The sequence below is a fragment of the Prionailurus bengalensis genome, chromosome F2, assembly GCF_016509475.1.
Source record: "Prionailurus bengalensis isolate Pbe53 chromosome F2, Fcat_Pben_1.1_paternal_pri, whole genome shotgun sequence".
In the NCBI taxonomy this organism is placed as follows: Eukaryota; Metazoa; Chordata; class Mammalia; order Carnivora; family Felidae; genus Prionailurus; species Prionailurus bengalensis.
Window position 1 is genome coordinate 30,062,085 of NC_057353.1, and position 121,896 is coordinate 30,183,980.

A 121,896-nucleotide genomic window follows, 5' to 3' on the forward strand; every position below is an offset into this window, starting at 1 on the left:
GAGTGCCCTTGTGATGGGCCCCGGGTGCTGCATGGAAGTATTGAAATACTGTATTGTTCACTTAAAACTAATATTACACTGTATGTCAACGAAAATTGAAATAAAGACTTAAGATTAAATAAAACAAAATGTGCCAAGAACTCAAATGAGCAGTTCAAATTCTATAATCCGTGGGAATTGATCTGAGAGAGACAGGAATGCAATATGATCAGGAAAGCTTCCTGAAGATGCAGATCAGATAGGCCTTCACTGGTAAACAGGGTTTTGTCTGGTAGAGAGGAGAGGAGGCAGGGAGTGTGGGAAATATTACATAAAGAGGTAAGAGCATGGAATAATGGCGTGAAGTTGGAAATAAGAATCAGTTTCAAGAAACAGTGAGACAACTGGCCAGCTGAAGTGTAGGTGTGATGTTATAGAAACCTGGGAAAGATGGGGCACCTCAGTGGCTCGGTTGAGTGTCCAACTTTGGCTCAGGCCATGATCTCATGGTTCATGAGTTCAAGCCCCAAGCTGGGCTCTATGCTTACAGCTCATAGCCTGGAGCCTGCTTCTGATTCTGTGGATTCTGTGTCTCCCTCTCTCTCTGCCCTTCTTCCACTCTTGCTCTGTCTGTGTCAAAAAAATAAATAAACATTAAAAAAAAATCCTGGGAAAAAAATGCATTAGTCCAATGGTACCAGACTGGGGAGCTCTTTTAATTCCAGGTATAAGCATTTATACTTTAATTTCTAACAATGAGGACTCTGAAGTTCTTCAGCAGGCATAAGATGGCATTTTATGAATATCAACTTGTTGGCAGGTGCAGAGTGGGAGGGGAAGATTAACGAAAAAGATCAGATAGGATGGTTTGGCAATGACTTACCTGTAAGGTCAAGAGAGTTTGGGTTTTCCTGATGACTGTGCAAAGAAAAACAATGGGATGTATGAAAGAGGTAGTTTGGAATAAGAATCAACAATAATTGGTCATTGACTATATGTAGGTAGCAAAAAAAAAATGAGTCAAAATTATTCTGAGGTTTTAAGCCTGAAGGATTTTTAAAATCCCTGGGAAGTTTTGTAGATACTGGGATCTTTGGGCTGTTGTTATAACAGGAACAGAATAACCAATTCTGGCAGTTGTCTCTGCAGAAGGATAAGCACACCCTTGGTGTATTTCATCCATCTCAGAGTGAGTTTTTCTACACCTTCTTAGAACTAACACTGAAAATATTTTTGTCAGGCCAGATTATCTCATAACAAGAATGGTTTGATGCCCTACCCATAGTCAATGTGGAGAATTCCAATTTATGGAGCAGATTTTCCCTAAAACCTATACATTAAGACAGTACAGTATTCATTTACTAGGGCTTCCCTAACCAAATATCAGAATGAGTGGCTTAAACAACATAAATTTAGTTTGTCACAGTTCTGGAAGCTGGAAGTCCAAGATAAAGATGTTGGCAGGCTTGCCGACTGTAGTCTTTCCACTGTGTCTTCATGTGACCTCTCTGTGTGTAAGTATCTTTGGCGATGCTTCCTCTTATAAGGACATCAGTCTGTTCAATCAGGGCCCATCCATATGACTTCATTTAACTATAATCACCTCTCTGAAGGCCGTATCTCTAAATGGAGTCCCATTCTGAGGTTTACCGGAGGCATGGATTTCAGCACATAAAAATGTTGGGATGGAGGGACCAGAATTTAGTCCATAATAGGCAGCATGTTCTCTAACCAGTATTCTTTTGGAGATACCCAATATTTAGGAATCAGAAGTTAGGTATTTCTAGGAGGTATGTTCAAAGTCAAGGGAATATCTCGCCTCTTCCACAAAGCAGATGAAATCAATCTATCATTTAAATTTTATGAATGATACAAAATAGAAATGGAAAATGCGTTATGCAACTAAATTATTCTTTTTTATCTCCCTATGATCATTCTACATGTTTTGGGTAAGAGAGGGCGAAAAAGCATTTCCCAGCTCACCAAATCATTTCTGTCTATGTCCATGAAGTTTTCTACCTTCCCTATTCCATCTGGGTTGCTGGCCCTCCAAAAATCCATTTCATTCACTTATTTATGGTTTTATTCATTGATTCATGTAACATCAATATGTGAGCGTCTACTCTGGACCCCTCAGGTGCTGGGTCCTAGAATACAATAGAGAACAAGGCGATCAGAAGTCCTGTGATACAGCTCTTATAAGGCACTATGGGACACAGACAAACAAACAGACATTAGCAGTAATCCGAGGTAAACGCGAGGAGAGGTCTGAAGTGCTAGGGAAGCTCAACACAGAGGCACTTAACCAATCCATGGGATTATTCAGAAAAGGCTCCCCTGAGAAAACGACATTTAAGCACTACCTGAAGGATGAACATCCAGAATAGCAAGAATAAAAGAAAGCAAGGAGGCGGACTCCAGGCACAGAGAATGACAAGCACAAGTGCTCTGGTGTGAGGAAGAGAGCAAGGCCCTGAGCAGAGCTGGAAGAAGTTCAGAATGAAGGAATAGGTAGTGCAGCTCTTGCAGACCAGGCAAGAAGAAGGGGTCAAGGAAGAAGGTGGGGTTTGAAGGAAATTAGATGGTAACCCCGGGGCACTTGGAAGCTGTTGAAGGGATTTAAATTGAGCAATGATTTGGTCAGATTAGGATTTTAATGAATTCACTCTGGCTTCTACCGTGGGGTGGAGCTGGAGGCAGGATGAAAGGAGACAAGTGTAGAAGGCTTGTTGAAGGAACTTAAAGGAGATAATGCTTGGAACTAAGGAAACCATAGTGAGGTTAAAAAACAAAAAACTGTGCTTTGTGAAAAATTTAAGAATTCTGGGGATCGATGCTTCATTTAGGTTCCCTAGAAGACGGTGATTTTCTTTTTTGTCTGTTTTGTTCACTGATATATCCCAAATGCATCCTCTAAGCTTCTTAAGGACAGTAAAGATAATGAGCAGGGAATGTTGGGTTAGCTAGACAGCACTGACTATATTCTCTGGCTGGTTGTTACAACAATGGAATTCATTTTGAAAGCTTTTGCGTGCCAACTGCTGTACTGGGTGCCTTGCATACACAGTCTTATTTGGTCCTCATGAAAAACGTAAAGAAGACAAACCAAGAATCAGAGATTTGGGGTACACAGTCCATAAATGGTAGGGGGAAGATTTGAACTCAGGCCTGTCTGATCCCAAAGCCCCATCCTCTTCCCCTTCTGATCTGTTGAAATCCAACCTTATACTCCTCTCTCAATAATAGGCTGGAACATCATTTTTTCTAAGGGGGCACTTTCTACTTGTTCAAGGGCTGGCAAACTAGTCAACTTGCCTTGCCTCCCTCCTGATTTGCCATCTGCGGGCACTGAGCCTCACCAAGTCCCCAGGGCTGAGGGGAAGAACCAGTCTGAGACAAAATCTCATGTATAGTGGTCCTGTCCCACAGCCTGTTTCTCCTACAGAGTTTGAGGTGGAATGAGGTCAGGGCAAACACTTTCATGTTTTCTTTCTATGAATTGCCTGGATAAATACTCTTCTCTAAAAATATTTTAAAAGTAACAAGAAAAACTGGCACTTGAGGCTTAATTCTGACCAGGAAGAGAAAATTGTAGGCTAAAGAAGGAGTCATATGTTCCATGGGAAACAACAACCGCATGGTCTTGATTTTTTAAATAACCAGAGAACATAACCATGAATCAGTTAGTCAAAATGTATTTATCGTCTCCTATTCTGTATCAGATATTGTCCTCTATTCTGTATCAGTTATTGTTCTAGAGCCTGGGTGCACAGGACAAGACAAAGTGTGTGCTATGCTGATGTTCTAATGTGTGGGGATAAAGAGACAATAAACACAAAAGTTAGACGATACTCCTAGAATTTAGAAAAACAAATTTTGATAATTTTTGGAAGTTTTTAAAATCCAAACTGCTAATACCAGATAAATGGTCCCCATTTTTTTCTTGTCTTTTTTTAATTAACAATATAATACTTGGAAGTGGAAACCTGGTTTTAAAGTGAAAATTTATTCAGTAACTGATAAAACTTCTATGGGAATGATGGAAAGAAGGTAGTAGCACTGGGTAGTTCTCCATCTATTAGTGGTTTTGTAAGGTCTTTAATATGTTTAGGAGAGTTAACACAATTTTACTATTTATTTCTATAACAGCTCTCTTTATTTCCTTGTATCAATTCAATTCAAGCAACATCTTATACCATAGTTAAAATACAGCTATTCTGTTAAATTCAGCTTGGAATAAACTTTCAAATATTTTTAATAGAAACTTTTAATAAAAGGACATGAACGAAATAAAAAATATTCAGGAAAAAAAGTATTCGGGAAACTAATTTCACACCTAGAGACCCTAGAGGAGAGAGCTAGCATGCATGGGTGACCAAAGACTCTAGATGTTCTAATTTAAAAAAAAAAAGTACATTTGAATTGTGGAAAATTGCTATAGTAAATTCTTAAATAACTTGTGAGCATGCAGGAAATGAAATGGTGACTTCCAAAAGATTAAAGCATTTTGGTAACAAATCATACTTTTGTAATGAGCAGAATGAAACATCCTAAAACACAGTGCCTTGGTATTTATAAGTCATTTCTCAAAATCTTTCACAGTATCTGTGTTAATAAGATTTTTTTTAATTGCATATGTAATACTACAGTTAGCAAGTTGGATTCCCAGTTGCACAGAAACATTGATTAGCAGGTAATGGAAAGCTGACAGGAATACTCTAGTCCTTTTCTCTCTGACAATTCTACCAGGGATTTGAATGAAGATATGGAAGGCACATTTTATTAAACATACCAAAGTATGAGGTTTAGGGTGAAAGTTAATGTGTTTGAAATGAACGGTTAGATTAAAAACATCTTGATTGACTGGAACAGTGGGAAGAGAAGACTGTTGAGCTACCATGATAGAACACTCATTACCATTGCTGCCTTCCTCCTGGGTTTGCTAAAGCCACAATCCAGATCTAACTGAATGCCTATTTTTATACAATAAGCCAATTCATTAGCACTGATGGAAAATAATAGGCAATAATCATTGTCTGGAAAGGACTAATTTTAATGCTAAGTGATAAATAGATTTGTTATTGTTTTCCTCAAATGAATGAGAGCATCAAATTTTAAAGTAGGAAGAAATCCCATAGAAATATCATAATTCAGCTTTTCTCTTCAGTTAAGAAGATCTATCGCATACCAGACACATGGCTAACAGGCCCTTTCTGGAGTTTATTCATGACTACATCTCAGTGTTAAAATGGTGCCTAGAACTTAGTCACAGAAAATATTTGTTGATTGAATGATTTTAGGGTAGGGTAACTCACTTCTTTCTTTGACACTGCATTTCTGGGGGATGCCAATTGCTGAAACTGTCTTCCTTATATTGAGTCAAACTCATTTGTCTGTAACTCCCTATTTATTAGATATAATCATGCTTTCCTGATATGGATGAAATAAACCCAGTTGTCTTCCAAATATTTTAAGATAGCTAACAATTCCCTTTTAAGAATGAATTACTTTTTCCCGGAAGAAGGTAACTAATTCCTGAACCTTCTTTATATAATATGGTTTCCTATCCCTCAAATCATTCTTATCATTCTCTTCTGTATGTACCTCAAATCTTCAGAGTTTCATATAATGTGATGCCCTGAATTAATCATGTCTCCAGATGGAAGCTAATCTGACCACTATACCACATTATTGTAAAATTGGATTAGCTGTCAGAAAGAAAGCTATATAAGTGGCAATTATTTTAGTTCAGTCTGAAATCAGTTAAAATCTTTAAGTGTTTTCTCAAACTAAAAGTAGGTCTGAGCTGACATCTGGGTTACACATGTCAATTAAAAAAAAAAAAAGATTATATTTTTCTTCTGTTTTCTACACCAAGTCTTTTAATTAGCCAAAGGATAAAAATAAGACATTGGTTATAAGAAAGAAGGGCTTATTCTATAATCATTTAAATTTGGCTTTAAAATCTCATACAGGCCTAATCAGATAAATACGTATTGTTCTCTGTACTCAGGCTTGAGACCTGAAAGTGATACCCTGGTACTCATGGCTTAGACTCTCCATGGGCAGGAAGCATGGGGCACTCAGTGAGGGAAGTCCAAGAAGCCAGGTAGGTAAGAAGCCATGGGCACACAGCACAACACGATTGCCCAAGTTTCCCTCTAGGCCAAGTGGACCTGAGGATTGCATGAAAGCACTATTGGCAAATAGAGAACCAGTACCTATGACATGCCCCTTGCTACTCTACCCTATGCTCTGAAAGGAGGGAGAATTCTAGAACTCTTTCCCAGATGGGAGGAAGAGAAGAAATGGCCACAAAGGCATATAAGGACACAGCCTTCTGAACTCTTCTCATACACAGTGAATGGATGAGCTATGTGTCAGAGGGCGGTCTCTCCTGTGGAGATCTAAGAGGGTCTAAGAGGGCATAGTGATTAGAGTAGGAATTCTGGCAATTCATCCTTCAGTAGCTTGAATCGAGCTCTTTGCAACTCTAAGAAGGGTAACAGAGGAAGTTGGGCAAACCCAGTCCACATTCCCCTAAACCCTCTTCCTTTCCTTTTTTCTACAACACAGATCCAGGACCTGCCTACCTGTATTCCCTTCCAGGCTGCTGAATGCCAAGACCTGCTCCAGACGAAGGCTGCTTTGGCCAACCAAGACTCATCTGCCCCCAGGGGGTCACATGGCCAAGGTACTTTGGGCATAGAAGGGGCAGAGGCTGGGTGAGTCCTTCCAAGGGAAAGTACAGAGCAGGAGGACCCCTGGTGGCACAGGGAGTCTCTGTAATGTCCTCACAATTCTGCACTGGTTCCAAACTCACATGCTCCACTCTGCAAAACACACTCTTGGCTTCAGCAGAACCTTTCCTCTTAGAAGGCAGCTTAGCAGGGGCTCCTGGGTGGCTCAGTCGGTTAAGCATCTGACTGCAGCTCAGGTCATAATCTCACAGTTTGTGAGTTTGAGTCCCGTGTTGGTCTCTGTGCTCACAGCTTTGAGCCTGGAACCTGATTCAGATTCTGTCTCCCTCTCTCTCTGCCCCTCCCCTGCTTTCTCTCTCTCTCTCTCTCTCTCTCTCCCTCTCTCTCTCTCTCTCTCTCTCTCTCTCTCTCTCACTGTCTCTTTCTCTCTCAAAAATAAATGAACATTAAAAAAAAAATTTTTTTTTAAGAAGGCAGTATAGCAACCATGTTTTGTTCCTTGGGCATTTCCCTTTGGAATCTCACCTCAACCCACCCCCCATTCCAAGCAGCTTCTCAAAGTATTTCTCACAACACTTAACAATCTTCTCTCTGAAAGGAATTCTAGTATGAGATTTTCTCCATCCTGTAACAGTCCCAGTGATGTTTTATGCCCCTTATAGAGTGGTATCCTGGGAAGTGCTCTTGCTGGCCTACTGATCCCAATTGGGATCAGCAAAGAGTAGACCTTGTCTTCTCTTCATTCATGGGTCTAGGACCTGCTTCTTTTTTCTCAGCAAGATGATAAGAGGTCCGGTTCAAATGGAGTAAATAGTAATGTGGTGAAAAGGAACTCTTTCCACATCTACCTTGCCAGGTACCATCTTTCTTTGCCATGTACCTTGTTTTCTGCAATTATTAAAAAAAAATAGGTAGGGTGGGGGGATTGTTGACCCCCAGAAAGAAATGTCTTGCATGGTAGTATAGACTGTATTGAAAGTTCAGCATCTGATGCTCTGTTCCTGGGAATTCAAGAGAAGCCTGGGTGAGCATTGCAATACCACTGCCACCTACACTGGGGAGAGAAACTCTGAAAGGTTGTAACTTGTCTGCAGCATGAGGCGATCAACCTCTATAGTCTGGTCCAAGAGGAAGCAATTTAATTTCTGAGCTATTGAACCACGATTCACGAATGGAAAGGACTCCTGAATGGTGCAAACGATTCTTTGTAGGAATGCAAGGTTCAGCTATCATTACATGTAAAAATGATATGCTGTTTATATATTTGTTCTTTCTCTCCTTCCATTCTCATCCCCAGCCAAGCCACCATCCTTTGTTTTTTTAATTCATTCTGAAAAACAAAATCATGAAAAATATTCGCACAACAAAGTCTTTTCTCACTCTCAGCCATGTTTATATAGAGCTGCAGTAATGGTCTTCCAATAAAATGAAATAAAGAATGCCAACTGAAAGAAATGAAGAAATAACTAATTTGGCATAAAAGCCCCACTGTCTTCCCCTCTAGCAGGCAGTCACTCTTACTCTCTATCTCCCTCATACTTTACTTGTGCTAAGGTAACAGGATTAGGAGATGTCTGCCATACCTCTAAACTTAGCAGAAGATGCTGGAACAAAGCACCAACTAACTACATTGAAAAAAAAAATCAAATACACATCACCTTTTGATTATGGTCAAGGCATTCCTGGCCTTATTTTCTTTGCCTTAAAAAAGTTGTTTGACATCCTAGGTACTGGGTGGGCCAAACAAAACACATCTGTGGATTGTCTTTGGCCAGACAGATCCAACTTTGCAAAGCCAGACCATCAGCTGTAATGCAGGATGTTGCAGATTTCTTCCATCCCATCTTCTGTGTTCCTTAAGAACTCTGCCACAGACCCAGTGCCAGCTTTTATTAAGACCATTATCTCATTTATTCTCCTTGGCATTTTACAGAAGCACACACTTTGAAGGATTAGGTGGCTTCCCCCAGAGCACACAGGCCACAGGTGGTAGAACTAGGACAGACATGCTGTGACATCAAAGCCCATGCTCTGAATCTTACGTTGTGCTGCTCCTCAGCAGTAAGTGGGGGAAGCAATGGTAATTCTCCTTGATGAAGTGACACTCAGCTGCTATGTCTTCAGGATGTCTCTGTGACCTGGAAGAGCCAAGGGGCATGGGGGGTCCTGCACCTTTCCCAGTACAAGTCTTCCCATCCATGAGTGGATCATGTGCCTTTTCTGAGGACCTTTCATTATCCTTCCCCAGCCCCTGGAAGCAATGAAGTTTGTTGGAAAATCAGCAGAATTTTTTCTTTCTAGCCCACTCTACTTTGGTGGAGATAAAATCTTAGGGGAGTCATAATTTAGAAATTTCCAAATTTCTGAAATAGAGCAATCATCTCCCACTCTTCCTGAAAGAATCAAATGATAATAGTGTGTATGAACATACTTCATAAATGGGAAAATATTCCACGTGATAGTCTGGCTCACGTTTAGATAACAAAAGTTGGATCAATGTGCTAGCTAGCACATACCCGCTGGCAAAAAGAAAAAAAAAAAGAGAGAAAGAAAGAAAGAAAGAAAGAAAGAAAGAAAGAAAGAAAGAAAGAAAAGAAACTGCACAAACTAATTTTGTTCCTTTGCTAGCATTGTAGCTATCTTCTAAAACGCAGTGGTGTTTAAAATGCTGACTTAACAAAAAAAGGCAGGTTTGGGTAGAAACCAAGATAGTTATCAAGTGGGTTTTGGCCATTTGTGGCTTATTATGTGGTTCTTGAGCATAACCAGAGTAAACTATGATGAGGCCAAATGGAGATGCACAGCATTAAACCCTGGGGCTGCAAGAGCAGACACTTAGAATAAGAAATAGTTTGATTCTACAGTGTTCTGAAGGGAACAGGTGACTCAGCAATTCTGTCTTCATTTCTTCCTTGGTGTGGACCTAGCACTAAAAGAGAGCAAAAGCTGGACCTCTGCCTCCTTTAATCTGTTCTTCCATCAGAGTAAAGAGATTAAACACAGGGAAGTGCTAACTTCAAGACCGAGTAAGGAGTTGCAAGCTATCGCAGCTCACTCAAAGTCCAATTTATCCCAAGGAGTTTTTAGAATGAAATATGTTCCTTTAACTCTTAATTAAAACAACAAACAGACAACAATAAAAAAAAAAAAACACAGCCCTTTGCTAGTCACAGAAAATGTCTATCTGGGTGATAACCAGAATTTTCTTTACTGTTACAATGTCTTTAAAATTTCCTATCTTACCTGAGGAAGGATTATTCCCTTTTTATAGATGAAAAAACTAAATTTCAGAGAGACTAAGCCACATAGATAGTAACTGGTAGAGATCACACGTGAACACAAACCTTCTTTTTCAAATGATATTAAGCGTTTTTCTACGCTCTAGCCCTTTTAGATTTCATCAGTGAAATGCTGGGATCATTTAAAGTCACGGCTCTGAAATCAATGAAACAACTAACAAACCCAAGGCAACATGGTTAGTTTTCATAAACCATTTATTGCAGATTTCACAGGATAATACCAATTTGAAAGTTTATTTTCTGTTGTTCTCCAACAGTTATTGAACTTGTCACAGTACACATCCAAAACATTTCTATTATTGTTTTGTAAAAAATTCCATATGACTCTAATGTTGTCTTTTAACATTTATTTTTTTTTTTAACGTTTATTTAAACGTTAAACGCATGAACAGGGGAGGGGCAGAGAGAGAGGGAGACACAGAATCGGAAACAGGCTCCAGGCTCTGAGCCATCAGCCCAGAGCCTGACGCGGGGCTCGAACTCACGGACCGTGAGATCGTGACCTGGCTGAAGTCGGACGCTTAACCGACTGCGCCACCCAGGCGCCCCTAACGTTGTCTTTTAAATGCTGAAACTAACTTCCCTGTATACCTGCTGTCTCTTGACTCAGAACATAAGGTTTTTTAACAGGGCCATGTTTGGTTGAGAAGGTTGGGAGGGATGTGGGAGGCAAAGGATTTTGGGTTGAGGTCTGGTCTGGTTAGCTCAGGTGTCTGGAAGAGGGCTCTGAAATGTCCTTGGGAAGCCCTTAATCTCAGACGTGCTGAATTTGGGGGTTAATAATTAAAATTGTACCATGTTTTACATTTGAATATGCCTAAGATGGTATTTGTAAAACATTAGGTGACCCTAATTACATCTTAGAATCATCTACTCTAGGTGCTTACTTCTGAGAAGAAGTAAGAAATATTCCAAAGTTCCCATATCAGACAAACAGGAAAAGGAGCAGGGAATGTTTGATGAGGAATTATAGACAAACTGCCCAACTATGCCCTGAACCACAAATCTGCACGTAGCCCAAAAAGAGCTGATTCAACTGAGAGCTGTCTGATATTAGCGAGCAGAGAGAGAATCAAGAACATGAAATTCCTGCCATGTCAGGCCTCTGGGGCCATTGCAATTACTATCTCCTGATCAGCCTGAATGCAAGTTCAGACCTCACCCTGCCCTTCCAGAATCTCCCCAGGACAGACAACCACAGACTTTGTTATCTGGCCCCAATCAAACCCCGGATCTGCTAGAGAAGACTTTTCAACACTCCTGTGGATTTCTTCATTGAGAGACCTGATGAGTCCTGGGTATAAGACATTCTACCCTAAACCAAGAGGGCCACATTCTGTTTTCTAAATGAATGCTTCCCCCCTGTAGGTAAGTATCTGCTTGAGTGGCTAGGAATTAGGTGTTCAAATTGGTCAACCCAAAATGGGTTCAATTTAACTGTATTTTTAAATAATATCCTAATGTCCATATCTATACTCTACTGGAATGTGCAGGAGGGGAATAAAGGAGGCAAATACCAATAAAAAAGAACATAGAGTAAAACAAATTACATATCCAGAATAAGAAAATAAGCAAGCCAATTATAAAATAGGCCAAAAATATGGACATTTCACCAAGAAGCATGAATAAGCACGTAAAAAGCTGTTCAGCCAACAGGTAAATACAAGCTATGACCAAAGTGAGATACCACTACATACCTGTTAGAATGGCTAAAATTAAAACAACCAACCATTCAGAGTATAGGGAAAATATAGAATAAAGTGATTGAACCTCTTAAGCATGCTGGTGGGGACATAAAGTGGTGCAGCCACTTTGGGAAACACTTGGGAAATTACTTTGAAAAGCAAAAAACATACACCCTCCCCCCAAAATACACTTACTATGGAATCTAGCCATTCCATTCCTAAGTGTTTCTAAGAAAACTGAAAGTGCATGTCCATATAAAAACTTGTACATTAATATCTAGTAATCTTAAGTGTCAAAAACTGCAAACAATCCAAATGGCCATCAACTAGGTGGATAAAACTGTGGTATATCCATACAATGGACTACTACTCAGCAATAAAAAAGAATTATAATATTAGTATACACTATAACATGGATGAATCACAATGTCATTAACCTTACAAAATAAGCCAGACAAAGAAAGTATATATACCACATGATTCCATTTATATAACATTCTACGAAATGAAAACTAATGTTTCATGACAGAAAGTAGATCAGTGGCTGCCTGGACATGGTTGGTAGGGATGGAAGGAGAAGGGAGAGATAGCAAAGGGGCAGGAGGAAACTTTTGGAGATGATTGATATGTTCATTATCTTGATTGTAGTGATGGTTGCATGAAGGTGTATATGTCAACTCTTCAAATTGTATACTTTAACTATTTACACTGTTTTTGATTGTCAGTGATACTTCAATATAGCTGTTTTAAAAATACCATGAACACTGGAGTGTTTCCTTTTTCCTTTGCTAATTTTTTACAACAAAGTAATATGTACATGTATGTGTGGAAAAGCTATACTAAGGGCCTCATAGTGAACAATAGCAATAGTTTCCATACAAACATCTTTTCAATCCTACTTTTTAAAGTAAACTGTTTTTCAGAGTCTATAGAGAACAAACTGATGCTTACCAGAGGGGAAATGGTGGTGGGGGCAGGGGGATAGTGGGCAGATGGATGAAATAGTTGATGGGGATTAAGGAACATACTTGTGGTGAGCACCATGTGTTGTATGGAAATGTTGAATGACTATATTGTACACATGAAACTAATATTACACTGTGTGTTACCTAACTGGAATTTAGATAAAAATTTAAAAACAAAATAAATCTTTCCTCAGCAAATAAATAAATAAATATTTTTCTCCCCCATACCCAAAGTAAGCTTTTTAACTATCTCTGATTTTAATTCTTTTGTATTTGTCTTTCTAACTTTAAATATCTGACTTAAATTATTACTTTCAGTTTTCCAATATAAGATTCTCTAACGGTCGTACTGCCTCTCTCCTTTCTCAACTTCCTATTAGTATGCTATTTCTTATATTTCCTCAATTTCTCAAAATCTTGACATATTTTATTTTGCTTCATAATCACACATATTTTTCTACACAGTTTTTTTTTTGTGTTTTTCTTCACCATGTTGTTACTACCATCTCACAACGTATAGTCACATTATCTAATTCTTAGAAATAATTTCTTTATTCTTTATTTCTTTATTCTTAAGACAGTCTTCCTAGAGTCTACTTAATTGACTTTCTGGCTTGCTATCCAATTATCATGCAAAGATTTCTTTTCTTTGCCTCACTAACTACTAGGCTAGTTTCCAATTCTTTTTATCCAATTTCTTTTTCTTGTTTTCTAGAATTATCTTGCTGGATTATGTCCTCAAGTAACTTTTGGAAACGATGCCTGGCACCGAAGTTTCTGAATCCTTCCATATTGAATATGGTCTTTATGCTCTTCCTAGACTTGATTAAATTGACTAGAGTATAGAATTCTAGGTTAATATTATTTTTCTATGAACATTTTACTTTTGAAAAGTCTAATACACTGGTCTGATTTCTTCTTCTATGCAGGTGATCTGTATTTTTTTATTTTTTTATCTCAGAAGAAGTTTCTACTTTATGCCTTATCTTTAAGATATTGAATTTTGGAGGCACCTGGGTGGCTCAGTTTTGCCAACAGCACAGAGCCTGCTTGGGATTCTCTCTCTCCCTCTCTCTCTGCCCCTCTCCTGATTGTGAACACAAGTGCACTCTCTCTTTCTCTCTCTCAAAATAAATAAACTTTAAAAAGAAAAAGATACTGAATTCTCATGGAGTTATAACTTGATGGAGGTCATTTTTATTCAATCTGTTCCTCATTTGGTGGATTGCTTCTAAAGGAAGGTTCTTTAGCTCTGGGAGACTATCTCAGTTCTTTTATTATTTCTTTTCCCTTGATTTTCTCCCCCTCCACACCCTTTTAATTCTGTTTCAATTGTTCTCTTTCTGGAATTCTTACTATTTAACTTGTTGATATTTTGACTGGATCTTCTGTTTTAATTTTCCTTTCTAGATTTTCCTCCTTTTTCCCCCCATTTTACTCTGCTTGAAAACATTTTGTAACCATAATTCAAGCCCTTCTAAAAATGTAGGGGAAGGGAACAATCATAGAGCTATTTCTAAGAGCTCTTTTTTTGTTTTCTGATTGCCCAATTCTTATTTTGTGAATACCACATCTTCACAGTTCTCTTTAAGGACAAGAGTAGAGTTCATGGAGTTTAAATTTTCTTTTGTTCTCTAAATTACCAGTTAGTTTCCATTTCTTTTTCTTGGTCTTTAAAACTGTGGATTTTCTTCATATATATAGTGATGTTTGGTTCTTCTTTCATATTTATATTTTATGTTTACTCTTTCAAGGTAACTGGTGTAGGTTTTCTTCTCTGCTGTGTATATATTTCGCTTTCCCACTAGGGAAGGCTCCATGTTAGACTGAATCGGCAGAACACTCCCAAATTGGAGAGAGCTTGGTAATATTTACTGTAGGAGCCTTGATTCACCCCAGACAGTTCTTTAATTCTTTCCTAGAGAAGAATTCTAAGGTCAGAAAAAGGTATATAGAAGAAGAGTGTGGGAGCCGGGGGGCCTGGGTGGCTCAGTTAGTTAAGTGTCCAATTCTTGGTTTCAGCTCAGGTCATGATCTAACGGTTGTGAGAGAATCGGGCTCTGCACAGATGGTGTGGAGCCTGCTTGGGACTCTCTCTCTCTCTGTCTCTCTCTCTCCCCCTCCCCCACTCATGCACATGTGCACACACACACTCAAAATAAATAAATAAACTTAAAAAAAGAAAGAGTATGGAAGCCAAGTGACAATGTCATTTTGTAACCAGATTTTTAATTAACCCCTGTTTAATTAACATTTCATTTTGAAACACTTTTAGATTTATAAGAAATTTCAAAAATAATGCAGGTAATTCCCATGTACACTCCATCCAGATCCCCCCAGTGATAACATCTTACATCACATCATAAATGCAAAGAAACTGAGGTGCCTGGGCGTTAAGTCCGACTTCAGCTCAGGTCATTATCTCATGGTTCATGAGTTTGAGCCCCACATTGGGCTCTCTGCTGTCAGCACAGAGCCCACTTTGGATCCTCTGTCCTCCTCTCTCTCTGCCCCTCCCCCACTCTCATTTTTTTCTCTCTCTCTCTCTCTCTCAAAAATAAACATTTAAATAAATAAATAAATAAATAAATAAATAAATAAATGCCAAGAAACTGATATTGGTACAATACTATTGATAACACAGATTTAGTCAGATTTTAACAATATTTCATTCTTTTTTAGGCTGCATTGTTCCATGAAATTTTATGATATGTATAGATTAGTGTACCCATCAAAACAAACAGGATACAGAACTGTTCCATCACCACTAAGAAACTCCTTCATGCTACCCGTTTATACTCACCTTCCCGTCCCACCCCCAGCCCTAATCCTTAGCAACCACTGCTTTCTTCTTTACCACTATAACTTTGTCACTTCCAGGATGTTATATAAATGGAATCATAGAGAATGTAACTTTCTAAGATTGGCTTTTTTAACCCATTACAATGCCTGAGACTCATCTAGTTATTTGTTTATTAATACTTTGTTCTTTTTTATTGCTAAATAGTGTTCTATTGTATGGATTACCAGAGTTTGCTTCTCTAGCCACCCATTGAAGTACACTTAGGTGGTTTCCAGTTTCAAGCTATTGCAAATAAAGATGCTATGAACATTTATCTACAGGTTTTCTGTGAACATAAATTTTCATTCCTGTAGGATAAATACCCAGGGATGTGACTGTATAGTCAGATGGTAACTCCGTGTTTAAATTTTTAAGAAACTGCCAAACCTTTTCAGAGTGGCTGTACCCTTTTATATTCTCACAAGCGGTATGTGAGAGACTCACTTGCTCTGCATCCCTGTCAACACTTAGTATTATCAGCATTTTTTATTTTAATCATTCCAATAGGTAGTTAGTACTTTAATTTGCATTTCCCTGCTGCCTAATGATCTAGAGCATCTTTTCATATTTGCCATACATATATCCTCTTTGGCAATGTCTTTGGTCTAATCTGTGCTTGGACTGATTGCCTTCTTTCTGTTGTTTAAAGAGTTCTCTATATATTGTGGATATATATGCTAGAGTTTAAGTAACTGAAGACTTCTTTCTTTTTCTCTCTCTCTCTCTTTTTTTAGATAGAGAGCACGTGCACGAGTGGGGGAAGTGGCAGAGGGAGAAAGGGAGAGAATTTTAGCAGGCTCCGTGCTCAGCACAGAGCTCAACACAGGACTCAGTCCCATGAGCCTGGGATCATGACCTGGGCCAAAATCAAGAGTTGGATGTTGAACTGAATGAGCCACTCTGGCGCCCCTAACTGAAGACTTATTTCTAAAATGGGGAAAAAGAAACAATCTCTAAGAAAATTTTTCAAATTAAAAACATGTTTTTAATTTGTTTTCTAATTTTCTCAGCCAAGACACAAAATATTTAGATTGACAAATATTCCCTGAGAAAATCATCAAATAAAAAATCTCCTTGAAAGCAAATGTCATTTTTTTATGCAATTAATTCTTGATTATCATTTGTCTGGCACCTGTTAAGCATTTTTCAGATGAAATATTATATTCTTACTGGAATGTTACCACTCATCTTTAAACACTTTAGTATTATTAATGACCATGTTGTAAATACATTTTGATTGAATTATCTTGAATTAGGATAAAAACAAGATGACTGTGACAAATGAATGCTTGGAAGTGGAATTTCTTGAGAAATTTCTTTGATAATATGAAGTCAAAGCTTTGAATATATGTTCTTCAACAATAATCTGAAGCTGGGCTTCTATCCTTAAAGAAATGCCTATTTTATTTTTATTTTTTTGTTTAATATGCTGAAAAAACCTGGAGTAACAGTTGTTTCCTAGAAGCTATTTCACAAAAAGAAGTTGAGTGCTCTTCTGAGATAAGGCTGAGATAGAAACATACTGATTTAAAATGTATTAAGGGGCACCTGGGTGGCTCAGTTGGTTGGTTAAGCCTCTGACTCTTGATTTCAGCTCAGGTAATGATCTCATGGTTCTTGAGATTGAGCGCCATGTCGGGCTGCAGGCTGACAGTACAGAGCCTGCTTGGGATCCTCTCTTTCTCAGTCCTTCTGTGTTTCTCTCCCACTTGTGCGTGCGCTCTCTCTCTCTCTCTGACAGAAGAAATAAAAAACAAAAGGGAAACTAAAGCTAAAGGTTTTTTTTTTTTAATTTTTTAACCTTTATTGATTTTTGAGACAGAGAGAGAGAGCATGAACAGGGGAGGTTCAGAGAGAGAGGGAGACACAGAATCGGAAACAGGCTCCAGGCTCTGAGCTGTCAGCACAGAGTCCCACGCGGGGCTCAAATTCCTCAACTGCGAGATCATGACCTGAGCCAAAGTCAGACGCCCAACCGACTGAGCCACCCAAGCGCCCCAAAAGTTTATTTTAAGAAAGAGTGCAGGCCCCAGACTATCATTTCATTCGGAAATCTCTCCCCCCAACACCGCCTGCCTTCTCCACAGGTGTTCTCAAAAGGCTACGACCTTGGGGCGCCTGGGTGGCGCAGTCGGTTAAGCGTCCAACTTCAGCCAGGTCACGATCCCGCGGTCCGTGAGTTCGAGCCCCGCGTCAGGCTCTGGGCTGATGGCTCGGAGCCTGGAGCCTGTTTCCGATTCTGTGTCTCCCTCTCTCTCTGCCCCTCCCCCATTCATGCTCTGTCTCTCTCTGTCCCAAAAATAAATAAAAAACGTTGAAAAAAATTAAAAAAAAAAAAAAAAGGCTACGACCATCTTACATTTCCATTGCTCTACCCTCAGTCCCTCCCCCTGTCCTCAAATCATGGCACTGAAGTCAGTGTTCTGGCCATAGAGGGGCTTCTCCTGGCATGTACTGACATCACTCTCGCTGGATTTGCTGTAGCCACACAACTGCTCCGTTGTGGCAACTGCTGTCTTAAAGTCAAGGAGACAACTTTGTCTGGTCTGGGTCAACCCCTGGTATTGGTAAACACCAGGGGTTCTCAGCAGCAGAGCTATTGACAGGATAATTCTCTGTTTTGGAGGTTGTCTTGTATAGTCTGGGGAAAGAAGAAAATCCTGCCATTTGGGACAACATGGATGGACTTTGAGGGCATTTTGCTATGTGAAATAAGTCAGACTGAGACACACAAATATCACATGCTATCACTTATATGTGGAGCCTAAGAAAGACAAACTTTCAGAAACAGTAAAATGGTGGTTGCCAGAGGCTAGGGGGTAGAGGAATTAAGGAGATGTTGGTCACAGGGTACAAACTTACAGTTGGGAGATAAATAAGTTCTGAAGATCTAACACACAGCATGTGATAATAGCCAGCAATGCTGTACGATATACTTCAAATTTGCTAAGAGACTAGATGTTAAACTTTCTCACCACAAAAAAGAAACGCTAATTATGTGATGTGACGGAGGTGTTGGATAATGCTATGGTGGTAAGCATACTGCAATATATAAATGTATCAAATCAACACATTGTACATCTTAAACTTACAAAGTATTGTCTCCCTCTCTCTCTGCCCCCTCCCCCGTTCATGCTCTGTCTCTCTCTGTCCCAAAAATAAATAAACGTTGGGGCGCCTGGGTAGCGCAGTCGGTTAAGCGTCCGACTTCAGCCAGGTCACGATCTCGCGGCCCGTGAGTTCGAGCCCCGCGTCGGGCTCTGGGCTGATGGCTCGGAGCCTGGAGCCTGTTTCCGATTCTGTGTCTCCCTCTCTCTCTGCCCCTCCCCCGTTCATGCTCTGTCTCTCTCTGTCCCAAAAATAAATAAATGTTGAAAAAAAAAATTTTAAAAATAAATAAATAAATAAATAAATAAACGTTGAAAAAAAATTTTTTTAAATAAAAAATAAATAAATAAATAAATAAACTTACAAAGTATTATATGTTAATTATACCTCAATTTAAAAAAAAAAACATAAAAAACATTTTCCATACCCTGAAAAAGTAAAGAATAAGCATAGGATAGCTTGATTGACCTAAATTCCCAAATTATACTCAAGTTAGGTCCTAAATCTTAGAATTAATCTATTTGCAAATTCTCAGGATCTGATTACAAGTATGTTTAATTTTTAAAAGAAAAATTTTAATTTTTTAATTTGGTGCTGCTTTATTAGTTCAATATATTAATGCTTCAATTGAAACTAACACAATTATGTATTTTTAGGTAATTTCCAGTTTACTTTTTTTAATTCATAGCGATTCCTAAGGATTAGCCAAAATAGTGAAAATTGACTTTAAAACTTACAATCTTTGGGGGCGCCTGGGTGGCTCCGTCGGTTAAGCGACCGACTTTGGCTCAGGTCATGATCTCATGGTTCGTGAGTTTAAGCCCCACATCGGGCTCTGTGCTGACAGCTTAGAGTCTGGAGCCTGGAACCTGCTTCCAATTCTGTGACTCCCTCTCTCTCTGCCCCTCCCCCGCGCACACTCTGTCTCTGTCTCTCTCAAAAATAAATAAAATGTTAAAAAAAAATAAAAAATAAACTTACAATCTCTGGGGCCTGGGGGGCTCAGTCAGTTAAGCATCTGACTCTTGATTCCAGGTCAGATCAGTATCTCACGGTTTGCAAGATCGAGCCCCGCATTGGGCTGAGAACTGACAGTGCACAGCCTGCTTGGGATTCTCTGTCTCCCCCTCTCTCTGCCCCCCACCTTCCCACTAGCATGCGTTCTCTCTCTCCCTCTCCCTCCCTCTGAAAATAAGTAAGGTTTAAAAAATAAAATATGGGCACCTGGGTGGCTCAGTCAGTTGAGCGTCCAACTTCAGCTCAGGTCATGATCTCACGGTTTGTCAGTTTGAGTCCCGCATCAGGCTCTGTGCTGACAGCTCAGAGCCTGGAGCCTGCTTGGGATTCTCTGTCTCCCTCTCTCTCTGCCCCTCCCCTGCTTGCGCTCTGTCTCTCTCTCTCTCTCTCTCTCTCTCTCTCAAAATACATAAACATTTTAAAAAATAAATTAAAAATACAACTTAAAATCTTTGCTCTGAATATATTATCAGCAAAATGAGCCCATTAAATAAAACTATTTCTTTGATTCCAAAGGCAGTGGTCTATTCAGAACTGCTTTGTTGTGCCCTATATGAGAAGACATTTAATGTTGGCTAAAATATAGACATCACAAGAAAGATAAGAAAGACCAGAATTTAGTCTCCTTTGGTTGTTTTGACTCACCCCAATGAAGAAGTTCATACTTCCCCATTGAGAATCCAGATACTGTTCACAATCTAGTCCTTTGGAGGTTTCTATTGTCCAAGAAAAACAAGGTTTTGTCAACAGCTCCCAGATGCATGCTGGATACAAGTCCTGCCTATGCTCACCCTGCCCCATTGTCTCCTTGCAATGGGCTTTTGTGTCCATATTTCTGATTTTGGCTTGAAAGAGAATATGTAGTAAGGCAAGAGACTTTAATAAAATACACAGCAGAATAATTTATAGAGATACTATATTCTTATTTTTCCTGTTGTGTAAGACTCAGGACAGAGCGCAATTTTTTTTTTCTCTCTTCCTTATGCTTTTTATCCAAGCTTTCATCCTGAAGGCTTCTGTTGTTCACAAGGGAGAAATAGTAGGACTTTTTTTTTTTTTTTTTTTTTTGACAGCTTGGCCTGGGAGATACCCTACAGCAAACCTCTAGGACCAGGGCAAGAGAAGATTGATGGGAGGGGGACAGATTTGAAAAGGGGTTGGTTTCAAGAGTGGTAGAGGCCCAGATTCTCTTGCTGAATAGAAATGCTGAACTCTAATGGGGGAGCCAACAAGAACAGATAAAGTCTGAGTTGGATACCGGGAATGAGGGAGGAGGCAGCTCAGAAGGGCTCCGATGCCACTACTCAGCCTAGGGGGGCTGGAGCTGCCCACCTGCAGAATCTGGATGAAGGGGAGAGCATTAACTGTGATCAAAAATACCTACTCCCTGGGGCGCCTGAGTAGCTCAGTCGGTTAAGCATCCGACCTTTCGTTTCACCTCAGGTCATGATCTCACGGGTTTGTGGTTTCGAGTCCCGCATCAGGCTCCACGGGGGCAGTGAGGAGCCTGCTGGGGATTTTCTCTCCCACTCTCTCTGCCCCTCCTCCACACGTGTGCACACTGTCTTTCTTTCTCTCTTTCTCTCAACATAAATAAATTAATTTTTAAAAATACCTATTCCCAAACGTCCTTAACTGTGAAAATATCCTCCTGCTTAACCCTGAGGAAGGGGAAGGAATTCCAACCCTGACTGGGATTGGAGAAATCAAGCTCACAACCAGATTTAATTTGATTTTGAACAAACAAGGGAATGTGACATTTCTTAGACCCAAGCATTATGCAGCAAATCCCTTGTCACGGCAGTGCCTCACCCGCTCCAGTTGCTTAGGGGTTTCAACCAGATGCCTCCAGAGAACATTAAAAGAAAAAAAAAAAAAACATCTCTTAGCAAAGACTACAGCTTCAAATGTGTAGCTGGAAGAGCTTTCAAACTTGTTTAACAGAATCATACAATTTAATATGTATTTCTGTGATCATGTAGAATGGGACTCATGAGTGTTAAACCTTGCAAATCCCAGGCCACATTAGATAGAAACTGGGTCCTAAGAGAGTTGGGAGGCCCTACTTGTTAGGATCTAAGAACCAAAGTGGAGGACCGCTGTGGAACAGCACACATTCTGGAGGAAGACATGATTTGGTGTGAGCCTCCCGGGGAGAATGAGCTGCGGAGCTATCTGTGGTACTGGATGGGCTAACAGACAATGTCTAGAGACCAAAGTGCAAATGGCAGATGAGTGACACCTGGTTTCAGTTTGAGTCTGAGGGCAGCAAGAGGGAGGAAGGATTCAACTGCAGGCTTTAAGGTGATATTGTTCCCGTTAAAGTAGGCTTTTGCAATATACTGGATTTCTGATCCTTAATTTGAAACTTCGTGCGACTACATGTGCATACATTTTCCAAATGCTTGAGATAATTCAGTTCTACAAATCTTTACTAGGTATCTGCCATGTGCAATGCATTATACTAAACACATGGGAGAGATACAAGGTGAAGAAGACACAGTCCCATCTCTCTCTTTGCAATCACTTAGTAGGAGAGATGGAAACAAACATAAATCAGTCTCATACAAGAAAGAATAGGTCATCTATTAAAAGAAAGTAATATTAGTAACTAAGATTTATTGAGAGCTTTCTAGGAACCAAGCACTAATATGCATTACAACATTCTAAGGGATGTACTATTATTATCCCCACTGTACAGATGACAGAACTGAAGTCCAAAAAGATTAAGAAACTTGCCCAAGGTCATATAACTAAGAGTAGATCTGGAATTTGAACCCAGAGATATTGACCCCACAGCTCAAGCTGTTAAACGCCAGCTGTGAAATGCAAGTAATGTGTGATAGTAGAATGGGGTAGAAAAATGTTAAGTTGTTTGTAGGGGAGAAATGAGGAACCAATAAAGACTTCTTGATCCTTGCACTTATTAGGAGAAGAGGCAAAATGGGCAAGCTCTGTATTAATTTCATTTTCAAAAGCAAATACATTCTTTTTGCTTATTTATACTGTCTCTATAAGCCAAAAGGTTATTATATTTAAGAGTCCATTGAAGAAAAGAAATTTGTCATTTAATTGCTTTGGAAATCATAGTATTTTTCACATATTTTCCCCCATAGATACACATTTTCCTTATCCCTACATTGAAAGTATAATGTTCTTTTTACCATGTTTTATTTTTTTTTCCAATATGCTTCTTTTTTTTAGTTTTTATTTAGATTCCAGTTAGTTAACAGGTGATATGAGTTTTAGGTGTCCAATTTAGTGATTCAACCCTTCCATACAACACGCAGTGCCCTTAATCCCCATCACCTATTTCACCCATCCCCTTTCCTATGTTTTATTTAGAATAACACAATCTCAGTAGTCAACCTTTATGTCTACAACTAATATAACGTGTATGTAGAATAGCAGTCATTTCTTGCGTTTATATTGCTCTTTTCTCTCAAAAAATCTAAGACCTACATGATGCCCTGATCTTTTCCATTTTGAGGAGACCCTTATCAATAATGTGCTCTAACGTGTATTTAATGGAGAGAAGGAGTAAACAAAAAAAGAGCCTGTGACTTTTCTAGAGGCATAGATTACTCTCTAAAGGAGATTGGAATAGAGCACATGACCTTGGAACTCCCAGGTAGCTCACTGGGTTAAGCACCTGACTCTTGATTTCGGCTCAGGTCATGATCTCACGGTTTGTGGATTCGAGTCCGGTGCCAGGCCCCATGCTAGCAGTGAGAAGCCTGCTTGGGATTTTCTCTTCCTCTTTCTGCCCCTCCCCTCCCCTCTCAAAATAAATAAAGAAACTTAAAGAAAAATACGACCTCACTCCCAGTCTAGGGCTCAAGCGACCTACCACACCAAGTGGCAAAGTAAATGAGGTTTGGCAGAGCTAATGGAATAAACTAGGAACTATGCAAACAGGTCAACACAGAAAATCAGCATACTGTCTCAGAAATCCTCCCTAAGAAATGTGTCATGTGAAGATGATTCACACCCACAGTAGCCACTTTGTAGGCTTTCTCGTTCTAAAATGTACATTTCTTCATCTTTGTCACAACAGTATGTTATGCCATTATGTTTCATCATCTGTACAACGATAGAGGTACATTCCTAGAATGTGAGCAAGCAAGGAAGGTAATGAAAAAAATGAAGACCTTCCATCCGGAAGCCCACGGAAGTCAATCTCCAAGTGTATGTTTCAGTCAGATCAACTCTCATTTGGGGCGTGTCCCAGCTCACCAAAGAGAAACCTGTTAGTGTGAGCTTGCCTTTTCTGATGGCAATCCCAGAATGTTTATGACTGAACTCGGTCCACAATTGTCTTCAATGGAGGCTAAGTCTGGAGTCACAATAACAGTTCCAAAGACAAGCTGCAGAGCCCTTGGCCACTGATTTTGCAGTCTTCATACAGTTCAGTAATTTTCCTAGGGCCTGGCAGATGAGCAGCTGTGCCTCTGATCGGGTCAGTGAAAGTCTTGCCTGATAAGCAGCCATTCCCAGTGTCTAAGATAAGAATGCTTGTTTACCAGAGGCACATGATCAACTCCTAGGGCGGAGGCCCCTGAAATCCTGTCACTACAGACTTTCTGGCACCAGAGAACTTCAGAAGTCAAGGGTCCAGCGCTCAGAGAAAGCCACTCACAACATTAAAGGACCCTTGGGTCTGGGCTCTGTGTTGTTGTGTACTTTGGGGTTCAAGCAACTACAAATTAGAGAAGTTTCCTGATTTGAGAGTAGGTAGTGAGCTGTGACTTCACAGTCACCACATAGGTAACGGCACCACAGGACAGGAGACAAGAGAAACATGCCTGAGGTGCTGGACTAAGGCACATGGATGGACAGTGGTCATCAAATAATAGTATAACACCTGATGGCCATACTTCTCCACTTCTGAGGACATCTAGACCATTAAGGAGACTCAGCTGAACGCTAACTGAATAGCAAAAGATATTTATCTCCACCCACATGTGCACACACGTGCACACACATGCACATACATGCACACACACACATGCACACACGCACACACACACACTTTGTAGATGTGATTCAGGATCTTGAGACAGGAGAATACCCTGGATTAACAGAGGGAGTGCTACATGCTGTCACAAGGGTCCTTGTAAGAGAGAGGAAACAGGAGATGTTCACATACACATACAGAGGAAGGTGCTGTGAAACTAAAAATTAGAGTCACGGGGCCACAAGTGGCTGAGCACAGCAGAAGCTGGAAGGGGCAAGGAAGGGGTTCTCCCCCAGACCTGTCAGAAGGAACATACGGTGCTGACATTGTAATGTTTGTCCAGTGACATTGATTTCAGACTCTGGCTTCCAGAACTGAGAAAACAAATTCCTATTGCTCTAAATCACCCAGTTTGTGGGAATTTGCTATAGCAGCCACAGGAAAGGGATACATATTATTATCTAATACAAATCTGTCTACACCTACAAAGCCCCACACACATAGTCAGGATTCAGATATAAACAAACCAGTGAATCACAGCTGGGACTAGAATAACACTGACAAAGATGACTGAGTACGTTCCCTAAGAGCACCCAAAAAACATGCTCCTCATGGTTTGATGTAAAGATGAATGTTGCAAAAGAATGGCAGTGAGTTGTGTCATGTATATTCTACCAATATAGCCTTCTCAATATGTATAAAGACATTTGTATTTGCTTTTAGCTTATTATCCGCACCACCCGGAAATCTCTGTTGGTTGTTTCCTATTAATAACCTTGAAACACTTAGTGCTTAGCCCTAACACAGCACTTGAGTTTGGGGGTGAGTTTTATGTTTTTAATTCTTTTTTCTTATCCTATATGTATTGTAGTTAAGATTACAAAGGGTTTTAGGAGACGGAAGGAAAATTGACTTTTGCAAGCTCAGCCTATCAGTTTTAACATCCTCTTCATTGGACATGTGAACCAAGTTTCAGAGACCTGCCCCTAACCCTGGCCTCTGACTCCCTCTGTGGTTGCCCTGTTGAGGTCAGTTTGAGGACCATATTAGAATGGTTTGTAACCCTTAAATTGCTATAGCAGTTGTTGATGTTATTGTGTTTCCGGCTGTTTTCGGGAGATCCTCTCTTCACCCGCCAGTTTGGATGCTAATTTTATCAAACTATGCGAATGCTCTTCCTGTGTCACTCCTAAACTATCATCCTCATTTTGTTCCTTAGTTCCCAAGCTCATAAACTATTTCTCTCTCTCCTGAGCCTCCCTATATGCTTTCTTTTCTCAGAGCCCAGGGGAATTTTTTTCAAATATGGTTATAAAATCTCACACTGTAAAGCCCTTAGCCCTCATTACCTAACTGCCTTCCTCCCTTTAACTTAATTACAATCGGTCTCTCCTCAAAGTGTCCTGAAACATGCTCACTCCCAAAACCAGATTCTCGCCTATGCTTCTCATCTCTTGCTGTCTACATTACTCTTTGTAGTCTCATCTGTTAGCCATGAGTCCACTTAAACACCTTTTAAACTTTTTTTTCAATTCCACCTTGCTCTATATCTCGGGATAATGCATCCTAGAAGTCTCTTCCTTACTAAGGAGAAGGGTCAGAAGGCTCGTAGAGTCACCCCTGGATTTTGTCAATGAGAAAACCGAGGTTACATCATTCACCCAGGTGTTACAGCAAGTGGCTAAGATCTGGATTTTAGATAAGTCAGCTGACTTAGATTGGAAAAGAAGGATTTGAGAAGAGCACATTTATCCTATCAGTGGATGGACTAGAATGTGAAGGGAGATTCACTCAGACCTCTAAGCCACCATGACTCACAGGAACCCAACAAAGTGCAATTGACAGAGTAATAATGGGAGGCACTAAGGTCGGGTACACAAGAAACCAGGTATGTGCCTTAGAACGCCAATACTCGATTCCTGACTGAACTGGAGTGAATACCATCTTCCCTTTTTTTCCCTAAAATTTGTTTAAAGTAGATAGTTTTAAGAAAAAAATTTGAGGGTTTGAACATAAGTGGTTTTAATTTCTTCTAGTAGCTGTCTCCATGAGTACGGGGTTGGAACTTCCCTTTCTTAATGGATATTGAGTCCCTTCATGATTAGTGACCACAGTTGATAACTTCCAATAAATTTTGGTTATCACAGAAGTCTTGTTTCATCTTTTAAAGACTCTTTTCTGTTCATTTTTAAAAATTAAACTGCATATTTAGTTCAAAGCTTTCTCCGATGGCCCCAGACTTGACTAGATCCAACTATATGGTTCCTATGGTTTCCTTTGGGAGAGGGAGCATGGTTTGCTCTCTACAAAACTTTCCCTTTTCTCTCTTCTAGCTGCTAGCTCCTCAGTGTTGTGACAAGAATAAACATCTTACTTAACTGGGTGAGGTTACAGGTGTCTCCCTGGTTGACCATAGTTGCTCACCAGGATTATTGCCATCAAGGGTGGACGATAGTTCCAACCTGCCCAGCCAGGCTCAAGCCTTTGAAGCTTTCCTGGGCATTGCTCCTTAAGTTTGGCCACCTCCAGTGCTAACCCCTTGCTGGCACATTCATGTGGCTTTCCTTTGCCTACACCTCTTAGCTACTGTTGCTTTGTTTCCAGGCAACTCTATAGGTCTGAATCTCATCTTCCCTCTGCAGTCATCTCCAGGCAGGACCGGTGGGATCCATCGTCCTTACCTCCCAGAAACCCCAAATAGCCCTGACTCCCCTCCTTACCTGGCAATCCCTGTGACGCCAGGTTCACTCCAGTTAACTTTCCCACTGCTTCAAGAGAATGAGACAGATGGACAAGTCCCTGACAAAGCAGACATCTAATTAAGGAGAAAAGTGTCCATTTTCTTTCAGGCGAGGCCAAGCCTTATGAGGATGCTCTTGGCATCTGTGCTTCTCTGGGTTTTGGGGAGCAAAGCATCTGACTCTCTGCAAACTGCACTTCCTAAGACAGGCTGCCTTCTCCCCTCTCAGGAGCATCGTAAGCCTTGGTGAGAGAGTCAGTCCTGACAGGTGTCTCTCTAGTTAACCTTTGGGGAGGGAGCTGGCTCTAACACAGGTGCCTCCTTGAGTTTGGAATTTGAAGCATAGAATGACTTTTGTTCATAGCTTTAAGTCACTGAAATTGTAACTGACATGAAAAACACACAACATTGTTATTTATACATACATAATAAAATAAAGGCATTTCTAAAATTGTTCTTATTATGATAAAAATGATTTTCATTTAAGTAGTAGTGTGTCATACCTGAGAGTTCCAGGAAGTCACATCATTGTCATCGTGGAAGGAACCTGGGATTTACCTGTGCGGCGTGCAGAGGCCACATTTGCCAACAGCCGCTCGAGCTTAGAGGATTACCAGGCTCTGTTAGAGATTACCGCTCTATTTATGCTTCTTGCCTCATCATTTCAACATATGTTCAACACAGGTTTTATAGTGGTTTATAAGCTCCATCCATGAATATGAGATAGCAGCTTTAATGAAAAGCAAAATATCGTAATTGACAAATGATCTGGATCAAGCATGCAAGAAAATATGTGAAGGCTTGCCTGACTGGCTCATTCGGTAACACGTGCAACTCTTGATCTTGGGGTTGTGCGTTTTGGGTATAGGGATCACTCAAAAATAAAATATTTTAGAAATGTTCAAAAAATCAATATTGGCAAACTTAGATTTCTAAAACAATCAAGTAATGATATTTCCATAATTTTTAGAACATCTTACTTTGAGTACCCAAAGATTAAGAAATGAGCAGATATGCACCCTTCGTAATAGGGCTTGTTCTTTTTACAGTTAATGAAATAATGGTTTTCTTTAATTTTTATTCTTCTCTTACAAAGATTGAAAGAGTAGCCGAATCACATGTTGATCAATTGTTTTGCCTACCACTTGATTTTATCTGAGACCCTTATTTCTTTTCTTTCTTTCTTTCTTCTTTCTTTCTTTCTTTCTTTCTTTCTTCTTTCTTTCTTCTTCTTTCTTTCTTTCTTTCTTTCTTTCTTTCTTTCTTTCTTTCTTTCTTTCTTTCTTTCTTTATTTCTTTCTTCTTTCTTTTTCTTTTCTTTTTAACTATCTGCTTAAATTTAAACCTACAGGCTGCAGCCTCAGGTTCTAGTTGTTGTCCCATTAACTCCTTATTTTACAAAGCTTGGGAAAGGCTGACTTGCGGCAAGGAGTATACTCCCCCTAGTGGATAAAGAGAGAGAAGACAGTATTTGATTCCTTCATTTGAGGGTTAATGACCGTTTCAATTTTTGAGCACTCTGTTTTGGGGCTTAGTTTCTCCCTTAAAAGCTCTACTTTGTTGCACCCAAGTTACCAGGGCTCCATCAAGTAGTCTAACAACTTTTTGTTGTTTACTCTTATCTCCACTGTTGTCTTTTTTTTTCCCCCATCATGATTATCTTCCTCATTAAAGTTATTCAGCCAACAGACATTTATTAAATGTCTGCCATGTGTCAGGCACAACTCTAGGCACTGGGGATGCAGCAGTGAGTGAAGAAAATGATTCAAAATACTGTCACTGGGAGCTTAAAATAGTATCAGATAGTGTTCATTGTGTGTTTCCCACATGCCAGATTAGTACTTAGGGATTTGTGATTATTATTTAACCGAATCATCCCAACAGCCCTACGAGGAAGCTGAGAGGCAAAGAAATTTGCCCAAGATCACACATAGAGAGGGAGAAGTAAGCAACGCTTCCAACACCTTCCCCGACAAGACCCCACAGGAACTCTGAACCTCGTGGCCCTGTTTTGATGTCCATTACAGCATTTTTTTTTAATTGCCTATCTCCTCCAACTAACAGGTATGCTCCATAAGAGCAGGGACTGTCTCTGCTTGTTCATCACCGTAACCCAGAGCCTAAAGCCTGCCACAACTCTTTTCCAGAGTAATTTGGTTAAGTGGCTTAATGGTAATCAATGAGTTGAAAACTGAACTCAGGACTAATTGACTCCAAAGCCCTTTCTCTAACCGAGAAACTCTAACTTCCATGCGTATCCAAAATGCAGACAGCAACCCCTTACTGGTTGGCTCATTTGTGAATTATTTTGGAGTTAGATGTCACCGCCAGGTTTTTTAAAGAGGAGGTGAAGATAACGGAGTCTAAAATGAACCGGATCTGATTCTTTAGAAGATTTAAAATCTTCAAACAGATCTTCATTTGCCTCTTCTCCTGAATTTTACAGCCAGAGGAGACAGCAAGAAGCCAAATCAACTCTGGGCCAGGTGGATTCCCCATTTAAGAGCCATTGATGCTTTGCGGTAAAGACCAGAGCATGGAGAGAGGTGCTGGTGCCGCCCTTTCAGGAGCTACCCCTCCTGCGGTGAGTACAACCAATGCGTGTATGAACAGATCAATTTGCATGGTATTAGTTATTTATTTTATAGTAGTTATTCCCTCAGTCGTTGTATGCCCTACACCATTATTCGCCACTTGCCAAGTGACTTAAGAGCACCATAGCGATCATTCAAATCTATTAACCTTTCTTTCTGAGTTTGAAAGTAATTAGCAGCCTTCTGGCCTGCGTTGCCTAGGGCAGGATGGTGAATATTGAAAGAGTAATCTTGCCATTTGAAGTGCTTCTGGCTTGAATAAATGTTTGCTCAGTTGCAGCAATGCCCAGGTAATTCCTCGGTAATGAAGCTGGGATCACCTTCCAGCGCTAGGGCGGGCAGGAAAAATTAGTAGATGCGGGAATAGCTTGTGGGGTAGATCTCTCTCAGCCTACCTTTTAGGTTTCTATTTTAAAGAGGAATTGCTGGTGTCTGTTCCTATTACCCAAGACGTAGGAAATGAAACAAACCAAAAGGAGAAAACTGAAACGTTATTTCAGGCTGGCCGATCTTAAACAACAACAAAAAACAACCCGAGGGAATCCTGAATATCACAAACCAGGAGGCCTAGCCTGTCATCCAAATTTTATTAAGATCCTAGGGATGGTTCTTCCCTCCTTAAGTCTTTTGTGTATGGGGAGTTAGTTCTGTAAAGGCAAGTTTGCCAGTTAATTCATCACAGGTCTTCCTTTGTTGCACCCATATTTTTTTCTCCCCAGTCACATTGTGTTTACAGTTAATAACCACCACCTATTATCTCCAATCTCTTCCTTCTGCCTTTCTGCGGTCCTGTCTTCTCCTTTAGTACAAAACTCCTCCTATAAACCTCTATGCAAAATTCTCTCACATTTTACTAAACCTCCCTTTCCTAACTGTAGGTGGTGATTCCAGCTGCCCTCTGGGCATCTCTACCTGAATTTCCTGCTCTTGCTTGAAGCTCAACGTATCCCAAACTGAACTTATCCCAGATCTGCTCCTGCTCTTTCTAATCATTGCTGAAGCCCTGAGTATGGGTTTTGGATCTGCCCCCCTCCATGAATTCCTGCTGCCTACAGTCAAGTTGCTCTCACTCTTTCTAGGACTTCTTTGAAGTTCTTTTAGTTGGCCTCCATGCTTTTCAAATACCATTCCTGTAGGCAACCTGCCCATTCATTTTAGGCACAACTGCGGTCAATCTGCCGCCAAACAACCATGAGTAGCCCATTAACGAATTAGAGAGACACTCCCCCGCCCAGCTGCACCACCAGAGCTCTCCACCATGGGCCCTTGGACCTACCCTGAATGCCCACTAAACCGGGGATCTCCCCCTCTCCTAAAGCGACTGGTCCTCTCATCTCCGGGAGTTTCCTTACACTGTTTCTTCCTCATGGTATGCCAGTCTCAGTTCCTTCTTCCCCAACTCCATCCATTTCTTAAGGCCTTCAACTCAATTCCAAAGCCAGTTTCCAATTCCTCCTGAAGATCTTTCCGTCCATCTCTTTTTAGCACATTGTTGGTGTTTCTCCCATCATACTTCCCTTATTTTCTTCTTCCTGGAATTGTGGTTACTGATTTACATATCTTATTACACACCCCCACACCCACCTCCACACCCACACACACCCCAACACACACTCCCACTCTCACCCTCACACCTATACCCACCCCCACACCCACCCTCATTCCTATGCCCACCTCCACAACCCACACACCCCATACATCCACACACCCATACACACCCCCACCACATCAACACCCCCACCACACCAACACCCCACATCCACACACCCACACACACACTTCCATGCTGCAGGTGGTGCCCTAGTTAGGGAAAAGCAGCAGCTTTGGATCCTAACTCTAACACCCTATATAAGTGGCTTTGGGCAAGTTTCTTATCCATTCTGGACTTAGTTCTCTTGTGGTAATAAGTGAGTAATGGTCAACTTTTCAAATTAAATTAACGTGAGTGTATTAACTGCCAGATGCTCACTAAATGCTGGTTCTTGTTATTAATTCTATCAGCCTTCTTGTCTGCAGATCCCTGCAATGTCTAGCCCATACATTATACAAAATAGGTTCTCAGAATGCTGGTTGTATTGAAGGATCTTGCCTTTAGGTGGATCCTTTTGTTTAATACTTATCTCAAAATTTAGTAGCAGTTTGACAAGCATTGTGTTGACTTACAGAGCACCGATGAACAACTCCCAATCAGATTTACCAGATTCTGGGGTTTTTGGCAGGACCAAAGTGACCCAATTCTTACCCAATTATTATAAAGCTCATCTTGGTATGGTGAAGCCTAACCATCACTTAATGTTTCAGACCAGTTGGAGCTGTATGATAAGTAGGTATCCAAAAAGTAAAAAACCAGCAAATGCATTGAAGTCTAACAGCCTCAAGCCAGAGAACTGGTGTCAGTCTACATTAAACCAAAGGCTCCCCGAGGTCATTTAGCTGGTTGTCCCAGAGCTTCCTCCTGGGAATGACTGAGGAGACTAAAACAGGAGATGAATATCTGGTTCTCCCAGCCACAGACACATGATCAGTCATTGAGATAAATAAAGCAGACTGTTAGCCATGTGATAGAATTCCCAGGCTTAGCCCCACATGCAGTGATTCTCAAAGGCTGGTGGTTTTAGAAAGAAGGGCAGAGAGTGATTTCCCCTCACTGAAACATCAAAACGACCTATGGGTCCCTTTCCCTTCCAGTAATTCTGGGAATCACTCTCTAAAGCTCCTATAAATTTATGCCTTTGTTGGGGATTAGTTAGAAGTAAAGGAAGATAAGACAGGGATTAAGATGGAAAAAATTGGGGGCTAAGCAAAAAAGGGCACAACAGACAGAAGGGTAGTCTCATTTAACATCCATCCACAGTACTGTTTCAGACATGAATTCTCTAGCTGGTACATGTACCACAAGTTTAATGAAGAGCATCAAAGAAGTACAAATGCTTTTTGATAGAGGAATGTAAAAGTCATTCACTGATAAGCAGAAAGACAATGGTTCTCTAATTCACATGTATGGCCGCCTCTCCCCTTTCCTGGAACATGAGTGAGCATGTGTGTGTGCTCACACACACACACACACACGAGGCTTTCTTCAGGTCAGCCAAGGGTGCTTATTCTGTACCAATTGCCAAGAATATTTTTTTCTCTACAGAAGCTGAGTGTCATAATTATTTACATATTTGTCTGGCTCTCTGCCTATTTCTTGACATGTTCCAAAAGGAATTTAAGATGGCTTATGTGGTTATGTACTATAACAAGAATTTAAATTGGAAGTGAGGTGAAAGAAGAAATTAAACCAAAGATGCAAGCATAGGGAGACAGGAAAATAATTAAAAAGTATTAAAAAATGATATATACCTGCTACCCGTCAGCCATAAATTTGCATTCTAAGCATTCCAGTGGCCTAATTGAGGAGAAACCTAGTCAATTACATAATTCTCATCTCTAAGAGAGATTCCCAAACGTGTATGTGCATCTGAATCACCTAATGAGCTTATAAAACTATAATCACCTGGGCCCCACCAATAGAATTTCAAATTCTGTAGATCTGGGGTGAGATCCTGAGAGTTATAATTTTAATGTGTTCTTTTGCTCTCTCGGATAAAAGGAAACCAACTTCTCAGAACAAGAACAATTATTCTTGATATTAAGATCTCCAGGACTTTCTTCTAGGGAGTGACAAAGGAGACCTTGTGAAATCCAAGGAACATTCTTACAGAGAGTCAAGATGAGTTTCAGAGGCCCTCAGGTTGATGCTTATAATAACCTTCAAAATAGGTTTTGTCATCCACAGTTTTGTGAAAGTAATTATGTTGAGAGTTGATAAAGAGGGAACAAGAAGCATAATGATGTTCTCCAGGAACTTGATTTTTGTTAGTTTGGCTTGACCCACGATAGGAACTAAAAGGATTTTAAATCTACTCAATCCCATTATCTTTACACGGAGCTAAAAGGGAACAAGTTCTTAGGAAATCTGTCAGCAAAGTATGCAAGCAAAGTATGCAAGCAAACACGGAGATTTATCTACAACCTAGAATATGAGTTTGAAGAGATGTAGTCTAGCTACTCTTCTCTTAAATTTATTCTTGGGGAATTGTATTGTTCTCAGCTTAAATTGTAGTAGAGGGGGGAGGCAAAAGGCAGGGGTAGGGAGGGGGTGGGGATGGAAAAAAGTGAGCTCATCCTTATTATGGGAAGACCGAAGTTTGTTTTTAGTGACCCGAAATCACTGAAGGTTCTCATGGTGGTGACGTTCTTGATACACATGAACTTTTCATGATCTTGTAAAGGTTCCTTCATTTCAATTGTGTAGCAAAAGAGACTTAAATTGTATTGTTTTTCCTGTCTCCCATCTTGCCGCCTTGAATCTGAAGTGAATCTGCAAGACCTTGTGGCATTTCATAGACGTTCTCTTTTTTTAAACAAATCAAGAATTGGTTGAGATGCTCTTTTGGTTTTCTAGGAAAGGGACAGTTTGGGCTGGTTTTAGGCAATTTATTACTTGCAGGTGTGCATAAAATTACTGCTGTCATGCGTTGGGTACAAAATGACTTAAGAAGGCTGCTATTAGATATTGAGACCTCACTCATTTGTTCATTAAATATCTATAGAGAGCTTGGTACTTGCCAAGCACTGAGCTAGATGATAAGAATACAAGAGTAGCCAAGACTGCCTCCATGATGTTTGCAGTCTTATCTTTACAGAAGTGAAAAGAGGTGATTATAACATAGTGTGGCAAATAGTCTGAAGGAAGAAATGCAGAATACTCAAGAGAGGAAACAGAACTATACCTCGGTGGTCAGGGAAGGCTTGGTGGAGGAAATTACATGTAAGCTGAGACCTAATGTGTAGGTAGAAATTAAACATGTAAAGGTAGGTTAAGCACGGGTTGGGATGGAGTTCAAAATGGAAGATGGGCGAGGATGTTCATCAAAAAACCTCCCAGCTCATTGTGAACATTCATGAAACAGAAGAAAGTATGTTGCTGAAGCTGCACATAGTGTATGTACAATTGGGAGTAAAAAACCTGGGAGATAAGGAGGGGGGAGGTGCAGATCTTAAATAACCTTATAATCCATATTAAGGAATCTAGACTGTATCCCAGGAGAATTGGAGAGCCATTGAGCTGGTGATCATTTGTTTGCATTTAGAAAGATTGCTTAAACTAAATCTCTCCAGTCCTATCTTTCATCATGCATAGGGTCAGAGGAAGGATATTAATTGTTTCACACTTGAAATCTAAGGTAGTGAAAAAATTTTAGAATGGAGAATCCCATTGCACCTTGAAAGAGTCCAACACAGGTGTGCCCTATCTTGGCTGCCCCAGGTATGCTAACTTGGAGGTGGCTGGACCCTTTTGACGTCAGGAAGGTGAAGATACTTTGCTGGTTGTGAGATCCTAAATAAATGATCATGTTAATATGCTCCTCTTATATTGTGCCTCACATACCCCACATCTGTAATTCCAATATCCAAGCAAACAGAGTCTCTAAGGAGAAGGGAAAATGGGCATATAGAACTAAGTGCCCCCTGCCTTGCAGGTTGGAGATGTAACAAGATCCCTAAGAAAGGTGAGCAGGATATTTGTAAATGTTTCTATTAATGGAACAATTATTTGACAGGGACATTGAAATCTATTAGTGGAAAAGTGTTCTCAAGTAAAACAACAAAGGAAAAATATATCACTTTCTATATGTTTATGATTAATAAACCCCTTTTACAGCTAGAGCTGGAAGAGGACCAAGTCCAGGCCGTAGTATATACAGGGTATTCATGGCTCTGCTTAAAGTAATATGAGTTGAGGGGCAACTGGGTGGCTCAGTGGGTTGAGCATCTGACTTCAGCTCAGGTCATGATCTCATGATTCGTGGGTTCAAGCCCACATCGGGCTCTCCTCTGTCAGCATGGAGCCTGCTTCAGATCCTCTGTTCCTCCATTCTCTCTGCCCCTCCCCTGTTTATTTCTCTCAGAAATAAACATTAAAAAAAAAAAAGTAATACGAGTTGACCCATAATATAGAGTAAGTCAATTTATGGAAAAATTACCCTGGCTTTAATACTATATTGTTAAAATGGAATATTGGCTAATGAGGTTATTCAAAGGAAAAATAAAATGTTTCTGAAATGACAATGCTTAACATGATTCCCTATGTATAGTCTGCCATCTAGTGTTGATTTGTGGAAATAAAAAAGGCTGGTACAGTAATTTTCAAGTCAGACTCACCATGTTAAGACATCAAATTATACCATGAGACCCTCTGAGGCTTATGGAGGTGAGGGAGTGGCTGGGTGAATGCAAGAATAGGCAACTGGTAAGATAGCAGTTACTTGTGGGAAACAGTAGTGTGTAACTAACGGTTCTCAATTCTGTCTAGCCAATGTCATCACCTGGGAAACTTTTAAAAAGTACAGGTGGGTAAGCCACACTGCAGACCTAGAAAATCAGATTCACTCAAGTGGGACCCAGCAATGGCATATTTAAAAACTCCCACATTATTCTAGTATGCAGCCAGGGTAAGGACGACCAGATAATGGGTTAAAACTATAGGCTCCAGGACACCTGGGTGGCTCAGTCGTTGAGCATCTGACTTCGGCTCAGGTCATGATCTCATGATCCGTGAGCTAGAACCCTGCTTTGATTGAATACAGGTGAGCCCCACTTCTCTCTCTCTCTCTCTCTCTCTCCCTCTCCTTCCTTCTCTCTCTCTGAGCCCCTCATGGGATTCTCTCTCTCTTCTCTCTCAGTCTGCTCTCACTCACTTGTGCCCTCTCTCTCAAAAAAAAAAAGACTGTGATTCCAGCTCCATCACTACATGAGTGTCAGTGCTTAGTTATTATGTAAACTTGAGCAGGGAAATTAGGCTAATGAAGTAACATCTATGTGCCTCAGTAAAATGAGGGTAACAACCCTCCTTGGGTTATTGCGAGGATTAAATATCATAAATGTCAAGTGTTTAGCATACTGCCTAGTACAGAGTATTCAAAACAAATGTTAAATATTAATAGTAATTTTATTATTATGTATTACTATAAAGGAAAATAGTTTGAGTTATTTAAGGGAATAAACAACCTTAAGGGATATGAACATATAACATATGGCATATTAGAAATTAGAACATATTATATACGGCACATTTCTATTCCTCTTAAACTGGAAGACTTGTGGGATTGAATGCTGATGCCCAGCTCAGCCATCCCCCGAGGAGCACATGACTTCTTTGGTGCTGATCTAAAGTGCTGTAGGGCATATGGGGCACCTGGGCGGCTCAGTCAGTTCAGCGTCCAACTTCAGCTCAGGTCATGATCTCGTAGTTCATGAGTTCGAGCCCCATCGGGCTCTGTGCTGACAGCTCAGAGCCTGGAGCCTGCTTCGGATACTCTGTCTCCCTCTCTCTCTGCCCCTCCCCTGCTCACACTCTGTGTTCTCTCTCTCTCAAAAAGAAAATGTAAAGTGCTTTATAGCATAGTAAATTATTCTCATTCCCAGTCTCTGTCATTGGGTTCAAAATGGTCACTTCCCTAACACGTTTCATCTGTCTTGCTTGGGTCAGATATCATTTCCTAAATTAATCAGGAGCAGAACCACATCTCTACAGATGTTGTGACAGTAGTGAAGTGCTAGGCACTGGCAGTAGTTTGTAAAGAATAGGAAATCACTGTGACTTAGAGTTATCTTTACAATCAGAAAAAAAAAAGATCTATTATTACTATAGATGACTTGGGGAAGAAGAAATATCTGAAAAGACTCAGAGGATTCCAGTAAAGAGCAATAGTTTATTTGGCTCAGTATTGGATGGGAATATTAGGTGGGACCATGTTATGAAAAACTTTGGCTAGGATAAATTGGGTATTAGGGGCTAGGGTAAAGGAAACATCAAATGTAGCAGGTTCTAACTTGAAAGTGAAAGGAGGTGGGAGTGGGGAGGAAATGCATACATTACAGGAGAGTAGGAGAAAATTCTGAGCAGAAATTAATTCGTTTGGTTAGACGCATGTTGAGCTGATAAAAGGAGAAGACATTCAGAAGGAAATGTCCAGTAAGGAACCAGAGAATCAGGGTGAGTACTCAGAAGGGAAATGTGGGCCTTGGATCAAGATCGGGGTACCAGTAGAATAGGTGTGAGAGTTGAAGTCCTGAGCATGCATGTGTTTCCTCAGTGACTTGACAGGAGAGCGGATCACGGATGACATGCTATAGAGCAGCATCACTGCCACAGGCAGAGAAGTCAGCAAAGTGCTGAGAAGTGCACAGTGGAGAGAATTTTAAGTGTGATTTTAAAAACACGCAACAAGCAAGGGGAAAGAATTGCAGAGAAGTCAAGTTAGAGGCAGGAAAGATTCAGCCTCTGTAAATTAGGGCATCACTGCCAACTGCAAAAAAGGCAAAGGGGCGCCTGGAAGGCTCAGTGGGTTGGGCGTCCAACTTCAGCTCAGGTCATGATCTCGCGGATCGTGAATTAGAGCCCTGCATTGGGCTTCGTGCTGAAAACTCAGATCCTGGAGTCTGCTTCGGATTCTGTGTCTCCCTCTCTTTCTGCCCTTCCCCTGTTTGTGCTCTATGTCTCTCAAAAAAATGAATAAACATTAAAAAAAAATTTAAGGGCAAAACTATTGGAATGATATTGGCGGCCAATTGCTTCACATCCTTATCAACTCTCGGTATCACTGAGGGTTTATTTGGTTTCTTTTGGATGTCGCTGGGTTTTGTTTTGTTCTGCTATGCTCACCACAAAAGTAGCCACCATATGTCACCATGTAACACTGTTAAAATACCATTTACTATATTCCCTATGCTGTACATTTTATTCCCATGACTTATTCATTCGTAACTGCAAACCTGTATTTCCCACCTCTGTCTGCCTATTTTACCCATTCCCCCACTCCTCACCCCTGCAACAATCAGTTCTCCATATTTATGAGTATGTTTCAACCTTTTATTCATTCATTCATTTTGTTTTTTACATTCCACGTACAAGTGAAATCATATAGAATTTGTCTTTCTCTGTCTGACTTATTTCACTTGGCATAATACCAACTAGGTCCATCCATGTTGTTACAAATGGCAGGATCTCATCCTTTTTATGTCTGTGTAATATTCCATTTATATATGTACCATATCTTCTTTATCCATTCATCTATCAATAGATACTTAGGTTGCTTTCATATCTTGGCTATTGTAAGTAATGTCACAATAAACATGGGGGTGTATATATCATTTCAAATTTGTGTTTTTGTTTTCTTTAGGTAATTACCCGGTAGTGGAATTACTGGATCACATGGTAATTCTATTTTTAATTTTTTGAGGAAACTTCATACTGTTTTCCTCGGTGGTTGCATTAATTTACATTCCCATCAACAGTGCATGAGGGTTCCTTTTTCTTCACATCCTCACCAACACTTGTTATTTCTTGTCTTTTTGATGCTATAAGCTGATATCTCATTGTGGTTTTGATTTGTATTTTCCTGATTATTAGTGATGTCGAGTATCTTTTCATGTGTTGCTTGAACATCTATATGTCTTCTTGGGAAAAATGTCTATTCAGGTCCTCTGTCCATATTTAATCAGATTATTTGTTGTTGGTTTTTTTTTTTTTTGGTGTGGAGTTTTATATATTCTTTACATATTTTAGGTATTAACCCCTTATCAGCGATATCATTTGTGAATATCTTCTCCCATTCAATAGGTTGCCTTTTCACTTCATTGATGGTTTCCTTTGATGTACAAAAACTTTTATTTTGATATAGTGCCAGTAGTTTATTTTTGCTTTTGTTTGCCTTGCCTTACGATACATATCTAGAAAAATGTTGCTAGGGACAATGTTTAAGAAATTACCGCCTATGTTTTCCTCTAGGAATTTTATGGCTTCATGTGTCACATTTAGATCTTTAATCTATTTTGAGTTTTTTCTTGCATATGGTATAAGAAAGTGGTCCAGTTTCATTGTTTTTAATGTAGCTATCCAATTTTCCCAACACCATTTATTGAAGATACTGTCTTTTTCCCTATTGTATATTCTTGCCTGAGTTGTTGTAGATTAATTGCCCATATAAGTGTGGGTTTCTTTATGTGTTCTCTGTTCTTTTCCATTGATCTATGTGTTTATTTTTGTGTCAGTGCCATACTGTTTTGATTACAACTTTGTGATATATGTTGAAATCTGGGATTGTGATATCTCCAGCTTTGTTCTTCTTTCTCAAGAATACTTGGGTTATGTGGGCTCTTTTGTGGTTCCATACAAATTTTACAATTATTTGTTCTAGTTCCATGGAAAAGGCTATTGGTGTTTTGATAGGGATTGCATTGAGTCTGTAGATTGTCTTGGGTAGTACGGACATTTGAATAATATTAATTATTCCAATCCATGAGCATGGAATATCTTCCCATTTTGTTTTTGTTGTCTTGAATCTCTTTCATCAGTGTTTTATAGTTTTCCGAGATCTTTTTTCACCTCTTTGATTAAGTTTATTCCTAGGTATTGCATTCTTTTTGGCACAACTGTAAGTGGAATTCTTTTCTTAATTTCTCTTTCGGCTAATTATTAGTGTACCAACATGAAATAGACTTCTGGGGCACCTGGGTAGCTCAGTTGTTTAAGCATCTGACTCCTGATTTCAGCTCAGATCATGATCTCACAATTTGTGGGATTGAGTCCTGGGTTGGGCTCTGCACTGAAATCACTGAGCCTGCTTAGGATTCTTTCTCTCCCTCTCTCTCTCTGCCCCTCCTCTACTTGCATGCTTTCTCTCTCAAAATAAATACATAAACTTATAAAAAAAAAATGAAACAGATTTCTGTGTATTAATTTTGTATCCTGTGAGTTTACTGAATTCATTTGCCCATTCTAATAGTATTTTTGGTGCAGTCTTTCCAGTGTTCTATGTATAGTATCATGGCATCTGAAAGCAGTGGCAGTTTTACTTCCTCTTTACCAATTTTGTTGCCTTTTATTCCTTTATCTTGTATGATTGCTGCAGCTAGGATTCTTAGTAGTATGTTGAAGCAAAGTGGTGAGAATGGGCATTCTTGTCTTGTTCCTGCTCTTAGAGGAAAATCTCTAGTATTTTACCATTGAGTATGATGTTAGCTGTGGGTTTTCCATATATGGCCTTTATTATGTTGAGGTATATTCCCTGTAAACCCACTTCACTGAGTGGGTTCACCGAGTTGAAATTTGTCACATGCTTTTTCTGCGTCTCTTGGAATGATCATTTATTTTTTATTCTTCATTTTGTTGATGTGGTATGTCATGTTGATTGATTTGCAAATATTACACCATCCTTGCATCCTTGGAATAAATCCCCACTGATCATGGTGAATGATCCTTTTAATGTGCTGTTGAATGCAGCTTGCTAATATTTTGTTGAGGATTTTTACATCTATGTTCATCAGAGATACTGACCTGTAGTTTTCTTTTTTTCTAATCTTTGTCTGATTTTGGTATCAGGATAATGCTAGCTTCATAAAATGAATCTGGCAGCTTTCCTTCAATTTTTTTGGACTAGATTGAGAATAATAGGTAACTGGTATTAACTCTTCTTTAAATGTTTGGTACAATTCACCTATGACTCCATCTGGTCCTACACTCTTTTTGTTGTAATTTTGTTATTGTTGTTTTAAATTCCTGTATAGTTAACATACAGTGTTATATTAGTTTCAAGTGTACAATATAGAAATTCAACAATTCCATACATCACTCAGTGCTCATCACAAGCAAGTGGCCTCCTTAATTCCCATCACCTACTGTACCAGTCTTCCCACCAACCTCCCCTCTGTTAACCATCAATATGTTCTCTATAGTTAAGAGTCTGTTTCTTCATTTCTATCTCCCCTCCTTTCTTTTTTCCTTTGCTCATTTGTTTTGTTTTGTTTCTTAAATTCCACATATGAGTGAAATCATATGGTACTTGTCTCTCTGATTTATTTCACTTAGCATTATACTCTCTAGCTTCATCCATGTTGTTGCAATTGGTAAGATTTTATTTTTTATGACTGAATAATATTCTCGTGTGTGTATGTGTCTGTACTCACACACACACACACACACCCCAAATCTTCTTTATCCTTTTGTCTATCGATGGACCTGTGGGCTGTTGCCATAATTTGGCTATTGTAATAATGCTTCTATAAACATAGGAGTACATATATCACTTTGAATTATTGTTTTTGTATATTTTGATTAGATACCCAGTAGTGTGATTACTGGATCACAGGGTAGTTCTATTTTTAACGTTTTGAAGAACTTCCATACTGTTTTCCACAGTGGCTACATTGGTTTGCATTCCCACCTACAGTGTTAAGGGTTCTTTTTTCTCCAAATCCTCACCAATACTTGTTGTTTCTTGTGTTTTTTACTTTAATCTTTCTGACAGGTGTGAGGTGATACTTCATTTTAGTTTTTATTTGCAGTTCTCTAATGATATTGAGTATCTTCTCATGTTTCTGCTGGCCATCTGTATGTTGTCTTTGGAGAAATGTCTCTTTGTGTCTTCTGCCCATTTCTTAACTGGTTTTGGGGTGTGGAGTTGTATCAGTTCTTTATATATTTTGGATACTAATCCTTTATTGCATATGTCATTTACAAATATCTTCTTCCAATTGTAGTTGTGTTTTATTTTTGTTGATTTGTTTCCTTTGCTGAGCAGAAGCTTTTTATTTTGGTGTAGTCCCAGTGGTTAATTTTTACTTTTATACCCCTTGCCTCAGGAGATGTATCTAGAAAAATGTCGCTACTGTCAATATCAGAGATATTGTTGCCCATGCTCATTTCTAGGATTTTTATGGTTCAGGCCTCACATTTAGGTCTTTAATCCATTTTGCATTTATTTTTGTGTATGGTGTAAGAAAGTGGTCCAGATTCATTCTTTTGCATGTAGCTGACCAGTTTTCCCAGCACCATTTTGTCTTTTTCCCATTGAATATTCTTTCTTGCTTTGTCAGAGTTTAATTGACCATATAATTGTGGGTTTATTTCTGAGTTTTTGTTCTGTTCCACTGATTTATAGGTCTTCTTTATGCTATTACCATACTGTTTTGATTACTACAGCTTTGTAATATAACTTGAAGTCTGGAATTGTGATACTTCCAGCTTTGCTCTTCTTTTTCAAAATTGTTTTTGGCTTATTGGGGTCTTTTGTGGTTACATATAAATTTCAGGATTGTTCTAGTTCTGCAAAAAAAAGCTATTGATATTTTTATAAATTGTGTTAAATGTGTAGATTGCTTTGCATAGTATAAACATTTTAACAATATGCTTCCAATCCATCAGAATGGAAAGTCTTTCCATTTGTGTGTGTCAGCTTCAATTTCTTTTATCAATATTTTATAGTTTTCAGAGTACAGGTCTTTCACCTGTTGGGTTAAGTTTATTCCTAGGTATCTTAGTGTTTTTGGTGTAGTTGTAAATGGGATTGTTTTCTCAATTTCTCTTTCTGCTGCTTCATTATTGGTGTATAGAAATACAACAGATTTCTGCATATTGATTTTGTATCCTGTGACTTTACTGAGTTCATTTATCAGTTATAGTATTTTTTTTTTTTGGTGGAGTAATTAGGGCTTTCTATATGTGGTATCATGTTATCTGCAAATAGTGTAAGTCTTCTTTCTTAGCAATTTGGATCTGTTGTTGTTGTTGTGGTCTGATTGCTGTGGCTAGGATTTCTAGTACTATGTTGGTTAAAAGTGGCAAGAGTGAACATCTTGGTCTTGTTCCTGACCTTAGGGGGAAAGATCTGTTTTTTTAATGGAGTATGAACTGTGAATTTTACATAATATGACTTTTATCGTGTTGAGGTATGTTCCCCCTACACCTACTTTGTTGAGGGCTTTTATTTTGATGCTATACTTTGACAAATGCATATTCTGCGTCTACTAAAGTGGTGATATGGTTTTTATTCTTTCTCTTATTGATGTTATGTATCACATTGATTGATTTGTGAATATTGACCACACTTGCATCCTGGAAATAAATCCCACTTGATCATGGAGAATAATTTATTTTAATGTATAGCTGAATTCAATTTCTTAGTAGTTTGTTGAGGATTTTTGCATCTATGATTATCAGAAATATTTGCCTGTAGATCTTTTTTTTGTAGTGTCTTTATCTGGTTTTGGTATCAGGGTGATACCGGCCTCACAGAATGAATTCAGAAGTCTTTGTTCCTCTTCTGTTTTTTGGAATATTTTGAGAAGAATAGGTATTAACTCTTTTTTAAATGTTTGGTAGCTTCTGCCTATGAAGTTGTCTGGTCCTGGACTTTTGTTTGTTGGGAGTCTGTTGATTACTGATTCAGTCTCCTTGCTGGTAATCAGTTTGCTCATATTTCCTATTTCTTCCTGCATCAGTTTTGGTAGGTTATATGTTTCTAGGAATTTATCCATTTCTTCTATATTGCCCAATTTTTTGGCATATAGTTTTTCATAATATTCTTTTACAATTACTTGTATTTCTGTGGTGTTGGTTGTTATTTATCCCTTTTCATTTGTGATTTGTGATTTGATTTGATCTTGAAAGGGTCCTTTCTCTCTCTCTCTCTCTCTCTCTCTCTCTCTCTGATGAGTCTGGCTAAACGTGCATCAATTTTGTGACCTTTCAAAGAACCATTTCTTGGTTTCATTGATCTATTGGGTTGGGTTTTTGTTTGTTTCTTTGTTTCTATATCATTTATTTCTGTTCTAATATTTATTATTTCTTTCCTTCTGCTTGTTTGGGGTTTTGTTTGTTGTTTTTCTAGCTCCTTTAGGTGTAAGCTTAGGTTGTTTATTTGAGCTTTTTCTTGCTTCTTGATGTAGGACTCTATTGCTATAAACTTCCCTCATAGAATAGCTTTTGCTACATGCCAAAGGTTTTGGACTATTGTGTTTTCATTTTTGTTTGTTCCCATGTACTTTTAATTTCTTCTTTGATTTCTTGGTTGACCCATTTAGTGTTTAGTAGCATATTACTTAATCTCCATAGATTTGTGCTTCTTCCAGATTTGTTTTTGTTTTTTTGTCTTTGTTTTTGTTTTTTGTGGTTGATTTGTAGTTTCATAGCATTGTGGCCAGAAAAGATGCATGGTATGGCTTCTATCTTTTTTAATTTATTGAGGCTTGTTATGTGGCCTAATAAGTGATTTATTCTGGAGAATGTTTTATGTACACTTGAAAAGAATGTGTATTCTGCTGTTTTAGGATCGAATGTTCTGAATTTATCTGTTAACTCTATCTGGTCCAGTGTGCCATTCAAAGCCACGCTTTCCTTACTGCTGATTTTGTTTGGATGATCTGTCCATTGATGTAATTGGGAGGGAGGGGAAGCGGTTAAATTTCCCTACTATTATTGTATTACTAGTGATTAGTTTCTTTATGTTTGTTATTAACTGTTTTATGTGTTTGGGTGCTTCCATGTTGGATGCATAAATATTTACAATTGTTTTATATTCTTGTCAGTCTGTTCCCTCTATTATTATATAGTGTCTTTGTCTTTTTTTACAGACTTTGTTTTAAAGTCTATTTTGTCCAGTGTAAGTATTGCTACTCCTGCTTTCTTTTCACATCCATTTGCATGATAAATACTTTTCATTCCCTCACTTACAATCTGCAAGTTATCTTTAGATCTGAAATGAGTCTCTTGAAGGCAGCATATAGATGGCTCTTTTTTTTTTTTTTATCTGTCATGCTATGTCTTTTGATTGGAGAATTTAGTCCATTTACATTCAAAGTAATTATTGATAGATAGGCATTTGCCTTTTTTTTTTTACTTCTTTTGTGGGTTTTTTAAAATATTTTTATTTATTTTTGAGAGAGAGTAAGTGAGCAGGGGAGAGACAGAGGGAGAGGGAGACACAGAATCTGAAGCAGGCTCAGTTTCTGAGCTGTCAGCACAGAACCCAACACAGGGCTTGAACCCACTAGTGGTGAGTTCATGACCTGAGCCAAAATTGGATGCTTAACTGACTGAGCTACCCAGTTTACCCCTTTTGTGGTTGCTTTTGTAGTTTCTTTCTGATCCTTTCCTCTCTTTCTCCTTCATAGTTTGTTGGTTTTCTTTAGTCATACACTTGGATTCCTTACTCTTTTTATTTATTTGTTTATTTTTTATATTATTACAGTTTCTGGACTCGTGGTTACCATTGGGCTTATTAACATCTTCTGTGAATAGCAGTCTATATTAAGCTCATGGTTGTTTACTTTTGAACTTCTTCTTTACTCCTCTCCCCTCAATGTTTCAGATATTTGGTATCCTGTTTTATATCCTTTTATTTTATGAATCCCTTGACTGATCTTTACAGAAATGTTTTCATATGCTTTTGTGTCTTTTACTTTTTATAATCTCACCTATGGTCTTTCCACACAAAGACTCCTCTAATTCTTGTAGGGCTGGTTTAGTGGTCATGAATTCCTTTAGTTTTTGTTTGTCTGAGAAACTCTATCTCTCCTTCTATTCTGAATGATAGCTTTAGTTGAATAGAGTATTCTTGGCTGCAGATTTTACCTTTTTAGCACTATGAATATATTGTCATTCCCTTCTGACCTGCAAAGTTTCTGCTGAAAAAATCAGCTGATAGCCTTTGGGATTTCCTTAGTATGTAACTGTCTTTTTTTCTCTGGCAACCTTTAAAATTCTTCCTTATCATCATCAACATCATCATCATCATCATTATTATTATTGCCATTTTAATTACCATGTATCTTGGTGTGGACTTCTGTTAGTTGAATTTGTTTAGCGATCTCTGTGCCATCTGAATCTTGATCTCTGTTTCCCTCCCCAGATTCAGGACATTTTCAGCTATTATTTCTTCAAATATATTTTCTGCCCCTCTTTCTCTCTCTCTTCTTCTGGGATCCCTATAACGTGAATGTTATGCCTGATGGAGTCACTGAGTTCTCTAAGTCTTTTCTCATTATTCAGTATTTGTCTCTCATCTGTTCAGCTTGAGTGTTCTCCATTACTCTATCCTCCAGGTCAGGTCACTGATAATGTTCCTTTGCTTTCTGTAGCCTACTGTTTATTTCATCTATTGTATTTTTAGTTTCAATTATTGAGTTCTTCATCTCTATCTCTCTTTTTTTTATCTCTTTGTCAAGGGCCTCACTGATGTCCACTCTCCTCTGACATCCAGTGAGAATCTTTATGATCATAACTTTAAATTCTCTATTAAGCATTCTACTTATTTCTGTTTTGCTTAGATCTCCTACTCTGATTTTTGTCATGTTCTTTCATTTAGGATGTATTTCTCTCTCTCATTTTGTATTCCTTTTTGTATCTGTTTCTTTGTGTTAGGAAAGTCAGGCTATATCTTCTGCTCTTGAGAGTAGTGGCTTTATGGAGAAGAGGTTCCGTAGAGTCCTACAATGCAGGGTCCTCTGTTCACCAGAATCTGACACTTCAGGGGAATCTCCTATGTGTGTTGCCTGCATCTTGGTGTAGGAGTCTCTTTTCTATTCAGTGTAGACTTCTGCACTGACTCTCTGCCTGTTGTGGGCCATGCTTGCTCTTTCTGATGTTAGTAAGACCCAAGCAGGCTGGTTCTGAGGCAGGAGACTGCAGAAGGGCTCAGGGGTGGGCTGGCCATGTTAGCAAAATTTGTGCTGAGCTGCTAGTCCTAGGCCAGATGCCCCAGATTGCAATGGCCACCAGGAGCATGGAGCATGGAGGGAGTGGCTATGTGAGATGTGCTTGGTGTTAAAAAAATTTTTTTTGCACTGAGCCTAGGGTCAAGGCCAGCCGGTTTAGAGTGGGCAAGTCCTCGGGAGAACTCATGGGTGGGGTACACTGCTAGCAGATTAAGTAGCAAGTGTCTGCAGAGGGTTGCCTCCTGCAGGTGGTTCTGTGTTTATGCTGGGGGCGTGGGGGAATAAAATGGCACTTACCAGCTTCTTTGTTCCTGAAGAAGTCCCTCAACATGCTCCAAAATCCTTATAAACAGATATCCCTCCCATTTGTCCCAGGCGTTGTGCAAACTGTTGATTCTATGTTGCCTCTCTGTGGGCTATTGTCTCTTTAAGAGTGGTGACCCAGTTATCACTTGCCCTCTTGGCTCTCCCACTATCAAGTCAGCAGACTTTTAAAGCTCCAGGCTCTAAGTCCTGCTGATTACACAAACTCCCAGAATTCAGCCCCTCTGGTTTCAAGGCCAGACATCTTGGAGATTTGTTTTCCCTGTATGGGCTCCCTGGTGCTTTCCCCTCTCCATGCCCACAGCTCCCTCCCTCCTGCAGGCAGCTCCCAGTCACCACCTCTCCAATGTGGTTTCTTCTCTACATTTATTTGTGAAGTTTGTTCTTCCAGTCTTTGGATTGCTCTCTGGAACAGGGTGAGCTTAGGGTCCTCCTACTCCACTCTTCCCTCCCATTTGGTCTTGGACTTTTGTTTGTTTGCAGTTTTTTGATTACTGATTTGATTTCATTACTAGTAATTGGCTTGTTCAGATTTTCTGTTTTTTCCCAGTTTTGGAAGATTGCATGTTTCTATTTTCTAGGTTGCCCAACTTGTTAACATAAAATTATACATCAGTCTCATAATCCTTTGTATTTTGTTGTGTTGGTTGTTACTTCTCCTCTCATTTCTGATTTTACTTATTTGTGTCCTATCCCTTTTTTTCTTGGTCTGGCTAAAGATTTATCAATTTTGTTTGTCTTTCCAAAGAACCAACTCTTGGTTTCATTGACCTAGTTTTTTATTCTTTATTTCATTTATTTCTGCTCTGATCCTTATTATTTCCCTCCTTGGTTTGTTTATTTGAGATTTTTCTTGTTTCATGAGGTAGGCCTGTATCACTATAAGTTTCCCTTTTACAACTGTTTCTCTGTATCCCAAATACTTTGGACTTTTTGTAAGTTTTTAAATTAATTAATTAATTACTTTTTTAAAATGCTTATTTATTTATTTCTTTGAGAGAGAGAATGCACAAACAAGGGAGGGGCAGAGAGAGAGGGAGACACAGAATCGGAAGCAGGCTCCAGGCTCTGAGGTGGAGTTTGAACTCATGAACTATGCACAGATCATGACCTGAGCCGAAGTTGGACGCTTAACCTACTGACCCACCCAGGCACCCCTGGACTGTTTTTATTTTTATTTGTCTCCATGTATCTTTTGATTTCCTCTTAGATTTCTTTGACCCATCTCCTGTTTAATAGCATGTTGTTTAGCCTCCATGTGTGTTTTTTTTCCCCCTAGATTTTTTCATACCACTGTGGGCAGAAAAGTTGCATAATATAATTTCATAATATGATTTCAAAATATGATTTCAATATTCTTCAATTTATTGATATTTTTTTGTGGCCTAATGTGTGATCTATGATGGGGAATGTTCTATGTGCACTTCAGAAGAATGTGTATTCTGTTGTTTTTGATGGAGTGTTCTGTTTATATCTGTTAATTCCATCAGTTCTAATGTGTCATTCAAAGACACTGTTTCCTTATTGATTTTCTGCCTGTATCATCTATTCATTGATGTAAGTAGGGTGTTAAAGTCCCCTACTATTATTATATTAATGTCAATTTCTTCCTTTATAGGTCTGTTAATAATTGCTTTATGCTCCAATATTGGGTGCATATTTACACCTATTATATTCCATTGTTGGATTAATTCCTTTATCATTATGTAATGCCCTTCCTTTGTCTCTTGCTACAGTCTTTGTTTTGAAGTCTACTTTGTGTGATGTAAGTAGAGCTACCCTGGTGTGGTTTTGTTATTGTTTGTTTTGTTTTTTTTCCTATTTCTGCTTCTATTTACTTGGTATATCTTTTTCCATCCTTTTACTTTCAGTTTGTATGTGTCTTTAGGTCTGAAGTAAGTCTCTTGTAGGCATAAATGGGTCTTGTATTTTAATGTATTCTGCCACTTATATCTTTTGACTGAAGCATTTAGACCACTTACATTTAAAATAATTATTCATAGGTATGTATTTATTGACATGTTGTTATTTTCTGTTTTTTCTTTCTTTTCTATAGTCTTTTCCTTTCTTCTTTGCTTTCCTCCCTTGTAATTGATAACTTTCTATAGTGTTTTGTTTGGCTTTCTTTCACTTTACCTTTTGTGTACCTACTATAGGTTTTGGGTTTGTGGTTACAATGAGGTTCATATATGGGATCCTAAGTATACAGCAGTCTATATTAAGTTGATGGTCATTTAAGTTTGAACTTATTCTAAAAGAACTTTTTCCTCCCTCCTCCACATTTTATGTATATATGTTTTCATATTTTGTATCTTTTTGTTCATAATTTTCTTTTAATTATGGCCTTTTCTTTTCCACTTGAACAATTCCCTCTAACATCTTATAAGACTTATTCAGTGGTGATGAATTCCTTTAACCTTTGTTTGTGAAACTTACCTTTCTTTCAATTCTGAATAAGCTTCCAGGTAGAAGGTTGTAGGTTTTTTTCCTTTCAGCAATTTGAATATATCATGCCACTGCCTTCTGGTCTGTAAAATTTCTGCTGAAAAATAAGCTGATAGCCTTATGGAATTTCCCTGTCTCTACATTTTTGCCTCTCTCTTGATGCTCTAAAAATTCTTGCTTTACCTTTAACCTTTGCTATTTTAACTATTATGTTTTGTGGTGTGGACCTCCTAGGGCTCATCTTGTTTGGAACTCTTTGTGCTTCCTGAACTGGATATCTATTTCCTTCCCTAGGTTAGGGAAGTTTTCAGCCATTATTTCTTTCAAATAAGTTTTCTGCCCCCTTTCTCTCTCTCTCTTTTCCTTCTGGGACCCCAAAATGTAAATGTTCAGTTGGTGTTGTCCAAAAGCTCCCTTAACCTAATCTCAGTTTTTAGACTTTTTTCTTTTTGCTGTTCAGCTTTGGTGCTTTCCATTACCCTGTCTTCCAAATTGATGTTCCACTCTTCTGCATCCACTAATCTGTTGATTCCCTTTAGTGTATTTTTCAATTATTGTATTCTTCAACCCTGGTTCTTATATTCTTTTTATCTCTTTGTTGAAGTTCTCACGTTGTTCTTACATTCTTTTCCAATCTTGTGAGCATCTTTAAAATCATTATTTTAAACTCTGAGCAGGCATATTGTTTATCCTTGTTTCATTTAGTTTTCTGGGGGAGGGGGGTTTGGGGTGCCTGGATGGCTCAGTCAGTAAAGCTTTCGACTTGGGCTCAGGTCATGATGTCACGGCTTGTGAGTTCAAGCCCTGTGTCAGGCTCTGTGCTTGTGCTGACAGCTCAGAGCCTGGAGCCTGCTTCAGATTCTGTGTCCTCTCTCACTCTGCTCCTCCCCTGCTCATGCTCTCTCTCTCTCTCAAGAATAAATAAAACATTAATTTTTTTTAAATTTTCTGCGGGAGGTTATCTTGTTCTTTCATTTGGAGCATATTCTCCTGTCTCCCCATATTGCTTGACTGTGTTTGTTTCTATGAAACATAGCTATTTCTCCTAAACTTGAAGGAATGGTCTTGTGTATGGTCATCCCCTGTGCATATTGTATGCCTGGTAACTTTGGCTGGCTGGCTAGAGCTGTGACTGGCATAGGGGTCCCTGCATACTCTGCTGGCACTGCCCTGGTGGGATGGCCAGAGCTTAAGTGGGCATGGACTGGGGCGATTCTGGGGCTCTCTGCATAGGGAGTGCTCTTGTAGGACAGCTAAAGCTAAGGTGGGCATGGGATGGGGCACTCTCTGGGTTCTCTGTGTAGAAGACAGTCTGGCAGGATAGCTGAAGTGGGTGCAGCCCAGGCACCCTCGCAGGTCAGTTGGAGCCAAGGTGAGGCCCAGGACAGGAAGTTCTTGGCACGTACCACAGGGGTACCCTAGTGGGTTAGCTGAAACTGAGGGGGGCATAGAATGGAGGGTCCTGGGGCACTCCATACTGTGGGAGGGGGGGGGACCTTGGGAATACAGCTGAAGCTGAAGTGGGTGCCAGCCAGAGTGCGCTCAGCACAAGAGGATGCCCAGGCAGAGTGACTGGAGCCAAGGCCAGTGCCAATCAGGTGTGTAAGGGACTACTTGGTGGGGTGGCTGAAGCAGAGGTGAGCAAGGAAGTCCCAAAGTACTGTGCCAGAGATGCCCTAGGAGGCCACTTGGAGTCAAAGTGGTAAGTCTCTAGAGAGTTCTGGGGTAGCTTGTGCCTGTTGCACCTTGGTCTAGCAGCCAGAGCCATAGTGAGCACTTACTAGGGGTGTCCCAGTGTGTATCCTGCTGGTACACACATTGGTGGGACACCTGGGGCTGGTACAGGCTAGGGACTAGGAGCACATGAGGGAGTAGGCCAGCTCTGGCACCTAGATATTGCTTCTCCTCCATCCTATCAAGGTGAAAGGAGAAGATGAATCATGGTGCTCACCAGCCCCTTTGACCTGGAGAGTTCCAGTAGCAACCCTGGTATCTGGCAGGATTCTAGGGCTAGTTCTACTCTAGTTGCTCTTTTAAACCATTGTTGTTGTTTTTTTCTGCCCCCCCCCTCCCCCCCGGCAGAAAACCTGCTCATAGTCCCTCAGTACTGTCCCTCCCCACCGCAGTGTGTGCCTGGGGGTGGAGGCAGGTTCCCTTCATTACCGTGTCTCTCTCTTGCCATTCTCTAGGTAGTCTTTTGTTGTGCAGAAGCTGTTTAGTTAGCCCTCAGTTCTTCAGGAGGAATTGGTTTACATATAGGTATAGATATGGTATGTGGAAGAGGGGAGTTCAGGGTCTTCCTATATAGCTATCTTGTACCAGAGTCCCAATTACACTTTTTCATTGATAAGTAGGAGTTATTTATATAATCTGGAAAGAATCTGTCAGACATATTATTGAAAACTTTGGAGGTTGCCCTCTGAATCTCCTACTAGTAGGTTTAGATGATAAAAGTTCCTAATGTCGCCCAATCTTCCTGTATGGCTAATGTTGTGTGTCCTGTTTACCAAATCATTACTTACCAAGGATAGGAAAATATTCCATCTTCTAAGAAGCTTTATTTTTCATATTTATGATTTTTGTGCATGATGTGATCAAGCTTTTTCCCCCTTGGGATGCTCATATTGATTCCATACACTTACTGAAATGATCTTTTCCTTCCTGTACTACATTGACAATTATCATAGAGCTATCTAGTTTGTGTTTGAGTCTACTTCTGAACACTATTCCATTTTCTATTTGTCTATCCTTGTGCTACTATCACTAATTACAGTAGCTCTGTAACAAGTTTTGATACCTAGTGGTGTAGTCTTCTAACTTCACTATTGTGCTTTAAGATGGTCTTTGCTATTTTTGGCTCTCTATATTTCCATGTAAGTTGTTAACCCTCCCACCTTATGTCCTCACCAAAATATTAGGATTTTGGTCGATTGCACTGAATCTACATCAATTTAACAAGAATATCTAAAAACTAGTGTTCAAACCAACATGTATTATTACTCTATTCAGAGTTCAGAAATTTCTCAGTAATTTTGTTTTTCTGTGTAGAGCTCTTGCACATCTTTCATTAGTCTGAGACTAATTCATAGGTAGCTGATAGTTTTTAAAATATGTATTTCATTAAATATTATCTTAGGTGTGGCTTATACATAGGATTACCTTACATTTTACATTGACCTTACCTCTAGTAACACCACCAAAAACACTAAGTAGAAAGTTTTGTCTACTTAGAAAATCCAAAAGGATCTTCCATCCCATTGTGAATTTTATTTCTCCACTCAATCCTTATACTGTTTTCTTGTATTTGACTATAGATTTCCCTATCAGCAGGGCTTGACATGCAACCCACAAATTTTAATATTTTCATAAAAAAAAAAAACCCTGAAAACAGAGGAACTTGAAAGGGACAATGTAGGGAATAAAGGGATAGAGCAACATTAAAAAAAAAAAAAAAGCTAATGGACTGGAAGATAAGGAAATCCTTTGGAAACAAAAGCAAAGAAGTTAGAGAAAACAAGACGATGAACATAGGAGGTCCAATACCTAAGTATGAGAAATTCCAGAAAAAGAGGACAGAGAATGAGGAAGAGAGGAAAGTATTAAAGCAGCCAAACAGTAAAGGACTTAAACTTTCCAGAATGAAAGGATGTGAATAATTAGCACAATGGATGGGAAGAAAAAAAAAAAAAAGACAAATCTTATCACCAGGAAATTCAGGATTTTCTTTTGATTTCTGGAGTTTTCTAAGATCTTCAATAAAAAAGACTTGTGGGGCACCTGGTTGGCTCAGTTAAGCACCTGCTTCTTGGTTTCAGATCAGGTCATGATCTCACAATTAGTGAGATGGAGCCCCTCATTGGGATTCTCTCTCTCCACCCCTCCCCTGCTCATACACTCTCAAAATAAATATACTTAAAAAAAAAGAAAAGGACTACTTGTTAATGGATTGCAAATTCAAAGACTGTTCATCAATAATTTTGAACAAAAGAGAGTGAGGCAAATTCTGAGGGAAAACTTTTCAACCTAGCATTCTAGACCTAGACAAACTATCAATGAAGGAATAGACATTTTCTTGTGAGATTTCAAAACTTTCCCTCTCAAGTGCATTTTCAGAGAAAACCCCTGGAAGATGGGCTCAGCAAAATAAGGGACTGCCACAAAAAAAAAATCAAGGACACAGATGACTGAACATAAGAGAAGCAAAGAGAAGCCCCAGGAGGACTACTATGAACACACTTAGTAACCAATTCAGACTGGAAGAGATGGAAAAGGGCCCCAAAAGATGTATCTATAGGAGGAAAAGAAAGCAGTTAATAAAGAGGTTTTATAATCTTGGGGACGATGTGTTAATCTCAGGAAGAACAAAAATTACACAGGTAAGAAGATATAATTATAACATACTAGTTGGTTAATCAGTGAATGAAAGTCCTTGAACACTGAATATAAACTTAATAACAAAGATTATATTAAGTAAATTAGTAATTACTATAAGAGGATGAAAGGAGGATGTAAAGGTAGCTCAAGGGGGAGTTAGAAGTACAAAATCCCCATCTTCCATAACAGCAAGTTTAAATAATGAATAAAGTCAAATATATAGCAGAATATAGCCTTTAAATATATCCTTTAAATATCCTTTAATATACCTTTAAAATGATGAAGGTAAATACTAGAAGAAACTGCTAGAAGGTTTACAAACTATTGGCAGATAACTCGTCAAACCTCTTTTTTTCAATGTCTAAAGAAATTTCAGCCACAAATTATCTAATTAATTGCATTTAGGGGAAAAAAAGCTACTTTTTGGAAAATTATTCTAAAAGACTTTTAGAAAAGTTAAGAAAACTGTAGACAAAAAAAAACCAAGAACATATATTCAGCCACAACTGCAAGTGTCAACATTTACAACTTAACACAAATCTCAAACATAAACTATAAACTTTAACAATGTTCAGTTATACTTAAAATTTTATGAATCTTAAATAAATTTAATTGCAAAATTAACCACAGAATACAGTATATTTTTACTGCACATGACCAACAGTAAATAATTACAATACTCAAATCTTAGTATAATGAAGTGCACAATCCCCTACCTTAAACTTTATACATGTACTTTTCCTTTTATCAAATACAAGGTTCACATGAGACTAACAAAAATTAATAGTCTATTCAAGTGTCAAAGGACAAGGCTAAGCAGTCAATTGACCTTATTTAAAATGTTTATGAACCAGAACAATTTTCTTTGAGTTTCCTAAGACAAAGACTAGTAAGGAATATTTAAAGACTGAATAGAATCCAGTGGCAACAAAATTAAGGAGTTTGGGGAAAAAAACACCAATTAATAATACAGTTTACCTGCCAGATTGTAGGTCTCCTGTGCGCAACAAGATCAGTAGGAACAACTTTCAAACATTAATATTGAATTTAGTACAGTTTTTTTTAAATGTTTGGTTGTTTTTGAGAGAGTGCATGAGGGAGACACAGAATCTGTAGCAGGCTCTAGGCTCTGAGCTGTCAGCACAGAGCCCGCTGCGGGGCTCGAACCCACGAACCGTGAGATCATGACCTGAGCCGAGGTCGGACACTTAACCAACTGAGTCACCCAGGAGCCCCTGAATTTAGTACAATTTTATACTCTAATTATAGAATTTAAATTAGATGCCTGATAATGTTTTGAAACTTTTTTTTTTTTTTTAAACATTGGGACTTTAAAAGATTCCAAACAAATACTGTAGTGTCTTGGAAAACATTAACTGCAGAAATGCCCACAAGTAGAAAGGATACCTGATGGTACAGGAATTGAAATGATATGGCAATGTGAAGAGTTAAAAGGAATGATACTGTAAAATATGAAAAGGATGAGATCATCTTTAACACCTGAAGTAAACATAAAGGGTGAGCTCATTGCTTTATGTATAACTAGGAATTGCTACCTTCAAAGTATCTTGTGAATGCTTATTTTTAGACTGCCCATGTTTAACAAATACTCTGCTAGGTGCTACGCGTACACTGATGAATAAAACAAGGTTCTCTGCAAAGAAAAAAAACCTTGGTCTAGGAAGGACCCATTAATTCTTACAAATTTAATTAAATATGGCTTTAGGAACTAAAGAAAATTTTTTCCAAAAAGTTAACTTTGTAGTTAAGAATGCTGATGTACACAGTCAGAATTTCAGAGGCTCATATATACTTAGAAACTCTAAACTGCTATTTCAGTCGATGATACTTTGTCTTATCAACTACCTGTATATCTTTCCCAAAGTGCACTCTCACAAGCAAAGTTTGTTAAAACAACGCAACATTTCATGTATTCTCGCATACCTAGTCTTAGTAAAATATACAACAAACTGCAATTTTTTAATCTGGATATCAAAGACAACTTAAGCCAATCATATTATACATCTGAAATAAACGTCCTAAATTTTATAACATCATCAGTGTGTCAGCAAATACAGGGGCGATGGAACCGTGACTGAATACGCGAGGCTGTTGCAGTTAATCTTCATCATCTCTTTGAAACGGTACTACTTGAATTTCTTTGGCTATCCTTTCTGCTAATGTTTTACTATTTGCAGCAATTATTCTTCGTGACATCAAGTCAAATGGCTCACCTAAAATCAAACCAAATATGGAAAATGGTTATATCTCCTACAAGAATTCCTGTCAAACTAGTACAGCAATATGTACTATGGTCAATCATAGTATTTTAATACTTTCAGTTTCCTTTACTCTGTCACAGAACCATAATGTTTAAGCTCTGGCGATGCATAAATGAGTTTTAAGAGTATTTTAATAAGTACCAGGTTTTTTTTGAGGGGGTTGTGGTGTCTGTCATACCAGTTTGAAAAATGTTATCTTTATAGTTTTTAGTCTTTATTTAAATTCCAGTTAACATCAGTGCAATATTAGTTTCATCTATTCCTTCTTTTGTGTGTTCTTTTTCAATTCTTTTTATTACTCTTACTACCTCTTTAATGTTTGGGAACCTACGTTCATGAAATTTGCCTCCAAAGCATTTCATACCACTCTTCTTCCATTCCCTTCTTCGTTGCCTTTCTCCCAGATCACTGGTGAATACTTCTGGGCCTGGCTCACTGTTCACTGTAACAGCCTCTCTAGGCCCAAGGCACAAAGTGATGGTGGAGACAGTTCACTGTCAACTACCACCATGATCACCATTCAAAGAGCTCTTGGTACAATCCTCAGATTCAGTGACCTTCTCTACTTTTCTAATAGCTTCTCAAGAGTTCCTGGTACCTTTAAAAAGGCTTAGCCATCTATCATTATTAGTCCCACATTACAATTAGCTTTTTATCCTCCTTGCCTGTCAAAATTTGATATCCTGATTTTGCAGAAAATCACATGGCTTGTTTTTGTTTTGCCTTCAACAGGTGAAGTGTAGTATATGTTAAACATTAAAAGAAAAAAGCTGTAACTAAAGGAAAGTCCAACAGAGAGAAAAATGCTTCAGTGTCCCATCACTTTACCTGTCACGTCCATTAGCACTCCACCAGCTTCGGTAACAATGATGCCAGCTCCTGCCATATCCCAGCAGTGAATTCCCATTTCATAATATGCATCTGCAACGCCAGTTGCCACAAGGCACATATTAATAGCTGCTGTTCCAACACCTCGGATCCTACCAAATAACATTTAAAAATAAGATTGAAAAAAAAACTTTCAAACAGGTTCCTCCTTTAGTTTAAGGGTTGATTGAGAGGATTTGAGTGAATATGGAAAACGTTAAAAAAAAATTATTTCATGATTTGTTTCATCATTTGTTACGGTGATCAGTGATTATGATGAGCTCAGATGATTAGCATTTTTTAGCAATAAAGTATTAAGGTATGCACACTGCCTTTTTAGACATAATGCTGTTGTACACTTAATATACCATGGTAAAATAAACACATAATTTATATGCACCGGAAAAAAACAAGAAATTCATCTGACTGGCCTTTTTGCTGTGGTCTAGGACCAAACCTGCAATATCTCTGAGATAGGCCTGCATTTATAATGGGAAACCTTCTTTATAATGGTCTACCACTATCAAGTGATATAATTTATTATCACCAATGGGACAAAAAGGTATCAAGTACCTCTTCCTATGATGAACTGAGAGACAACATTGCTTGTCTGGCATTCCTGACAAAAATGTAACTCTAATCTTTTGTTTTCTCAAAAAATTTTTTTTTAAATGTTTATTCTTGAGAGAGAGAGAGAGGGAGAGAGAGAGCGAGCGAGCACAAGTGGGGAAGGAGCAGAGAGTGTCAGCACAAAGCCCAATGCAGGGCCTGAACCCACAAACTATGAGATCATGACCTGAGCCAAAGTCAGACGACCAACTGAGCCACCCAGATGTCCCTATGTAACTTTCATCTTGAGAAAGCCAGACAAACCCAAATCAAGGGACATACTACAAAATAACTGGCCTACATTTTTCAAAAATAGCAAGATCATAAAAGACAAAGACTAAGCAATAGTTCCAGATTAAAGACAATTGATGAGAAATGACAATTAAGTGCAATGTTTGATCCTAGATTGAATCTTGGATCTATTTTTCAAAATTTGGGTAAGGCCACTATATTAGGTAATATATCGCCATTAATTTCCTGATTTTTATAACTGCAGTTATGTTAGGGAGTATCCCCCTTATTAAAGGAACACACACTGAAATGTTTAAGAAAAAGGGTTCATCATGTCTGCAAGTAATTTTCAAATGGTTTTTCCTCAAATTCCTTTGTAATTGTTTAAATTTCTGAATATAAGGCAATGCTATCTGTTCACAGAAAAGGAAATAACAGGAGTTGGGGGAGAGCTGGAAGATGGCACACTAGGAGGATCCTGAGCTCAACCTTCCCTACAGACACACCAAGCCAACAGCTACATTTGTGCAACGAACTGAACAAGGACCCAGAGTCTGGCAGAACAGAGCTTAATCATAGAGAGACCAGACCAAAAGGGTAAAAGGGGCAGACATGCAGTTGGGAACCAAAGCCCTCTGGTGAGACTAACCACAAACAGGAAGGTCACCACAAGCATGGAGAAGTGAGATCATCAGGCTCCGTGCCACGTACCCTAGGCATTGTGGAAACACACCGGGAAGACAAGTCCCTGTAACATTTGGCCCTGAAGATGAGTGGGGCTTAACTTCACAAGCTTTTAAAATCAGTGGGGTTTAACCCCAGGTACTTTTAAAATGAGCAGGCTTAGTTCTGGAAGAGCTGGAGGACAATAGGAAACAGTCTCTACCCTACAGCAACCCAAAATAAGTAACCCATAATAAATATCGCAGCCTAGACACAGCATAGAAGCAGTAGCTTGAAAAGTGCCTGTGGTATATGTGGAAAGATAGATTTATTTACTATCACAAAACATGTGGTGCAATGACACATCTTCAGGAAACTTCTCCAAGAACAAAAGTGAAGGCAGGCACCACTTCCCTTCATCTCCTCCAGCTTAAATAGCCAGATACATGTGGGAACTTGTGCATTCTCCTTCTATTTTGCTAGAACCACCTGCCCCACCCCCACATTCACCTGCAGACCCACCCCATACAACTCCCACAACTCGACAGGCATTCCCCAAATGCAGCTCCTGCCCCACCACATCCTGCAAGCAGCCTGGGCAGGGACCAAGTGACTCTCCCTTGGCTAGAGGGGTAGATAACCCCACACACCAGCACACCCACAGTTCCAGCAGCCAAACCTTTTAGCTGACCACCCACGAAGGGTGCCCTGCACCTGGTGAGCCTACAGCTACAGCAGACAAGACTGGGTATAGACATCTAGTATGGCTGCTCACCCCTTCCGAAGAAAGCCTCTCAGGGAGCCCCATAGGGAGAGTGTTCTGCCCTCTGGTGGGCCCACAGCTAGGGCAGAGTAGGTGCAGACACCTCCCACATACAAGCATGTAGTGACCAAACCCAGCACGGTGTGCCCACAGCACACAACAATAGGTTATTGCAGCCAACTGGACTAAAGGCAAACGTGACTCAGCCACAACAGTAGGGTGTGCACAGCCCCCAGAGAAGATATCCCAGGAGTGCCTGGTTCTGGTGACCAAGGGGCATTGTGCTACATGGCACCACAAACTTCCCTTCGCAAGGCCACTTCTCTCAAGAGCAGGAAACAGACCTTCCTCATACACAGAAATAAACACAGAGAGTCCTGTCTCCTCATTTTGTCTATGTTCCAAATGAAAGGACAAGGAAAAAAAAAAATCACAGCAAAAAGGCTAAATGAAATGGCAATAAACAATATGCCTGACAAAGAATACAAAGTAATGGCCATAAAGATACTCACTGGACTTGGGAGAAAAAAAAAGTAGAAGATCCCTGAGATCTTTGACAGAGAAAAAATATAAAAACGACCAATCAGAGATGAAGAACTCAATCCATGCTAGAGGGAATCAATGACAGAATAGAGGATGCACAAGAACAGACTGGTGATATGGAAGACAGGGAAATGGAAAGCATTTCATTTCCCTCAACGATTTCATCAGGCATAATAACAGTTCTCTGAAGGAGAAGCAAGAAGGGGCAGAAAACTTATTTGAATAAATTACAGCTGAAAACTTCCATAACCTGAAAGAAACAGACATCCATATACAGGAGGCAGAGACCCTCCAACAAGATGAACCCAAGGAAGTCCACACCTCCCTACATCATTTTTGCCATGTTATTTTTAAAAATTTTTTTTAAAGTTTATTTATTTTTGAGAGAGGGAGAGAGGGAGAATGAGTGAGGGAGGGGCAGAGAGGGAGACTCAGAATCTGAAACAGGCTCTAGGCTCTGAGCTGTCAGCACAGAGGCTGATGCGGGGCTCGAACTCACAAGCTGGGAGATCATGACCTGAGCCAAAGTTGGACATTCAACCAACTGAGTCAACGAGGTGCCCCTTGCCATGTTAATTATTAAAAGAATGTTAAAAGCAAGAGCAAAAAACAGTTGCATACAAGGGGAACTCCATAAGGCTACTGGCTGACTTTTTGGCAGAAACTTGCAGGCCAGAAGGTAGTGTCATGATACAGTCAAAGTGCTTACAGGAAAGTATCCAGAATATTCTACCCAGCAACAGAACTTGGAACAGGAGAGATAAAGAGTTTCCTAGACAAACAGAAGTTAAAGGAGTTTATCACCACCAAACTTGACTTACACAAAATGTTGAAGGGAATCCTGACTGGAAAGAAAAGGCCATAATAATAAGAAAATGAAAGAAAAAATTTCACAGATAAATGCAAACATATAATAAAGGCAGGTAAATCACTTATAAAACCAGTATGGAGGTAAAAAAACAAACAAACATGAAAGTAGTAAAATATACAAAATGAGTCAAGGGATACACATAAATAAAATGACATAAAATATGACATTCGTGGGGTGCATGGGTGACTCAGTCAGTTAAGTATCTGACTTGATTTCAGCTCAGGCCATGACCTCACGGTTCGGGAGTTCGAGCCCCACACTGGGCTCTACACTGAGAGTGTAGGGCCTGCTTAAGATTCTCTCTCTCTCTCTGCCCCTCCCCTGCTCATGCTCTTGCGCTCTCTCTCTCTCTCTCTCTCTCTCAAAATGAATGAATAAACTTTAAAAAAAATATTCATATATATATGACATATATATATATGACATATATATATGATCATATATATATATGACATATATATGTCATATATATATATGATCATATATATATATATGACATTCATAAAACAAGGGTGGGGAAGTAAATATTTAGTGCTTTTAGAATATGTTTAAACTTAAGCAATCATCAACTTTATATAAACTGCTACACCCGTAAGATTTTATATAGGAACCTAATGGCAACCACAAATCAAAAACCTATAATAAATAAGAAAACACAAAAAAAGAGGAAGGAATCCAAGCATAATACTAAAGGCCATCAAACCACAAGAGAGAGCAAGAGAAGAAAGGAATAGAGAAGAACCAGAAAATAAGGCACAAAAAAACGGCAATAATTACATACCTATGGATAGTTACTTTTAATATAAAAGGACTAAATGTTACAATCAAAAGATAGAGGGTAAATGAACAGATTAAAAAAAAAAAAAAAAAAAGACCTATCCATTTGCCGCCTGTAAGAGGCTCACTTTAGACCACTTAAAGAATGGAAAAAGGTTCCATGCAAACAGAAGTGGGAAAAAAAGCCTGAGCAACAATATTTATATCCCACAAAACAGACTTTAAAACAAAGACTGTAACAAAAGACAAAGAAGGGCATCATATAATGATAAAGGGAAAAATTTAAAAACAGGGTTAATAATTGTAAATATCTATGCACCCATCATTGGAACATCCAAATATATAAAGCAATTACTAACAGACCTAAACGGAGAAATTGACAGTAATACAATAATGGTAGGGGCCTTTAACACAACACTTACATCAATGTATATGCCATCCAGACAGAAAGTTAACGGGAAACAGTACCCTGAATGGCACATTGGACCAGTGGACCTAACATATATACGAAACATTTCATCTGAAAACAGAATACACGTTGTTTTCAAGTGCACATAGAACATTCTCCAGGACATGTTAGACCATAAAACAAATGTCTATAAATTCAAGATTGAAATACTATCAAGCATCTTTTCTGGCTACAACAGTATGAAACTAGAAATCAATTACAAGAAAAAACCTGCAAAGAATACAAATACACAGAGACTAAACAATATGCTACTAAACAATCAATGGTCAACCAAGAAATCAAAGAGGAAGTAAAAATACATGGAGATAAATGAGAAATACAACTGTACAAAATCTTTGGGATGCAGCAAAAATGAATTTTAAGAGGGAAATTTATAGCAATACAGGTCTAACTCAAGAAACAAAAATTCAAACACCTTACAAACCCTTAAATTAAGAAATCTAGACAAAGAATATGGCCCAAAGCTAATAGAAGGAAATATTAAGACTAGAGCAGAAATAAAACAGAGACTAAAAATAACCATGGAAAAGTTCAATGACACCAAACTGGTTCTCCACAAAGGCAAAACCGATAAACCTTTAGCCAGATTCATCAACAAAAACAAAGGACTCAATCAGAAATGAAGGTGGATAAACAACTTATAGCACAGAAATACAACGGATTATAAGAATATTATGAAAAACCATATGCCAACAAACTGGGCAACCTAGATGAATAAATTCTTAGAAACCTATAAACTTCCATACCTAAATGAGGAAGAAATAGAAAATTTGAACACACCAGTAACTAGCAACGAAATTGAATCAGTAATCAAACTCCCAACAAACAAAAGTCTAGAACCAGATGCAGTCACAGGTGAATTGTACCAAATATTTAAAGAAGAGTCAATACTAAAAGAAAATACACACACACACACACACACACACACACACACAATACATATTCTTCTCAAAGTATTCTAAAGAACAGAAGGAGGAAAGCTCCCAAATTCATTCTGTGAGGCCAGCATTACTCTGATACCAAAACTAGACAAAGACATTATAAAAGAAGAACACTATAGGCGATTATCGCTGATGAACATGCAAAAATCCTCAATATATTAGCAAACCACATTCAACAATACATTAAAATGATCATTCACCATGACCAAGTGGGATTCATTCCAAGGATGCAAAGATGGTTTAATATTTGCAAATCAATCAATGTGATACAGCACATCCACAAAATGAAAGATAAAAATCACATGATCATCCCAACAGATGCAGAAAAAGCATGTGACAATTTTCAACATCTGTTCATGTTAAAAATCTTCAGCGAAATCGGTTTACAGGGAACATACCTCAACATAATAAAGGCCATATATGAAAAGCCCACAGATAACATCATACTGTAGTGAAATACTGATGCCCTGCTTTTCTTCTTAAAAAATTTAATGTTTATTTTTGAGAGAGAGAGGAAGACAGAGCATGAGCAGAGGAGGGGCAGAGAGAGAGAGGGAGACATAGAATCTAAAGCAGGCTCCAGGATCCGAGCTGTCAGCACAGAGCCCGACACAGGGCTTGAATCCACAAGCCGTGAGATCCTAACCTGAGCCAAATTTGGATGCTTAACTGACTAAGCCATCCAGGCACCCCTGAGAAAGCTTTTCTTCTGAGCACAGGAACAAGACCACTTTTCTTGAACATGCTACTAGGAGTCCTAGCTGCAGCATTCACATAAAAGGAACTCTCGTGCATTTAAATTGGCACAGCTACTGTGGAAAACAGTATGGGAGGTCCTCAAAAAAATTAAAATAGAAATAGCATACAACCCAGCAATTGCACTACTGGATGTACTACCTAAAGAAAATGAAAACGCTAATTCAAAAAGATGTATGTACCCTTATGTTTACTGCAGCATTATTTACAATAGCCAAGATACAGATGCAACCCAAGGGTCTTTCAACAGATGAATGGATAAAGAAGATGGGAAATAGAATAGACAGACGTAATGGAATATTATTCAGCCATCAAAAAGAATGAGACTTGACATTTGTGATAATATGCATGGACCTAGAAGGTATTACACAAAGCAAAATAAGCTAGAGAAAGACAAATACCATATGATTTCAATATATGTGGAATCTAAAAAACAAAACAAATGAACAAAAATAGATTCTTAGATACAGAGAATAAAATAATGGTTGCCAGAGGGGAGGTGGGTGGAGGGATGGCTGAAATAGATAAAAGGGATTAAGAAAACAGGTTTACAGTTATGAAATAACTCACGGAAATGAAAAGTACAGCATAGGGAACAAAATCAATAATTTTGTATATTGTTTGGTGACAAATGGTGACTACACTTACCATGGTGAGCACTAAGATACAGAATTGATGAATCATTATGTTGTACACCTGAAGCTAATCTATTACCATACGTTTATACTTCAATTAAAAAAACACAAAAATTTAAAAAAAAACAGGAATTTATGACTATTTTGTATCTAAAATATGAAAAAAATAACATTGTACCTCAGTACATCCTTTGTACCAAAGCAATTTAAAAATGATTAAAATTTGATGTCAAAGGTTTTACTGCCTTTGTCTTACTGTATATCAAATTTAAGAAAGAACTAGTAACAAATGTTAAACGGATGTTTGCTTTCCAAATACATAAAACCAAATTAACTTTAGTGGCTTTTGTTAGTTTATATGAAGAATGGCATATTTTCTCCCTTGTCCCATGGTACATGTGATGGTCCATAGCTCATGTCCTAGAAAGCAAATATCAAGATCCTTCATGAATAACCCCTTGGTATTCTATTCAGATAGAATTGTAGGCTGGAGGAACAATAGCGATACATACTGGTAATGCTTTTGTCCATTTCTAATAAATATAATGGGCTCTCAGGCAAGGAGTCTTATAGTCAGAAAGAACATTCTTTGCCAGACAAATATTACCAGAGAGTACTCAATTACCAAACAATTAAGGCTATGGTCTACATTGTACAAATGTGTTCTGAATCCTATCTTAGTCTGATGCTTCTATAGAATTGTGATACTGAAGATAGTTCTTCTTAGAGATTTGAGTTTGTGCCACTGCTTAAAACTATAATCTTGAAAAAGTTTCCTTTTCATGTTTTACTCTTCTTGTCATCAAAATGGGGATACCAACTTATTTTGAACCACTGTTTTAATAGTCATAATAAACTGATGTAAAGCACCTGGGAGAGTGCCAAGCATATAAAAGGACCTCATAGACTATATTTAAGATGAAATTATTCCCTAAACCATGATGCCAGAAAACACAGCAGTAAACAAACAGTGCATTTCACCTAAGTAAGTCTCCCAAAATTAAAGGAAACAGACCCATAATGATTTAACTTTGCCTCATAAATGTCATTTCCTAATTAGGAACCTATTAGACTGTTCCTACTTGTTTAAGGCATGCATTCAAATTATGACTCCCTTTAGTTTCGTGTGTGTGTGTGTGTGTGTGTGTGTGTGTGTAACCCTTCTGAATTCACATTGAAAAACTCAAGAATCAGCAAAATACAAAAGATCACAGGAAAAAAAAATCAATAAATTAGCATTTCTCCTTGGTAATATTTTCCTGGCATATTTCTTTATAATTTTAAGAAAATCCAAAACTAAAAGGTCACACTGTTTACTTTTGACTTCAATGGAAACATAAAAGGTTAAAGTTGTAGAGTGCTTGCAGCTCCTTTATGAATAACATAACCATTTTATTTTCCCACAGTTAAAGTCCTTGCTTTAAAACAGCACATCGTAGCTGCAAGTTTTAAAATCCTACTGCTCTTCCCTCAAGGACATCATTCTGGGAGGTTTTATAGCTTTTTTTTCTAAGTAGGCTCCATGCCCAACATGGGGCTTGAACTCGCAACCCCAAGATCAAGAATCACATGCTCTACAGACTGAGCCAGCCAGGCACCCCTAGGTCCTATACCTTCTTTTTTCTTTTTATTTTTTAACATTTATTTTTGAGACAGAAAGAGACAGAGCATGAATGGGGAAGGGTCAGAGAGCAAGGGAGACACAAAATCTGAAACAGGCTCCAGGCTCTGAGCTATCAGCACAGAGCCCGACGTGGGGCTCGAACTCATGGACTGTGAGATCATGACCTGAGCCGAAGTTGGACGCTTAACCAACTGAGCCACCCAGGCGCCCTGGTCCTATACCTCCTTGACAAACTCCTCTCTTCTATTGTATTACTATATAGATCACAGATTTACAGCCTAGAATTATACTTTGTACAATGGCCAAGCTATACAGGGAATGTCTTGACTCCTAAAAAGAAAAGTCTAATGTTGAAGAAAGAGAAATGGTCTGGAAGTCAGGGTTCTAGTCACATCTCCATCTACCTTATACCACATCTACCTTATCTCACATCTCTCTGAACCTTAGTCAACTCACCTACAAGTAAGTCTGCATTTTCAGATGTTCTTTGGTCAGTTCTCAGAATGATATTTTCAGAAGGAAAAAGGTACAAACAATTGATAGTGAAATAAAATACAAAAATCTGTGGTTATTATTAAGTCTTTTTTTCATGATAACAACTACAATAAAGGTCAGATAAATGGTACTTAACATAGACATTAACTACATTAAATTTGGGAATCTCAAAACTCTAGCTTCTCTTTTAAGGACAAATGTATATAACTGTAATATTTGCTTTGAATTTCTTCATTTACAAAACTTCCATTAAAGAAGTACTCCGGTTTGGGGAATAATAGTGGCATTCTGATTTCTGTTTCTTAATGTTTATTATTTATTTTTGACAGAGAGAGCATGAACAGGGGAGGGGCAGAGACGGGGGGGGGGGGGGGGGGGGGGGGAACAGAGGATCCAAAATGGACTCCGCACTGACAGCAACAAGCCTGCTGCGAGGTTCAAACCCACAAACTGTGGGATCATGACCCGAGCTGAAGTCAGACACTAAACCAACTGAGCCACTCAGGTGCTCCTGGCATTCTGATTTTAAAACCATATTATCTTTCCACAAAAAGCAAAATAAAAATCAACAAGGACAAATAAAACCCACAGGATCAATTCCTTCAGCAGTTCTAGGATCCAGAAAATACAAATTTTCAAACTACCTGTAAGTAAAGGGAAAAACAAACAAACAAACAGACAAAAAAATCCTAACAGAGCATCGAAAGCTTGTAGATGCTAAGTTGGGGAGAGGAGGCAGAAAAGACTGTCGCAAGAAGGGAACAGAGGACCCAGAAGGAACACAGACAAAACTCCCTTAAACAGGAAGTGAGACAACAAATACAAATATGTTGAACACATATAAGGATTTGGTAATTCATAGCCCTACTATGGAAGGAGCTGGAAAATATGCAGACCCTAACGTGGCAGCCCCAGGGAAGCTAACTACCCTAAGAAAGAAAAAGTGAGACAACACATAACAAAAATTCTGAAAACAGGTAAGAATTTGGTAATTCATAGTCCTGCAAGATTATGTATGTAAAGACTTCTCTTTACAGAGAAGGCACTAGAAAAAAAGTAGAACCTAACCGCACAGCTTCAAGGAAGCTGTACTTCTTGGGGAGAGTCCAATAAGACTGGTTATTCCATGTATATGTGCAATACAAAACAAAATATGGAGCATTTGGGTAGCTCAGTTGGTTAAGCATCTGGCTTCGGCTCAGGGCATGATCCTGCAGTTCTTGAGTTCAAACCCGGTATCAGGCTCTGTGCTGAAAGCTCAGAGCCTAGAACCAGCTTCAGATTCTGTGTCTCCCTCTCTCTGCCCCTCCCCTGTGCTTGCGTGCGCGTGCTCTCTCTCCTTCTAAAATAAACATTAAAACAAAACAAAACAACAACCAAGCTTAGATACAGAAAACAGATTGGTGGGTGCCAGGGGTTGAGAGTGAACAAGATGGATAAAGGGGGTCCAAAGGTATAAATTTCCAGTTATAAAATAATTCATGGGGATATATTACATGGTAACTATAGTTAATAATTCTGTATCCCATATTCAATGTGCTTAAACAGAAAAATATGCAGCCAAGAATTCTTTATCCAGCAAGACTGTCATTCAAAATAGAAGGAGAGATAAAAAGTTTCCCAAACAAAAATTAAAGGAGTTTGTGACCACTAAACTAGCCCTGCAAGAAATTTTAAGGGGGACTCTCTGAAGGGAGAAAAGATGAAAAAATATATATATATAAATAAATACCAAAAGCAACAAAGATTATAAAGGACCAGAGACCACCACCAGAAACTCCAACTCTACAAGCATCATAATGGCAATAAATTCATATCTTTCAGTACTCACTCTAAACGTCAATGGACTCAATGCTCCAATCAAAAGACATAGGGTAACAGAATGGATAAGAAAACAAGATCCATCTATATGCTGTTTATAAGAGACTCACTTTAGACCTAAAGACACCTTCAGATTGAAAATAAGGGGATGGAGAACCAGCTATCATGCTAATTCTCAACACAAGAAAGTCAGAGTAGCCATACTTATATTAGACAATCTAGACTTTAAAGACTGTATCAAGAGATGCAGAAGGGCATTATATCATAATCAAGGGGTCTATCCACCAAGAAGACCTAACAATTGTAAACATTTATGTGCCAAATGTGGGAGCACCCAAATATATAAATCAATCACAAACATAAAAAGACTCATCGATAGTAATACCATAATAGTAGGAGACTTCAACACCCCACTCACAACAATGGACAGATCATCTAATCAAAAAATCAACAAGGAAACAATGGCTTTGAATGACACACTGGACCAGATGGACTTAACAGATATATTCAGAACAGTTCATCATAAAGCAGCAGAATATACAGTCTTCTCCAGTGCACATGGAACGTTCTCCAAAATAGACCACATATAGGGACACAAATCAGCCCTAAGTAAGTACAAAAAGATTGAGATCATACCGTGCATATTTTCGGACCACAATGCTATGAAACTCAAAATCAACCACAAGAAAAAATTTGGAAAGGTAACAAATACTTGGAGACTCAAGAACATCCTACTAAAGAATGAATGGGCCAACCAAGAAGTTAAAGAGGATAATAAAAAGTATATGGAAGCCAATGAAAATGATAACACCACAACCCAAAACCTCTGGGACGCAGCAAAGGGGATCATAAGAGGAAAGTATATAGCAATCTAGGCCTCCCTAAAGAAGGAAGAAAGATCACAGATATACAACGTAACCTTATGCCTTAAGGAGCTGGAAAAAGAACAGCAAATAAAACCCCAAAACAGCAGAAGACAAGAAATAATAAAGATTAGAGCAGAAATTAATGCTATCAAAACCAAAAAAAAAAAACACCAAAAACCAGATCAATGAAACCAAAAGCTGGTTCTCTGAAAGAATTAACAAAATTGATAAGCCACTAGCCAGTTTGATCAAGAAGAAAAAGGAAAGGACCCAAATAAATAAAATCAAGAATGAAAGAGGAGAGAGCACAGCCAACACAGCAGAAATAAAAATAATAAGAGAATATTATGAGCAATTATATGCCAATAAAATGGGCAATCTGGAAGAAATGGAGAAATTCCTAGAAACAAATACACTACCAAAACTGAAACAGGAAGAAATAGAAAATTTGAACAGACCCATAACCAGTAAGGAAATCAAATTAGCAATCAAAAATCTGCCAAAAAACAAGAGTCCAGGGCCAGATAGCTTTCAGGGAAATTCTACCAAACATTTAAGGAAGAGTTAACACCTATTCTCTTGAAGGTGTTCCAAAAAAATAGAAATGGAAGGAAAACTTCCAAACTCTTTCTATGAAGCCAGCATTACCTTGATTCCAAAACCAGAAACCCCACTAAAAAGGAGAACTATAGACCAATTTCCCTGACGAAATGGATGCAAAAACCCTCAACAAGATATTATTAGCCAACTGGATCCAACAATACATTAAAAACATTATTCACCACGACCAGCGGGATTTATACCTAGGATGTAGGGCTGGTTCAATATCCGCAAAACAATCAATGTGATCCATCACATCAATAAAAGAAAGGACAAGAACCATATGATCCTCTCAATAGATGCAGAGAAAGCATTTGACAAAATACAGCATCCTTTCTTGATAAAAACCCTCAAGAAGGTAGGGATAGAAGGAGCATACCTCAAGATCATAAAAGCCATATATGAACGACCCAATGCTAATATCATCCTCAATGGGGAAAAACTGAGAGCTTTCCCCTTAAGGTCAGGAACAAGACAGAGATGTCCACTTTCTCCACTGTTATTCAACATAGTATTACAAGTCTTAGCCTCTACAATCAGACAACACAAAGAAATAAAAAGCATCCAAATCAGCCAGGAGGAGGTCAAATTTTCACTCTTCACAGACAACATGATACTCTATATGGAAAACCCAAAAGATTCCACACAAAAAACTGCTAGAACTGATTCATGAATTCAGCAAATTTGCAGGATATAAAATCAACGCACAGAAAATGGTTGCAATCCTATACACCAACAATGAAGCGACAGAGAAATCAAGGAATTGATCCCATTTACTGTTGCACCAAAAACCATAAAATACCTAGGAATAAATCTAACCAAAGAGGTGAAAAATCTATACACTGAAAACTATAGAAAGCTTATGAAAGAAATTGAAGAAGACACAAAAAATAGAAAAAGATTCCATGCTTCTGGATAGGAAGAACAAATATTGTTAACATGTCAACACTACCCAAAACAATCTACATATTCAAAGCAATCCCTATCAAAATAACACCAGCATTCTTCACAGAGCTAGAACAAATAATCCTAAAATTTGTATGGAACCAGAAAGGACCCCGAATAGCCAAAGCAATCTTGAAAAAGAAAACCAAAGCAGGAGGCATCACAATCCCAGACTTCAAGCTATACTACACAGCTGTAATCATCAAGACAGTATGGTACTGGCACAAGAACAGACACTCAGATCAATAGAACAGAATAGAGAACCCAGAAATGGACCCACAAACATGTGGCCAACTAATCTTTGACAAAGCAGGAAAAAATATCCAATGGAATAAAGACAGTCTCTTCAGCAAGTGGTGCTGGGAAACTGGACAGCGACGTGCAGAAGACTAAACCTGGACCACTTTCTTCCACCATACACAAAAATAAACTCAAAATGGATGAAAGACCTCAATGTAAGACAGGAAGCCATCAAAATCCTCAAGGAAAGCAGGCAAAAACTTCTTTGATCTTGGCTACAGCAACTTCTTACTTAACACATCTCTGGAGGCAAGGGAAACAAAAGCAAAAATGAAGTACTGGGACCTCATCAAGATAAAAAGCTTCTGCACAGCGAAGGAAACAAACAGCAAAACTAAAGGGCAACCAACAGAATGGGAGAAGATATTTGCAAATGACATATCAGATAAAGGGTTAGTATCTAAAATCTATAAAGAACTTATCAAACTCAACACCCAAAAAACAAATAATCCAGTGAAGAAATGTTCAGGGGACATGAATAGACACTTCTCCAAAGAAGACATCCAGATGGCCAACCGATGCATGAAAAAATGCTCAACATCACTCATCAACAAGGAAATACAAATCAAAACCACAATGAGATACCACCTCACACCTGTCAGAATGGCTTACATTAACAACTAAGGCAACAACAGATGTTGGTGAGGATGCAGAGAAAGAGGATCTCTTTTGCATTGCTGGTGGGAATGCAAGCTGGTGCAGCCACTCTGGAAAACAGTATGGAGGTTCCTTAAAAAATTAAAAGTAGAACTACCCTATGACCCAGCAATTAATTTCACTACTAGGCATTTATCCAAGGGATACAGGTGTGCTGTTTTGAAGAGACACATGCACCCCCATGTTTATAGCAGCACTATCAACAATAGCCAAAGTATGGAAAGAGCCCAAATGTCCATCGATGGATGAATGGATAAAGAAGTGGTGTATATATATACAATGGAATATCACTCGGCAATCAAAAAGAATGAAATCTTGCCATTTGCAACTACATGGATGGAGCTGGAGGGTATCATAATAAGCAAAATTAGTCAGAGAAAGACAAAAATCATATGACTTCACTCGTATGAGGACTTTAAGAGACAAAACAGATGAACCTAAGGGAAGGGAAACAAAAATAATAAAAAAACAGGGAGGGGAACAAAACATGAGAGACTCTTAAATGGAGAGAACAAACTGAGGGTTGCTGGAGGGGTTGTGGGAGGGGGATGCGCTAACTGGGTAAGGTGCATTAAGGAATCTACTCCTGAAATCATTGTTGCACTATATGCTAACTAATTTGGATGTAAATTTAAAAAAATAAAATAATAAAATAAGTTATTAAATGTAAAAAAAAATAATTCTGTATCCCATATTTCAAAGTTGCTAAGAAAGTAGATCTTAAAAGTTCTCACTACAAGAAGAAAAAAACTCTATTATGTGATGATAGATAATCACTAGACTTATTGTGGTGGTGATCATTTCACAATATATCCAAATATGAAATCATTATACTGTATACCTGAAATTAAAATAATGTTATATGTCTGGGGTGCCTGGGTGGTTCAGTCAGTTTAGCATCTGACTTCCTCGGCTCAGGTCATGATGTCCTGGTTCATGGGTTGCAGCCCTCCGTCCGGCTCTGTGCTGACAGCTCAGAGCCTGGGGCCTGCTTCTGATTCTGTGTCTCCCTCTCTCTCCGCCCCTCCCCCACTCATGCTCTGTCTCTCTCAAAAAAAAAAAAAAAAAGAAAAGAAAAGAAAGGAATGTTATATGTCAATTATAGCTCAAGAAAAATTTTAAGAAAAGTGCCACCCCTTTTAGACTAGGAAGTGAAGGAAAAGAATTAGTGAAAAATTAAGGATCCTACAGAAATAAAAGTGAAACATAGGCCAACCCCCAACCCCCACCACAACTTAATAGATTATCATAAAAGAAACTGCACAGAAGGGCAGAACTGGGAATAAAAAGTTCTGAAATCAGGAACCCTGATCACAAAATGAACAGAAATAGAAAAAAAGGAGACCACATCCATACAGAACTACTATAAAATATCAGACATTTGCTAATGAAAGTGTTTGGTTTTTGGGGCGCCTGGGTGGCGCAGTCGGTTAAGTGTCCGACTTCAGCCAGGTCACGATCTCGCGGTCCGTGGGTTTGAGCCCCGCGTCGGGCTCTGGGCTGATGGCTCGGAGCCTGGAGCCTGTTTCCGATTCTGTGTCTCCCTCTCTCTCTGCCCCTCCCCCGTTCATGCTCTGTCTCTCTCTGTCCCAAAAATAAAATAAACGTTGAAAAAAAAAATTTTTTTTAAAAAAAAGAAAGTGGTTTTTGTTTTTGTTTTTTTTTTTTTTGCCTGATAAAGTCTCCCCCAAAAAGTCCACAATGAGACTGAAAAAAACTGAAAATGAAATCAATCCAACCTGAATTAAATACCCTCAAACAAATGTTTGTAAATACGGGGGTGGGGGAGGGAGTTAAATCAGAAATTCAAAAAAACTGCTGTAGAAATGGGGTGGGAAAAGGAAGAGATAAAAGATGCATAAACCTCAGAAAAGAAGATGGGGGAGGGGGGAGACAAAATTGTATCATGAATGAAAAGTAGATTACAAGGTACCCTTAGGAGAACAGATGCCAATAAAAACCTAATGAAGGGCAATGAGGAAAAGCAATAAAGGAAAGAAGTAAAAAGGGTCAGAGAGAAAGTGGTTGAAAAAAAATGACACAAAGCAGGTTGAACTTTACTACTAGTGTCCTGAAGAAATGAAAACAGAACAGAAAATGAAAATGAGAACTGAATTAGTATTTAAAACTATAATTCAGGGGTGCCTGGGTGGCTCAGTCGGTTGGGCGACCGACTTCGGCTCAGGGCATGATCTCACAGTTTGTGAGTTCGAGCCCCGCGACAGGCTCTGTGCTGACAGCTCAGGGCCTGGGGCCTACTTCGGATTCTGTGTCTCCCCCCTCTCTCTAACCCTCCCCTGCTCACACTCTGTGTCTCTCTTTCTCTCAATAATAAACAAATATAAAAAATTTTTTAAACTATAATTCAAAGATTTTCCTGAATAAAAAAAGACATGCGTGTACATGTTAAAGGAGAAAACTGCCAGAATGAGCAATTCCAAGATCATTGTACAATTAGAAAGATTAAAAAACAAAAAAGCAAAACAAAACAAAAAGAGCCTCCAAGTAAAACATGAATTAAAAAGCCAAAAAAATTAGAATGGCATCAGATTTCTCAAAAGCAACATACAAAGCAAGGCAACAGTAAAATAGTATTTTCAAGAAATTTAGTCCATACTTTGTTTCTTAAGGATATTACATCCAGCCAAGCTGTTCAAGTTTCGAAGCCACAGAAGAAGAGTTTGGAACGTGCCAGAACTCATGGAACTTTATGCACATGTGCCCTTCCCAAGGAACCCATAAAGGATGAGCTTCATACAATCTTAAGGTGACCGGGAAAACTTTATAAGATGCCTGTAGCAGTCCTTTTGTTAAGTCCAACAAAGAACTAAGACTAAAGGGTAGAATTGAGACTAAACTGTCATATTAACATTTGAACAGGCCCATTTTGTTAAAAGAAAAAAAATTAAATTCATTATAAAACAAAACTCCATTCCAGGCTGTATTCAAGAGACACACTTGAAACAATGATTCAAAAGGGCTACAAATAAAAGTGGACCAACATGTACCAAGCAAATGGCAATAATAGTTAGGAGGCAGAGTTTTCATTTTTGATGTCAAAGTAGACTAAGTCCAACAGGATGAAACAAAACAAAGGATACTGTAAGTAAAGTTAAAATGACACAAGAAGGTGTAACAGTTATGTATAGGCATCAAATAATACAGCCTCCACCTTATATAAGATAAAAGCTCTAAGAGTTGTAGGAGTGCCTGGGTGGCTCAGTGGGTTACATGTCCAACTCCTGATTTCAGCTCAGGTCATCTCATGGTCGTGAGACAGAGCCCTGCATCGGACTCCCCCTGAGTGTGGAGCCTGCTTCTCTCCCTCCCTCTATTCTCTCCCTCCTTCCCTCCCTCCCTCCCTCCCTCCCTCTCTCACCCTCCTCTGCTTATGTTCTCTCAAAATAAATCAATAAACATTAAAAAAAAAACTTTGATTTCCAAGGAGAAATACTGAGAAACACACTAATAACAGAAGACTTTAACATATCACTCAGTATGAGATAGGTGAAGTAGAAAAATAAACGTAATAAGGTCAATCCTTAGGCTATATATCAAACATTATACCCTGATAATGGAGCATATACTTTAACTCAGTGCATATGGAACTGTAACAAACATTAATTATAGAATGCACAAAGAAAACATTAGTAAGTTCCATAGCAGATTTGTTACAATGTAACAAAACTACTAAAGTTAAAAAATGAAATTTAAAGAAACTTTCTTTGTAGAAATTTAAGAATAGAACTCTTAAGTGAAAGAGGAAATACAAACAAATTACTGATTTTATGAAAATAATTAGAATGAAAACCCTACGTATCAGAATCTACAGAACCATTTAACACAGAGGTAAGACAGAAATTCATAGCCTAGATATTTATATTAATAAAAGTGAAAGAATAAAAGCAAACTCTCTACTTAAAAAGGAACCAAGAAAGGCACAAGGATGAAAATAATAAGGCAGAGAGGAGAAAAACTATAGATCAGATTAATAAATCATAATCCTGGTTCTTTGATAAAACAAAAACAAAAACAAAAACAAAAACAAAAACAAAAACAAAACAAAAACAAAAAGAGGGGCGCCTGGGTGGCTCAATCGGTTAAGCGTCTGACTTTGGCTCAGGTCATGATCTCGCTGTTCGTGGGTTCGAGCCCCACATCAGGCTGTATGCTGACAGCTCAGAGCCTGGAGCTTACTTCGGATTCTGTGTCTCCCTCTCTCTCTGCCCCTCCCTCGCTTACGCACTTGCGATTGCTCTCTCTCTCTCTCTCTCTCAAAAATAAACATTAAAAAAAAAAAAAAGACAAGCCACATAAGTACTTTAATCAAGATTTACAAAAACAAAGCACAAATATAAAAAATAAGAAGTGACAAGGGAAGACAACCATCGATACAGAGAAACCAGAAATAAATTATAAGAGTCTACCTTGTATCCATTCATGCAAATAATTTGAAAACTGAGAGGAAGTGGGTTATTTCTTAGGTTGCGGAAACACTCCAGATTAAAGGTGGCTAACCAGACATAATAACTAAATGTAATGCCTGACCCCAGACTGAATCTTATATTTGTTAAAAAAAAAAAAAAAAAGGCTACAAAGGACATTATATCAAGTGACAAAATTAAATACAGATGGTACATCAGATAAAAAATAAATTTATAAAGTCAATAATTGTACTGTGATCATAGAAGAAAATATCTCGCATCAATCTCAAGAAATAAACTGAAGTATTTAGGGGTAAAGAGTCATGATGTAAGTAATTGACCCTAACTTAGTTTGGGGGAAAAAAACTGCATGTATGCATGCGCACGCGCGCGCACACACACACACACACACACACACAGAGGGAATGAAAAAATAAAGCAAATAGGGTAAAATGTTAACAGGTGAATCTGAGTAAAGGGATTTTTTTTTTAATTATTCCAGCAAATTTTGTCACATATGAAATTGTTCTCAAATAAAAAGGTTTTTTAGTTACATTACAAAATTAGAATTACGGTACTGACCCCAATCCTATTAATAAAAAAATTTAACTTCTAAAAGAAAATTCGAAGTGCCTGGGTGGCTCAGTAGGTTAAGCGCCTGACTTTGGCTCAGGTCATGATCTCACAGTTCATGAGTTTGAGCCCCAAGTCGGGCTCTGTGCTGACAGCTCAGAACCTGGAGCCTGCTTCAGATTCTGTGTATCCCTCTCTCTGCCCCACCCTCACTTGCTCGCACGCACACATGCTTCCTCTCTCTCCCCAAAATGATTAAATGTTAAAAAAAAAAAAAAAGTTTAAGGAAAATTCATTCTTTAAGATGTTAAATTCTCTGGAACTTCAGGGAATAAATGAAAAGAGCTTACCCATGAATGGGAACACACAAAAGCCTTTCCAGATTAGAAAGAATAATTCTTACAGTCTCTGGTGTTCTAGAAGAGCCAAACTCTGTCACCAAGAGTGATTTGGTAATATCTGAAAGAGAATGTTTTAAATAATCCCTAGAGTTTAATAAGAATTCTGATAAAAAATGTGATACTTATAATTTAGAACAAAATAGGACATTTTTATCCCTCTTCCTGGTTGTATCAAATTTCTAAGCCTTGAAGTATTTAAAATTCTGATAAATTTATTATCCTCAAAGTGGTTGTTTTATAATCATCAAAAGAATCTGCTTCTTAGATCATCCCCCAAAAGTGTAGAATATAACCAATTTGCTTGCATGCATGGTATCTTTCGTGGGAAACAAGCGAATACCTTAAATATTTAAAAAGTAAAACTTGGGGAAATTTAAATATAGATTTGAAATAAAACAAAAGTTAAGTGGTGGCTGACCTCCATTTACTAACTTGACAGCTTATCCAATGCTTTCTGTGCCCTCTTTGAAACAACATGACTGAAGCTCACGACACACGCAACCCTCTTGGCTAACAGGCTCCCTCGTGTACCCTATGCGTCATCTCCTCCCACCAGTGGAGACAGACGCTTACCAGCTTGTTCCGAATGTGTTTACTGTTGTTTCCTCTAATACCACATAAGCTAATTAAAAACTATATTACTTTGATTCTAAGATGCACTTTTTTCACGTTAACATCTTGAAAAATCAGGACGCATCTTCCAATCTTTGGGGTCTTCGAGTTCAATCAACTAAACTGAACTAAAAGTGAACTAAATGAGCTAAAAATCTGCTCTCAAATTAAGTGTCTGAGGAGAAAGATTACACAGGTGGAGGGGGATTCTGAAGCATCTAAGTTCTTGCTGCACCTTAAAGAACCACAGGTGCACGCTGGGAAATGCTGGACACGGTTTATGGAAAAAAGGGGACACTCCCGCCTCAATGAGCCGTCACATGAAAGACAAAACGCCGATCATCAAGGTCATGAAAAATGTGTATGTGTCATGTCATTTTTAATGATTCCCAACTGTAACAGACTTATTCTCCCACATTTATGGTCTGACAACTGGCCCCAGTGGCATCAGATCAGAGGAATTTGACAAAGAATTTGAGATGCAGTGGCTGAAACAATGAGCCGTGAACTCCATGGCGGCGGGGAGCCCTTCTTATTTATCTTCCTATCCCAGCACTTAGCAAGCTGCTGGGGCTGAAGGGGTGTTTCTGGACTATACTTGAGATCCTTACTCCTACTACCACATTCAAAACTGCAGTGGAAATTAAGAAGTAATAGGAAAGTATACACAATTTATGAATCTGTTAACAACTGAGTGAACTCTACATGTTAACTCAAAAAATTCAAAACACATGTATGGAATATCAATCACATCAAAAATCAGACGATAAACCTACCTTCTTGTTGTGAAACCTGTAGTTTTTGACCATTACAAAAGGCTCCCTTTCCTTTCCTGCCGGTATACATCTTATCCTCCAGGCAACTGTATACAACTCCAAATTCCATCTGCAGAAGGAAAGAAGTTTCCTTTACCAAACCTGAGTGTTTTTCATCATCAAATGAGTACTTTTTCTAAGGCAGTGACAATAAAAAAAAAAAAATCAGGTATGCTAAGAATGTGTTCAAATAACTACTGTGGGATACTTAATGCTAATTTCCAGCTTAACCAGAGGAAAGAGGTCATCAGACTTGAATCCTTGACTCTTGTCCCATCTATTTCTCAATTTAAGAGCACCCGCCTTGACCTCCTGCCCTCCTGCCTCAGATAAAGACAAGTTATTTCCTACTTTCTAAGGTGAGTACTTCTTCTGTATTATGATTCCTACCCTCTCTCAAGCTTCTCTGAAAAACTCTTTCATCAACTGATTCTTCTTCTCTCAGATTTCCATGCTGGTGTACTTTCACACTCAATTTCTACCTCCCTTGCACGACTTTCAAAATGTTATCTTCTCCTTTTCTCTTCACCGCTAAAGGGCAGTCTATACTTTGCTTCTCCTGTTCTTCTAGTAAGAAAAATTACAATTTGGCTTCTGCCCTAAACATGCACTCTCCTCAAACTTCTTGCAAAGAAATTACCCATGAACTCCTATTGACCAAATGCCTTCCCTGAAGAACTGCAGCCTGCTGACAATTATCCACACTTCTTCATTACTTAATCCAGCACCTCCAGGTTTCTGGCAGTACTCTTAGTCCTACTTCACTCACTAATCTATCTTGGGGTCAGTTTTTTTAAGGACGTTGTTCTGTGTCCAACCCTTAAAAGTGATGTGGCTCAGGATTTGCTCATTCTTCCGTTTCTTCCATTTCCCTTTTAGCTCTCTATATTCTTGTAAGTTCGTTCTTTCCAGTCTATAAATTCAACTACCACTTTTAACTTTGGCCTGTGCCACTTATAACCCCATTATCAGAGGTAGGAAGCCAGGTTTGAGTTAGTCTTGCAGCAGCCTCAGCCCGAGGTCAAAAATCACTCATTACCTGATCACACCTCATTCCTTCCCCGTGTGTCTCCCTCTGCAAATTTTATCTTGAAAGTACTTCTTGATTTTGGCATTTCCTCAGCCATCCTCACTGCCCCATCTTAGTTCAGAATCACCCTTTGCACCCCTCTGGTATGATCTCTACATTGCTGGAATTATCTGTCACTCTGTACTTTAAAACCTCTATTGGTTTCCTACTGCTTTAAAACAAAACCCAAATGTTCTGGCACAGACAGGCCACGGTGCCTCACAACAAAATCACAACTAACTCACCTCATCGATTCTGCTCCTGCCACTTTCAGAGTTTCATTCACAATGAGCATCTTGTTCCCCACACACATCATGCTCTTCTCCAAGCTGTTCCGACTCAAATGCTTTCCTCCTTTTCTTATCTGGCAAACTCCTAAGTTGCTAAGACCAAACTCACATGACTGACTTCTAAGACCCCTTCTGTTACGAAGGCCTCCCCAAACCACTCTAGGCATAATTGGATATACCCTCTTCATGTTCTCACAGCCTTTTTTCACAGTCCCAGCACATATTTATCTGTTTACACATCTAACTTTTGCACGAAGTGTGAGCTAGTTCAGTGGCAGGGACAGCACACAGCCCAGGGCCAATTATATGCTCAAGGCTCCTTTAGCTTCTTTTGGATGTTCTCACGAATTAACACACCTTGTGCCTAAGATGCGTTTTTATTTTCACAGACTTCTTGACTCTCTTGTATACATGCTGGTCAAATTTATCACAAGCTCCTTGAAGAAGATGTTAGTACATATCACTGTTTGATCAAATAACCAAACAAGGAAACATAATAGTTAGAGATTATATTCTACTGCGTTTTAGATATAGCAAGTAATTGAGTTCCTGAACACACTCGGCATTTTCCAACCATGCTTTGGCCACTGCCGCTTTCTGGTCTTTCCAAGTCTCCCTTCACTGACGCCTAGTAAGGCATTCCTAGCTCCAATCCTACCACTTCTGTTAAGCATTTAGATCACAACACCCATCACATCTGACTCTATCACAATAGATCATGGTGATTAAACACTGAATTGTATTTCAGTTACTTGCGAGGTTTTTTTCAATTCTTGCTTCTCAGAAGACATTAAATTTTTATTCTTACTGGAAAAGGTATCATGCCAGCTTTAAGAGTTCTGTAGTGTATTTTGAAATAGTGCAGCTATGTAAATTGAATGTAGAGACAAACCTAAATTTATTACAAAGACACATTTACTCTTTCTCAGAAAATGAGAGCAAGGCATTTTACCAATCATACATTTAAACAGCATACCTTTTTATTTACAGTAAAGCCAATTGAAACAGCTACAAAAGGAAACCTTGAAAAAAAACACACACACATATACATATTTATCAAGATAAGTATTACTTTCAATAAACATGTTCTTTCATAACATAATTGACTACATACTTTTTCATATAGTCTCATCCCTCCTCCCCCAGAACAGTGTGAGTAGTATGTAATCTTTGTGTAAGTAGTGAGGGGAGAGGTGTATACATACATACATATACATACATACAGGACGCTTCTATAGGCATGAAACAACTCTGAAAGAATTCCCAAGAATGTGGCAACAGCGGCCACCTCCAGAAACTGGTCCTGAGAAACTGGGGTCAGAAGTGGGAAGGACACCTTGCACTGCCTGCCATTTTAGATCTCTGGAATCTCATATGTCATGAATATAGTAACTATATAAAATAATTTTTCCAAAAATAAAAACAAATTCAAAAAAATTTAATTGACCATGGTTAAAAAAAAGTCTTTTTTGGTCATTTCTCCCACAGAGGACCTATAAACATAGGTATTAAATTGTACAGAATAAACCATTTCTTGTCTTTAACACCAATTTGGAGCTTCACATCTGAAAAGTAAACTGTTAACCACAGTTATTGCTGTGGCTGCATGAGGGTTTTGAACACATAGGTTGTAATTTCTACTCCAGAATCAAGACGAAGAAAATATGAAAAAATGTGTTCAACTATTGAAAGTAAAAAGTTTAAGAAATATTTGAGTTTTCATTGTAACAAAAATGGGATCGTAGCATATACCCTCTGTATTATAGTCTTCTATAGGTTATATCACAACATCTTTCCATGTTAACACTCCACATACAGATTTGAAATCTTAGCTTTACAGACTTTAACAATTCTGAATTAGTAAACATATGTATACCTACATGGCAACTCCAAATATAACATCTATGTAAGTCCACCAAACTAGACTACCCATTTTAACGGTCACTGGCAATACTCTCGGGCTCTCTTTCAGTGCTAATATACAGAGATGCAGACTTACTTTGTGCCAGGCACTATACTAAGTTCAAAGTACTACTCACTGAATCTCAAGAACAAACAGTTCTTTGAGGCAGGTACCATTAATATGCCCATTTTATACATTAAACAACAACAACTGAAACTTAGGAAGATTAAATAGCTTGCCCAAGGTCACAAAGCCTATAAAAGAGCATATGGGGGCACCTGGGTGGCTTAGTCAGTTAAGCATCCAACTCTTGATTTCAGCACAGGTCATGATCTCAGTTTGTGGGATGGAGCTCTGCATTGGGCTCCATGCTGTCAGCTTGAGATTCTCTCCTTCCTCTCTCTCTGCCCCTCCCCCTGCTCATGCGTATACATGCACACACTCTCTCAAAATAAATAAACTTAAAAAAAAGGCATCTGGATTCAAACCCAAGGCTGTTGATCATGCAACCCATGCTCAATAGTTTTCTCTCCTGGATTGAACCCACTCTATATAGACAACATTTTATATGACCCCCACCCCCCCATACTGATCCCACTAGCTCCTTAATCTCAAAGCAGCAATGTTACTTGCTTACATTTTATATGGCTCCAATAGTGAGAAAAAGAATGGTGAACAGGGCACTTCACTGCACAAGTCCATGACATGAATATTTTGTCACCTCTTCCATATCTGATGAAAATTCTGCATAATACATTTCACTCTACAAATTATACAATTCTCTAAAGCATCGAGGTCTGTGAACAGAATATTCTAAAGGTCCATTCAGTTAGTATACAAACAGTAATTACAGTATTAACATTTTAAAAACATACCTATGGACAAAATTAGTTGTTCCATCAATAGGGTCAATGATCCATGTAGGGCTGTCGGTTAAGACACTTTTTTCCCCAGCTGCCACAGATTCCTCACCAATGAAACTAAAACCAAGAATGAAAAATTCAAAATCTTTATACTGCTTTCAACAATTTTCAAACTTTTACATTTCCTTAGATTCAGAGACTAGAATACATAACAAAAGTCCATGTACCACTTTTCTATTGTTGTTCCTTCTTCCTTCAGACCGGTAAAATGAGAAAACTTTACTTCTCCTGGAACAAAGTCATGTGAAAAATAAAATTCAAAATTCTCAGATGGAATACCAGGAAAAACAAAGGTACACACATGTGTACGCACACACATTTCTCGCAGATGAGGACTTATTAAGGAAATGTGGTTTTAAAAATAAATCCACAAGTTCTCTTACGCTCTTCTAAGAGGAGAACCTAACCACCCCTCGCCCTGAGTGTGAATTTGAATTGAGTGACTCCCTTCTAACCAACAGAACAAAGCAGCAGTTATAATATGCAACTCTGAAGACTCATTCACCAAATGGTACTGTGGTTTCTATCTTATTTATTTTCTCCCTCTCTCGCCTTCCCTCTCTTGCTCCAGGGCAGGGGAGGCAGCCACCATGTTATAAGGTGCGCTATGGAGAGGCCCACATGGCAAGGAACTAAGGAAAGCTGCTAGTAGACAACCCATGAGGAACTGAAGTCACCAACAATCACATAAGGGAACTTATCCTTTGGACCTAGGTGAGTCTTGAAATGCCTGCAGCCCTGACCGACAGTTTCACTCTAACTTTATGAGACCCTGACCAGAAGCATGCAGCCAAGCTACTCCCATATTACCGACTCTAGCAAACTCAGATAATAAATGCTTGTCTAGAGCCCCAAAGTTTTTAGGGTAATTAATGCAGCAATAGGTAACATAGAGATCATTAAATAAGTCAATGAGAAAGCAAATTACCCACCAAAATTACTGTGTCTGCATGCCTTCCTTAAGCATGCTATGTAATAAATCCCAGGTGAATTTTGTAAATGGTGTCTGAGTTCATTGGCTTTTTTTTCCCTTTATTGATTATTTTATTTCCTTTATTCAATACTGAACTGTCCTATAATTATGGTTTTCTTTTATCCCTTTTTCACTTAGCTGTAAAACCTTTTTTATTGAGAGGAAGTATATTTAGCCACAGCTTAAAACATTTTTTCTTCTCAATGGCTAAAATACCAGGAATAGTCAATGGCATGAACAAGAAGGAGAGAATGACAATGTTAAAACTTTAAAGTGGTGGGGCGTCTGGGTGACTCATTTGGTTAAGCGTCCAACTTTGGCTTGGGCCATGATCTCACAGTTCACGAGTTTGAGCCCTGTGTCGGGCTCTGTGCTGACAGCTCAGAGCCTGGAGCCTGCTTCGGATTCTGTGTCTCCCTTGCTCTCTGCCCCTGCCCTGCTCACGCTCACTCGCGCACTCTCTTCCTCAAAAATAAAAAATTTTAAAGTGATGGTGATGTTTCTACAATATGTCTGTGTGTAAGAGAGCCCCGATTTTGGTATTTTTCTCTCAAAATCGTTAGAGTTACCACCACTCTACAATGTAAAAAAGTTTGCAATATAGAGAAAACTCAACTTCTAAATCGTGCCTATGGCAGACATTTGTGACCTTAGCTTCCCAGCATCCAAACACTACTCCTACTATGTAGGAATCCAAATATCCCATTTGCTGCTTCCTGGCAGCTTGAGTTTGGGCAAACAACCTGAGTTCAGCAAGATGTTCCTTCCCAGGATTTGTAATCTTAAGATAATGAGGCAAAGACATCCAAAGCTATAGCAGAGTCAACAATGAGGCTACTGGTGGCATGTGAAGCAATGGCTCCTGTGGCATCTCAGCTCTGTCTTCCTTCCTGGTTTCTGCCTAAGCCCTGATCTCAGGGTTTCTGAGCCACCCACCACCCTCCAAATAAATTGCTTTGCAGCTTAAGTCAACTAAAGTCAATTTCTGTGTCTAGATTCAAAATTTTTGTCTAGTACATGGACTCTAACTACATTTTAATTTATCATGTGAGACTAAAATAAAAAATACCTGTGAGATGGATACTTTTCCTTTATGGAAGAGAGAAGCATTTTTTCAATTTTTTGGTCAGTAGCTGTTACCAGATCAGCTGGAGAACTTTTGACCATGACATTCATTTCATTTTTTATAGCTTCACGAACCACCTGAAAAGATTTTTTGATAAGCAAATAGAAAATGCATGTCATTTTAAATTAAACTAAAAGGTGAAATCTAGAAATGGTTTAAAACATTCAATCTAGTGTTAAACATGTCTCACCACAATGTACACAAAATAAACCTTTAGTGGTTAGGACCTAGGTAGAAAGTTATAAAATCATAATCCTATTTTAGATTCACAATCGTCATCACAAAAAGTTTAGTGACATAAAATCAGAGTATTGACTCCGTTTAAAATGTTTAGTAAAATGAAAACAAATGCAGATCAAGATACATGTTTTATTTCACACAACAACCACATGCTGTCCACATCCGACACACAATGGCTGACAAGATTTCTGTTCATACCTCTCCAGCCTGTCTTGCTAGGGTTACTGCATAGTCCATGCATTCCTGCCAAGGATCAGCCATCTTCTGAGCAGATTTAACAGGAGTCAGGACAAAGCAGTTAAAAATCCCTAAGTCTTAATTACAGAATAGTTAGTTCACAAAAACAACTCAGTTAGCAAAATACTTTCATTTTGGATTTGCCTTCTTCCATATCTTAGTGTTAAATATTTCTCAAGATTCACTCAAGGTCCATCAAGAAATATTCTTAACCTCAGTCTCTTCCATTGTAGAATCATTTACATAACAAAAAAATACTCCATAGAAGTGTTTCCTAAAGTGCCAACAACATCACATTAAAAAAAAAAAAAAAAAAAAAAAAAAAAACAGGGGCACCTGGATGGCTCAGTCAGTTAGGTGTCCAACTTGGGCTCAGGTCTGATCTCATGGTTTGTGAGTTCAAGCCCCACATCGGGCTCTGTGCTGACAGCTCAGAGCCTGGAGCCTGCTTTGGATTCTATGTCTCCCTCTCTCTCTGACCTTTCCCCACTCACTCTCTGTGTCTCTCTCTCAAAAAAAAAAAAAAAAAAAAAAAAAAAAAAAAAAACCATTAAAAATTAAAAAAAAAAAAACAATCAGGGGCACCTGGGTGGCTCAGCTGGTTGGGGGGCTCAGTCAGTTGAGTGTCCTGATTTCAGCTCAGGTCTTGATACTAAGATCATGCAATTGAGGCCCATGTCAGGCTCTGCACTGAGCGTGGAGCCTGCTTAAGATTCTCTCTCTCCCTCTCTGTCTCTCCCTCTCTCTCTCTCTCTCCCTCCCTCCCTCCCTCCCCTCCTCCTTCCCTTTACTCCTCTCCCTTGCTCCAGCTCTCTCTAAAAATAAAACTTAAAAAGTAAATTAAAAAACAACATTGGTTTGGGGGATGGAGAAAGAAGCACATTAAGTATTTCAAAAGATAGGTGCATGCTTGAATGGAGAATAAAGTGAAAAAAGAACACTGGGAATACTGAAATTAGAGAAGCTTTGAAAGGAAGGCACAGAAGGTACATGTACTAATGAACGTCAGGCAGTTTGAGGTTTTACATATGAGGTTTTTTAATGAGGTTTTTTAATGAGGTTGTAAAGATGAAGAACTTTAAGCTCAGAGATGATAATTTTTCCAAGGTTATATGGACAGATGACACAGAAGTTGAACTCAATTCTGATTTTAAAGTCCTCTGATCTTTCTATTACAAAATCTGAGGGACAGAAAATTCTGGGACTAAAAAAATAATGAAGAAATTTATTTCCCAGAAAAAGCCAACATATTTTTGTCTTCTGTCTAGTTTTCTACTGACTTCTGAAAAGAATACCAAAATAGCTCACCACTGGCTTGACCACACTCTAAAATCAGTACCTGGGACAGTGAAGCTTTTCAAGGGGTCAGACTCAGAAAAATGTGTCATTTATAAAGCAACTCCAATTGTATCACCTTTATAATTGAGAATAACTGACACAGAGTTTCACCTGAAAGACTACTCACAATTCCCTACCATGGCATTCACAGTGTAGGAAAGAGAAGAAAGGGCGAAGGGCAGATACAGTGAGCGGTTTCTGCTTGTAGTCGCTTTTTCTTCCTAAGAACTTTTTTTAATATAAAAGGGAAGCCACTTTTTGAGTTACACAAGTAACTGCTTAGAGTGTCCCAAGAACTGTTTTCAAACTTTCCCCCCCCCCATTCTTACTCCTATTCCACTCTTCCAGGCTTAACAGGCCTAGATGTTCTCACAATGCATCTGCTTCCTTGTCAGAAACTGCTCAAGCCACTCATATCTCTACCTTCTAACAGCATGGCTATAACTCCCACCAATCCTTTAATGCCCATTTCAAAAGTTACCCTTCCTTCTACGGATTCTCTATTCAGAATTATTTAATCATTTGATAGCTACTTGCTGAATACCTATTATATACTGTGTCATGGTGAGGAAAAACAGGCCCAGTTCATACTTACTCGCTAGCGGGTAGACATATATTTTTTTAAGTCCATTTATTTATTTAAAGAGACAGAGAGAGAAAGAGCACACGAGCAGGGGAGAGGCAGAGAGAGAAAGAAAGAGAATCCCAAGCAGGCTCCGCAATGTCAGCACAGAACCCGATGTGAGGCTCAAACCCATGAACCAGGTGATCATGACCTGAGCCACCCAGGTGCCCTTAGGTGTTATTAAAACCAAAACCAGGGGCTCCTGGGTGGCTCAGTCGGTTAAACGTCCGACTTCGGCTCGGGTCATGATCTCACGGTCCGTGAGTTCGAGCCCCGCGTCGGGCTCTGTGCTGACAGCTCAGAGCCTGGAGCCCGTTTCAGATTCTGTGTCTCCCTCTCTCTCTCTGACCCTCCCCTGTTCATGCTCTGTCTCTCTCTGTCTCAAAAATAAATTTTAAAAAAGTTAAAAAAACAAAAAAAAACAAAACCAAACAAACAAACAGAACACCAGAAAAAAAAAAAAATAAAGGCTAAGGGGGAGAAATTCAACGAGAAGCATGGAACAGGAAAGCTTTAACCTGGCTTTCGGTATCAGATAAGGTTTCCCTGATGACTGATTAAACCAAGATCTAAAGGACAAATGAACAGGTATTAACTAACCGGACTAGACTATGGGATGTAAGTGAAAAGTAACTAAAAGGTTTAAATGTGACAGCCCAGAATTCAAAGAAAGGCAGGAGAAATGAGACTGGGGTGATAGTAGGGACCATCCCAATCAGAGCCTTAGAGATAACATTTGATTTGAGAGCCCTGAAGAATCATTTCACCTTGGCTACTGATGATAACAGATTGGAGGGTGGAGGTTAGAGTGGAGAGTGGATGCTAGGCACACTGGATTGCACATTTAGAATTAGAATGCAGTAGTCCAGAGAAGACCTGACGGTTGGCTTGAACTTAGGAGAATGGAGGGAGAGATATACATAGAGAAGTTGAGATAATCAAGAGATATTTGCTTTGAGAGGTAAAGTTGGGGACATTTAGCAATAATTTGGATATAGGTTAGGAAGAAGAGGAAGAGTTCAATGATGCCCAGATTTTCCACTTTAACAACTGAATGGATAATAGCGACATCTTTTGAAACAGAATAACAGAAAAGAGTCAATTTGGGAATTTGGGTAGGAGGTAGGGAGATCAAAAGTTTAATTAGTAGAGGGGGGGGAGACTTTATGAAACCAAAAGGAGACATCACTAGGCAGTTGAACGTATGGATCCTGAACTCATAGAAGAGGTGTGGCCTGCAGACATAAATACTATAGAAGTCACCTGAGTAGGCAACAACCGAGTCCTAAATCTCAATGACATTCCTTAGGAAGGAACATGCAGGGAGAAGCTGGGAAGATGCCTTGGCCTGGAAGAGCCCATAAAACTTGGTGCATCACACTTAGGGTACTCAGGAATATCTTCCATACGTTTTGATTATTTGTGTTAAGTGCCTTATATTCCTAACCACTTTGAGCAGACTTCTCGACCGAAGAGAGAAGTATTTTATGCACTTTCATTTTCCTAAAGACAAACACCTGAAACATTTTCAACTGTTTCTGTGCTGGTCGCAGCCTTCCTGACAGTGGGAACACAGCCACCTTCCCGTCACCAGTTCCCAGCAGCACGACTGCACAGGACAGGATCAGGGGGTTACACTGGGACTGCATGACCCTGGGAATATGCGAGGTCTCTGAGCTGCCTTGGAAAACAGTAAAATTTAAAAGAACTTACTCGACATAAGCCGCCGCAAAGGTGCAGAGAGAGCCCGCAAGCGAAATCGCTACATGCTGTGGGGTCACTCCGCGGCGGGGGTTAAGGACAACACTGCAGAGATATAGCGGCCCCAGCTGCGGCCTCTGTCCCTGGGCGCCAACCCCTGCACGACTGACCGCGCCCACCCACTCCCGCCCGCGGAGGGCCGCCCCGCAGCACCCAGGCTCGAAGCTCCGGCCAAGACCGCCTGAGAGGCGGTATGGGGTAGAAGGAACGCAGGACGTACCTTAAGTTGGAAGAGGTCAGGCTCTATCACTAGACTACCGGCAGGATCCGTGGCTGTGTTCTTCCTGTGAGTGAAAAATGTTCCGGACAGGAAGTCCCACCCCTGCGGCCCCGCCCACATAGGCGTGACTCCGTCTGGGACAGATCCGCCCTGATTGCGACGTTTGAGGCTCTAGCCCTGTCCTGACCGCTGGATCCAGAACTGCTTAAGCATTGGAGATTTGGCCTCTTTTTATTTTTTGTTCTAACCTCCTTTCTGCAGCCTGTGCTGTCTTCAGGAATTCAGGAAAACTTGAGAAATTAGGTTTCTGGTTCTTCGTTGACAGTTATGATAATCTTGCCAACTACATAGCAACTAGTGTTGATTTGTAACCAAATGAAATTTTCCAGGCATTTGCAGAAAATGTCACCAGAGTCCTGTTTATACCTCCTTTAAATGAGCATGGTCTCACTGATTTGGCAAAGCTGCTAAAAGTCAGTGTAAGCAACGTTAAGTCAGAAGATCAAATCTTACTTCTTATTCAAATAACACTTCAGGCTACCTACCTCAAATGAGCAGGAAGTCCAATCTTTTTCTAGGGGCCTCAGATGCTACTTCACAATTGTTCAAGTCAGTGTTGCTTCAGTGACTGTTTGTCTTCCAAACACCTAAAATTGGATAATCTTTTAGCGCGCATATCTGGTTTTGGCAGTGCTGGAAACTGGTCCCCCACACAATCCAAAAGATTTTTGTCCAGTGCTCTGAGTAGTTCAGATGGCTGCAGAGACCTCAGTACCTGGTACATTGCTCTCGGCTTCCCCAAAGGAACGGTTTTGAAACCTACAGCCCTATCTGCAGCCATTTTTCCAAGTCCCAAATCATCTGGCTATTCCATGGTGGTTGGGGGTCAGGCAGGTTCCAGTATCAGCAACATAATATGTCAGGACAAAATCTGATTCTGATGTGCCTGCCAGGTCACCATTCCAGACTTCCCTAAATGCGAGTTCCCTCTTCAGGGTCTCTGATATCCTTTCCTACCAGCTGACTTCCATCCATGAGAGTTCTAATTCTACTAAACCTCAAAATGGAAAAGAGGTGAGACTCAATGCCCCTGATACTTTCCCAGACACCTGACTATACAAGGAGGGGGTTTGGGGAATGGCCTTTGCCCAGCCACAAGGTGCCAAGGTCACCCATGGGCAGGAGTAATAGTGCCCAATTACCCTATATTTGAAAAAAAGAGGGACCAACTTGGTGATTCTTTTCCCAGCAATCTTGGGTATCTTGTTAACTCTTAAGTCTCTGGAGCTGACTTCTTTTAAATAGCGACTCCTTTTACGGGGGGGGGGGGGGGGGAATCAGATTCCACATACCAAGACTTTATTAGTTAATTATTTAGTGGACTTTGATTTTAAAATGATGAAGATTTACATACAGTGTACAGGTCCTCAGGGATGCAGTCTCCAGGATCTCTAACAAGCTTTTGTGTTTTGACATAACAGGTTGGAACTGCAGATAGAATTTTTATCCTTGGAACAATGTATCATAGAATCACCCCCTCCTGAGGGTTGGAAAGAAACTTTATTAAAAAAAGCATCTTACCCCTCTATCTCTGGATCTTTTTGTCTAACCAATCAAGGCTATATAAAATGGTATGAATCCAAGCAATCAGACAGCATGCTCTATGCCCCTCATTTTTTAAAAAAAAGGTAACTTGAATAAATTCATCCCCATCCATATTAGATAAATTTTACCATGTAAAAAATCTGTCTTCCAGGATACATCTGTAAGAGAAAATATATTCCAAATTCCATCCGTGTACAGTCAGCTGCTTTTAAGGTTAAAGATCATTCAAGTGTGTACAGAGTAATAATAATAGAGTCTACTATGGGCTAAGCATTGTTCTGAGGACCTTTGACTAGTATTAACTCACTTAACCTTCACAACAATATCATTGTAGTGTCATTATCCCCACTTTGCACATGAATTTAGGCCTAGAGAGATTAAGTAACTTGACCAATGTCACCGAACTGGTGACAGAACTGGAACTGCAGACCCAGGCATTGTCTGGTTCCACAGTATAGGATCTTGACATTTATAGATATTGCTCATTAATTAATTCAATGTTTAATGAGATCTCTATTCAAGGCATTGAGGTAAACATGGTAGGGAATTCAAAGAATAGCATTTGTCCCTGCTCTCAAGAAGCTCTTATTTTTGTTTTTGCCTTAACAGCATCTATGAGTGGTTAATTCCCACCAACCTGAATCTTCTTCACATCACCCCATCACCTTGCCTATGATGTTAGGTCCTAGAGTTTTAGGCCAGAACCACAGACTTAAGGAATTGAGCAAGATCTTAAACCTCATTTGAATATGTTCATTTTACAGATTTGAAAAATGAAATGCAGAGAAGTGTCTTATTTGAGGTCACAATGCAATGATAAAGATTAATGACAAACTGTAACTAGAAAGGCAATTTCTTGTCTCCCAATCAGTAACGTGTGTGCATGAAAATGTATGTAAGTTAAATTTATATAAGCTTAATTATAAACTTCCTAAGCAGAGATTTCTGTTTAAAGGGGTCAATAGTAAAATATTCCATGTAGGCAATTACCATTTTATAAGGTGAATAAATAACGATCTATCACTATGCCACACCAGGTCTTTTATAAATCTTGGTATTCATATACTGGGTTTGGTGAAATTAGAAAAAAAGAATTTGAGTTGTCGTATTAGCTGCCAAACTAAATAAAATTTCCCTAATACTATGGGTATGACAGTGACTATCACAGAGGAAAATGTTCAAAGTTTTAGGCTCCATACAGAGATACCAGATTAACATTTCAAACCAACAGCTATCTCAGGGTCAAAGTTTAAACCAGGATAAAAAAGCAGCAGCTAACACTGAACATGTACCATGTGCTGGTACTACTCTAAGTACATCCGATCTCATTTAATTCTGTGAAATAAAATTTCTGAACATGAGAGATCCCATTTTGAAGCTCCATTTTCCTTTCTAACTAGTGAATTCGTGAACTGGGTCCAAAGTGGCAACTGTTTTATAGGTAGTTGCTAAAAAGAACTGGCATTAGGGCCATAAAACTGTTGGTTTGAACTTCATGAAGACAGAATAGTTAACTAAAAGATAGTAAGATTAGTTGCATTTGATAGCACCAATAAAAGTCAGAATAATCGAAAGCAGCTCAACTGGTGGGGACCAATTAAGTTTTGTGTTTTTTTTTTTTTCTCTTTATCAAAATCACATAAGCAACCCAATTCTTTCTCAGAATAAACTCTTGCCTTGCCCACATGAGTGGGACACTTTTCTGGTTGCTAACAGAATCTGTGTTCTCTGAATTGCAACTGCGACACTCCAAAGAAAAGACCTTTATTTTTTCTTTAGTTTTGCCTCTTTTTCTTAGTTGACAATTCTCACAAAATTCGACAGAGTTCACATTACCACCTCCATTTTTTTAGGTGAGGATACTGGACTATAGAAAGATTAACTTGCCTACTCCAGGGCTAGGAAATGTGAGGAGCGGGATTACAGAAATATTTCTCAATATGATGCCTGCATGATCTTTGGAGAGGAGTACAAATGAACTAGATACTAAAAACTGCCACTGAAAATTGAGAAGTGTTATAAAACAAGCACACTATTCATTTGGGGCCTAGTCTGTACTTCAGCCCTTTATTTGAATAAGCATGCAGGAAATGTGCTAGACATGGGGAGTATCAAAATGAATACTGCTTACACTATCATGTTGTTTATATATTGTGTTTGTAATTCTCACGTTCAAGAATTTATAGCAAAACAGAATATGACAGGAATATAAACAGCTGTAAAACAAGCCAAGTTGGCTAAATATGAAATATAAACAATTGTGAGGAAAATTTAGAGAAAATCTCACCTACAGGTTGCTAAGTGGGATTAGCAGAAGCTTCATGGAGAGGGTGACATTGGAGCCGGGTCTGTAGGAATAGTCAAAATCGAGGTAAAGAGGAGGTAGGCCTCCTTGTAGGTTGTAGGAATAGCACGAACACAGGCATATTCATGAGATACCAAGTCATCCAGTTTGAATGGAGCAAGGTTGTGTGTAAGAAGTGGGAGTGGAGATAAAACTGGAAAGAGAGAGTGAAGTCAGGGAGTATAATAAACACCTCACTAAGAAATACAAACTTTATTCAAAAGGCAAAGAAGCTTGTAGCAGGGAAGATACATGATCAAAGTTAGATTTTAAAATTAACCTGATAGTGATTGGAAAGTGGACAGAAGGACCAAAAGCGAGTTAAAGGTTTAGGGAAGCAACAACATAGGGCAGAACAAAAGTGATATTACTGGGAATGAAGAGATTGGTGAAAAGATATTATAGGAAACTTTTTGTAGGAAATAATTTGACTAAAAAGGAAAGAATGAAGGAAGGAGAAGAGGAAGAGATGACCCTGTGTTTCAGGGCAAATGGTAATGTCTTGAGTGGGAGATGTGCAAGACCAGGTAAGTACAGTTATGACAGCAGAGGTGCTACATTTAAGACGTACTGATTCTGATGAGCCAATGAGAGACCCAGATAGGAATTTACATATTCATTTACTGTGTGAGCATTTACTGTCCGCCTATTCTATGGAGATCCCTTCCCTAAATACTTGGGATAGATCACAATCACTACAGAAGGAATATTTTCTTATTGCTCGTCCCCGTTTAAGAGACAATAAAGTGTCCTATTCAAATCCAGTTCTCTAAAACATTTCCAAACCAACATGTTTGAAAAATGGGCACCTTCCTCTGAATTTCTGTACATTAATGGTCTGTAGTGAACTGAAAACAGGCATCATTTTTTGATATTCTTGGAATCTCCCACAGTACCTCATTCAGAGTGGGAATTCAGTAATGCAGTTTGGCCAGGGGATTTCTTTTTCCTTTTATCTTCTATGATAAGAATACATCTTTTCTTAGCCTTGTAAAGCAGAAAGATCAGTAACATTTCACATCCAGAATACATGGCCACTATAAAAGGAGCCACAGAAGCTAAGTCGGCCTTGGACTGTGAAAAAGAATTGAATAATGGCAGAGCTAAGAAACTGGTATCCCACTTTTAATAGCAACAATTTTACAAACAAGAACAGGCAGCACAAAAATTTTAACAAAGTTGTACCCAAATAACAAACCCAAAGCAGGAACTAAGACATCCCATGAAAGCTCCTCTAGGTTATTTCTAGAAACATTCTGAAAGTCAAATAAATCCCTACAAACATTAAAACTCAGGTCTAATTATTCCCTCCAGGAAGTTTGCTTTTTCAGGTATGCTACACTTGAGGACTATTCCAACTGATGTTGGAATGATGAAAAGGAGTATGGATACAATTTTAGAAACAGCAACATAAAATGTACGTGATGTAACCCTAACAGCCTACTATATATATAAGAATTGGCAAGTATCATTATCAGGGCCAATAATGTTGAAGTTATCAAAATGGCAAAAAATGAGATCTCCATCTAGAAGCAGAACAAAGAAATAGACCCCACTCCTCCTGGGCATGTGTAGGTCATTACAAATCCAAAGCCCATGTTGTGCCTCTTATAACACCAAATTCTGTGTCCAAAGAAATCCATAAAATGGCCTAAGAAAAAAATTGTGTAATTGCCCCAATTTGCCAAGAATTACTGGCAAAGGAGTCTTTCATACTGTTTGAAACATCTGCAATTCAATATTGCAACCAAAAGCACGTTGGTAGAATAAGCACTAGGGTATTTCAATCAATACACATTAATGCCTTGAAGACCATCTTTGCTTTGTTTAGGCACTTCGATTTTAACATTACCTCTTGAATGAGTCTTTCTTGCCTACCTTCAGAATCCCATAGTTGAATGTTCAAATTTTGTGTCTCCATCTTCACCTGTCATAAGGTTTTTGTCACAGTCACCACTTGAAGCAGTTTAAGATCATCTAATTGCAAAAAGAGATGGCTGGAGTCTGGCCACTTAGCTCCTAACTTGATCTTCTGATGACCATTTCTTCATTCTTTGTGGAAAATAGTTTTTCAGTCTTTGCTCTATTCAGAGCACTGAGAAATGACTTCCTTGCCTCTCCCAGAGTCATAAACCACAAAAGCAGGACGAAGGCAGGGAAATAACAAGTTTGCTAATCATTCTGAAAGTTTAAATAAATCACATATGCAGCAAAACCGTTTTTAAAAAAAGCTACAGAACATTCTTTTCAAGTGATAGAACTTAGGTAACAATTGTTTTGCTGGATCAAAGTCCAGTAGGAGCATGACTATCAAGCTTTTCAAAATACAAAGGTATCTAGTGAGGGGCGCCTGGGTGGCTCAGTTGGTTAAGTGTATGACTTCAGCTCAGGTCATGATCTCACGGTTTGTGGGTTTAAGCCCCACATTGGGCTCCTTGCTGACAGCTCAGAACCTGGAGCCTGCTTCAGATTGTCTTCCTCTCTCTGCCCCTCCCCTGCTCATGCTGTTTCTCAAAAATGAATAAACATTAAAAAAAAATTTAAACAAAGGTAAAAACAAACAAAAAAAAAACCCAAAGGTATCTAGTGAGTAACACAACCTGTTGAACTTGTAGTTATGAAAATGTAAAAGCCACAGCTTTAACAGATTGGATTTATCAAGCCGAAATCTAATCTCTTTCCTCCAGGCTTACTCAACTAAAAACCCTAAAAAGAAAGGTTGAGAAGGCTGTCTGATTTCAGGGTAGTTTAGAAATGAGAAGCTAGAGAGACTTTCTCTCTTCCCCACAGTCTTGTTCTCTTTAGGGGACTACTCATGCTGGAACCCCTGATCCCTAGAGTCTGAGGATGCTGGTACCTGTGTCTCTTCCAGACTGGTCTGCTCCACTATCTGGGACCTGACCTAACTTACCACCAGTATCACTATTGACCCAAGTCCCTCCATGCTCCTTTGTCTCTTCTCTAATCAAGGATCGGACCTCTTCCTCATTTTCCCCCTCAGTCTCTGCCAGCCTTACTTCCCCTTTTCTCAGCACTCATTGCTATTTTTCCTGGTATATTTAGCTTTAGTTCAATTTATGAGGCATGTGTTGATCACCTACTATGTGTAAGTAATTATAACAGATGCTAAGGTATTTAGTCTGTGTTAAAACTTTCTGGTATTTGGGAATATATTTAAGGATTATTTCTACTTCTGGTTCTGTAGTTTCTGATAAAAGGGCCACTGGAACATAGCTATATTTACTGTCTGCTTACTCATTTGGCACCTGCTACAGAGTTTTGTATTATAGTTATAAGAATGTATATATCTCATCATATTCACCGCCACAATTATAATCAAATTCTTGTTTGTTAAAGTAGTTATTTGAGTGCCTACCAAACAAATGTGTCAGTAGTTGACAGAAGTCAGAAGTTATCTCCATTCCTTGCATGAAAGATGAAGAGAGAAAATGAATATTCTGAGTTTATTCCTTTATTTAATTATACCTAAAACCACTATATGTGTCCATGATAATTAAAATAGAAAAGGGACAAAGCCTTCCCCAACAAGGGACAAAGACAAATAGAAATTATTTCTATTCCTTCCATATGGTAGTACTTGGTTGAGTACTGATGGAATATATCAGTCAGACACATCACTTTATTTTTTTAAGTTTATTTTTGAGAGCGAGAGAGTGAGCGCGAGCAAGCACGAGCAGGGGAGGGGCAGAGAGAGAGGGAGACACAGAATCTGAAGCAGGCTCCAGGCTCTGGGCTATCAGCACAGAGCCCAACGTGGGGCTCGAATTCATGAATGGTGAGATGGTGACCTGAGCCAAAGTTGGACACTTAACTGACTGAGCCATGTAGGTGCTCCAATCAGACGCATCATTTTAAAAAGTTATTTTTGGCATGTATTTTGCATTGATATAAAGACACTGTAATGAAGTTGTGCTACCTCACCCTTCCTCTCACTTGTAATACATTTACATAAATAAAGGTGAATCCTATTGCAAGAGGATCTTTATCAGAGAGAAATGCCCCAAAGCAGTTAGGGGACACCAAGAAAACCATTTCCTCTTCCTAAGCCTGAGATTCCTCATCCAAAAACTTGGGGACCATCTCATTCACTCTTGTAAGTTTCTATGATTCATGTACACACATCAATTTACACATATTGACATACAGTTAAGGCTATACTTCCTGGCCTCATGATGCTAGGCTTAGCCATGTTACGTGTATCTTCTAAAAGTCAGCTCTTCCTTCCTCTGTCGTAAAAGTAGCAATATCCAAAATGCAGTCATTCCTTCCTTCAGCTTAGATCCTAGAGTAATGGTGATATGCAGCAGAGTCACAACCAATCAACAGCTGACATTAAAATAAATGAAATATACCTTTTTTGTTGTTACTAACCATAACCTAATAAAAGCTAGTTAAATACAAAAATTTGCTAATAATTGAATGTCAGTTCATAGCTTAAAACACAAAAACTCAAATTCAATTTAACTGAAAATTGATAATGGAAATGACATAATGGAAATAAATTAAAAGGGAACTTTTAGGAATAAACACATGTGATATGTGTAGTAAAAGAAATGGACTTAACAGAGAATTTTCCTCATCATTTCTGGCTGGAATCCTTACATGACTAATCCAAATAGGAATCAACATTTTTCAAAAACTGTTCTTCATCATTAAGATATTCCAAGATAATATTTCCACCATTATACAAAGGGCAATCCTCCTTAGCAATCCAGGTTTCCAAAGTATGATCCAAGGGTAAGACTTCTCCTGAAGTAACGTGACATAACCTTAATTTCTGTTAAGGGAAATAAATCATACTGTAACAAACAAACATGCTGGTAAAAGAGTATCCCAAAACTTTTACAAAAAAATTATGACCAGTTGTTACCTTAGCTGTTAATTTATTATTGTCATTTTTAAGACTGGTTAAAGAAGCCGCAAAGTCTATGGCTTTTCCGATGCTCCATCGGTGGCAAAAGAACATTGGTTTGCTCTTCTCTTTGCTCCCCTTAGGTAAGAAAACCTGAAGGTAAACTCTTTCTTTCTGTAAAAATAAAAAGTTAAAATATAGATTATGTATATGACACAGGCATCTCTTTTTGTCTCATGACCTCTCTTCCTGTCTTCTCCTGGTTAGAGGACTACCCTCTAATGATACAACTTTTAGTGGGAATACCAATCATAGTACCCATGAATCCACCTAAATGCATGGGCATAGGACTGAAGACCCTAGCCAGGGTGGTCTGTGCAAACAGAAGCATGTAATGTAAAACAGGCCAAGCAAAGCCTTTTCCTGATATTTTTAAAAAAAATTTTTAATGTTTATTTTTGAGAGACAGAGACAGAGCATGAGTAGGGAAGGGGCAGGCTCCAGGCTATGAGCTGTCAGCATACGGCCCGATGTGGGGCTCAAACTCACAAACCGTGAGATCATGACCTGAGCTGAAGTCAGATGCTTAACCGACTGAGCCACCCAGGCACCCCTCCTGGGATTTTTTTTATGTTCAAAAGCTAGAAGGAGGGAAGAGCAATCTGGTTGTTCGTTGTTTTGTTTTGTTTTGTTTTAAGTCTTATTGAATTAAACCTGAAGTTACCTATCTATCCCCCCCAAACCCTCTTAGCTGTTCCTGAACTAATGTGGAAAAGTTTCCTCAAATGGGAAAGGACTCCAACACAGAGAGAAGAGTCAAGGAAACAGATGGACTCTTTCAAGAGGATGAGTCCTGGAATCCAGTCATCCCCTTGAGATCAGATCAATGCATCACTCCCCATTATAGGATAAAAAAAAAATTGTTCTCATTAAGTTATTGTTATCAAATTTCTGTCACTTGCAATTTAAAGTTTCCTGATACATAGTAACATTTCACCTGAAAGGCCTTACTACATATTTAGTTGCAGCAGGGCTCTTGAGAACAAAAGGTCCAAACAATCAATAAAATAAGTACCATAACAAAACAGAACGATTCAGAGATTTGGAGACAGTTCCTCTAGTATTTTATGCCCTATATGCTTCCTTACATTGTATTTTCTTGCTAAGTTAACAAATGCAGAAGGAAAAATAAAGAGAAGCAAGGTGTTTGGCCCCTGATCTTCCCCGATTCCTAACAATTGCTTTAACCAAGTGTGGCTTTACAGACCAATTCCTGCTACAATAAATATTTTGTTATAATTGGATTATCTCTTAATTATAGGGGAAATATCACAATTATGGTAAGAAATAGATTCAACACGATTTCCATCTAAACACAAAGGAATTTAGATTTGTTGAAAACCAGTGAAATGTGTCATAACAGGTAACAAGTATTAAAAGAAAAAAAATTATCAGAAATTCAAGCCTTGGGCCAATTCTATAACCTAATAGTTTCTGCTCCAAAGCAAGGTAACAAGAGCATAAATACAAAAGGAAAGAATGTAAAAGTTACAGCCTCACTGAAAGGAAGGTGTGCAGGAAGGCGCAAGCAAAATATGCTTGAGGATCAAAAACGTAACAAATGCAAACAAGTGATAGGTAGGCTGAGCCACAGACTTTCAAGGTTCCAGAAGACAAAATAGTAGCCAAGAGTTCAGCTTGTGGGTTAATGGGAAACCACAGTGCTGCATGGAGGTAAAGTACCTGGCTCCGGCTCACTGCTTGGAAGGAGAGGCTAGTGTGGGACTTGTGCTCCAGGAAAGAAAGTTGAAGAAGGTGCTGCTGAATGCTGACTACTGCTTACAGAAAGTAATATTTAGGAAAGGCAGAGAAGCACGGATAAAACCTCTTGACAGCAAACAAAGCCAGCATCTTCCAAGTCAGTAAATGGATCCACAATAATCTGAAAATCTCTGGAGGGCAAAAGCCCAAACTGCCAATCTGAAACTTGGATTGGAATGGAAGTCCTGAGTAAGGCTAGTGGAAGAAAATGCAAAATTGCTCCAAAGGAAGAGGTGAGTGACAACAGTGAGATACAGTTAAGAACCTCCTACTCAAGATGAACATGCAGAATCTACCAATGGAAATTCAAAAGTTAACCTTACTATGGGCAGATGAACTAACTGAATTCAAAAAGACATTATAAAAAGTTATTTTTATTTTTTTTATTTTTAAAAAGTTTATTTATTTGGTGGGGAGAGGGGCAGAAAGAAACCCAAACAGGCTATCAGCACAGAGCCCAAAGTGGGGCTTGATCTCACAACTATGAGATCAGGACCTGAGCCAAAAATCAAGAGTTGGACGCTTAACCAACAGCCACCCAGGGACCCCTAAAAGTTTTTTAAATTATGAAATATCCATACAAATGGAACAAGAAGGTGTGAAACAAAAACAAATGAAATAAGACAAGCTATGAAGATCCAATGAGAAATATAAAAATTTTTAAGTACAGTTTCTGAAATAAACTCAAACAGGAGAAATTTTGATAATCTTCAATAAAAAGGCTTAATTGATCTGAAGATGGATTTGAGGAAGTCCTCTAGAATGCCGCACAAATAGATACAAAGATAGAAATTATACATCCCAAAAATAGGTCTAACAAGATTTCAGAAGGAAGCAATATTCAGAGAAAATGACTGTAATTTTCCAAAAGTGAAGAAATAAGTGGAATTAAAGATGTACCTCCAGGCCAAGCTGGGTAATTAAAATAAATCCAGATGTAGAAACATTGCACTGAAATTGGAAAATACCAAACTCTTAAAAGCTACTAGAGAAAGACTGATTACTCATAAAGCAATAAGATTGACAGATGTTTCCCCAATAATAGACAACAGGGAACAATGAATAGTATATTACGAGTTGACAGAGTCTAATGGACAATCCAGCTCAAGTGAGGGCAAAATAAGGGCACTTTCAGACAAAAAAAAAAAAGACTCAAAGAGTTCACCAATGAAGACTCTTAATGAAAGAACTACCAGTAGTTTAGCCACAATAAAAGTGAGTCCTAAGGAAAGGAGAAATTCAAAAAAATATGTTGGCAAATTTAAATAGCTATAGTGCTGACTTAAAAATCATGTGTGAACAAGGATGATGGGATAGGACATATTCAACTTGAGAAAGCATGTCAAACTCCTGTCTCATTCAAGAGGATACAATACCAAGTAACGTTAAATTCTGAGAGACAAATTGGTATTTACTTACATATGTTAAAAATTACAATTGTTAGCACATGTCTATTATCACATTATAAAACATTACAATGGAGAGTCTAGATAATACAGTACAAAAAAGGGAACCAGCTAGTATAATTATTAAAAAAATTAAAACTACCCTTATGTTAATGGGGTGTGATTGTTTACCTGGAAATTGAAGGCAAAGAAAAGCATTTGGTAATGTGACTGAACATCTTTTTTCTCTATATTAAAAGTACCTAGATATAGAGGTTGGGGGAAACATTATGTTCACAACAAAACAAAACCCAGGAGATAATTAGGGATGAAAAGGAATAAGACTTAAATGAAAAACATAAAACGTTACAGAAGTCACTAAAACACGATTTAAATAAATGAAAAGGCATACAAGGTTATTAGACAGGAAGACAATGTTCTATAGCACAAACCCAAAGTGAATCCTTCAGGAATGATACTCAGTCAGGACTTGCTAATAGTCAGAACTTGTTGGGAGACTGAATTTTACTTTAACTTTACAGAAATCCCTAGATAATGTATTGAGGTTTTCCATCAGTTACTTATACCTAGTGAGCAGGGAGAGGCCAGAATCTCCACGATAAAGAGGAAGGTATCAAGAGGGTAAAAATCGTCTTGAGAATAGCCAAGGGGGCTTCTCATAAATGGCCACATCTTTACCTCCTGTCGGCACCATTATTCACAGCTTACATCCTTGTGGGAACTGGAGGACACGGAAAGCCACATTTCTAAAGACCATACTGTGTTCTCATGCTATTTATAATGATTTCTCTCAGTTTCTCTATTTCTCCTTTAAAGAGCCTATGATCTTTAACGTTACTTGCTGGAGTCTGTCACTTAAAACCTTGTCCCATTAGGATAACCATAAAAATCCTAGGTTTGTTTTTTTTTTAAAGTATAATTAATACACAAGGTTATATTAGTTTTGGTGTAAAGCAGTCATTTAACAAGTTTATACAATTATGCTATGTTCACAAGTATAGCTACCATCTGTCCCTATACAATGCTATTACAATGTCATTGACTATATTCCTAATGCTATGTCTCTTATTCCCATGACTTCTTCATTCCGTAACTAAAAGCCTGTATGTCCCACTCCCCTTCACCTGATTTGCTCATCCCCCCATCTCAGAGAAAGTTTTAGTTTAAATAGAATAAGCATGAATAAATATGAAGAAAAAAACTGCTAAGAAAAAAATATAGGTGAACTTACATTATCATATATTAGAACATTCTATAGAGTTATTGCATCAAATCAATTTGGTACTGACCTGGGAGTAAAAAAAAAATATGAGTAGAATAGAATAGGAAATCCAAAAATAGATCCAGTAAAAATAAATCTTAAACTTGTCATGAATTGGAATACCAACTATCATCTTCAAAAGGAAAAATGATTTAATAATTGGTGATGGCAAAGCTAGCTAAAAAACTGGAAGAAAATAAGATTGGGTCCTCAGCTCCTATTACATGCTACAAACAAATTCCAGATGGATTAAAGACAAATGCAAAATGCCAAAAAATAAAAATCCTAAAGAAACCAAAGTGGGGGGTGCGGGGAAGCAGAAAAAGGCACACCTTAGAAAAAATTAAAACACATGTCAACAAGATACATAAGTGAAATCAATATATTTGATATATTTTGAAAACATATCTATAATCAATCTGATTTGGAAAAAGAATATCTATTATATTCCAAGAGTTTCCATAAGAAGTTGTCCAAACAAAATAAAAAGACAGGAGTATGGGTTAACAGGCAACCAAAAAGAAAAATGATCAAAGGGTGATTGAAAGAACAACTACACATGGCTAACAAACATAATAAAAGATGCTCAAACTGAACATGCGAATTAAAGCAATTAGAAGGTATCTTTTTATAGCCATTAGACTGGAACACATTAAAACATATAACAGCTACTAGAAACCATGGTAGGAGGGGAAGCGTACCTCATATCTGGCCACAAGAGGCAGTATATTAAACTGGGTAAGATGGCAGGTTTATCACCCGAGTGATCTTAAATAACTTCAAATCATTCATGTGTGAAATGAGGATATATAATATACCAGGAGGTTGTATTAAGGGAGGTAAAAAAAATTTAAAGCCAAAAATCAATGGCTGGCATAGTGTAATCAGTCAATAAAGGCTATTATAACTATTGCCAGTAGAAATGTAAATTGTTGCAACTTCTTTATAAAGCAGCTTAGCAACATCTATGAAGATTTAAAATACACGTATCCTTTGACCCAACAAACACACTCCTGGGAATTTATCTCACAAAAAGAAGAAACCAGACCAAGACTACTTAGCACAGTAGACAAAACTGGAAACAAAGTGAATGTTCATCAATAGGAAAATGGCAAAGTAAGAATCTACAGACCTGTACATCCACACTATGGAATATTTATCTAGTTTTTAAAGAATGAGTTAGAGCTATACCAGCTCCCTTGAGAAAATTTCTGCTGGGCATTAATAAGGATATATACAGGTAATAATCTACCTAAAACCTGCTTTATTTTCACTTACAGCTATAATCACTATTTGACATGGCAGTATGTATTTAACAGTTAACTCACCGCATTGGAATATAAATTCCATGTTGGCAAGGACTTCTATTTACTCTTGTATACCCAGGGCCTGATATATAGTAGGGGCTCAAAAAAAAAAGTATTGACTAAATGAGATGATGCCATTTTTATAAAATAATGACCAAAAAACATTCTTTATGCGCTTGCATACATATACAAGTAAACATCCACTTATGTAAATTATACACAGGTATACACACATATATATGTATGCACCCATGTATATGTATAAATATATATGTGTATAAAGACACACATTAATGCAAGGGGAAAAGTTATAGCTACAGACATGTGTCATGCTCCATGATGAACTATTAAGTGCATCACGAATCTGTTTTCTGAGGCCAGCCTACTTGGTTTCAATTTGTAATTCACCACTTACTAGCTATGCTTAACCATTTTGTGCCTGAGTTTTCTTACCTGTTAGGCAGAGATAACAGTTCCTATCTCATAAGCATGTTGTGAGGATTAAATGTGTTAGAAGAGGGCCTAGAACAAAGTAAGTGCTATACAAGTTTTTACTATTATGCCTAAGGAATAAAATAATTGCAAAACAATTTGAGCAATATTATTGGATACTTTAGGGCAGCCCTTCTCAACCTTGTCACTATTGACATTTGGGAATGTCAGAAAACTTTTATTGTGGGCACTGTCCTATGTATAGTTAATCTCTGGCCTATGCCCGCTAGATTTCATAGCATCCCCATGCCCAGTTGTGATCAAAATCACCTTCAGTTGAAAACAACTGCTTTAGTGGGAGGGACATGGACACAGGAGCGTGTGTTTGGTTTTTCTCCTTACAGATCTGTTAAAAGTTACACTTGTAAAGGCATGTACTACATTTGCAATTTTAAAACCAACAAATGAAGTTTTTTTAAAAAAAAAAAAAGGAAAATATTAAGAACAATCACTAACAAAAGAAGACTGTAATCAATGGTTTCTAAACCAGCAGAATAAAAGGGAATATAGAAAATGCAATCAACATGAAGGATTGAGGAAAGAGAAATAAATCAAGGAAAAGGATAAGCAGAAAGCGTAAGATGGAAGAAGTATGTTCAAATGTATCAGTGATCACAATAAATACAAATGGATTCAACTCACCTATAAAGAGATATTATCAACCTGGATTAAAAAAAGAAAGTCCAGCTATATGCTGCTTACAAAAGACACCCTAAAACAAAACACAGAAAAGTTGAATATAAAAGGGATTTTAAAAGGACGTAACAGTTAAGCATTCACTAAGAGAAAGCTAGTGAAACAGTATTATAATTCACAATAGAATTTAAGGTAAAATTCATAACGATACAACGATGAAAAAATTTCATGTACCTGATAATTTTATTTAGAAAAAACATTAGAATTACAAGAAAGAAATCTGACAAAATCAGTTGTGGCAGGAGATTTTAACACCCTCAGTCTCAGAAACCAATAGATCAAGCAGACCAAAAACTAGTACGCACACACGTACACACAGACATGCATATCAATACATACAAACGGGAGGGGTGGCAGGAGAAAGGCTGCAAATGACAAAGCAAAATGAGCAAAATGTAAGTAACTGGTACATTTGGATAAAGGATGTGGAAAAAAAATCATTGTACTACTTTTGTAACTTCTGTGTTTAAAACTGTATCAAGTTACCAAATAAAAAACCCACACTCAAACAAGTAGGTTGAAAATAAATTCACTGTCAAGGTGAGAAGATGGAAAAAGATCAGAAAATCCAACATAAAAGGAAATATAAAAATCAGAATTTAGTGACATTGAAAGCAGAAAACCAGTAGAAAGGTCAATCAAACCAAGATATGCTTCTTACAACTAAAATATAAACACACACACACACACACACACACACAAAGAATTTATACATATTCATGATATAAAGTCCTAGCAAACTAGGAACAGAAAGAAGTACTGCTCACCTGATAAAGGCTTCTACTGAAAATTTACAGCAAATGTAGTATTTACTGATGAAACTTTAAAATCATTTGCATTAAAGTCAGAGAAATGATGAAGAATCCTACTATCACCCACATTATTCAAGATGTTCTGGAGATCTCAGCCAATACACTAAGACAATAATAATGAGAAAGAGAAAAGAAAATTTGGCAAACACACACACACACACACAACCACAAAACTGTCATTTGCAGAAGATAAGGCTACACAGAAAACATCCCAGAAAATCTAACTATGGGTACTCCTAGGAAGATTATTTGCTGGATAGAAGGACAACATACAACAAACAACGAGCAATAATCAGTCATGAAAGTAAATTTTTTTTAAGTTATTTACAATGGGGGCGCCATTTAAGTTATTTACAATGGGTGGCTCAGTCGGTTAAGCGTCTGACTTCAGGTCATGATCTCAAAGTTCGTGAGTTTGAGCCTGGCATCGGCTCTGTGCTGACAGCTGGAGCCTGCTTCAGATTCTGTGTTTCCCTCTCCCTCTGGCCCTCCTGCACTCACATGCTGTCTCTCTCAAAAATAAACATTTAGAAAAAAAAAATTTTTAAGTTATTTACAATGGCAGCAAAAACAATTAGCAGACTAAGATATATAAATATATATGTAATATATATATGCATTATAAAATGTTAAAGATCTAAAAAAAGACCTAAAGAAAAGTTGGAAAGATCAATCATACACATAGATGGGAAGAATCAAAATTCTAAAGATGTCAACTGTCTCTAGTTTAAAATTTAGCATTAATTCCTATCAAAATTGCAATTTCAAAGAATGGGACAAAGTGGTCGTAGGTTTTTGGTTTTTTTTTTGTTTGTTTGTTTGTTTGTTTTTTTACAAGTGAATAAATTGCCAAGAACAGATGTGACTGAAAGAATAACATGGACAGACTTGTCCTTATTATAAAGCTATGATAATTAAGACAGTTTGATATTAATGCAAAGACAAACAGACCAAAGGAACTGAACTGAGATCCCTAAATTAGTCTTACATGTCTAGAACAATATGGTGTATGACAAAGGTATCATTATAAGGAGGAACTCATGATCTTATGTTATGACAACAGGAAATCCCTACTGGGGGAAAAAAAAATCTCTATTTACAACTAAATTCGAAATGGAACAAAGAGTTAATTTTTTTTTAACTTCTGAAAGAAAATATAAGAAAATCTCATTTCCAAACATACAAATTAAGGAAAACGATAAATTTGAGTACATTAACATTCTGAAGTCTGAACTACTAAAGAGATTAAAAGCAAAGTGAAAACAAGCCATAGACTGAGAAGGTATGTGACATCCATTTACTCAAGAAAGCATCAGAATTCAGAATATATGAACAATCCTATAATTTTTAGCAGTACCAAAAAAAAAAAACCAAAACCCAACAGAAAAATTGTGCAAAGGATATGAATAATTTACACAGGTAAAATGGCCAATAAGTCAATGCAAAGTAGCTGAACCTTATTAGTCACAAAGGAAATTCAACTTTAAACTTCAGTAAATTTAGAAACAAGAAACACCAACTCTCAGCCACTGTAGGAATGAGATAAATCAGTACAACAACTGACAACAGTCTAATAAAGCTGAAGATAAGCAAACTCCATGACCCAGCTTGTCTATTTCTAGGTATATTCCCTAAAGTAGCATTTTTCAATCTGATGGTCTCAATCCTTTAGGGGTTATAAAATCAACAGTCTTTAAAATAAAACAGAATAAAAAACATCAGAGTATATAACACATAAGGCTAGTATGTAACATATAAGGCTATGTATTACGGATAACGTGTTAAGCTATGTATATAGGTATGTAGTATGTACGTACACAAGTACCTACTGGAATGTTCTATAAAATATAATGGATATTATGGAGTTTTAAAGGGACCACACTAGAAAAACATTCCCACATATACACAAGGATGTTCACTGTTATAACAGTTTATAATAGCAAAATATCTGAAAAACATCTGAATCTTCATTAGGAAAATGGATAATTTGTGGCATATTCATACTATGGAATAATGTATACCTACTAAAATGAATGAACTAAATGCATCAGCATGGACAAATGTTAAAAATATGATGCCAAGTGAAAAAAAGAGTTGATCTGGTTCACTGTGACTTCTCAAAGTGAAAAAGTCAAAATTATTATCTACGCAGATATATACCATATACCAGAAACAATACATTTCAAGTTCAGATTAGTTGTTACTTGATGGGTGGGAGGAGTCCAAAGGGGGCTATATTTGAAACATTTTTGTTTTTCAAAATCTGAGACCAACCTGTGGTAATGACTTATCTCCATCAGCATGCATCTTTAATTTCATCAGCGCTACCTTTGCAGCCGTTTCACTGTTTTTTGCACCTTTCCTTCGTTTACTTGCTGTCCCTCCTGTCTTAGAATCTAAGAAATAAGTATAGGCATATAAGCACATAGAATTTTTACATTAAAAATTTCCAGAGTTCTATTATTTGTTATAGTTTTGAAATATACACAAATAACACATAATAGTTATACAGAACCACATTTTTTTGTTGGTATCATACATGACTATTATAAAAATATCATCAAGGTTGATCTAAGCAATCTCTACAGAAAAAACTCACTGTTATGTGCTTTCCTTTCCAATTTAAGCCTATTTAATCCAAAACAAATCACTAACATTCCTACAGAAAACTTTTTTTTTAATATTTATTTATTTTTGAGAGAGAGACAGAGCATGAGTTGGGGAGGAGCAGAGAGAGAGGGAGACACAGAATCTGAAGCAGACTCCAGGCTCTGAGCTGTCCGCACAGAGCCCGATGTGGGGATTGAACTCAGGAACTGTGAGATCGTGACCTGAGCTGAAGTCGGACACTTAACTGACTGAGCCACCCAGGTACCCCTGCAGAAAACTTTTAAGATTTGGTCATAGATTTTAATAAAGGTACTATCCTTAATACAGAATGAAAATTCTGAACATGTTGGCAGAGAGACTGGTTTAAGCAACAGATACATTCTTCCCAGCACCTCAGATTATCAGCAGCATTCACAGAACAGCTGATGAGACTTAATGATTAGTCTTTAGAGAAAGCAAACCACTGTGCTGGCCTTATGAATACCATTTCCAGCCATGATACTTGACCAGCTGATCTAAGTGGCCCAGTAAAAGAGAATATCGGGTAAGTACTTCCATAGAATTTCCAATCTTTCATTGGTCAGCATTCTAAGAAATATGGGCACATAAATGCCATCAAAATCTATACCAGGTTGAACCACTGGGGCCATTAAAAACACACTCCAGGGGTGCCTGGGTGGCTCCATTGGTTAAGCATCCAACTTTGGCTCAGGTCATGATCTCACAATTCATGAGTTCAAGCCCCATGTTGGACTGTGCTGACAGCTCAGAGCCTGGAGCCTGCTTCAGATTCTGGCTGTCTGTCTGTCTGTCTGTCTCTCTCTCTCTCTCTGCCTCTCCCCTGCTCACTCTCTTTCTCTCAAAAATTAACATTAAAAAAAAAAAAAAACCACCTTCCTTAAGAGGCAAGCTGACATAAGAAGCAGGACTCCATAACTAACAGATATACAGCAGTAAGGAAACAACCAAACTTTCTAGATACTTGCCAATAATGTCTTTAACAAGTTTCTGAGTGGCAGCCATACGAGGCTTAGGAATTTCCAGTTTTTCACATTCATGATCTGACTGATGACGGTGCCTATGAGCAACAGAAGAGTGACACTAGTTCACGTATTTGCAAGACTTAAACAGATACATAGAATTTGAATGGTCTGAGTGATCACCTCAGGCAAAAATTCTTCTCACAGTAAGGACATTTAACTGGCACAAGCTCTCTTTCAGCACAGTCCCTGAATGAGCATGGGTAAGACGTGGGCTTATCCGACTTCAGTCTCTCATTGATTATGGTCACCTGAAAATGGAAAAAGGAGGAAATGGCATTATAGAGTTCATATATAACACAAATCAACATCTATTTTGGAAGGCAACATATGTAACATTTTTGCTTAAACTTGTTAGAGCAACTTACATTCTCTCACCTAACAGATTATAATAAATGTTTGTGTGATAAATGATTACTGTGCTGACTGTTCTACATTTTCATAACTTTCTTACTATGGTGTATTTATCTTCTAAGTCAAGTTAAAATGACTATTCAGTTACTCTTCATAATTTTAGAGTTCTACTCTGTACCAGTCCTAAACAAAGATGCCCCCATAATAATATGCTTAGGTGACCATCTCATCAACCCTCAAAGAGCAAGTCATAACTACTTTCTACGCTGACTTTAGTTTAATACGTATATATATGAAAGAACACTTAAAATTATGTTTATGATACAGAAGATTAAAGACAGTTTCTGTAATGATACATTCTCTATTCTGCATGTATTATTGTATTACCAGCAAATATTACATCAGAAGAAGAGATGTTACAAGATTAAAAAATATATACATCCAGGTCAGGATAGTTTGAGTTTTAAATAACCATGTTTATAGAGTTGAATGAACTTTTGCAGGCTCCGTGATGTCAACCCAGAGCCTCATGTAGAGCTGGATCTCATCAACCCTCTGATCAGGAGGTGAGCCAAAATCAAGAGTCAGACGCTCAATCACCTGAGCCACCGGGTGCCCCAAGATAATTTCTTAAAATCTACAACCAAAGGGCATTCCTCTATATAAATGGTAGTTATACCTTGTTGGAATTAATTTTAATATTCATTTTGAGAGGAAGAGAGAGCACACAAGCACAAGAGGGGAGAGGGAGGGAAGGGGGGGAGAGGGAGGGAATAGGGAGGGGGAGGGGGAGGGAGGAGGGGGAGGGGGGAGGGGGAGGGGGGAGAGGAGCAGCAGCAGCAGCAGCAGCAGCAGCAGCAGGGGACATGCAGAGGGAGAGGAAGAGAGAAAATCCCAAGCAGGCTCCTCCATGCTGTTAGGAGGAGATCATGAGATCATGACCTGAGCTGAAATCCAGTCAGACACTTAACTGACTGAGCCACCTAGGTGCCCCTTGGGGTTAACTTCTTAACTACTTTTGTTCTAATGGTCCACTGGTAAGACGATTTTCAATTCATTATTTAATTAATTAGATCTAACTGACATTGCACAAGAGACGTTCATAGAAGTCAAATATTGTAAGAAAAAGGAAAGTACGAGGATTTACAAGCTGCATAAGAAACATTAATATGTTTACTATATGACTATTTCTCTCCAACTAATCCTGCATAATACCAATATGCTAATTTTTATTTTCATCACATAAATCACCTCAACCTCAAAGGACCAGATTTGAACTGAAGTTCATTTAACTCGAATTTTCTATAATTGAGAGAACAGATATAAAAATCCTCAGTAAAGTGCTTGGTAATTGCTGGTCAGGAATAAATACTAACTGAGAAGTGTGGGTCAAATGCTTCTTTCTAAATGGAGTGAGCTCAGTTTAACTTTCTGCCTTTCTCGGACCACAGGAGGTGGAGCCACTTATTATGAGTTGGAGAAAATTACATGTGGCATGCTGGGCTCAGCTTTCTCTTCGAGGCCTAACCTGGTGAAGCACTGTGTGATTGGTGGGAAAATCTGCCTAATTCTGAATCTCCTTTGCACCCTAGTAGGCTCTACACTAAGCTTCATTCAGTTTATCCTTTATGAGTAATAAAGAGGATACTTTGGCTTCTATTTAACAGCCCTTATTAATGTCTCAACTTGGTCAGAATTGGTGTGGGGATTTTTATCGGACTACAAGTTTGTTCTTGGTGATCTAAGGCCAATCGAGTCAGAACAATCTGCAACCACACAATCCTAACACCAGGATCCAGGGAAAATGAACAAAACAGTGAAGGTGAACTGGAAGGAGTATATGATGAGGCTGTTAATTCCACTGTATATTTATAAATATAGAGCCTAAAGCTGTAAGTGGGCTAAGTAAACATAACTGAAATATACAAGAATCCTAACGATTTGTCATTACTATGGAGACCAATTTTTCTTTAAAACAAACCATGAAAAATAACAAAATGAAGTAAGAGCCTCTTTACATCATCAGTTTAGTATGCCAAATTTTAATCTGTGGTACACTGACTGGTTTTAAACTGAATCCAATTCAAAATCAAAGGACATAAAAAGAAACATGTTTTATTAGAACTATTAACATACCTCACGACAGCTGTGTGACTCCCTGCTTCTGTGTTCAAGGCTTAAATAATTTAAAAAAAAAGTGTTTATTTAAATACAAACAATCAAATATAACTACAGTTAATTGGAGATATTTTAGTGGTTAGTATCCTTAAGATTAGTTACACTACATTAAAACTGCATATAATAAGCTGAAATGGTAAAAGGTAGAGCATCTAGAGTCTCAAAACCCAATTGTTGAACGTACACAAATACGATTCACCACTCTAAGATACCTTTGAGTGCTCCAAGGTGTGTGCAAATAAAAGGAGTTAAAAGATTCTTTGTATTTCTCAAAGACCATCAGAAATAAAATGTCAAAGAAGTGCTCTTGTTCTAAAGGACTTAAAAATATGCATTACTTTTATTTAATCCTAATAAATCTTTGAGTGATCTTCTGAAAATAATTCTTTCAGTGTTCTATTTAATCAGTGAAATGCCTAAAACATGAAAGTTTAATTACAAAGAAAACACATTTTCCAAAAATCTTTGGTTAGGTCCCAGGTTTTACTTTGCATGTGATATGTGTACAAAGAACATGTGATAGCCAACTTAAGAGATGTATAGGTTGGGCTCTTCATTTGATTAACTAAGATGAAGAGTAGTAACAATACCTGGATTTTTTTTTCTACCATATTTTTTGAATTGTGGATATGTTCTCCCCTTACGATTAAGACACAAATACAACTTTTACACACACACAAAAAATCACACACATAAATCCATTTCTGAAAGTTTGAAGTTTAGCCACATATATCCACAAGTAATCAGAGCCTATGCCTAATCTTTTTTCTAATTATGAATATAAAATATCAATGGCTGAAGTAAGAACTATTTTAAATCATTCTGCTTTTCAGAAATAAATGTCTTATTACAAACACTAAAATTATTCCCAAATGCTGCATAAAGATTTAACTTACCAAAATACTCCTGAACAACCATCACAAACAAATGGGAGAAAATCTAAAATTGAGGGAAAATGTTATAATGTTATATGCACTGGTCAGTATCCAATTTAGTTTCCTTAAAAAGATTTTTAGAAGTACTGAACTACATCTATTGGAGAACTTTCCTTTTTGACCAATATCCTAGTGTAACAAGTAGCTAAACAAAAGCTACCAAAACCTCAAGCACGGAGAGTAACTGGATTATCAGAAGATAAATGTTACTTGTAGTGTGCTAAATCAGAAAAAAAGTTCTGGGTTGTTATGGTTGACCAGATTTACTATGTGTTATTTCTGAGTACCTTATACTGCAGAAGTCCTGCATTTGAAGTGAAAATCCTGGGTTTCAATTATGATTCCACAGTTTATTAATCTAGCAACACTACAAACTGTTTAACAGTAGAGCTTTGTGGGAGGCGGTGGAAAGAAGAAGGCAGAGTAGGAGGATTCTGAGCTCACCTCCTCCCATCAGCAAACCAAGATAACAGCTACATCTGAAAACCACCTGAAGACAGCTAGAACAGACTTTCCACACTTAATCCTACCGAGAGAGGCCACACTAGAAGTGTAGGAGGGGTGCAGACAGTTAGGAACCAAACCTGTGTAAGACTTCCCATCAGTGGAAGAGACACCACAAAACACAGAAAAGCTAGAGGATCAGAGCCCATACCGTGCACCCCAGTCACTGGGAACAGGAAGTCCCAGAACATCTGGCTTTGAAAACCAGGGAGGCTAAACTTGGCAAATTTCTAAAATCAGCGGGGCTTAACTCCAGGTACTTCAAAAATCTCCAAGAGCTGGAGGCAATAGTAAATTGAGTCCTGACCCTTAAAGAGCCAACATGATAAATAACTGCTAGAGACTAGCACAGAAGCAGCAGTTTGAAAAACACCTGGGGTATTCATGAAAGCAATTCATTTACTAATCTCAGAGTGTGCACTAGAGAGACAGGGATCTCCAGCAGACCTCTCCAAGAACAAAAGTGCTAGGAGGCACCATTTCTCTTCTCCTCTCCCAGGCCAGATAGCTGTACGCTTGGAGAAACGAGCACTAACTACCGACCACCTTGCCAGCACCCTGTGTCTGCCCATGTATTCACCTGCGTTTCCACCACATCCAACCCGCTCACTTCAGCAGACTCCCTCCAGAGTGGCTCCTCTCCTGTCACACTACAAGCAGTCCCAGCAGGGACCAGTGTCACTCCAAAGCGACTCCTGCCCTGGGGAGAGATGGAGATAATCCCACACACCAGTCTGCCCAAAGTTCCAGCAACTTTTAGCAGGCCACGCAGCAGGGAAAGCCCTGCCATTCAGTGGGACCACAGAGGCTGACGGCAGACACCTAGTCTGATTGCTGGCCCACTCACCTACAGGCCCACCAAGGTCTCTCAACAATATAGGAACCAAACTCCGCCCAGTAGCAGGCAAAGTAGGTCTTGCAGCCAACAGGGATGAAGGCAAAGGAGGCTCAGGCACAACAGTGTGCACACAGCCCATCCAGAAGACATCCCTGGAACAGATGGTTCTAGCAACCAGAGGGTACTGTGCTACAAGGCACCACAGGACCTCTTCTACAGAAGTACACTAACTTTCACCACCAAGACACATAGCAGATCTCCCAAATACAAACATGGAGAGTTACACAGTATGCAGAGGCAGGAATAGGTCCCAAATGAAAGAACAGGGCAAAGTCACAGAAAAGAGCTAGAAGAAACTGAGATAAGCACTATGCCCAAAAAAGCAAGTATTAGTCACAAAGATACTCAATGGACTTGAGAAAAGAATGGATGAAATCAGTGAGAACTTCAACACATAGACAGAAAATGTAAAACAGAACCAGTCAGAGATGAAGAATTCAGTAACTGAAATAAACACACTAGAGAGAACAAGAGATTAGGAAAGGCAGAGGAACAGATCAGCAATCTACAAGACAGGATAATGAAAAGCAACCAAGCTGGAGAACAAAAAGAAAAAACAATAAATGAGAATAGGATAAGGGAACTCAGCAACATCATCAAGCGTACTAATAAGCACGTGATAGGGAGCCCAGAAGAAGAGAGAGATGGGGGCAGAAAAATTACTTGAATAATAACAAACATACCAAATCTGAGGAAGGAAACAGCCATCCATATCTAAGAAGTGAAGACAACCTATAACAAGATGTACTCAAGAGGGTTCATACCAATTATAATTAACATGGCAAAAAGACAATTTTAAAAGCAGCAAGAAAAAAAAAAAAAAAACCCAGGCATATATATAAGGAAAACTCCATAAGGCTACCAGCAAAAACTTTTTAGGCCAGAAGGTAGTGGCATGATATATTCAAAGTACTAAAAGGAAAAAACCTGCAAACAAAAATACTCTACCCATCAAGGTTATCACTCGGTATAGAAGGAGAGATAAAGTTTCCCAGATAAGCGAAAGTTAAAGGAGTTCATGACCACTAAACCAGCCCTACACAAGACGTTGAAGGGAATTCTGAGTGGAAAGAAAACACCTTAAGTAGAAGAAACTTACAAAAGGAAAATATTCCACAGGTAAAAGCAAACATATAATAAAGGTAGTAGATAAATCACTTATAAACCAGCATGGAAATTAAAAGGCAGTAATTAAGGATATCTACAAAAATGAGTCCTAAAATTAGGTAAAACATGAAATATACATAAAACATGGGTGGGGGGTGGAGAGTAAAAATTTAGTGTTTTTTAAAATGTTCAAGTTTAAGTAACCATCACATTAATATAAACTGCTGTATGCATAAGATGTTATATATGAACCTCACAGTAACCATAAATCAAAAACCTGTAAGACATACACAAATAATAAAGAGAAAGAAATACAAGCATAACACTAAAGAAAGCCATCAAACCACAAGAGAAGAGAAAAAGGAACATGAGCACTACAAAAACAACCATGAAACAAGTAACAAAATGGCAATAAGTACATACTTGTCAATAATTACTTTAAATGTAAATGGACTAAATGCTCCAATCAAAAGACATAGGGCAACTGAATGGATTAAAAAACGAGACCCATCTATATGCTACCTATAAGGGACTTACTTCAGACCTAAAGACACACAAACAGACTGAAAGTAAAGGGCTGAAAAAAACCTAACATGCAAATGGAAGCCAAAAAAAGGCCAAGGCAACAAACACTGTAACAAGAGACAAAGCCTACTACATGAAGACAAAAAGTAACAATCCAACATGAAGATATAACAATTGTAAATATCTATGTACCCAACATAGAAAAACTCAAATACATAAAGCAATTACTAACAGACATAAAGGGAGAAACTGACAGCAATATAAAAATAGTGGGGCACTTTAACAATCCACTTGCATCAATGGATAAATCATCCAAACAGAAAATCAATATGGAAACAGTGATTTTGAATGAAACATTAGACCAAATGGACCTAACAGACATATACAGGACATTCCATCCAAAAACAGAATACATTCTCTAAGACAGATCACATATTGGGCCACAAAACTAGTCTCAATAAATTTAGGAAGACTGTCCAACTAGGATGGTATGAAACGAGAAATCCATTACAAGAAAAAGTCTGGAAAGACCGTAAATACTTGGAGGCTCAACAACATGCTATCAAATAATGAATCAACAGAGGAAATCAAAAATACATGAAGATAAATGAAAATGAAAACACAATGGTCTAAAATCTTACATGGTCAAATAACCTACAAAATAGGAGGCAAGAATATGCAATGGAAAAAGAGTCTCTTCAATAAATGGTGTTTGGAAAACTGAACATGTAAAAGAATGAAACTGAACAAATTTCTTACACCATACACAAAAATAAACTCAAAATGGATTAAAGACTTACATGTGAGACCTGAAAACATAAAACTCCTAGAAAACTTAGGTAAGGGTAACAAAAACAAACTTGGGACTACAGCTAATAAAAAGCTTTTGTGCACTGAAGGAAAACATTAACAAAAAGGCAATCTACTGAATGGGAGAAGATATTTGCAAATGATCTGACAAGGGGTGAATATCCCAAATATAAAAAAATAATAAATAAATAAATAACTTATACAACTCAAAAACCAAAAAAAACCCCACAAATAACTCCATTAAAAAAAAAAAATGAGCAGAGGACCTGAATATACCTTTTTCCAAAGAAGATATAGAAATGGCCAATAGAACTATGAAAAGATGTTTAAATCACTAATCCTCAAGAAAATGCAAATCAAAACCACAATGAAATATCACCTTACACCTCTCAGAACGGCTAAAATCAAAAACACAAGAAATAAGTGTCTGCAAAGATGTGGAGAAAAGAGACCCTCATACACTGTTGGTAAGAATGTAAATTGGTTCAGTCACTGTGAAAAACAGTATGGAGGTTCCTGAAAAAGTTAAAAATAGAAATACCATATGATCCAATAATCTCACTACTCACTATTGACCCAAAGAAAATAAAAACAGTAATTCAAAAAGTTCTATGCATCCCTGTGTTTACTGCAGCAGTATTTACAATAGCCAAGATACGGAAGCAGCCCAAGTGTCCATCAACAGAGGAATGGATAAAGAAGTGGTATGTATACATACTATGGAATATTACTCAGCCGTAAAGAATGAGATCTTGCCATTTGTGACAACATAAATGAACCAGAAGAGTATCATAAATGAAATACCATATGATTTCACTTGTACGTGGAACCTAAAAAACAAAACAGAGAAACCAAAAACCTGACAACTACATAAAACAAACTGCTGGTTGCCAGAGGACAGGTGGGTGAGAAGATGGGCGAAATAGATAAAGGGGATTAAGAGGTACAAACTTCCAGGTATAAAGTAATTAAGTCACAGAAATGAAAGGTACAGCATAGTGAATATAATCAATAATATTATAACAACATTGTATGGTGACAATGGTGACTACATTTATCATGGTAAGCACTGAGTAATACATATGGAATTGCTGAATCTATATATTACACACCTGAAACTAATAACATTGTATGTTAACTATGCCAATTAAAAAGTTATAGGGAAATAAAATGAACCATCTGTATTACTCAGTAAAATATTTAAAAAAAATAGGGCTTTGGACATATATCTGATATGGAATATAGTACTCTGTGTGTGTATGCACACAAAACCAAAGCTCTATTATCAGGTAGTATAGACATAAATAGATATAGGTACAGGCATATCATGTCTGTATGTACATGTTTATATGTGTGTACATATTTCTATACTGTATGTCACACGTACTTCACAGGTTAATTGCAAAAACCAAATGAGATAGATGTAAAAGAATAGGAAGTAACTAATTAGTAATAACTGCAACAATTAACTTGTTTTGAATACACTGAACTCAGAAAAATCCTGTGGTGACTATGGGGAAATGTGTTCAAAGATACTTCAGAAATCCAATAGATAAATTGATACTGCCATATTTAGTCCTGAATTGTTTTTCCTTTCTGTTGAGGAACAACTAAGTTAGGAAATGAATTTTTGAAAAGCACACAAAAGTATCCACTCTCACTAGATACAATCACTCTCCAAATTATTGACTGTTTAAACTATTTTGACCTCGTATTACAGTATACAGCCAAGTGAAGCTGCAAATGTCCAATCACACCACTTTTACAAAGTGAAGACAAAAGGCACCACACTTTACAGAAAGACTACAATTGCCCTGCAAAAGATCTCATCCTACAGGATACCTTATCCAAAACAGAAAGAAGAGATCCTATTATAATCCACAGGGATCCCTGGATAATTCAGTTTGTGGAACAAGAGACTGAGCAAAGCTCTTCTTCTTATACCTCAGAAGTAGCCTAAGTGAATTGACACCATTGTTCTGAAGTACGACACTGTGAGCATGTTTCAGGCCAAGGAAGTATGTATTCATTTGTCAACAAGAAACTGAACCATAAAATACTGTTCAACTTTTATGCCTCTTTTAAATTGGAGAAACTGTACATGCTTGCACTTTTGGTGATGAACTAAAAATTAAATGCAAACCAAGAGGACCCAGAAGGAAGAGTTAAGATGAAGGTAATTTCCTGACACCATCCCTCTATCCAACCAAAAGCTAAACGAAATTTAGGATACTCACATGATACCCTCTAAAAACCCCCTCTCCACTAGTCCAAAAGAGCTACACCCTGGTCTCATTTCATATATATTTATACTTTAAGAGCTATCAGAAGTTGGTAGATACCATGGATTTGGTAATCAGGTATACAAGACATAAACATAACTTACAGTCAAAACCCAATTGGCTAAGGTTCTCTGTGAAAGATGTGCAAGGAAATAGGTTTCCTGAACGGCTGGCCATGACAGCTAGTGGTAAAAGATACACATAGAGTGCTGTAGGTAACAAGAACCTACCAGGGATTGTGCCCTTTTGCCCACTGACCACAACAGGTATCACGAATCAGTTGTAACATTCCCATGAAATCTGAGCTAAATGTCAAGAGTACTCCATTCACCAGGTACCTACTACCAATAACCGAGGCTGCAATGAGAGATGAAACCTGTTTGCCACCCAGGCAAACAGTGGCCAACAGTCATAGCACACATTTGGGAGTGAAACTTGGGTACCAAAGACTGAGCATTCTATATGGCTCTAATGCTTTGGGAACTTGCCTGCTCCAGATGCAGGCCATCCTAAGGCCTGTGCCATACTACCACTGACTATTACATTGGACTGTGTGCATATCACATCGTCTCTCAGTTCAGCATAGAGAGAACATCACCTTATTAATGCTCCAAACTGCCGATTATTCTGAAAGCTTTTCTATGGAAAAGATCGTGTTTTATACCCTCCTATGCAGTTCCAGCACCAAAACTGATGCTCAATAAATGTTGAGTCAGTGATATTCAAAGAATGACATAACTGAGTGAGCATGGTGATCATCCTAGTAGAAACCCGAGGAGGAGAGTCTGATCAAAGCTAAGGGCGTTCTCACTAGAAGCTGCGAAGACCGGGTTTAAAACGGATCTCGCTCAACTCCTTCATCTGACAGATGAGGAACAGATAAATAGTTTGGGAAAGAGAGGTGTCTTGCCCAAGGCCGCAGTGGCAGGACCAGAGGGGAACACAGGTCTCCACACTCCCAGACCTAAGTGTCAGAAAGGACTGGGAGCGACGCAACTTCTTGGCAAAGCGCACTCGAAACCCAAAATGAACACTGCAAGCCATGTTTCCAGAAATTGCATAGTTCCCTTCCAAAGAGACCGCCAGACTGCCAAAGGCTCAGGGGCAACAAAAATACCAACACATCTCACTGCCGACCCAGGAGGGACGTACCCGCCCTGCCTCCTCAGACTCGACCCCGCCCCACGACCTCCCCTCACCCGCCGCCACTGCCCGTGGAGGCTCAGCAGGGTACACATCTACCACGCCTAGAGTGAAGGACAGCTAGATCACCTCGCTGCCGGCAATGCTCCACCTGGCAGTGCTGTCCTATGTCCAATTCCGCCATAGCACAGCGCCGCAAGAGGCGGGGCTACGACTCACGCGCTGCGCCTGCTGGGAGGGTGGCGGACCTCGGGGCGGAGCCTGCAGGTGGGTTGGTGCATTCACCGGAAGCAGTCACCCTGTTGTGAGCGCCTGGAGTGACCAGTGTGTATGCACTCCAGGCGCCTAGGGAGGCGGCGCAAAGAAAGAGGAGTTGGTCTGTTTGTCTTTTTCCTGGGCAGACGTCTTCGAGCCCAGTCCTTATGGATATGCCCAATTGCTTTTCTAAAATATTGCATGCTGAAATTCCCTCTGTGCAGCAACTCAAATCGGGGCCGACCCCACAAGGACTGTCTTTTTAAAATTAATGTAACTCTGGAAACCAGCACTGTGGCAGGCACAAGTATTTGCAGTAATCAAGAGAAGGAGGACACTGGTTATCCAATCCCGTATGCGTTCTACACCAGTGGATATAAAGTAAATGCCTCTTGCAAGGGAGTCATGAGGCTTTTTAAAGTTTTTTTCCCCCAATCTTTTTTTTTTTAAGTCTGTAGCTCTTGAGGTCCCAAGTGTATACTAAACTGCACTGAGTCCCTCAGTTTAGAGAGTCCCATCTCCCAACTCCCTGAAGTAAGCTTGTGATTCCATTGGGGAAAAGGGGAGTTTCAGACTTGATGAGCCACTTTAAAAGGTACCAAGGAAGTAGAGGTTCTTCTAGGTGGGGTACAAATGGATACCATTCCACTGAGGTGACATCAGACACGACTCAGAGTAGAATGAGTGACAATCAAAAATGTACTCATGACAGGAACTAGAAAAGTATTCAATGCTTCGTATATAACTAGGTATATCCAAATCAATATTCATTAAGGATGGGGGAAGGGTGAGATTGGGAAACAATTATCATTACTTCAAGAT

At 38.5% G+C, this 121,896-nt stretch overlaps 3 protein-coding genes across 6 annotated transcripts; all 3 read right to left on the minus strand.

The window, feature by feature from the left end:
• Positions 1–54,817: 54,817 nt before the first annotated feature.
• On the minus strand, positions 54,818–89,940 carry IMPA1 (inositol monophosphatase 1). Of its 3 annotated transcripts, none has more exons than XM_043601272.1 (9): positions 89,817–89,940; positions 85,834–85,899; positions 85,339–85,472; positions 83,249–83,353; positions 81,447–81,492; positions 79,073–79,181; positions 77,634–77,742; positions 57,682–57,833; positions 54,818–56,805 (listed from the first exon to the last, which is right to left on the minus strand). In XM_043601272.1, exons 1-9 carry the CDS (start codon positions 89,934–89,936, stop codon positions 56,690–56,692), a joined length of 957 nt encoding a protein of 318 aa, XP_043457207.1. In that variant the 5' UTR covers positions 89,937–89,940; the 3' UTR covers positions 54,818–56,689. The 3 variants fall into 3 exon arrangements, with proteins under 3 accessions (XP_043457207.1, XP_043457208.1, XP_043457209.1); XM_043601273.1 differs by having other exon boundaries at positions 85,834–85,896; positions 89,817–89,929; XM_043601274.1 differs by having other exon boundaries at positions 85,834–85,949; positions 89,817–89,895.
• A 4,263-nt stretch (positions 89,941–94,203) lies between these two features.
• On the minus strand, positions 94,204–96,709 carry SLC10A5 (solute carrier family 10 member 5). Its single transcript, XM_043602183.1, is given in 9 exon segments — positions 94,204–94,880; positions 94,883–95,008; positions 95,011–95,058; positions 95,061–95,190; positions 95,193–95,360; positions 95,362–95,521; positions 95,523–95,781; positions 95,784–95,937; positions 96,677–96,709. Coding segments are annotated over 9 exon segments (1,296 nt in total). The 3' UTR covers positions 94,204–94,662.
• A 508-nt stretch (positions 96,710–97,217) lies between these two features.
• Positions 97,218–121,049, minus strand: ZFAND1 (zinc finger AN1-type containing 1). Of its 2 annotated transcripts, XM_043601276.1 has the most exons (9): positions 120,949–121,019; positions 113,512–113,554; positions 112,574–112,613; positions 110,207–110,334; positions 110,030–110,121; positions 108,708–108,829; positions 98,657–98,812; positions 98,389–98,563; positions 97,750–98,068 (listed from the first exon to the last, which is right to left on the minus strand). In XM_043601276.1, exons 1-8 carry the CDS (start codon positions 121,001–121,003, stop codon positions 98,393–98,395), a joined length of 807 nt encoding a protein of 268 aa, XP_043457211.1. In that variant the 5' UTR covers positions 121,004–121,019; the 3' UTR covers positions 97,750–98,068; positions 98,389–98,392. The 2 variants fall into 2 exon arrangements, with proteins under 2 accessions (XP_043457210.1, XP_043457211.1); XM_043601275.1 differs by having other exon boundaries at positions 97,218–98,563; positions 120,949–121,049.
• Between the last annotated feature and the right edge of the window lie 847 nt (positions 121,050–121,896).

Excerpts from the sequence above, each read along its gene's own strand:
- IMPA1 (XM_043601272.1), bottom strand. The coding sequence starts at position 89,936 with ATGTGGGCGGGGCCGCAGGGGTGGGACTTCCTGTCCGGAACATTTTTC. Across the intron at positions 85,900-89,816 it reads CTGACCTCTTCCAACTTAAG|AAGATGGCTGATCCTTGGCA; the intron begins GTACGTCCTGCG and ends AAATCTGCTCAG. Across the intron at positions 79,182-81,446 it reads GCTTTACTGTAAATAAAAAG|ATGGAATTTGGAGTTGTATA; the intron begins GTATGCTGTTTA and ends TTCCTTCTGCAG.
- ZFAND1 (XM_043601275.1), bottom strand. The coding sequence starts at position 121,003 with ATGGCGGAATTGGACATAGGACAGCACTGCCAGGTGGAGCATTGCCGG. Across the intron at positions 110,335-112,573 it reads AGTCACACAGCTGTCGTGAG|GTGACCATAATCAATGAGAG; the intron begins GTATGTTAATAG and ends TTCCATTTTCAG. Across the intron at positions 98,813-108,707 it reads GAGATAAGTCATTACCACAG|AAAGAAAGAGTTTACCTTCA; the intron begins GTTGGTCTCAGA and ends TTATTTTTACAG.